This window comes from Garra rufa, chromosome 10, assembly GCF_049309525.1.
Source record: "Garra rufa chromosome 10, GarRuf1.0, whole genome shotgun sequence".
NCBI lineage: Eukaryota > Metazoa > Chordata > Actinopteri > Cypriniformes > Cyprinidae > Garra > Garra rufa.
Genome location: NC_133370.1, coordinates 1,627,474 through 1,737,381, shown reverse-complemented (window position 1 = coordinate 1,737,381; position 109,908 = coordinate 1,627,474). Strand labels below are relative to the sequence as shown.

General features: G+C 32.5%; 5 protein-coding genes across 5 annotated transcripts in view; 2 read left to right on the top strand and 3 right to left on the bottom strand.

The window, feature by feature from the left end:
- Positions 1-14,077: 14,077 nt before the first annotated feature.
- LOC141343749 (uncharacterized) lies at positions 14,078-23,582 on the bottom strand. The gene is made up of 5 exons (XM_073848384.1): positions 23,183-23,582; positions 20,233-20,333; positions 20,076-20,145; positions 19,917-20,000; positions 14,078-14,917 (listed from the first exon to the last, which is right to left on the bottom strand). The coding sequence occupies exons 1-5, from the start codon at positions 23,415-23,417 to the stop codon at positions 14,385-14,387; spliced, it is 1,023 nt and encodes a 340-aa protein (XP_073704485.1). The 5' UTR covers positions 23,418-23,582; the 3' UTR covers positions 14,078-14,384.
- Positions 23,583-25,968: 2,386 nt separating this feature from the next.
- Positions 25,969-50,285, bottom strand: LOC141343748 (uncharacterized). The gene is made up of 16 exons (XM_073848383.1): positions 49,971-50,285; positions 48,089-48,191; positions 46,496-46,640; positions 44,647-44,729; positions 42,436-42,543; positions 39,235-39,353; positions 38,952-39,117; positions 38,567-38,664; positions 37,578-37,649; positions 32,895-33,596; positions 30,150-30,289; positions 29,668-30,049; positions 29,537-29,616; positions 29,412-29,482; positions 27,711-27,823; positions 25,969-27,611 (listed from the first exon to the last, which is right to left on the bottom strand). The coding sequence occupies exons 1-16, from the start codon at positions 50,056-50,058 to the stop codon at positions 25,969-25,971; spliced, it is 4,113 nt and encodes a 1,370-aa protein (XP_073704484.1). The 5' UTR covers positions 50,059-50,285.
- A 7,133-nt stretch (positions 50,286-57,418) lies between these two features.
- Positions 57,419-61,921, top strand: LOC141343745 (uncharacterized). The gene is made up of 4 exons (XM_073848381.1): positions 57,419-57,632; positions 57,969-58,069; positions 59,513-59,594; positions 61,087-61,921. Exons 1-4 carry the CDS (start codon positions 57,419-57,421, stop codon positions 61,842-61,844), a joined length of 1,155 nt encoding a protein of 384 aa, XP_073704482.1. The 3' UTR covers positions 61,845-61,921.
- Positions 61,922-67,348: 5,427 nt separating this feature from the next.
- LOC141343742 (uncharacterized) lies at positions 67,349-70,599 on the top strand. The gene is made up of 2 exons (XM_073848378.1): positions 67,349-67,830; positions 69,835-70,599. Exons 1-2 carry the CDS (start codon positions 67,626-67,628, stop codon positions 70,557-70,559), a joined length of 930 nt encoding a protein of 309 aa, XP_073704479.1. The 5' UTR covers positions 67,349-67,625; the 3' UTR covers positions 70,560-70,599.
- A 6,866-nt stretch (positions 70,600-77,465) lies between these two features.
- The window catches only part of LOC141343790 (nectin-4-like), a 38,226-nt gene continuing 5,783 nt past the window's right edge, over positions 77,466-109,908 (bottom strand). Inside the window, exons 2-11 of the mRNA XM_073848435.1 lie at positions 104,622-104,816; positions 100,389-100,556; positions 96,208-96,486; positions 93,551-93,665; positions 88,146-88,297; positions 84,529-84,706; positions 84,378-84,453; positions 81,999-82,061; positions 81,350-81,538; positions 77,466-77,744 (exon numbers count right to left, since the gene is read on the bottom strand). Of these exons, the coding sequence (XP_073704536.1) occupies positions 77,466-77,744; positions 81,350-81,538; positions 81,999-82,061; positions 84,378-84,453; positions 84,529-84,706; positions 88,146-88,297; positions 93,551-93,665; positions 96,208-96,486; positions 100,389-100,556; positions 104,622-104,816 (1,694 nt within the window). The remainder of the gene's footprint in view (positions 77,745-81,349; positions 81,539-81,998; positions 82,062-84,377; positions 84,454-84,528; positions 84,707-88,145; positions 88,298-93,550; positions 93,666-96,207; positions 96,487-100,388; positions 100,557-104,621; positions 104,817-109,908) is intronic.

The following is a 109,908-nucleotide window of genomic DNA, read 5'->3' as shown; positions in this document are numbered from 1 at the left end:
AGATGAGTAAGTCTGCAACACAACTGTATTTCTCTCATTGTTCTGTCATTTATTCTACATGGTGAATCCTCTTTAATCAAAGACTAACCCAGGCTGTTGTGTTCTTGTGTAGAGAGATGCACATGTACAAAATAATCTGGAAAAATAGGGCACATAGTTCAGTTGTTATAGAAACAAAATAGAGCACAGATTAAATTTATATATAAAATATAAAGAATTTATAAAGAATCAAAAAAATAACAAATTACAAAAATTATTAAAAAAACATAAAATGTATATATAATAGTAAAATAAAAATAATGGAAAAAACTGATAAAAAGTATATAAAAAAAGGTCAAATGAAATAAATAACACATAAAATGTATATATTAAAGTGAAGTAAAAATGATCAAATAATAGCAAAATGTAAAAATTATAATTAAAAAAAATAACATAAAATGTAAATGTAAAAAAAAAAAAACATTGTTTTGTGTCTTAGGACATCAATGTATTTTTACTTTTAAAGGTTTGGTGCCCATCCACTGCCATTATTTGACTGACAGACTGCACCGGTTTGAATTAAAAATCTTCGTTTGTGTTCTCCTGAAGAAACAAAGTCACCTACATCTTGGATGCCCTGGGGGTAAGCAGATAAACATCAAATTTCATTTTTGGGTGAACTATCTCTTTAAATGAAGGAAAATTATTTTTGAAATTAAGAAAGTAATTTGAAAAATGCTTTTACTTGTTTTATTTTGTACAATGTTTGAGGAGCTGCAAGGCTTCTGTTACAGAAAAAAATAGGAGGAACAAAGTTTATCCATTAAGATCAATTAAGAACAAAGTTTATCCGTTTTTACTATTTAAATTGTAAACTCCACATCTTCGCTTGTGTGTACATCTGCAGGCATAGATCTGTACACGTAGATACCCCATTGGACCGCTCCAAGCACGTAGATGCGTCCGCCATATTGCAGCGATAGGTTTGCAGACCAACGGCTGTGCAGGACTGTGGCATTTCGAATATTCAGTGATTACTATCAAAGTCCTTTTAAGACAAGTCATGTCACTCGGCGGCCATCTTTGAAACGCCTCTCGGGCATCAAAGTGCAGCTCATATCTCTTTGAATGGGGAAACATCAAATTCTCCAAAACTGTTCGCCAAACTTACGATTAAATTTCATATTTGAAATCTCCAAAGAAATCCAACAAGAACTGCCTCATAAATATAGTTCCTTGTGCTTGAATAGCGTTAAAAAACCGCTAATTTTTCCGGCTAGATGAGCCAGTGCGCATGCGCAGTACTGAACGCACGTCTTAGAGCAGTGTTTCCCAAACTTTTTTTCTGGGGACCCACATTTTAAAGTCGATAAATCCTTGTGACCCAATAAACATTAGACCCATATAGTTCATATATCACGAAGAGAATTTATGCATTAACAAAATATGTATGACCATTTTTAAGGTCATGCTTCCACTTAACTATTTAAAAGAGATACAGATATTTGACAAAGCACATTTTTTTTATTTAAGTAAACTGCAGATTTGCAGAAAATGTTGTTTACCACAAACACAATATTTATCCGTTATTTTGATTTCAAATCAAAAAGTGCTTTTTCAGCATTGTGATCCTCTTTTATCACAGTACACTAATACAATAACAGACATATTCACGTTTAAACTCAATAAAAACAACGTATTATTCAATGCACTTGACTTCTAGATTTGTATATTAAGTTGCTCAAGCAAGTTGCAACACATTTAAACACAGCATAGGGAGGCTATAGCTTCCTTTTTTTAATTAAAAATTGGGCTATCAAAAAATATTTTAATTAAAACTTACCACAGACAGAAACAGTCGGCTCTCATGCTTTTCTTTCGCATTAAATCTTTATTAAAAACAATCCTTTTAAAGAACTTTTCTACCTGGACAAGTGCACGTATTATGTTCCCTTTTTCTTTAAAACTGCATTTTTGCTTATTTTAAACCTAGCCAAAAAGCCACGTGTTGACTGTGAAAAAGTGGATTTCGTTTATATGCATTTATGGGACATTTTCGTGTCAATCCATGTTCATTTATACAGCGAACAATGCGCTGTCACTTTAATTCAGCGCTTGCAGCACAGCAAAAAAATAGACTCTGCCGAAATGATCGCTGCTCTGCTGCAAACGCACTGCTTCTGGGACGTAGCCTACTGCTGGACAGCAACCGCGTGCAGTGTGAACGCTCCAATAACATGGGTGCGAAAAAAAATACGCAACGCATACGCAATGCAGACGGAGTATGTGTGAAACAGGCGATGCAGAGCGCGGCTAAAGAACAACAACAAAAAAAGAAAGCAGAAGAAGAAGAAAACGACGAGCTCCCTCGTTCGGCTAATAGGTGAACTACACATATAAATTTTAATCAAGAGTATATAGCGCACTGAAAAAGAGTGCTCGACTTGGCGACCCATACAAAATCTCCCGCGACCCACTTGTGGGTCGGGACCCCGCCTTTGGGAATGACTGCCTTAATGGAATGCAAGACTGGCACAACTGTCTTGATGGGGTCATTCAACTGGCAGCGGTGACAGGATCTGACCTAAAAAGCAACACACTTTTTTTAACACAATGTCTAGAAAAATATTCAGTTGATACAAGTTGGTGATGACAATAAATATAACTTCAAGGAGGTATCTAACAATCAAAAGTGGCAAAAGTAGATACATTCTTAAGTATAGATACTTGTATAGAAAAATTATTGTAGTACATTACCCATTCTTTCACATCCTGGATAATTGTAGGCCAATAGTAGCCAGCAATAACCCTGTTTTGAGTGCCTCTGGTGCCACTGTGATTTCCTGTCCCAGGGTTATTGTGGCACTCTGTAAGAACAGACCTCTTCTCTTCCTCTGACAGGACAACTAGCCGCATATACCGCCTACTGGGGCCGACATAGAAGAGTCTGTCATCTATTTTAACAGAAAAAATAAAAGTCAGAATTAGATGCAATGCAAAGTAAAAAGAAAAAGATACTTGATATCTGACAGATTAAACTACATCTCTTACGAAAATTAACCACAGTTTGACTACAAATAAAAAAACATGGTTTCTATAGTAAAACCATTGTAACCACAAATGAACCATGGTTTGGCTATACTAACTACAGTTTAATAGTTTTGTAGTAAAACTGTGGTTATACAAATTGTAATCATTTTGCCATGGTTGCCAAAAAACATGGGTACTACACTTTTACTACAATAAAACCATGGTTAATTTTTGTAAGGGATTATAGTCACGTGCATATTAATATCAAGACATGAGAGCTGAACAAGTACAGTTGACGTAGCTTGATACTTTTGACAAAATTTATGAAATAATCGCATAGCTCATGTAACCGGTCCCATCTGCGTTGTGAATTTGCATGAATGAACCACTCGGACATCGGCTGGCAGTTGACTCTGGTTTACTGATGAAAACACATAAATGGAGTTTAATAACAGCATCAACTCGCCCTCTTATATTTCTCTCCCATGCTGAGCCAGGGCAGAAAAGGGAAGAGGAGGTGCAAAGACAGGAAATTAAGGCCAACACTACAGGCAGAAATTTAAAGGGGAAGATGCACATCAACGCACAAATAGACATATCAGGTATATGTATGAACTTTTTTGTGTGATTCTATACATATAAAATAAACAGTTTACATACTGGTTACACTCAGGTTGTATCGGGCAGTCAATTCTCTTTTTTATTATAAAATCTCTTGGTACTTATAGTTAACGTTACCTTTTGTAACCAAAGGACTTTTCCTGAATGCAGGGATGACCACAAAAGAAACAAACTAATACTTAAACTGATGTCACGTACATAAATTTATTAATACAAATAAATTTATAACAATTAATATAAATCCAAAAATACATCAGAAAGCAAAAAAATTCATTCCCTCTCCAAAAAGATGATATTAATGGCCAGCCAACCCTTTATAAACTCTGATACACTTACAGCTTCTCAACACAAAGTAATTACACCCTCCACTTTCTATACATGTAAAACACCTCACTCAAAATAATCACACTCCAAATCAACCATTAATTTCACTGCAAACGTAACCCTCATGCAAATGAATACTTAAGGTGTTTAAAGCATCGCATGTATAAAGGACTACAAAGGTTGGCTGGTAACACGAGGCTGGGAAGTGATATAACAAACGAACAAATAAACAAACAAACAAAGAAAAAAACGCTCAGCTAGCCAGTCTGATTCACAACATTCATCACATCTTAATTGCGCTGGAGGCATACAGCGCACACATGTCGAGACCAGCTAGCTGAGAAAAATGTAACTTAACAAACACTGGAGGAACAGCGATCAACTAAACCTAATACAAAAACAAAACACAATCAACAATATTCAAAAGGAAATTACAACACTTCATTTTTATTTTAATCCTATTAAAATAATAAAAACATTAATAAGTCCCATATTAAAAAACCTCTGCAATTACCTGCAAGGCAGCAAGCAATCCTGAACTATTTTACACAGGTATTCCAGATCAAGGAAGAATGAGCGTGACCATCGGCAAACATCAAAGAAGAATGAACGTGACCGTCGACCAACAAATCCACGATGTTTACATCTACCTTAAAAACATAACACTCTTATTTAATAAAACCCGTCTTTGTTAGCAAAACAACCAATGTTTATTTAGCAAACCTGCTCACCCAGACCATATACATAATTAGACACAGAGGTACTACCAGACAGCACGACGTTTGCATCTGCATTAAAAACAATACCGTAGGTTAATAAAAAAGCTTTGTGAACATGAAGCTAAACAATATTTACTTAGCCTACCTGCTAACCCAGACCATGTTCGTGCACAGCCAAACAAGGACATGCCACCCGACAGCACACGTCCACACAACAGATCGGACCCCGTCTGCAGGCCTACTTTCAGATGCCTGCTTAAAAGATGTACACTACCTGCATAGCCACACCCCCCATTATTAGCCACGACCCCGGCTACATTCTTCCCCCCAGGAATTCAACGGCGACCCGCCGATGCACACATGCACAAGAAATTACCCCAGAGAACAGCACCTCAATTTCCAGGGTTACAACTCCTCTACTGATGCAACTAGCGTCCTAGGCAGTCTATATGGATTTGAGTGCTGACCCGCTGTAGTTCTTCTAGAACGCCTCAGCTCTAAAGGCTGAGTCTCTGATACAGCGGAACTATCCAAAGTACCATCCTCAACCGGCACTTCACAATCCCCTGGCAATAAAACACAGGAGGCCAAATCACTATCTGAATCAGTATCAGACCCACTGCTGAAACTAACTGCTTCATCAGATGCAATAGGATCTACATCACTTAATACCGGGTCAATCAATGCCTTACGCATTTCCATCCGATGCACCTGCTTCACCGGCCCTGCCTGAGACACAGGAGCAACAGAGTACACAGCACCCTGCTCCCCGGGTTCACGGACCACCTTATACAAACATGAATCATACACATCCTGAATTTTATTTCGTCCACGAGGATGGTTAAGATAAACCAGCTCACCCTTTCTAAAACCCTGATCATTTATCATACCCTCATAGCGTCTGTTACGGCGAGCAACCTTTTCTCTCAGCCTCTCCTGAACCTCACCATATGCTGCCTGAAGCCTACCTTGATGTTCAACAATCCACTGTTCAGGCGTCTCTGCAGTCTCTTCCAACTGATTATTTAACAAAAAATCAACAGGTAATTTGGGTTCGCATCCAAACATTAGGAAATATGGGCTCATACCAGTAGAACAGTGCACGGTGGTGTTATAAGCGTAGACAAGCTGTGGCAGATGTTGAGGCCACCGCTGCTTTTTTTCTGGTGGCAAAGTCCGCAACAGGTCATGGAGAGTTCGGTTAAAACGTTCGCACTGCCCATTACCCTGTGGATGGTAAGAAGTAGTGCGACTCTTCTGTATACCGTAAATCTTACATAATTGACCAATTAGGTTACTCTCAAAATTTCGCCCTTGGTCTGAATGCAGACGACATGGGACCCCAAACAAATGGAACCAATGTCGGACCAAAACCTCTGCCACAGTGCTTGCTCGCTGATCCCGAGTCGGGATGGCTTGCGTGAACTTAGAAAAAACATCAGTGAGCACCAAAACATTTTCCCTCCCATCACTTGCAGCCTCTAACAAGGTAAAATCAATGGCCAAAATTTCATGAGGCCGGGATGCTTGCAACGTTCCCATAAAAGACCTCACCTTTGGTTGGACTGCTTTAGCCAGAATACATCGCTGACATTCCCTACACCACCGTTCCACATCTCTCATCATCCCTGGCCAATAACAGCGACGCTTCACTAATTCTGCTGTTCGATCTTTACCTTGGTGCCCATGACTGTCGTGCAAACTACTAAACACCTCCCTTTGAAGTTTTTGAGGCAACAGTAACTGATAAATCTCTCGATGGCCATCAGGTGTATACGATAAACGATAGAGGCACCCATCTTTCTCACGCAATCGATCCCACTGCCTAACCAGCTCCTTTACAGCTGGATCCCTACCAGCCAACTCTGAAGAACGTAAAACACTACCTGCATCCCAAGCCTTTATAATAGGGCCAATAATTGGGTCTGCCCTCTGCAGATAGGAAAGGTCTTCCGGTGAGCGCCCAGGCAATGCAACAACTTCACTGGCACTCACCACTACCCGCTCTGGAGATCTTTCCCTTAACTGTTGCCGTAAAACTTGCGGAAGTTCTATTCCTGGCAACACATTATTCATAACCTGTCGAGACAATGCGTCAGCATTTTGATTTACTCTTCCTGGCCGGTACTTAATCACAAAGTTAAAAGAAGCCAGTTGTGACAACCACCGCTGTTCCAAAGCACCCAGCTTTGAGGTCTGCAGGTGACAGAGAGGATTATTGTCGGTGTAAACAACAAAATTATTCCCCAACAAATACTCCCTAAATTTATCACATACAGCCCATTTCAGGGCCAAACACTCCAATTTCATGGAGCTGTAATTTTCCATATTTCGCTCTGTCCTCCGCAGACCCCTGCTAGCATACGCAATAGGTCGACGCTTCCCACCCTGCTCCTGGGACAAAATTGCCCCCAAACCCTGATGGCTTGCATCTATCTCCACCACAAAAGGCTTGTGGAAATCTGCATATGCAAGCACAGGTGCTGTAATCAGCTTTGTTTTTAATGCTTGAAAACTATTTTCACACTCTGCATTCCACACAGACACTAAAGGCAGCCGTGGCGTTTTACCCTTCCTTACGGAGCCACCCAGTTTTGTCACCAGTTCATGAAGAGGCTTAGCCAGCTTTGCAAATCCCTCAATAAACCGGCGATAATAGCTGGCAAAACCTAAAAATGAGCGAAGCTCTGCCAAATGCACTGGGCGACTCCATTCTTTTACTGCTGCCACTTTATCAGGGTCAGTGGCAACCCCCTGCTCGGATACCAGATGCCCTAAATACTTTACTTGCTTCTGGAAAAAACTGCATTTGCTCAACTTGATCTTAAGACCTTCCTGTTGCAATCGTTTAAAGACCTCCTCCAACCTTAACAAGTGTTCCTGTACGGAAGAGGAAAACACAATTATGTCATCCAAATACAAAAGCAAAGAAGAGAACCGCTTATCCCCAAACAACCGTTCCATGAGTCTTTGGAATGTTCCTGGTGCATTACAGAGCCCAAAGGGCATACGATTAAATTCAAACAATCCAAATGGAGTACAGAAAGCTGTCTTCGCCTTATCCGCCTCAGCTACCTCAACCTGATTGTACCCACTTGCTAAATCTAAGGTGGAAAACCACCTTGCACCAGTCAGAGCATCCAAAGACTCCTCAATTCGCGGGAGTGGATAAGCGTCCTTTCTTGTCCTTGCATTTAATTGACGATAGTCAACACACATCCTAATTGTTCCATCCTTCTTCTGCACCAGGACAATTGGGGAGGTATAAGGACTACTACTCTCCCTAATCACCTTACTATCTAGAAGCTGTTGAATATGAGACCTTACGGACTCATACTGAGAAGGAGGAATTCGTCTATATGGTTGTCGAACAGGTTTCTCATCCACCAGAGGAATCTCATGTTTAATCAAAGCTGTACATCCTATATCACCCTCAGCAGTAGAAAAAACAACTTGATAATTGCTAAGTAACTGCTTTGCCTGTTCCATTTCCTGCTCAGAAAGTCCGTCAAAAGAAGGAAGGTCAATATTACAACTAGACAACGGCTCAGCTACATAGGCAGAGACTTGAGCACTATAAACATTTTCAGGACAAATTTGTAACTTGGGTCTGGGGGCACTTACCACTTTCACTACTTGAACAGTACCTATAATACGACGGGGTGCCACCCATACCTCAGTACTCCCTACATTAACAACAGGTGCATACACTAACCCCCTCTCTGCATGCACCAAAGAGGGAGACAGCAGCAAACCCTCTGGAAGGGTATTTTCCTCTGGCCCCAGTGGTTCTAACAGAAACTCCATCACTGCACCTGAAACTTGGGGACAAGTAACAGGAACCATAGTCATGGTACCTGCAGCAACACGAACGGGAGTCTTGCCCTGCACTCTCACCTTAAATGCAGAAGAAGAATTTGAAACCGCTTCAATTTTTTGACAACAGCGGAATGCCTGTTTCCATGCTGGGGCAGCTGATTGTATTCTGGGAATCTGAAAAAGCTCAGCACCATGTTCATTAAATAAGTTGACATAACACTCTCGAATGATATTCATACCCAAAACAGCTGGAATCTTCTCCTTCTGAGCATACATAGTAGGAGAACAAGAATCCTTCACAATCAAAACCCCTTTACTAGGTAGTGTGACCCCAAATAAACTAACATCAAGTTCTACATACCCCACACATGGAATATCCATCCCATTTGCTGCTTTCAATGCCAACCAGGCACAGTCACGAAGACCACCTTTATTGAAATCAGAAAAACAACGATTGAAATAACTCTCGGTTAAAGTGGTAACCATAGAGCCTGTATCTAGTAAACACAAAACATCAACAGTTCCCATCTTAACAGTCAGTGTTGGACAAGACCCTACCAAACTAGAAAAGCCTTGAGAATTAACTTTTGAGCCTAATGTCCCCATCTCCAGCGTGTGGCTCTGCACCCTGGAGGACTCTAGTTTTCCGTCAATGAGACTGACTCAACGACGGCCCCACCACTAGAACCAACTGCAGGCGGGGACCTAGTTTGCAAATTGGTGGTACAATATCTCGCTATATGACCAGCTTGATTACATTTGATACATATGGGTTTACCATCAGGTGCTCTGCGAAATCTACTTTTGGGAACTCTATTAGCATTACCCACAACCCCTTCTGGGGTACTCAAAGTTTTAAGAATCAAATCCAATTGTGCTTGTTGTCTTAGGACCATATCTTTCAATTCTGCAAATTCAGAACTAACAACCCGATTCTCTTCACATGTGGAAACAACTTGAGTTTCGAATGAGTGATGGACTACTTTACTTGATCGATTTCTTTGAGGCTGCCCCTCCTCCACCCAACGCATTGCCTCTTTGCGTAGGTCCAGGAGGGTCAAGGATGAATCCTGCCTCACCAACCTCTTTAGTTCTCTTCGAAGAGTATGGTCCTGAACATTCTCACAAAATTGATCTCGCAGAACCACCTGGTGGTCAGATACAACATTAGGATTAGCTTTTCGTACCTTATCCATAAGATTCATCAATGCATGAGAAAACTCTTGTAAAGATTCCCCCTCCTTCTGTTTTCTATCAAAAAACTGATGTTGCAAAATCACATAAGAAGAAGAGGAACAATACAATTCACGCAAAACTGCAAATATCTCAGTAGGATTCTCTTTGACTTCCCCGGGTCTAAACTTAATTTCAGTCCGAGCCTCCCCCTCTAGATGATCATAAACAAACATGGCTTTGTCTACCTCAGACATGTGTCTCCCCCTAGTACAGCTTTCCACCTCCTCAATCCAGTCCTCCAAAGAAGGAGAACCAGAGGACACTTTACCAGAGAATTTGGAACATTTTCTCTCTCTAGGAAAATATATTGCCTGTTCACGCCGCTGTGCATTACCTTCGGGGGCTGAACTTGATGTAACACTTGGTAAACCTCCAACCTGAGGCTGGCCTCTCAGTCTTTCATTTTCCACTCTCAGTTGCTCCAGCTGTTCACGTAGTTGTTGCAGCTCCTCCGCCATGACTGCAGTAGACCAATCCAATGTTGCCAAAAAGCAACCGTCGTACGAGCTGATCGCTGTTCCTCCTAAAAAAAAAAAAAAAAAAAAACTATCCACTTCCCAGCCTAAAAAACAAACAAACAAAAATAAATAAATAAATTGGTCATCCTGCCGACTACGCCAAATTGTAACCAAAGGACTTTTCCTGAATGCAGGGATGACCACAAAAGAAACAAACTAATACTTAAACTGATGTCACGTACATAAATTTATTAATACAAATAAATTTATAACAATTAATATAAATCCAAAAATACATCAGAAAGCAAAAAAATTCATTCCCTCTCCAAAAAGATGATATTAATGGCCAGCCAACCCTTTATAAACTCTGATACACTTACAGCTTCTCAACACAAAGTAATTACACCCTCCACTTTCTATACATGTAAAACACCTCACTCAAAATAATCACACTCCAAATCAACCATTAATTTCACTGCAAACGTAACCCTCATGCAAATGAATACTTAAGGTGTTTAAAGCATCGCATGTATAAAGGACTACAAAGGTTGGCTGGTAACACGAGGCTGGGAAGTGATATAACAAACGAACAAATAAACAAACAAACAAAGAAAAAAACGCTCAGCTAGCCAGTCTGATTCACAACATTCATCACATCTTAATTGCGCTGGAGGCATACAGCGCACACATGTCGAGACCAGCTAGCTGAGAAAAATGTAACTTAACAAACACTGGAGGAACAGCGATCAACTAAACCTAATACAAAAACAAAACACAATCAACAATATTCAAAAGGAAATTACAACACTTCATTTTTATTTTAATCCTATTAAAATAATAAAAACATTAATAAGTCCCATATTAAAAAACCTCTGCAATTACCTGCAAGGCAGCAAGCAATCCTGAACTATTTTACACAGGTATTCCAGATCAAGGAAGAATGAGCGTGACCATCGGCAAACATCAAAGAAGAATGAACGTGACCGTCGACCAACAAATCCACGATGTTTACATCTACCTTAAAAACATAACACTCTTATTTAATAAAACCCGTCTTTGTTAGCAAAACAACCAATGTTTATTTAGCAAACCTGCTCACCCAGACCATATACATAATTAGACACAGAGGTACTACCAGACAGCACGACGTTTGCATCTGCATTAAAAACAATACCGTAGGTTAATAAAAAAGCTTTGTGAACATGAAGCTAAACAATATTTACTTAGCCTACCTGCTAACCCAGACCATGTTCGTGCACAGCCAAACAAGGACATGCCACCCGACAGCACACGTCCACACAACAGATCGGACCCCGTCTGCAGGCCTACTTTCAGATGCCTGCTTAAAAGATGTACACTACCTGCATAGCCACACCCCCCATTATTAGCCACGACCCCGGCTACATTCTGATGATAAAATTCGTAGAGGACGTCTCACCTTCCGACGATCTGCAGAATTTTCAGGAATTTCTCCTTTTAAGAGAAAAATTTGAAGCTGTGTATAAAACGCAAGAGAATTCATTATGATGTCGCTAAACTGTCGTAAAAAAGTTGGCGGTGACAGGAAGTGGCAGCGATTCCGCGCATGCGCAGTACAAATCGTGTAAAGGTACGGATCGAGTAGTGACAGCAAACACCTCATGCATCCATCGAATTCCTGTGAAAGAAGGTCGCATTCGAAGCAAAGTCCCTTTAACCCTTTCACTGGTGAGTTTAAAAAAATAAATGAGGAGCTCTTTTCCAAAACGCTATAATCTAGTGATGGGAAAATGAAGCTTTTCGAAGCACCGAGGCTTTCCCCTCAACTGTATCGTAAAAAGGTTTGTTACTCGAAGCTTTTCAACATGTTGCACACTAATGACATCTTGTGGACAAAGGTGGGAAAAGCTGCTTTCGCGTCCCAGATCTTAAAGCGATTTTGGACAGTTTCATTAAACACATCAATTTGTGCTATGTCAGAAAAACAGTAATTTTACTCGAATTGATCTGTAAATAAACGTTTTAATAAAATTATACAAGTATAAGCATGGTTCATGTAGGCATATATGTTCAAAGTAAATTAAGAATAATTTTGACTAATATTAGTGTTAATTAGAAGTGCTTGTGAAGCAAGGATAACTACAAAATGAATATGCACAAAACTACACATGTACATATTTATTCATATTATGATTTATTCTTAACAAAAAGTGAATGACACTTGATACTTGCACAAGGGGTTCGCGTTATTTGAATCAGAATATGAAGCAGTCACGTGGTTGTGTGCGAAAACGAAGCTTCGGACGTCACAGGTCACGTGGTTATGGACAAAACGAATCAAGCTCCGGTACAGTGCTTCACTGTGAGATGTTTCGTTTTTTTGATACAAGCTTCGAAGCTTCGGTGTCAAACGTCACATCACTACTATAATCCATTTTGATAGTTTTCATGAAAATGACTTTTTTTTTTTACCTACACCCATACATTTTCTTAATATTCAATTTATCCTGTTAAAATGGTCTGTTGGCTCAGTCTGAACATGATAAACAATGAATGTTAAATTAAACAACAATATTATCGATTATAAATTCAAAGGTTTTTTTTCTTTTTTTCAAAATGCTACAAATCCATCCTTTTTTTTTTCAAAACATCGTTCGTTTATGTCTTAAAAAAAACAAAAAAAAAACAAAAAAAAAAACAAGTGAACATGCAACATACTCATACTAATATAATTAATATATAATTAATATAAATCTTTATTTTTAATATCGGTCTTTTCGTTTGTTTATCAGACGCTGCCTTTTCACTTGCGTTATGTCCAGGAGATGAAGTATGGCCCTGTCCTGGTCAACCTTGTTTGGTCTTTCATAAAACTTGTTAAAATTAATCATCAGATCGTCCGGTGACAGCTTTTAGTTGCGCGTTTTGGTTTGAAAACTCATGGCATAACAAACTCATTTTTTTTTTAAATTTGGCATTTATCGTGTTTTGGAAAAGAGCTATATATATATATATATATATATATATACCAGTGGTTCTCAATCCTGGTCCTGGGGGACCCCTGCTCTGCACATTTTGCATGTCTCTCTTATTTAATGAATAAAATTATTAAATAAATGAAATTAATAGAGATGCTCAAACAACAGTACTATGTTCAATAAATTATCAATTCATTATTGATTTAATTAAAACAAATAAATAAAATATAGAGATGCTAAAACAACAATACTATTTTTAATAAATTATCAATTAATAATTAAAACAAAACAGTAAAAATAGACATGCTCAAACGACATTTTCAATAAATGATCAATTAATAAAATAATTAAAACAAATAAAATTAATATATTGATACTCAAACAACAGTTCAATAAATCATTAAATTAATCAATAAAATAATTAAAACAAATAAATAAAAATAACAGATGACCAAACAACAGTTCTGTTGAATAATAAAATCAAATAAAACTGATTAAAATGTAATTTAAAATAGAGATGCTCAAACAACAGTACCATTTTCAATAAATGATTAATTAATAAAATAATTAAAACAAATAAAACTAATATCGATACTCAAACAACAGTTCAATAAATCATCAAATTAATAAATAATTAAAACAAATAAATAAAAATAACAGAGATGATCAAACTGTTCTGTTGAATAAAAAAAAAATCTATATAGAGATGCTCAAACAATATGTAAAAAAAAAGTAAATGTAATAAATATAAATTAAATAAAAATTAACACAGAAATTCTCAAACTAACAACAGTATTATGTCCAGTAATAAATTAAGAATCTAATAAAACGGATCATTTTATTTGCATAGTTTTGTTAATAATTATTAATTTTTTTTATTAAACGTTAAATTACAGAAAAACACCATCTGGGATTGTAAAAGACACATCATCCATCAGAGAAATTCATGGAATTTTATTATCAATTGCAAAAGGATGCTTCCATATAAATAACACACAAAAAAACAATGCAAAACAACATAGCACAAGTTTTATAGGTTATAAAATGAAAAATTAATTTACATAAAGGAAATGCATTTTATGTATCAGTCAAATGTTTAACAAATAGATCAAAAAAAGAATATAAAAGTAACCAACTACTCAAAAACAAACCTAAAAATGAAAAGGCAGTGTATCAAATTAAAAACAATGTTATTTTCAAATGTCAATCAAAGTCATGTTGCATTTTGTAATGCATGAATGTCACCAGTACGCATACGCCTCTTCTTCGGTGTGGCTGCGCTGGTGCAGTTTGAGTGAGTTCAGGTGTGAATAGGATTTTCCGCACTCCTCACAGCTGTAGGGTTTCTCTCCGGTGTGCGAGCGCTGATGGGAGATCAGGTGGGAGTTGCAGTAGAAGCGTTTGCCACATTGTGGGCAGTTATAGGGTCTTTCTCCGGTGTGGATGCGCTGATGGATCTTCAGGTAGAAGCGTGTGGTGAAAGTCTTTCCGCATTGAGGGCAGCGTGAGCTCCTTTCTGCCGCTGCGTCTCTGTGATCCGACGCCGACGGAGCCGCGTGGTTAGCCCCGCGAACGGAGATCTCGCCCGTTCTGTACGCTTCCTCCATGTGCTGCTGTATGTTGGGATCCGGCCGTCGGGTCTCGTATCGCTCGCCTGATTCCAGAGGAGACTCGTCTAGACTCTGGGCTTCGGAGTTCAAGGGATAATCCTCAGAAATGGGGGAATTCCACAATCCGCTGGGCTTCATTTTACTTGTTAGGAAGAAATCACCGCCTGCAGATTAAAGAACATTAAGTAGCACGTAAGTCAACAATATATTGTATGGGTCAAAATTATAGATTTTTCTTTAATGCAAAAAATTATTAGTATTTTATAATCATGTTCCATGAAAATTTCCTATCGTAAATATAGTGAAACGTAATTTTTGATAAGTAATATGCATTGCAACACTGCAAAAATGCTTTTTTACTTAGATTTGTTGTTGTTTCCAGCCAAAATATCTACAAATTCTTGCTTTGAACAATATTCAACAATATGGGTCAAAACTATCGATATTTCTTTAATGCAAAAAATCATGTTCCATTAAGATATTTTGTAAATTACCTATAGTAAATATAGAAAAACTTAATTTTTGATTAGTAATATGCATTGCAACACTGCAAAAAAAAATGCTTTTCTTACTTTTTTTGTTGTTTCCAGCCAAAATATCTACAAATTTTTGCTTGTAATAATATTCAACAATATATTGTATGGGTCAAAACTATCGATATTTCTTTAATGCAAAAAATCATTAGTATATTATAATCATGTTCCATGAAGATATTTTGTACATGTCCTACCATAAATATATCAAAACGTAATTTGTTATTAGTAATATGCGTTGCTACACTGCAAAAAAATGCTTTTCTTACTTAGATTTTTTGTTGTTTCCAGCCAAAATATCTACAAATTCTTGCTTTGAACAATATTCAACAATATGGGTCAAAACTATCGATATTTCTTTAATGCAAAAAATCATGTTCCATGAAGATATTTTGTAAACTTTCTTATCGTAAATATAGAAAAACTTAATTTTTGATTAGTAATATGCATTGCAACACTGCAAAAAAAATGCTTTTCTTACTTTTTTTGTTGTTACCAGCCAAAATATCTACAAATTTTTGCTTGTAATAATATTCAACAATATATTGTATGGGTCAAAATTATCGATATTTCTTTAATGCAAAAAATCATTAGTATATTATAATCATGTTCCATGAAGATATTTTGTACATGTCCTACCGTAAATATATCAAAACTTAATTTGTTATTAGTAATATGCGTTGCTACACTGCAAAAAAATGCTTTTCTTACTTAGATTTTTTGTTGTTTCCAGCCAAAATATCTACAAATTCTTGCTTTGAACAATATTCAACAATATGGGTCAAAACTATCGATATTTCTTTAATGCAAAAAATCATTAGTATATTATAATCATGTTCCATGAAAATAATTTCCTATTGTAAATATATCAAAACTTAATTTTTGATTAGTAATATGCATTGCAACACTGCAAAAATGCTTTTTTACTTAGATTTGTTGTTGTTTCCAGCCAAAATATCTACAAATTCTTGCTTTGAACAATATTCAACAATATGGGTCAAAACTATCGATATTTCTTTAATGCAAAAAATCATGTTCCATGAAGATATTTTGTAAACTTTCTTATCGTAAATATATAAAAACTTAATTTTTGATTAGTAATATGCATTGCAACACTGCAAAAAAATGCTTTTCTTCCTTTTTTTGTTGTTTCCAGCCAAAATATCTACAAATTTTTGCTTGTAATAATATTCAACAATATATTGTATGGGTCAAAACTATCGATATTTCTTTAATGCAAAAAATCATTAGTATATTATAATCATGTTCCATGAAGATATTTTGTACATGTCCTACCATAAATATATCAAAACGTAATTTGTTATTAGTAATATGCGTTGCTACACTGCAAAAAAATGCTTTTCTTACTTAGATTTTTTGTTGTTTCCAGCCAAAATATCTACAAATTCTTGCTTTGAACAATATTCAACAATATGGGTCAAAACTATCGATATTTCTTTAATGCAAAAAATCATGTTCCATTAAGATATTTTGTAAATTTCCTATATTAAATATAGAAAAACTTAATTTTTGATTAGTAATATGCATTGCAACACTGCAAAAAAAATGCTTTTCTTACTTTTTTTGTTGTTTCCAGCCAAAATATCTACAAATTTTTGCTTGTAATAATATTCAACAATATATTGTATGGGTCAAAATTATCTACATTGTCTTTAATGCAAAAAATCATTAGTATATTATAATCATGTTCCATGAAGATATTTTGTACATGTCCTACCGTAAATATATCAAAACTTAATTTGTTATTAGTAATATGCGTTGCTACACTGCAAAAAAAAATGCTTTTCTTATTTACATTTTTTTGTCGTTTCCAGCCTAAGTATCAAAAAAATTTGAAATCAAGAAGGATTTTCTAGACAAGTGCAAATTATTGTTTTGTTTCCAGACAAAATATCTAAAAATTCTTGCTTTGAACAATATTCAACAATATGGGTCAAAACTATCGATATTTCTTTAATGCAAAAAATCATTAGTATATTATAATCATGTTCCATGAAGATATTTTGTACATATCCTACCGTAAATATATCAAAACGTATTTTTTTTATTAGCAATATGCATTGCTACACTGCAAAAAAATGCTTTTCTTATTTACATTTTTTTGTCGTTTCCAGCCAAAATATCAAAAAAAATTTAAATCAAGAAGGATTTTCTAGACAAGTTCAAATTATTGTTTTGTTTCCAGACAAAATATCTAAAAATTCTTAAATTCTTGCTAGGAACAATATATTGTATGGGTCAAAATTATCTACATTGTCTTTAATGCAAAAAATCATTAGTATATTATAATCATGTTCCATGAAGATATTTTGTAAACTTTCTTACTGTAAATATATTAAAACTTAATTTTTGATTAGTAATATGCATTGCAACACTGCAAAAATGCTTTTCTTACTTAAATTTGTTGTTGTTTCCAGCCAAAATATCTACAAATTCTTGCTTTGAACAATATTCAACAATATGGGTCAAAACTATCGATATTTCTTCAATGCAAAAAATCATGTTCCATTAAGATATTTTGTAAATTTCCTATTGTAAATATATTAAAACTTAATTTTTGATTAGTAATATGCATTGCAACACTGCAAAAAAATGCTTTTCTTACTTTTTTTGTTGTTTCCAGCCAAAATATCTACAAATTTTTGCTTAGAATAATATTCAATAATATATTGTATGGGTCAAAACTATCGATATTTCTTTAATGCAAAAAATCATTAGTATATTATAATCATGTTCCATGAAGATATTTTGTACATGTCCTACCGTAAATATATCAAAACGTAATTTGTTATTAGTAATATGCATTGCAACACTGCAAAAATGCTTTTTTACTTAGATTTTTTGTTGTTTCCAGCCAAAATATCTACAAATTCTTGCTTTGAACAATATTAAACAATATGGGTCAAAACTATCGATATTTCTTTAATGCAAAAAATCATTAGTATATTATAATCATGTTCCATGAAGATATTTTGTACATATCCTACCGTAAATATATCAAAACGTATTTTTTTTATTAGCAATATGCATTGCTACACTGCAAAAAAATGCTTTTCTTATTTACATTTTTTTGTCGTTTCCAGCCAAAATATCAAAAAAAATTTAAATCAAGAAGGATTTTCTAGACAAGTTCAAATTATTGTTTTGTTTCCAGACAAAATATCTAAAAATTCTTAAATTCTTGCTAGGAACAATATATTGTATGGGTCAAAATTATCTACATTGTCTTTAATGCAAAAAATCATTAGTATATTATAATCATGTTCCATGAAGATATTTTGTAAACTTTCTTACCGTAAATATATTAAAACATAATTTTTGATTAGTAATATGCATTGCAACAGTGCAAAAATGCTTTTCTTACTTAAATTTGTTGTTGTTTCCAGCCAAAATATCTACAAATTCTTGCTTTGAACAATATTCAACAATATGGGTCAAAACTATCGATATTTCTTTAATGCAAAAAATCATTAGTATATTATAATCATGTTCCATGAAGATATTTTGTACATGTCCTACCGTAAATATATCAAAACTTAATTTGTTATTAGTAATATGCGTTGCTACACTGCAAAAAAAAATGCTTTTCTTATTTACATTTTTTTGTCGTTTCCAGCCTAAGTATCAAAAAAATTTGAAATCAAGAAGGATTTTCTAGACAAGTGCAAATTATTGTTTTGTTTCCAGACAAAATATCTAAAAATTCTTCAATTCTTGCTAGGAACAATATATTGTATGGGTCAAAATTATCTACATTGTCTTTAATGCAAAAAATCATTAGTATATTATAATCATGTTCCATGAAGATATTTTGTAAACTTTCTTACCGTAAATATATTAAAACGTAATTTTTGATTAGTAATATGCATTGCAACAGTGCAAAAATGCTTTTCTTACTTAAATTTGTTGTTGTTTCCAGCCAAAATATCTACAAATTCTTGCTTTGAACAATATTCAACAATATGGGTCAAAACTATCGATATTTCTTTAATGCAAAAAATCATTAGTATATTATAATCATGTTCCATGAAAATAATTTCCTACTGTAAATATATCAAAACTTAATTTTTGATTAGTAATATGCATTGCTACACTGCAAAAAATGCTTTTCTTATTAAGATTTTTTTTGTCATTTTCAGAAAAAATATCTAAAAATTCTTAAATCAAGAAGGATTTTGTAGGTGAGTAAAAATCAATTTTTTAGACAAAGCAAGTCAAAATTAAATGGGTTTTTCCTTGAAACAAGCTAAATAATCTGCCAATGGGGTAAGAAAAATAATTGAATCTCAAACAGAAAACAAGGTGATTGTCTCAATATTTAGATTTATATGCACCCTCAGACTCCAGATTTTCAAATGGAATAGGCTTCACCTCAAGCTACTCCTTTTTGGATGCTTAACATTGTTGCCTCATAATCTAACAGTGTCCTAATCATGTTTTCATGTTGTCATATTTTTATTTTTAACATTTATTTTTATCACATTCTTCAGATTTTTCAAATTTGAACCATTACGACCATCAATACGTTTTTGAAACCTATTGATACCCAAAATGCCCATTCCTCCATAATTCTAAACACTAGTTATTTGGACTAGTACTGCTGTCTCACCCTCTCTAGCGGCTCCTGTTGTTCCTGCACTGAAACTGTCCTGGTCTTCCACTTCAGGACCCAACGGGCAAAGAGCAGGAGATACTAGAATAAAACATTCAATTGTTAATTCTTATTTTTAAAAGCAGGGTTGTTTTTAAGAATACGCATGTGCTTTACTGGGTCCGTTGTCCCACTGTCCGTCCTCCATGTGCTCCTCTTTGATTTGAATGGATTTGATTCCATCGTCCTGCGTTTGAGAATGACAAAAATATCAAGGTAGTATATAGGCCTAAACATTTGCTGAAGAAGAACGTAATAATGAAGCAATCCTTACATTTACTGCAAACGTCTGTGCTGAAGAATCATCTGTGTACGCATCGGTCTGCGTTCCTCCGTCGTGATTTTCGTTGAACTTGACAAGGTTGAGATTCACCTCTGATGAGGAAAAGAAACAGTGGAAGTCATTCCCCAAACAACATTAACTATGCATGTCTCTGTATGAGGAATAGTAACCTCTGGCATCATTTATTCACCCTCATACTTCATTTATGAATTTAGTGACTTACAATGTAGTAGCCCACAGGAGTTAAAGAAGTAAAAGTAATGCATTACAATATTGAGTTACTCCCTAAAAAAGTAGGTAATTACGTTACTTAGTTACTTTTTATGGAAAGTAATGCGTTACGCTACTTTTGCGTTACTTTTTAAATCTGGGCAGGGCTTGTTTGTTTTCATCCCCGGCTCTTAATGCATGGTTTTTCCTTCTGGAGCATCAGTGAGTGTTTGAACCTTCTGTAATAGTTGCATATGAGTCTCTCAGTTGTCCTCAGTGTGAAAAGATGGATCTCAAAATCATACAGTCATTGTTGGAAAGGGTTCAAATACACAAAAATGCTGAAAAACCAAATAATCTGTGGGAGCTGAAGGATTTTTCTGAAGAACAGCACTATTTGGACTGTTTGTCCAAACAATGGAAGGCCGTTTCCACCAGTGAACAAAAAAATAAAATAAAAAAAAAGTTATTGTGACTTGTTATTACAAGTTTATTTCTTACAATTCTGACTTTATACTTCACAATTGTGAGTTTGTATATCACAATTCTGAAAAAAAAAAAAAAGTCAGAATTGTGAGATATAAACACGTAAATTCTGTGAACATATCAGTCTTTTTTTTCTCCTCCGACAGTTCGGAGAAAAAAAAAGTCAGAATTGCAAGTTTATATGATGCAATTCTGAGAAAAATATCAGAATTGTGAGATAAAAATTTGCAATTATTTTTTTTTATTTTTTATTTAAAAACGGAAACGGTCTTCCATAAACCAGGGACTCATGAACAACTATCACTAAACAAAAAAACTGCTGTGGATCATTCAGGTAACAAGTGCATTTAAAATGTGTAAATTCGACTATAATTGTTTTGTTAATTATACGTAAACATCTTTGATGTCAAATATCTTATTCATGTCATCATTACTAAATAAAAAATAACATGAATTTGATTCGATCCCTCTTATTTTGGTCAAATAATTGACATTTTGCATATTTTGCAATGTGTATGTAAACTTTCTGACCTATTTATATATTTTATTTAAAGTCAACATGAATCTGAATTTGCAACCCATTTCATTTTAGTATTGTAACATCATAAAGCAACTGATTTTATCCACTGTAAATGATGAAAAGTGGATGTTACAAACCAGATCTGAATGCAAGTTCACCATCAAGGTTCAATTCTACCTTCACGCAGTCGTTTGGACTTTGGAGTCTGAACCGAAACGCTCTTTTTCTGACCGTAAGCCGGACACTGACAGGAAACATCCCGAGTCTGTGGCTGTCAGACGGACACAAACAGACGCATGCATGGATGACCGGTCATGCACCCTTACAGAAACTACTATCTCATTTTAACATAGCATGATAACTTGATATAGCCAGTGGCGGAGCCAGGATGTTTTCAGAGGGGTGTCCAAAGGGGGGCACAATAATCTTCATTATTTCAATATAAATGTGTTTGACTAAAGTACTGGACTGTTTTGGTGACTTAAACAAAACTGAATGCAATTAATTTTCACTTAATTGTAATTGACTTTTTTTAAATTAGATCAAATAATACTGATTGAACTTGATTATTTTTGTAGGGGCTAACTATCGCACAGTCAGTTCGGTTATGGTTCTCAAAACCTCCAAAAGAGTGTGTTCCAACATTGCATACTCATGGATGAGACATGCAAATACTGATAAGAATGTGAAAAAGGCCGGAAATCAACAGCACGTAAATGCCAGACTGTAAAATGAGTTATTTTATGCATTTAGATAGTTTCATTTTTGTTTTTGTACTTTACAAATTAATTTGAGAAAAACAAATTGGAGCATATTTTCTAATATAAATGCACTGTGCTCACATTTACTTTACAAATAACAAATAAAAACAATAGATAGTCGCTTGCGCCTTGTATTGTGATCTCGAATTGCAGAATATATTTTAGTATATGCATTTCAGAAAAGTTCTTTAATGTGATGCATAAAACGTGCACGCACATATTGCAGCTTTAATCGCCTATTTGATCATTTCATGGCTTAAATGTCAACAGAACTGTGCGTTTAGTTTCTTGTGTGCTTTCTTTATGATGAAGCGGTATGCGTGGCCTCATATTCGCGTAAAGTTGAAGAGTGTGCGCAGAGAGCACAGGGAAATACGCACTTCTTTTTATGGAAGAAATCAGTCCTCGCCACTGAATATACCATAGAATTTTCAATCGCACTTTCAGATGCACTTACCTTGGCATCAGGTGACGCACCGACGGTGTAAACGGACGGAACAGCTGTGTCTGTCAAACACAGGACTTTAGCGAAACCCATCTCATGCTGCGTTAAATTCTGAAAACATTCAGGAGTGAAATGCCGCGAGCACACGCGCGAATTCTCCGTTATTCCTCCTTCTTCAAAGTGTAAAAACTCAAGCCAGCGAGCGCGTAACCAAGGTACCTTCGGGATGGGGAACAACGTCTTAAGAGGAAAACATCCGAAAACGCACCTCTTCACCATCACTGCGTTCGCAGCTAGGCTAGTTTTGTGTTCGTTAAAGAGGCGTGGTTAGAACGCAGCGCGCTTGCTATTGGTTGAAGCGCAGCGGGGCCTTACATACGTCACCGGCGAAGGGAAGTCGTTTCAGCGGAAGCGCAAGTGATTATATTAGGATTAAAAATAGAAAAGCGCAGGTTAAACAGCATCATGTTGACTTTAAATGAATAAACGAACACCTGTGTTGTGTTAAGTTAAGCCTACCTTTCTGTCCGCGGTTGTTGACTTGTGTTCCCACCGAGCGGAGATTCGCTTGGTTCTGTCGGGCTGACCGCAGCTCGCCCTCGGTGAACTGCAGCTTCACCAGCAGCGTCTCGACCTCCATCTGGCGGCGCGTCATCTCCTGCTCCACCGCGCGGCTCATCTCCAGAAGCGCGCATTTGGCGAAGCGCTCGAGGATCGACGCCAGCTGCGCGTGGATATCGACTGATGTAGACATTCTAGTCGCTTAACTGTCGAATAAAGTCTGTATTTCGTGATGCGAGAGTGTGTAGTCCACCCTTGGGTAGATGGTGCTCGTTTGGCGAGTCTGAATGTGGAGAAGCTCGCGTCCGATCTGGTGCTTTCCTTTGGTGAATGCCGAGCGCGCATCAATAGTGTTTACACAAATCTCACAAAACACTTGGCCATTTCCTTGTGTAGTACGTCACCGTTTGAAGGGCCAATAGATTTTGGGCTGTTTCTCCTAAAATACCGTAAATCCAAAACTACATGCGCCACAAAAAAGTTACCAAATAAGCAAATGTTCGTAAAAGGTAACCATAGCAACAGAGACAGGCGGTTGATGACAAAACTTATCATTATTTATGTTTGTTTTCAGTGTCTATATCACAAAAACGTTAAATAAGAATCATGTGGATAATCATTTTAGAAATGGTTTATGTTTGTATCCAAGAGACAGCCTGACTTTTTGTCTTTATTCATTCAGTAAATAACTTGACAGGAACAACAACAAGCATATATTTGGGATCAGTAATCATTCTAATATGCTGCTTTCCTGCATTTATTTGAATAAATGTACTGTAAAAAATGTGAAATAATTTTATCGTTTAAAATATCTATTTTCTATATGAATATCTGTTCAAATGTAATTTATTTCTATGATCAAAGCTGGATTTTCAGCATCTTTACTCCAGTCTTCAGTGTCACATGATCCTTCAGAAATCATTCTAATATACTGCTTTCCTGTATTTATTTGATACAGAAAAAGTAGTGGTATTGTGAAATATTATTGCAATTTAAAATAGTGGTTTTCTGTTTTAATATACGCGGTAGTGATGCAAAGCTGAATTATTAGCATCATTACTGCAGTCTTAAGTATCCTTTAGAAATCACTCTGATATGCTAATTTCCTGCTTTTATTTGATTAAAAATACAGTAAAAATGTGAAATATTATTATCGGTTAAAATATCTATTTTCTATGTTAATATCTGTTCAAATGTAATTTATTTCTATGATGAAAGCTGAATTTCCAGCATCATTACTCCAGTCTTGGTCACATGATCCTTCATAAATCATTCTAATACGCCAATTTCCTGCATTAATTTGATTAAAAATACTATAAAAAAGTACAATATTATTTTATTTTAAAAGATCTATTTTCTATGTGAATATCGGTTAAATTGTAATTGATTTCTGTGATCAAAGCTGAATTTTCAGCATCATTACTCCAGTCTTAAGTGTCAAATGATTTATTTAAAATAGAAATCTTTTGTAACAATAAATCAATAAACAATAAATCAAAACAATAAATGAATAAAATAAACCCTCATGTGATCATGTGACACTGAAGACAGCAGTAATGATGCTAAAAATTTATCTTAGATCACAGAAGTAAATTGTATTTTAAAGTATATCATAATAGAAAACTTATTTTAAATTGAAATAATATTTCATAATATTTCTTTTTTTTAATTAAATAAATGGAACTTAATAACGGAAACAAACTACAAATGGCTAGATTCTTTAAAATCCTGATCTCATGAAATATATATCTAGGAAATAAGAATCCTAATTAAGTGAAAGCATTAAAAACATACACTATATGCACAAATGCATATCTATAATGAAAATACTAATTTATTGAAATAAAATGCATAGAAAATTTGAATGTTTACAAAGATTAAAATACATAAAACAGCATATACAGGTTGTCTATTTTTGTCTGAATTAAGCGGATGTGTTTGGTTTCCTATGCATTTGTTCCTGAGTTTTTATATAATGATCAAAAACATTAAACCAGTCTGAAAATGAACAACTAGTTTATACACCGCAAAAAAATACTTTTCTTACTTAGACTTTTTAACTCGTTTCCAGCCAAAATACCTAAAAACTCTTAAATCAAGAAGGATTTTCTAGATGAGTGAACATGATTGTCTTGTTTCTAGAAAAAAAGGTCAAAATTAAGTGCATTTTTTCTTATCCCATTGGCAGATTATTTTGCTTGTTCTAAGCAAAAACTCACTTCATTTTGACTTGTTTTTTTCTGAAAATAAGAAAATAATTTTTACTGGTTTATAAAATCCTTCTTGATTTAAGAATGTTTAGATGTTTTGGCTGGAAACAAGACAAGCATTTTTTTGCAGTGTAAACAACTATTTTGTTTTGCATGAATATTAAGATATAAATGATAAAATATATATATATATGCAGTGCCTTGAAAAAGTATTCATACCCCTTCATTTTTGTTTTGTTGCAGCATTATGTTAAACTGCTTTAAATGAGTTTTTCCCCCACATCAGTTTACACTCCATACACCATAATAATGACAAAGCAAAAACCAGATTTGCAAATTTGACAAATGTATTAAATTTAAAGCAGTTTAACATAATGCTGCAACAAAATGTGAAAAAAATGAAGGGGTATGAATACTGATTTGTGTTGTTATCTCTCTCTCTATATTTTTTTTATCATGTGAAAATGAGTATATTCAAAAAAAATGTTTTTTTGCACATCATATTTTACAAATTCCTCTTCTTTAGTAATCACATTAGTCAGTTTTCCCATCTTTCCGGATCTCTTTGTCCCACTGTGTTCCTGACAGTCTCTCTGTGCTTTCTCTTTCTCGGCTCCTCTTCTCTGTGGCTCGAGCGACGGCTTCGTCGAAACACATGCTGATGCCACTGTTCCTCTTCGCCTCTTTCTCTGCATCTCTTATCCGATCCGTCCCGCCGCCCCAAGTCCCTCGTCTCTCTCTAGGACCCTCTGCATCAGGTTGTGTTTTACAGTTCTCTGGGCTTTCATCCACATCTCTGTGCATTGTTATAGTTTCCACTGTGTGTTCTTCATCAGTTTCTCTTTGCGCTCCTTTATCGTCGTGTTGTCTGTGCTGAAGCTGTTTTCTAAGAGTGAATGCAGTGAGTTTGGAGTTTTGAGGTTTGGGAGGAACGACAGGAACCGCTTTCGTTGGATTCGCAGGTTTGCGTGGAGAACGTTTGGGAGGCTTGTCTGAGAATTGATCTTCACTTTCATTCAAAACAGAAATTTCCTCAACAGAGCTTTCTGTTTTTACACTCACATCCTCCTCAGAGTTTCCTTCACTGCTTTCCTCTACATCTTCATGTCTTTCAGCTTCATATTTTATATGTTCCTCAACTACCTTCTCAGATTCTTCATCGATTTCCTTTAAATCTTGTCTTTCAGCTTTGTTTTTGTCTTCTTCTTCTTCATTAATATGTTCCTCATCTACCTTCTCAGATTCTTCATTAATTTCCTTTAAATCTTGTCTTTCAGCTTTGTTTTTGTCTTGTTCTTCTTCTTTTGTAAGTTCCTCATCTACCTTCTCAGATTCTTCACTATTTTCCTTTAAATCTTCTTGTCTTTCAGCTTCTTGTTCTCCTTCTTTCGCATGTTCTTCATCTCCTTCTCCACTGTTTTTCTCTAAATCCTGACTTTTGACTTCTTCTTGAGATTTATCTTTCGCATTTTCCTCACAATCTCCACTATTTTCTTTGAAATGTTGTCTTCCAGCTTCATTTTTGTCTTCTTGTCCTTCTTCAGATCCATCTTTTGCATTTTCCTCACAATTTCCACTATGTTCCTTGAAATCTTGTCTTTCAGCTTCATTTTTGTCTGGTTTGCTCTCTACAAATCCATCTTTTGTATTTTCCTCAAAATCCCCCATATTTTCCTTGAAATCGTGTCCTTCAGCTTTGTTTTTGTCTTGTTCTCTTTCTTCGAGTCCATCATTTGCATTTTCCTCACAATTACCACTATGTTCCTTGAAATCTTGTCTTTCAGCTTCTTTTCTGTCTTGTTCTCCTTTTTCAGGTCCATCATTTGCATTTTCCTCACAATCTAAACTATCTTCCTCTAAATCTTGCCTCTCAGCTTTATCTATGACTTTTTCTCCTTCTTTAGGTCCATCTTTTGCATTTTCCTGACTATCTTCCTCTAAATCTTCTTTTATTTCAGTCGTGTTCACTTCTTTCTGTTCTTTATTCTCATCATCTGCTTTTTCATCTTCCTCAACATCTTCACACTTTTCGGTTTTGTAGTTCTCACAGTCTTCTCCTTCATTTTCCCTGCATTTTTCCATCTCCACTATAACTTTCTCATCCTCCTCCGTTTGACTCTCTTCAGTCTTTGTTTCGTTGACAATCTGTGTTTGTGGAGGAGCCAGCGAGACACGGTCTGCATCCGTGAGCTCCTTGGTTATTGTTACCTCACTTTTACCATGGTAAATGTCAGCATCTTCATCTGGAGATTGAGCTGGGATGAGTTCAGGAAGGCTGGTGCTGTCGATCTCGGTGTTCGTTTGCTCAGGTTCCGGTGAAGGAGGAATCGAGTCCGGTCCAAAATAAGTGTCTTCCTCACTGGGTTCACTCTCTGGATCATCTTCTCCTCTGTACAAATGCAAAAGTCAAATATTTCACAAATACTACATGGTTTGTGTTGTCACAACCCAATATTTATCAGTATTATATTATAAGTATAAGAGATTATTCACGGTTATGTTTTTCATAAAAAGAAATCATACAGTGACCAGGGATCAAGCTCCAAAAACAATCATAAATGCTTGATAAAAGTAGTTCTTATGAATACTGGGAAAATGTTTAGTCTGTATTTAGAAAAGAATTAATTGGTTATAATAAAAATAAATTATGAATTACCTAATATTTGCATTTGCAATTTATTTTTATGAAATTAGAGTATTAGTATTGTTGTTGTTTTTATTAGAGTACAATTATAGTAATAATATTTATAGTAAAAATATATGTCTTTGAAACCTTATTAGTTACTATAATATTATATTTCATTTTTAAATAAATTAAAATTTATATTTAAATTTAAATACAATATAAATTTCATTTATAATTTAAATTTAATTGTTTTTATATTTTTTAATTAAATTATCAAATTAAACTACGGTGAAATGCCATACTAAATTAAACTAAATAGATAGTAAAAAGCGTTATTAAATAAGATTAAAGTGTTAATCAAAAATGTTTTTATTACTACTATTAATTTAATAAATGTTTTCATATTTTATTTACCAAATATTTGCGCTGGCAATTTATTTTTATGAATTTAATATTATATTTTATTTATAAATTAACTTAAGTCATTTAATTTAATTTTTATATATTTTAAAATTTAATTATTAAATTTAACTACATTAAAATGGCAAACTAAATTAAACTAAATATAGTAAAAAAAGTGTTATAAAATAAAAGATTAGTGTTAATCAAAGATTATTAGATGATTATATTATATTATATTATATTATATTATATTTAGATGATTAAACTATCTTTATTTATTATTACTTCTATTAATTTAATAAATATATTTACGTTTTATTTACCGAATGTTTGTGTTTGCAATTTATTTTTCTGAAAGTAATATTATATTTAATTTATAAATTAATTTGAATAATTTAATTTAATTGTTTATATATTTTTAAATTAAATTATTAAATTAAACTACATAAAAATGCCATACTAAATTAAAATACATAGATAGTAAAAAATAAAGTGTTATAAAATAAAGGATTAAAGTGTTAATCAAAAATTTTCAAATTATGAAATGATTTTTATTTTTATTATTACAATTATTAATTTAATAAATGTATTTACATTTTATTTTCCAATATTTCTGTGCTACGTACTTTTTGTGCTACATTAATTCAGTACATTTATACAAAACTAAGTAGATAATACTTGAAATAGGAAATGTCAGAAATATTTAATTTAACAATTATAATGTTTTAAGTAAAAATGTAAATACAATTTTCTGTTTCTTTCAGACACAAAGCATCATCTGAATTCAAAAAAGCAAGTTTAATACAGCTCATTAATTGCATAGATTATTTCATGCTGTTTTGTGTCATTTTTGGACCTTGACAACCTCTATAAGAGCAGTTTTACTCTCCTTTAATGTTTTTACAGAGGACATAAGTCACATGGGTTTTAAGTGTCATTTTGTACTTACATCAGTGTGTGTTTATCATTCTCCACATCCTTCGAATCTCTTTCTTCGTTCTTCTTTTCATGCACTTCTGTCTTTAATGCATCTGAACTTAGATGTTCTTCACCAAGCGGTGTCTCAAAAGCGACTTCACTATTGTCTTTCACTGCAGAAGCTGCAGAAATCATGTCTTCTGATTGATCGATGGACTGCACATCTATATTGTTCTCTGGAGGAAGTGCGTTTGATTGGTTACTAGTGTGAAGATCTACATCGTTGCTAGTAGACGATTCAGCGGTGGTTTCTGGACACACCCAGGAGAGTCCCTGAAAGTCCCGACCGGCTGGGAGACTTTGACAAAACATGTCCTCATATTCAGAACCTTTATCAGACTCATCATCGTCGTCGTCATTTGGACTGTACTCGTCATCTGAGGAGAAAGACAGTGCTGGCACGAAGGGGCGGGACTTATACGGCAGGCTGTGTGATTTTCCAGGAAGAGGCCTGTGTGTGAACGACGGACTGCTGCTTTTGGTTGCAGGCATTCGATGGTCATTAGTGCAGTTTTGTGATGGGCAGGAAATGGCCTGGTTATCCTTATTTTCATCCTCATCTTCCTCATATTCGTTCTCAAAAAAAGGCGCCTCGACTGAGAACTCAACCTGGAGAAGAGAGAAAGCAGAAAGTGTGCTTGACATAAACAAACAAAAGGCAACAGTATGAAATCTAAGATTCATCATTTACACATATGCATAAACACACCTGGTTTGCAGCACAGCTATCCATCGAATCCAGAAAGCCGAAAGCTTCCTGGAAATCCAGTGGCAGATCCGGGTCTGGAAACTCCATGTCCTCGTAGAAGTGCGGACTGGCGGGTTCCTGATGGTGGTTTCCTCTCATGTCTGTGGGAAAACCATTAACATTTGCCTTAATTTTCTACCACTTACTTTCATCAAAGACCTCATGTAATGAACAGTCAAAATTTCCTATATATTATTTTAAGATTTAAGGCAGGATGCTACAGGCAAAAACAGCTTTAATTTTATGCCATGACCAGTTTTTTTTTTTTGGCTTTTCTTAACAAGATATTTCAGACTAGTGGTAAGAAAACTTCCAGAAAATACGTTTAAGACAAGACACCCAAGGTAAATAATGTAAACAAACAAACAAACAAACAAACAAAAACTAATATATCTTACCATACTTCCTCAGTTGATTGATTACAGAGAATTGCAAACATATATTTGAAAATTGAAAAAAATTGCATACATTTTCAGAACAGAAATCTGAACATTGGTTCAAAATTCTTGTTTGGCTTTGCTGATATATTAGAGTTAAAAGTTTTTAGAGAAGGGATTTTGGATTTCTCTTATTATCACTCCATAAATCCCAAAACACTGTCAAAAGACAGAAAAAATACATTTTCACCACGCTTTTAGGAACAAAATATTACAAATATAAATCAATGTGAATGATATAAATAAACCCCTCTAAAATTCTAAGTTTTGGTGTTTGTAAGTGCTGCTAAAGTGGAGAAACAAACTCACGGCCTTTCAATATGCATTTTTATCAAACTCAAGGCCTTTAAAGATCCATGTTTTCACCATGTTTACAAGAGTAAAGTGTCATATAAATCCATGTGAATGATATATGAACAAACCCTTCAGAATAAAGAAAGGAATAAAACTGTAAGTTTTGGTGTTTGTAAGTGTTGCTAAAGTGGAGAAACAAACTCACTGCCTTTAAATATATACGTTTTTATCACGTTTTTAAGAGTAAAAGGTCATATAAATCCATGTGAATTATATATGAACAAACCCCTCAGTAAAATCCTTCAGAATATAGAAAGGAATAAAACTGTAAGTTTTGGTGCTTGTAAGTGCTGCTAAAGTGGAGAAACAAACTCAGCCTTTAGATATATACGTTTTTATAACGTTTTTAAGAGTAAAAGGTCATATAAATCCATGTGAATGATATATGAACAAACCCTTCAGTAAAATCCTTCAGAATATATAAATGAATAAAACTGTAAGTTTTGGTGCTTGTAAGTGCTGCTAAAGTGGAGAAACAAACGCACTGCCTTTAAAGATATACGTTTTTATCACGTTTTTAAGAGTAAAAGGTCATATAAATCCATGTGAATGATATATGAACAAACCCTTCAGTAAAATCCTTCAGAATATAGAAAGGAATAAGTCTGTAAGTTTTGGTGCTTGTAAGTGCTGCTAAAGTGGAGAAACAAACTCACAGCCTTTAGATATATTCGTTTTTACCACGTTTTTAAGAGTAAAAGGTCATATAAATCCATGTGAATGATATATGAACAAACCCTTCAGTAAAATCCTTCAGAATATAGAAAGGAATAAATCTGTAAGTTTTGGTGCTTGTAAGTGCTGCTAAAGTTGAGAAACAAACTCACTGCCTTTAAGGATATACATTTTTATCACGTTTTTAAGAGTAAAATGTCATATAAATCCATGTGAATGATATATGAACAAACCCTTCAGTAAAATACTTCAGAATATAGAGAGAGCTAAAACTGTAAGTTTTGGTGTATGTAAGTTCTGCTAAAGTGGAGAAACAAACTCACAGCCTTTAAATATATACGTATTTATCACATTTTTAAGAGTAAAAGGTCATATAAATCCATGTGAATGATATATGAACAAACCCCTCAGTAAAATCCCTCAGAATATAGAGAGGAATAAAACTGTAAGTTTTGGTGCTTGTAAGTGCTGCTAAAGTGGAAAAACAAACTCAAAGCCTTTAAATATATACGTATTTATCACGTTTTTAAGAGTAAAAGGTCATATAGAACACGCAGGTGAAATACTGACAGAAAAAGTCTCGTCCAGTCAGATTTGAGGATGCGCGCTAACTGTATGTATACATATATATATATATATATATATATATATATATATATATATATATACACATACACACGAAGAGTTCAGATGCAAAGCCTCTAAGTGTGTCTGACATTTTTCTGTAAAATTTGCATTTCTTTCTAGCTAGGTTTCTATGTAAGTACTGTTTACTTCACTTCATGTATCAACGTTATTTGGAGGAATAAAATAAAATAAAATAATATATATATATATATATATATATATATATATGTGTATATATATATGTATATGTATATGGCGGTAATACCGCATATCGTGCTACTGAGCCACTCAAAATTACCGCAAGGGAAATTCCTTAACTGTGACAGCCCTAGTAATAATTAACTGTAAAAACGTTTTGGAAACAATGTTCAGATTTCTGTTCTGGAAATATAAATGAGTATATATTTAATTAAACAATGCTCATTTGCATACTTAAACATAGTATTTAGAAAACTTGTAATAAAAAAAGTTAACTCTATTCACCTGTAGTGTGCTTTAAATTTACAATAAAAACACTGCAAAAAATATTACTAAACTAAACTGCAAATTTGTGATTATCAGACTGCTTACATTTACATGCCAATAAATAATCATCTCAATATTTCTCTCTTACCCATGTAGTCCTCCTCTGTGGTTTCCTCTTTAGTTTGTGGTTGTGTATTTTCTACATTTTCTATTGTAGACTCTTGATTCTGGTTCAGATTTTCTTTCTCTGGTTCTTTTTCAGCATTTGGTGTGTCTTCTTTTTCTGGCACATCATTCTCCTTTTTTCTAATCTCTGCCATATCCTTCCCACAATCCACCTGACTTTCCACACAGCTATTGCTTTCTCTTTCACTCTCTTGAACATTATATTTTTTGCTCTGTGGATTCCCATCTGTGGACTCTGTCTCTGTTTCTATGCTCTTAATGTCCTCATCTTCAGCTTCGTCACCTTGCAGGGGGTCCTTCTCGTTCCAGCCACCGTGCAAGACACCCAGAGCCAGTCCAGATGTTATATGAAGCGGGACGGTCACAGAGAACGGCCCTGATATGTGTATCCCAGCACGCCGGTCAGCTTTGCTGGTCATTCCGGGTGATCTGGTCACGCCCTGCGACGCCCCCTCAGCTCCACTGGCTCCGCCTCCAGACTCCAGACGGTTGTAAGTACCTGGAGTCCCTCCACTCACCATGCTGACCTGAGCTCCGCCTGTTCGCCTGTACGTCACTGCATATCCACTGGACACGCCCCCGCCGACAGAAGACACGCCCTCTGAGCTGCCCGACGCCGTGGACAGAACCAGAGGAGGAATATGAGCTGGAGGATGTTTGGAATCTTAGAGACAAAGACAATAATATTGACACATGCGATTTTGTTCATTCAAAAGTTTGGGGTTGATTTATTATTATTTGTTGAAAAATACTGTAAAAATTGTGAAATATTATTATAATTTAAAATAGCTGTTTTCTATGTGAATATCTGTTCAAATGTATCAAAAAGCTGAATTTTCAGTATTTTTACTCCAGTCTTCAGTGTCACATGATCCTTCATAAATCATTCTAATATGTTTATTTGCTGCTTAAGAAACATTTCTGATTATTATCAGTGTTAAAAACAGTTGTGCTGCCCAATATTTTTGTGGAAACTGTCATACAGTTTATTTTTCAGAATTCACAGATGAATAGAAAGTTAAAAAGGATAGCATTCTGACTTTTTTCTCAGAACTGTGAGACATAAACTCACAATTGCTTGAAATAAAGTCAGAATTGCGAGATATTCTGAATTGCGCAATTCAGACTTTTTTCCTTGCAATTGCAACTTTGTACCTCGCAATTTAGATTTTTTTCCTTGCAATTCTGACTTTTTTCCTTGCAATTGCATCTTTGTATTTCGCAATTCAGATTTTTTCTGCTTGCAATTGCAACTTTGTATCTTGCAATTCTCGCAATTCTGACTTTTTTACTCGCAATTTCAACTTTGTATCTCGTAATTCTGACTTTTTTACTCGCAATTGCAACTTTGTATCTCGCAATTCTGACTTTTTTTACTCGCAATTGCAACTTTGTATCTCGCAATTCTGACTTTTTTACTCGCAATTGCAACTTTGTATCTCGCAATTCTGACTTTTGTACTCGCAATTGCAACTTTGTATCTCGCAATTCTGACTTTTTTACTCGCAATTGCAACTTTGTATCTCGCAATTCTGACTTTTGTACTCGCAATTGCAACTTTGTATCTCGCAATTCTGACTTTTGTACTCGCAATTGCAACTTTGTATCTCGTAATTCTGACTTTTTTTTACTCGCAATTGCAACTTTGTATCTCGCAATTCTGACTTTTTTACTCGCAATTGCAACTTTGTATCTCGCAATTTAGATTTTTTTCCTTGCAATTCTGACTTTTTTCCTTGCAATTGCATCTTTGTATTTCGCAATTCAGATTTTTTTCTGCTTGCAATTGCAACTTTGTATCTTGCAATTCTCGTAATTCTGACTTTTTTACTCGCAATTGCAACTTTGTATCTCGCAATTCTGACTTTTTTTACTCGCAATTGCAACTTTGTATCTCGCAATTCTGACTTTTTTACTCGCAATTGCAACTTTGTATCTCGCAATTCTGACTTTTGTACTCGCAATTGCAACTTTGTATCTCGCAATTCTGAATTTTTTTAACTCGCAATTGCAACTTTGTATCTCGCAATTCTGACTTTTTACTCGCAATTGCAACTTTGTATCTCGCAATTCTGACTTTTTTTTACTCGCAATTGCAACTTTGTATCTCGCAATTCTGACTTTTTTACTCGCAATTGCAACTTTGTATCTCGCAATTCTGACTTTTTACTCGCAATTGCAACTTTGTATCTCGCAATTCTGACTTTTTTTCATCGCAATTGCAACTTTGTATCTCGCAATTTAGATTTTTTTCCTTGCAATTCTGACTTTTTTCCTTGCAATTGCATCTTTGTATTTCGCAATTCAGATTTTTTCTACTTGCAATTGCAACTTTGTATCTTGCAATTCTCGCAATTCTGACTTTTGTACTCGCAATTTCAACTTTGTATCTCGCAATTCTGAATTTTTTACTCGCAATTGCAACTTTGTATCTCGCAATTCTGAATTTTTTTAACTCGCAATTGCAACTTTGTATCTCGCAATTCTGACTTTTTTACTCGCAATTGCAACTTTGTATCTCGCAATTCTGACTTTTTTACTCGCAATTGCAACTTTGTATCTCGCAATTCTGACTTTTTTACTCGCAATTGCAACTTTGTATCTCGCAATTCTGACTTTTTTACTCGCAATTGCAACTTTGTATCTCGCAATTCTGACTTTTGTACTCGCAATTGCAACTTTGTATCTCGCAATTCTGACTTTTTTACTCGCAATTGCAACTTTGTATCTCGCAATTCTGACTTTTTTACTCGCAATTGCAACTTTGTATCTCGCAATTCTGACTTTTGTACTCGCAATTGCAACTTTGTATCTCGCAATTCTGACTTTTGTACTCGCAATTGCAACTTTGTATCTCGCAATTCTGACTTTTTTACTCGCAATTGCAACTTTGTATCTCGCAATTCTGACTTTTTTACTCGCAATTGCAACTTTGTATCTCGTAATTCTGACTTTTTTTTACTCGCAATTGCAACTTTGTATCTCGCAATTCTGACTTTTTTACTCGCAATTGCAACTTTGTATCTCGCAATTCTGACTTTTTACTCGCAATTGCAACTTTGTATCTCGCAATTCTGACTTTTTTTCATCGCAATTGCAACTTTGTATCTCGCAATTTAGATTTTTTTCCTTGCAATTCTGACTTTTTTCCTTGCAATTGCATCTTTGTATTTCGCAATTCAGATTTTTTCTGCTTGCAATTGCAACTTTGTATCTTGCAATTCTCGCAATTCTGACTTTTGTACTCGCAATTTCAACTTTGTATCTCGCAATTCTGAATTTTTTACTCGCAATTGCAACTTTGTATCTCGCAATTCTGAATTTTTTTAACTCGCAATTGCAACTTTGTATCTCGCAATTCTGACTTTTTACTCGCAATTGCAACTTTGTATCTCGCAATTCTGACTTTTTTTTACTCGCAATTGCAACTTTGTATCTCGCAATTCTGACTTTTTTACTCGCAATTGCAACTTTGTATCTCGCAATTCTGACTTTTTACTCGCAATTGCAACTTTGTATCTCGCAATTCTGACTTTTTTTCATCGCAATTGCAACTTTGTATCTCGCAATTTAGATTTTTTTCCTTGCAATTCTGACTTTTTTCCTTGCAATTGCATCTTTGTATTTCGCAATTCAGATTTTTTCTGCTTGCAATTGCAACTTTGTATCTTGCAATTCTCGCAATTCTGACTTTTGTACTCGCAATTTCAACTTTGTATCTCGCAATTCTGAATTTTTTACTCGCAATTGCAACTTTGTATCTCGCAATTCTGACTTTTTTTACTCGCAATTGCAACTTTGTATCTCGCAATTCTGACTTTTTTACTCGCAATTGCAACTTTGTATCTCGCAATTCTGACTTTTGTACTCGCAATTGCAACTTTGTATCTCGCAATTCTGACTTTTTTTTACTCGCAATTGCAACTTTGTATCTCGCAATTCTGACTTTTTTTACTCGCAATTGCAACTTTGTATCTCGTAATTCTGACTTTTTTTCATCGCAATTGCAACATTGTATCTCGCAATTCTGACTTTTTTTTACTCGCAATTGCAACTTTGTATCTCGCAATTCTGACTTTTTTTACTCGCAATTGCAACTTTGTATCTCGCAATTCTGACTTTTTTTTACTCGCAATTGCAACTTTGTATCTCGCAATTCTGACTTTTTTTTACTCGCAATTGCAACTTTGTATCTCGCAATTCTGACTTTTTTTTACTCGCAATTGCAACTTTGTATCTCGCAATTCTGACTTTTTTTACTCGCAATTGCAACTTTGTATCTCGCAATTCTGACTTTTTTTCATCGCAATTGCAACATTGTATCTCGCAATTGTTTTTTTCCCCTTACAATTGCGACTATGTTATAAAAGTTATAAAATCCAGTTCTGAGGAGAAAAAAAAGACTGATATGGTTCCAGAATTGCGAGTTTATATCCCAAGTTTATATAACTTGCAATTGTGAGTTTATATGTGAGAAAAAAGTCGTGAGATAAGTCACAATAACCTTTTTTTATTCAGTGGTGGAAACAGGCTTCCATACTTGTGTGACATTATAAATGCTTGATTATTTGAAATTATTTGATGCATCCTTGGTGAATAAAAATATCAATGCCTTTCAAAAATGATGTAAAAACACTCTTCATACCGTCTACTGCAAAAGGACCTGAGCTCAGAGAGTCCATGCTCTTCGCCGGCCTCAGAGCCGTCTTCTCTTTATCTGTGCATTTAGGAGATACAGATAATTGGGAATCAATAATAAAAAACAAAAGCTATGAATTAGATGTAAGAGAAGAGGCATTTGTAGATTTTTGGGATCAGTGAGACTTGTAATGTTTTTTTTATTTAAAATGTTTATTTCTGTGATGCAAAGCTGAATTTTCATCAGCTGTTACCCCAGTCTTAAGTGTCACATGATCCTTCAGAAATCATTCTAATATGCTGATTTATTATTAGAATTATCAATGTTGGAAACAGTTGTGCTGCCAAATATTTTTTTCAGGATTCTTTGATGAATAACAAGTTAAAAAGAACAGCATTTATTCAAAATATAAATATTTTCTAACAATGTAAATCTATGCTATTGCTTTTTATTAATTTAACACATCCTTGGTGAATAAAAATATTAAATCCTTTCAAAAAAATAAAGAATAGGATTTACTGGCCCCGAACTTTTGAACAGTAGTGTATATTGTTCAAAAACCTTTCTATTTTAAATAAATACTGTTCTTTTTAACCTTTTATTGATCAAAGAATCCAGAAAAAAAGTATCACAGGTTCCAAAAAAATTAAGCAGCACAACTGTTTCCAGCACTGATAATAAATCAGCATATTAGAATGATTTAGACTGATAAATGATGCTGAAAATTCAACTTTGATCACAGATATAAATTACATTTTAATGTAAATTAATATAGAAAAACATTGTTAATTAATTAATTTTATTTCTGTATTTTTGATCCATTGAACACAGCCTTGATGAGCATAAGAAACTTCTTTAAATAACATTAAAAATCTTACTGATGCCAACCTTTCGAGTGGTAGTGTATCAGTTGACTTCAGTCATGCAAAAATTAATTTTGCATTTCCAGAATACTCTATAATTCAGGTATTTGATGTACAGAGAGATGCTCTCACCTTTAGGACAGTATTTGTTCTTCTTGCGCGGATCTTGAAGTCTCCCGCCCAAATTAAAGATGGATCTCCACTTCCTTCCTTTGAGGGAGCCCTTCCTCCTGAACACAACAGAGACAGTCACGATCAGTCAAGCAGTGGGATAAAATGAAAAATAAAATAAACATAAATAAATAAATAATACACAATAATACACAAATAAAGAAAATAAAATTTATGTAGATAAATAAATAATTAGAAAAAAAATATTTATTTCATAAAGAATCAGTTGCAGTTTGTAGGCGCTGTCATCTTTGTTCACCATGTCTTTTAAATGCAGTGTAATATTTCACCATCACTACTTCATTGGATGGTTATTGAGATGCACTTTGCATGTGTTCAGTCTTACTTGTCAGTGCCGTCAATAATAGCGTGGTACGACCGCATGGCCGGAGGTCCGTCTCCAGGACTGAGGTTTCCTGGACAATGTAACGGAAAAGACTTAAAGAAAGGATCGTCCGAACCAGACAGTATTTGGGGAGACGGAAGGGACTTCCGGCGCTCCACGGTCAATCCTGCATCAATAAAAATCAATATTTTACATCTGAGAAAGCTGGAACACATAATACTGAAGATCATACTATCATACAATACTGAAAAGCAGGTTTATGAAATAGATTAAAACGAAATACCAGTTCCAGGGAAAAGCTCCGCCACGTGAGTGAGAACAAACTCCACAACGATGGACTGAACCCGAACCTCCATGAACGCCGCGGTGCCGTTAAATCCGGTCGACTCGATGTCCTTCGATCTGTAGATAATTATTCACTGAATTACGAACGGTGTTAATGATACATGCAATGCAAAAGTAACTTTTTCCAAGTAACTAGTAAAGTAATGCATTACTTTTTAATTGACAAGAAGTTACTTTTTCAAATAAGTAATGCCAGTTAATTTTTTCCCCTGTTTATTAATTAATGTGAAAGGAAATAGTGAGTAAGATGTTACTTTAGTTCTAGAATAAATGTGAACATGCATTAATTCATCTCACTCACTAAAAAAAAGATACAGTGTTCTTCAAAATGAATAAAAACAGTGAAATTCAACGCAAACCTGCAATAATTAAATATGTTAAATAATACAAATATCCTTTATGTATTTAATCCTACCTAGTCTTTGCTGCCGACCTTCGATGATCAAATTCATCCATACTAATAAGCGAAAATGATTCAAGATAATCTAACATTTGTTTTCCTTTTTTTTTTTTATTGCTGAAGAGTTGACGTTTTATCTTCTGCGGTCTGCTGTACAGTCGTCAATTTACTTTTCTCTAAGCCTGAGGCTTTTGGTGTGAAAAGGCTTTTACATTTGACAAAAATAGAACTTTTTATATTAAAAACAAGCAAGCCCTGCCCAGATTTAAAAAGTAACGCAAAAGTAACGTACCGCATTACTTTCCATAAAAAGTAACTAAGTAACGTAATTAGTTACACTTTTAGGGAGTAACTCAATATTGTAATGCATTACTTTTAAAAGTAACTTTCCCCAACACTGGTAATAATATTACTTTTTCCAAGTAACTAGTGAAGTAACATATTACTTTTTAATTGACAAGAAAATATCTGAGTTACTTTTTCAAATCAGTAACGCAAGTTACTTTTCCCCCCAGATTAACGTTGAGAGAAATAGTGAGTAAGATGTTACTTTAGTTCTAGAATAAATGTGAACATGCATTAATTCATCTCACTCACTAAAAAACAGATACAGTATTACTCAAAATAAATAATAAACAGTGAAATTCAACGCAAACCTGTAATAATTAAATGTTAAATAATACAAATATCCTTTATGTATTTAATCCTATTTTATGAACCAATGTCTTTGCTGCTGACCTTTGATGATCCAATTCACTCAAGATAATCAAACATTTGTTTTCCTTTTTTTTATTTTTCTGCGGTCTACTGTACAGACGTTTACTTTTCTCTAAGTCTGAGGCTTTTGGTGTGAAAAGGCTTTTACATTTGCCAAAAATAGAACTTTTTAAATGAAAAACAAACAAGCAAGCCCTGCCCAGATTTAAAAAGAAACGCAAAAGTAACGTAACGCATCACTTTTCATAAAAAGTAACTAAGTAAAGTAATTAGTTACTTTTTTAGGGAGTAACTTAATATTAAAAAGTAAAAAGTTTTGAGAAACATGACTTTGAATTTATACTGAAAAAAAAAATCTTTCTCTTCCTTGTCTTGTTTTCCAGTACAAACACCTAAAAAATTCTTAAATCAAGATGCATTTACTTGTGAACTAATAACTTAAGATATTAACCCATTTAATCCCATCGGTCACAACTGTGACCGTAAAAAAGGATTTTATTTTAAAAACTCTAAACACTTTATTGACTGATGTTTAAGTGCACTTTCTGCAAATATAGAAAAAATAAAGGGTCACAATAAAACATGTGCAGTTTCACATGATTAGTGCAAATTGTCACATGACCAGAGCAGTTTATTTCCTTTTTGCACCGATGATGGTTCATCAAAGCTCCAAAACATAAGGCTAGTAAAGTATGTTAACGAAGATATGACAAAGATTTTTGGTACAAAACTTAATTTGATTAGTAAAAACTTTATTTGGATAACTTTAAAGGCGATTTTCTCAATATTTCGAAATTTTTGCACCCTCAGATTACAGATTTTAGGACAAGATTATCCATTTTTCTTTTATGCCAACAATCGTTAGGATATTAAATAAAGATTATGTTCCATGAACATATTTTGTAATTTTCCTACTGTAATTATATCAAACCTTGATTAGTAATATGCATTGCTAAAAAAACGATTTTAAGACAAAATTATCTATTTTTTGTTTTCTACTGTAAATATATAAAAATTAAAATCAGATTAAAACAAGAAAAAAATGGGTTAATAGGGTCAGGAAAAAAACAAATAAAATAAATAGAAATCTTGTTTTTCCGTTGAATTAAGCAGATTTTTGTCCATATATTTTCCAGATAAGCAAATATTATTTTAAGTGTAAATGTTTAAGCATTAATTTGGTTGATTTTTCAGAAAACAAGTGTTTTAATAGATATTTAATATCTAATTAATAGTCATTTTCCTTCTCAAGTAAATGTATCTTGATTTAACGATGTTTAGATATTTGCATTGGAAAACAAGACATGAAAGTAAAAAAACACCCACAGTCAAGTGTACCTAAGTATTTAAAAGTAAAAAAAAAAACTGTTTTCTCATGCTTTTTAATTTGACTTTTAAAAATAACCTGTCAAAATCACTATTATGCCACTATTCTGATTATCTCGAACACAGATGTCAAACTGAAACCTGTTACCTGAATATTAGCAGCAGATGATTTTACTGTGGTTTGACATTTGTATATTGTATATTTCTGACTATTTTTAGACAGCGACGGTTGGTATAAAAACACATTGCTTCAGTTTAAAGTCAGGGTCTGAAAGATTTAGCACACTCAAAAGTGAACATTCTTTCATGTAGTCACTTTAGGATCATTTAGTCACATTAGGATAAAGAAAAGATTTAAGTCAGATTATGTACTTTTAAGGCATGAAATTAATTAATTTTTAAGTATTTTATCTGAGTAAAAGTATTCAGGAATAGAACTCAAGTACCGATCCACAAAAATAATACATAAGTATAGTAGTGAAGTACTATTTCTCAAATACTTTCCTCCACTAATAAAATTCCCTAAAATAACCAAGTGTTTGTCAAATGCATAAACAGTTTATAAAATAAGCATGTTCACACACACACACACACACACACACACACACACACACACACACACACACGCACACGCACACGCACACGCACACGCACACAAACAAACACACACACACGCACACACACACACACGCACACCTGAGGAGGTTCGGTGCCCAGACAATGGCCAGGTTTCTGGCATGCATATTGGTCTCAGAGGCAAATGTGGACATCTTGACCAGATGACGCATCAAATACTCCAAAGTCCTGGAAAGCAATGAAAATTTTAATGACCTTTGTATGTACTAAAATGTTTTATGCAATTTTTATGCACTAACATTTTTTATGCACTAAAAATGTTTCGCACTAAAAAAATATATGCACTAACATTTTTATGCAATTTTTCATGCACAAAAATTCTTTTGCACTAAAAATGTTTATGCAATTTTTATGCACTAAAAATCTAATGCACTAAACCTTTTTATGCACTAACATTTTTTATGCAATTAGTATGCAATTTTTATGCACAAAAAATGTTTATGCAGTTTTTATGCACTAAAATATTTTGCACTAAAAATGTTTATGCAATTTTTATGCAATAAAAATCTTATGCACAATTTTTTTATGCACTAACATTTTTTAAGCAATTTATATGCAATTGTTTTGCACTAAAATCTTATGCATTAAAATTTTTTAATGCAATTTTGATGCACAAAAAATCTTTTGCACTAAAAATGTTGATGAAATTTTTATGCACAAAAAATCTTTTGCACTAAAAATGTTTATGCAATTTTTATGTACAAAAATATTTTGCACAAAAATTCTTATGCAATTAGTATGCAATTTTTATGCACTAAAATCTTATGCATTAAAATTTTTATGCACTAAATATCTTATTCACCAAAAATGTTTTTATGCAATTTTTATGCACTAAAATCTTATGCACTAACATTTTTATGCAATTAGCATGCAATTAGCATGCACTAAAATCTTATGCATTAAAATTTTTTTTGCACTAAATATCTTATTCACTAAAATGTTTTTATGCAATTTTATGCACTAAAACAGCGGTTCCCAACCGGGGGGTCGCGACCCACTAGGGGGCCTCAGTGATCCTCCAGGGGGGCCGCGAGATATCTTAAAAATAATTTAAGTATTATCCTATAATTGTTTAATTTCATTATTAATATGCTAAATGAAAATAATAAAAGCACAGCCTCTCTCGTGTTCTGTGATTGATTGCTTCAGACTTGGCGCAGCAAGCCTCATCGCACTGTTAAATACTAAATGGCGGCTCAAAACTTCCAAACGCTGTACGCAAACTACTGTTTCATCTCTCAGCTGCATGCATGAAGCAAACCGTCGCTCTAATGTAAAGGTAAAAATGATTAGTGTCATAATAACGAACTTGCGCGTGCCTAATGTATAACACTCGTGTATGTCAAAGTCGTACATGAGACACGCAAGTCCGCTATTGATTCACAAACTATGCGCGCTCTCGGGGCTCTGATCCCTATCTTATTTTTGCGTGAAATTTCAAACATTTGCCTAGTTGTACAAATTATTGTCCTGTGAGTGTTTTATAATGGATGCTCACCCATAGAAGAGGAGTGAGGCTCGGTGTTTATGAGCATCAGGCGCGCACTGACAGAGTTCACTGATCCCAAACCTTCTCATCGATGTGTTTCAACAGAATTAGAATGTATTTGCTGTATTTTGAATTTGTGTATTAGTTTTTAACGGATACAAACAGTAGATATTCAGTCAGTCAAGTTCAAAGGGATAGGTTTAGTGGTCTTTTGGTATCTCCCTGTTATACGGCAGGTTCACTTATTTAAGAAAAAGTACTCTGAAGTTGTAAAGAATGTCTGAAGTAAAATAATTTTAAAAGTTAGAATTGAGCAGAGGTTTTCTTTAAAGATTATAAGGTATATTTTAAGTTTTAATTTAAAGTTTGTTTGAATTTTGAGTTTTTTTATAACATGCAGTAGAAGAATAATAAGGCAAAACAAATGTTTTGGTTAATAAAAAAAGGTTTCAAAATAAATACTTTTTCTTTACTGCGGAAGTACAGTATAAGAGGACATGTCAGGCATAGGGGGGCCTTGCAAAATTGTCCGGAGAAGGAGGGGGGCCCCGGAGTAAAAAAGGTTGGGAACCCCTGCACTAAAATGTTATGCATTAAAATTTTTATGCACAGAAAATTTTACGAAATTTTTATGCACAAAAAATCCTATGCGCTAAAAATTTTTCATTGTGCTTTTTGTTTTTTTGGCTTTTCAGCTATAGAAAATGACTACGTAAAACAATGTGAGAGTGAATAAATAATTTTTAGCGTTTTTGATAAACTGCTCATGTTGAGGTGTTCACCTGTGGTGAGGGGTTGGTAAATCCTTCAGGACCTCTTTAATCTTCACCAGCCGTTCATCCTCCAACTGAATCGCCACTGCGTCCTGCACAGAGAGGAAAGAGAAGACTATAATTGCAAAATACACATTTTGATTAATTGCATTGTCTTATATGCCATCAAATATCTATTGTATATCATATATGTGACCCTGAACCACAAAACCAGTCATAAATAGCAATAGCTAAAAATACATTGTATGGGTCAAAATGATCGATTTTTCTTTTATGCCGAAAATCATTAGGATATAAGTAAAGATCATATTCCATGAACATATTTTGTAATTTTCTTCTGTAAATATATCAAAACTTAATTTGATTAGTAATATGCATTGGTAAAAACTTAATTTAGACAAATTTAAAGGCGATTTTCTCAATATTTAGATTTTTTTGCACCCTCAGATTTCAGATTTTAAGCCAAGATTATCTATTCTTCTTTTATGCCCAAAATCATTAGTATATTAAGTAAAGATCATATTCCATGAACATATTTTGTAATTTTCTTCTGTAAATATATCAAAACTTAATTTGATTAGTAATATGCATTGGTAAAAACTTAATTTAGACAAATTTAAAGTGGATTTTCTCAATATTTAGATTTTTTTGCACCATCAGATTTCAGATTTTAAGCCAAGATTATCTATTCTTCTTTTATGCCCAAAATCATTAGTATATTAAGTAAAGATCATGTTCCATGAACATATTTTGTAATTTTCTTCTGTAAATATATCAAAACTTAATTTGATTAGTAATATGCATTGGTAAAAACTTAATTTAGACAAATTTAAAGTGGATTTTCTCAATATTTAGATTTTTTTGCACCATCAGATTTCAGATTTTAAGCCAAGATTATCTATTCTTCTTTTATGCCCAAAATCATTAGTATATTAAGTAAAGATCATGTTCCATGAACATATTTTGTAATTTTCTTCTGTAAATATATCAAAACTTAATTTGATTAGTAATATGCATTGGTAAAAACTTAATTTAGACAAATTTAAAGTGGATTTTCTCAATATTTAGATTTTTTTGCACCATCAGATTTCAGATTTTAAGCCAAGATTATCTATTCTTCTTTTATGCCCAAAATCATTAGTATATTAAGTAAAGATCATGTTCCATGAACATATTTTGTAATTTTCTTCTGTAAATATATCAAAACTTAATTTGATTAGTAATATGCATTGGCAAAAACTTAATTTAGACAAATTTAAAGGCGATTTTCTCAATATTTAGATTTTTTTGCACCATCAGATTTCAGATTTTAAGCCAAGATTATCTATTCTTCTTTTATGCCCAAAATCATTAGTATATTAAGTAAAGATCATGTTCCATGAACATATTTTGTAATTTTCTTCTGTAAATATATCAAAACTTAATTTGATTAGTAATATGCATTGGTAAAAACTTAATTTAGACTAATTTAAAGGCGATTTTCTCAGTATTTAGGTGTTTTGCACCCTCAGATTCCAGATTTTCAAATAGTTGTATCTCAGCCAAATATTGTCCTATCCTCATAAACCATACATCAATGGAAAACAGCTCATTTATTCAGCTTTCAGATGATGCATAAATCTCAATTTCAAAAAATTGAAAAATTATGACTGGTTTTGTGATCCAGACTCAGAGTCACATATATGAATACAGGCATTACATATTTTGTGTGCATCTCATCTGATATCATTGAATATTGTTGTTAAATTTGGAGAACAAAATGCATGTTGATCAGCATCGACCTCATTTATTTGCAGACTTCAACAACACATTTTTACATGATGCATTGATGAGCAAAGAGGAAGAGATGCAGACTCACAGCGAAGCGGTCGTACAGCTCATATGTGAGCAGAGGGTTGGGCAGCTCTCTGAAATACGCCTTACACAGAGAGCTGACGCAGTGAATGTCCTGCAGATACAAGTCCTTATACAAGTCAGGATTTCCTTCATTGTCGAACTCACTCCTGCACACACACAAAAATACACACAAACACAGCTTCAAAAATAACCTCATGCTCTAAGTATATTATAGATATACACATAAAACACAGAATATACAATATAATAAATATAGTAAACTATCAAGAAATAATATATGTGAATTTAAAAAATCTATATAGAATATAATAGGGGAAAAATAGAGAGCAGAAACATTTATAAAAAATTCAAAAACTGCAATCAATAGTTGTTTATAATCTTCACAGTGTGCAATTATTTCTTTTCTTTTAATAACTTACTATAATAATATTATTTATACTAAAATATATTGTTAATAGTTTGTATTGGTATTTTGAATTTATTATTTTTTTTGAGTTTTCATTTTAATTTTAGTTCAAATTTTAGTAATTTTTTGTGTTTATGTTTTTTATTTTCATTTTGGTAACACTTTACAATTAGGTTCATTAGTTAACTACTTTAGTTAATATGAAGTAAGAACGAACAATACTTCTACAGCACTTATTAATTAATGTTATTTCAACATTTACTAATGCATTATTCAAATCAAAAGTTGTTTTTGTTAACATTAGTTAATGCACTGTGAACTAACATGAACAATCAATGAATGGCTATTTTTTAACAAAGATTAAAAGGTAACACTTTACAATAAGGTTCATTAGTTAACATGAACTAAGAACAATATTTCTCCAGCATTTATTAATTGTACTTCTTATCAGCACTTACTTATGCATTATTAAAATCACAAGTTGTTTTTGTTAACATTAGTTTGCAGTGTGAACTAACATGAACAATAATGAATGACTGTATTTTTATTAAATAACATTAATCTATTTATTCATCTTTGTTAAAAAAAATTATTGTTCATTCATGTTAGTTAATACATGAACTAATTGTAACAAATGACACCTTACTGTAAAGTGTTACCGATTAATAATTACTGTTGCAAATGTATTGGGCTTCGTCATTAATGTTTGTTAAAACATTTAGCTAATGTCAACTAATTGAACATATTGTAAAGCATTACCATTATGTCTATATATTTTTTCAGTTTTAGTTCTAGTCGTTTTAGCACTTAAAGTTAATGTTCATGAGAAATTCAACTACAGCTAAAACAAATTACGCTTTTTTTGTATATTTTATTTTATTTCAGTCGTTTATTTGGTATGATTTTAGTTTTAATTATCGCATTTAGCTTTAAATAATGCATTATACCAAAAATATTAAAATTATTATATTTATGCATGCATCTGCAATAATAAAAAAATAATAAAGTAACAAAAAATTTATTACAAAATATTAAAAATATATTATAAAATGTAAGGGTATTATCATTTATTAAGGGTATTATTTTAATTATTTTGGTCCTTCAGGTTAAACAAATGAAAGTGTTGCCATGAAGTAAAATATAAAAACACTGTTCTGTTTTAGTTCTCATTATTCGTGTTTCACAAACCTCAGTTTCTGTGTGTTGGACGACACTCCAGACAGTCTGTAGATCCCGTCCACAATCCCATGTTTCTCGATGAACTCACTACAGCTGCGTAGCACCTGAGGAACTGCACACATAAGAAAGACAGATTTTAAAGGTGCCATAGAATGCATTGATACAATATGTTAAATTGTTCTCTGTTATCTGCATAGAAGGTATATGGCATAGGAAAGGACAAAAAATCAGTCCATTTGCAACCCTAGGATTTGTCCCTAGAATGAAATGCTCTGTTATTGCCTTATTTGGAACATTCCTGAATAATAATGAGGAGCTCTGCTCTGATTGGCTGTCTCACAGAGCTGCTCATTTCAGTAGCTCGCACATGGAGAAAAATATATATTTAATCACGGAGCTCGAGCTTTTCTTTTTTAATTTGTTGTCATTTTTTTCTGTTTGCATGTGTTTTCTTAAATTGCAGCGCGTTGAGCTCTCTCAGCCGCCGTATCAAGCCGCTATTAATATGCGGGGCAATGAAACTGCTGTTTTGAATGCACAACAACTTCACTTTTGAGATTTGTGATCGCATGTGCTCTGTGTAACGTTACACTACAGCGGCAGTACTTACCACACATTTGACAAGTTTAGATGCTTGTTATGCTCTGTTTATGTGGTAAGTGAAATCTTAATGTGTTGCAATGTAACAGGCTACCGCTAACAAGAAGATAACCGTGTCCCTTTAGTGGCTCGCCTTATTTTATTAGAATGCCTTTTGTTTTCTGTGCCTTTGTGAATACAGACAGCAACCCATCCCTTCACTTACAGTGCCTTGCAAAAGTATTCATACCCCTTCTTTTTTTTTCACATTTTGTTTTGTTGCAGCATTATGTTAAACTGCTTTAAATGAGTTTGTCCCCCACATCAGTTTACACTCCATACGCCATAATAATGACAAAGCAAAACCAGATTTGCAAATTTTACAAATGTATTAAAAATAAAACACTGAAACAAGTACATTGCATAAGTATTCACACCCTTAACTCAGTCCATAGTTGAAGCACCTTTACAGCCTCAAGTGTTTTTGGGTCTGATGTGAGCATCTTTGCACATCTGCATTTGGCAATTATCTGCCATTCTTTGCCTCACCTTTTCACCTCTCCATCTCTGTCAGCTTGGACATTTTCTAGAGTCCTAGTTGTTCCAGTCGTCTTCCATTATGGAGAATGCTTCTGTCAACCTTCAATGCAGCAGATTTGTTTCTGAACTCTTCTCTAGATCATCGCCTTAACGCAAGTCTGTCACTGAGCTCTACAGGCAGTTATCTTGGTTTTTGCTCTGAGATGCATTTTCAGCTGTTAGACCTTTTCTGAGAGGTGTGTGTCTTTCTAAATCAGACTCGTTCAAATGAATTTGCCACAGTTTAACTCCACTCCAAGTGTAGGAACATCTAGAAGCGATATGAATGCTCCTGAGATACATTTCCAGTGTCCTAGAAAAGGGTGTGAATACTTATGCAACAGGATCTTTTCAGTTTTTATTTCTAATGAATTTGCACAAATGTTAAAAAGCTATTTTTTGCTTTGCCATTATGAAGTAGGGAGTGTAGACTGATGTGGGGAAAAAAAGTAATTTAAAGCAGTTTAACATAATGCTGCAACATAACGAAATGTGGAAAAAATGAAGGGGTATGAATATGCGTAACTATTAATGATCATGGCCTATTTTTCAGTGGTCTTTTGCAAACACTAGATTTATTTAAGGAGGAGGAAACGATGGTGTGTCATGTCCATGTACCGAACTGTTATTATTCAACTATGGCAAGGTAAATACAGTTTTCCATTCTATGGCACCTTTAATATGATAAAAGCAGAAAAAAACACATCAAAACTGTGTGTGTGAATGAACTCACTTTCCTGTGCGGTGGCATTCAGGTGCTCCAGCAAGTCGCATCCGAACACTTTATCCCGACTGCCCGCTTTTTTCCGGCCTCTCCTCATCTTGCTTCTCCTTCACCTCCTCTCTAACATCCAGGCCTTGTGTGTGTGTTTGTGAGCTGATTGAATGAGTGTTTGTGTGAATCGCTGAAGTTAAACCTCACATGACGGCTGCTGTAGAATATCTGATGCTCTTATATGAGTTTAATCCTGAATCTCATCCATGATATTCACTCATCAACTACATTGTGGAGCGCAGCTTGATGGAACGGACGCCTCATATCCAGAGATATGAAATATATCTGTATAAAAAAGAGAAAAAAAAAAGTATAAACAACAACAATTCTGTGTGCATTCTTAAAAATAAAGGTTGTTGAACAGTTTTTGAGTTGCTTTATGGTTCTTTGTAGATTAATGCATTTTTATAATATCTAATTATAGATTCTAGTTGGTGTTTTGCATCAAATTCTAACAAGATTTATTTTTAAAGCTTTATACTCTTCATGGATGACAGCTGTTGACATATGGCAAAAATTTATGCACTTCCTCAGTATTTTTGTCGTGTTTTTCAGTAATAATATCAGAACATCAGACATCTTTACGCTTAAAACAAGAACAATTATCAGTCGATGCAATGTACAATAATTTAAAAGGAAAACAAGTTTATTTTTCAGACTCCATTGGCAGACATTTGTTTTTTTCAAACATAGTCACTTATAGTCACTTTGATAAATTCTCAAAAAACAAAACTTGTTATATATATTATAAATATATTAATAGACAGAAAAATAATAAATATTAAATTATATATATATAAACTATGTATATATTTAATCAGTTTGTTGTGCTGCTTAATTTTTTTGCAACCTGTGATACTTTTTTCAGGATTCTTTGATAAATAAAAAAAAGGTTTTGGGTTTCTCTGTTTGAAATAAAATTAACACTTTTATTCAACAATGATGTGTTAAATTGATTAAAAGTGATAGTAAAGACTTATATTGTTAGAATAGAATTTCTATTTTGAATAAATGCTGTTCTTTTTAACTTTTTATTCATCAAAGAATGCTGAAAGCAGTATCACAGCTTCCAAACAAATATTAAGCAGCACAACTGTTTCCAACATTGATAATAAAAGTAGTAAATCAGTATATTATAATGCTTTCTGAGAGATCATGTGACACATAAGACTAGAGTAACGGCTGGTGAAAATTCAGCATTGCATCACAGAAATAAATTACATTTTATAGTATATTGAAATAAAAACTGTTGTTTTGAATTGCAATAATATTACTTTATTTTTCTACTTTGCTTTTTGAAGTATTTCAGACTTGATTACTGAAATATAAGAGGAAAGACATAGCTGAATATGCTATTTACCCTCTAAAATTACAATATTCACAAGCTCAGAAACCTGTGCATTCAAAATATTCCTAAAAAGCATGATAGCTTTTAAAACTAAGGACTGATTATTACTAATATTCATCGAAATCCATTTAAAAAAATGCACCCAATCTCAATAGTAGAACACAACTTCAAAGTACATGTACTTATTTGAATAAATGCTGTTCTTTTTAAGGGTTTAGTCAGCAAAGAATGCTGAAAAAAGTATCACAGCTTCCAAAAAAATATTAAGCAGCACAACTGTTTCCAACATTGATAATAAAAGTAATAAATCAGTATATTAGAATGATTTCTGAGGGATTATGTGACACTTAAGACTGGAGTAACGGCTGGTGAAAATTCAGCATTGCATCACAGAAATAAATTACATTTTATAGTATATTGAAATAAAAACTGTTGTTTTGAATTGCAATAATATTACTTTATTTTTCTACTTTGCTTTTCGAAGTATTTCAGACTTCCTCACTGAATTATAATAAGAGGAAAGACATATGCTATTTACCCTTCAAAATTACATTTTTCACAAGCTCAGAAACCTGTGCATTCAAAATATTCCTAAAAAGCATGATAGCTTTTAAAACTAAGGACTGATTATTACTAATATTCATCGAAATCCATTTAAAAACATGCACCCAATCTCAATAGTAGAACACAACTTCAAAGTAAATGTTCTTATTTAAATAAATGCTGTTCTGTTTAAGGGTTTAGTCAGCAAAGAATCCTGAAAAAAGTATCACAGCTTCCAAAAAAATATTAAGCAGCACAACTGTTTCCAACATTGATAATAAAAGTAGTAAATCAGTATATTAGAATGATTTCTGAGGGATTATGTGACACTTAAGACTGGAGTAACGGCTGGTGAAAATTCAGCATTGCATCACAGAAATAAATTACATTTTAAAGTATATTGAAATAAAAACTGTTGTTTTGAATTGCAATAATATTACTTTATTTTTCTACTTTCCTTTTTGAAGTATTTCAGACTTCCTCACTGAATTATAATAAGAGGAAAGACATATGCTATTTACTCTTCAAAATTACATTTTTCACAAGCTCAGAAACCTGTGCATTCAAAGTATTCCTAAAAAGCATGATAACTTTTAAAACTAAGGACTGATTATTACTCATTTTAATCGAAATACATTTAAAAACATGCACCCAGTCTCAATAGTAGAACACAACTTCAAAGTAAATGTTCTTATTTAAATAAATGCTGTTCTTTTTAAGGGTTTAGTCAGCAAAGAATTCTGAAAAAAGTATCACAGCTTCCAAAAAAATATTAAGCAGCACAACTGTTTCAAACATTGATAATAAAAGTAGTAAATCAGTATATTAGAATGATTTCTGAGGGATTATGTGACACTTAAGACTGGAGTAACGACTGGTGAAAATTCAGCATTGCATCACAGAAATAAATTACATTTTATAGTATATTGAAATAAAAACTGTTGTTTTGAATTGCAATAATATTACTTTATTTTTCTACTTTCCTTTTTGAAGTATTTCAGACTTCCTCACTGAATTATAATAAGAGGAAAGACGTAGCTTATTATGCTATTCACAAGCTCAGAAACCTGTGCATTTACAGTATTCCTAAAAAGCATGATAACTTTTAAAACTAAGGACTGATTATTGCTAATATTCACCGAAATCCATTTAAAAACATAAAACATGCACCCAATCTCTATAGTAGAACACAACTTCAAAGTTTAAAATCGCCTGAATTATGAAACTGCATAAAGCTCTGGGTTCACAACCACAGGAAACACAAAAAGCACAGCAGAAACGCAAGAAGGAAACGCAAAAACAGGACAACATCTAAGTGGAGAGCAAACGAGATGTCAACCTGACGAATGCATTTAAGCTTTCATTCACTGAAGCATGATATAATGTCTCATAAAGCCCTGCAGAGCTTCAACATCTCCATCAGACCTTAGTGCCAGCGCTGGGCTGGGTCGCGTGCCAGCGTTTCCTCTTCTTACTTAGTAAGTTTTGCACCCTTTGAAGGCCACACCCTCACACTTTACTTGCTCTTCATATTATTCCAGAAGAAACCTTGAAGATCGATTCGAATCCTGTTACGGTCTTGACATCTCAAACACCGTTGGAAGGTGTTCCATCCAAAGGAACCTTTGCATCACGTTCGTCAGTGTTTTTCAGCGAGTTTGTTCCTCTCTGGTGCTCTTGCGGAAATGACTGATCAGATCTGAAGGCCACGAGTGCTTTACGCTCACATCATCAAATAAACCCAGGCCTTTTTCGCTTTATGAGCCGATAACATCCTTCGAGCGTGCCATGTGGCATCTTAAAAACCAAACCTGAATGAAGAATTGAGACGAGAAACACACAGAAGAATAGAGAAAAGCCTCCAGTCCTTACCTTTCTCTCTGCACCGGCACAAGCTTCAGTGTAAAGTGCCTGTGACGCAAGAAACCACTAAACTTCCCTCAGTGACTTCCTGAGTCTCTTAGTTTCTGTCTTGATTCTCCATTTCTAATATACGCCTTTATCTCGACCTCTGCCTGCTGTCTGACTTCATCCATCTGGGTTACTGCTTCATATTAGAAACATCAGGCCAATATGCGACAGACAGATGGACATCAGGATAGAATTGAGATATACTATGATTATATGTGCATTTAGCAGATGCATTTTTTGCAAATGAGGAAAATCACATGCAGAATGTTATAAAGGCCAATCATATTCTTAGTAGACATATTAAAACATAAGCTACAGCTTGAACACTTACCATGGTATTTTCATGGTACTTCAAAGAACTGCATTGTCCTAACATGAAAAATGTTCAAGAAAACATGGCATTTCCATTGTATCTGTCCAAAAAACAGGAGTACTTTGGTATTTACTATTATTAATTTTGCATATATGCATTTAGTATTTGCTATTTTCTAAAGCATTTTGCAAATGAGGAAAATCACATGCAGATTGTTATAAATGCCAATCATACTCTTAGTAGACATATTAAAACATAAGCTACAGTATGAACACTTACCATGGTATTTTCATGGTACTCCAGGGTACTTCAAAGAACAGCATTGTCCTAACATGGTAATTGTTCAAGAAAACATGCCACTTCCATTGTATCTTGCCGAAAAACAAAGAAAAACAACAACTTTTTTTATCAGATCATGTCGCAAAAAGAACAAGAGTACTTTGATATTTACTATGATTACTTTTACATTTATGCATTTATCAAATTAGATTTGTCATAAAAGCCATAAAAAAGCAAAGAGCAAAATATGGTGGTTTTGAATGATTACCAAATTCACTTACCATGGTATTTTAACGGTATTCCAGGGTACTTCAAAAGAACAGCATTGGCATTTTCAATGTATCATGTGGTAAAACAAAACAAAAATGAGTGTTTCTATGGTACCATGTACAAAAAAAAAAATATATATATATACCATGGTACTGAATTGAATACCATATCCATATACTATGGTATTTTCATGGTATTCCATGGTAGTTTGGAGAATAGCATGGTAAATGTTCAAGAAATCATACCATTTCCTTTGTATCTTGCTGAAAAAACAAAGAAAAAAACACATGTGTTTCTATCATACTATGTCCAAAAAACAGAAGTACTTTGATATTTACTATAATTACTTTTACATACATGCATTTAGCAGATGCTATTTTCTAAAACATCTTGCAAATGAGGAAAATCACATGCAGTTTGTCATAAAGGCCAATCATACTCTTAGTAGACATATTAAAACATAAACTACAGCATGAACACTTACCGTGGTATTTTCATGGTACTCCAGGGTACTTCAAAAACACAGCATTGTTCTAACATGGTAAATGTTCAAGAAAACATGCCACTTCCATTGTGTCGTGATAACAAAAAAAAATAAGTAAACAAACAAAAACGTGTTTTTATCATACTATGTCCGAAAAAACTTTGATATTTACTGATTATTATTACATTTATCATATTAGATTTGTCATAAAAGCCATAAAAATATTAATGCATAAGATAGAGCAGAACATGGTGATTTTGAATGAAAATTCACTTACTATGGTATTTTCATGGTATCCCAGGATACTTTAAAGAACAGCATTGACCCAATGCATTACGTGATAAAACAAAACAAAAATGAGAGTTTCTATTGTACCATGTCCAAAAAAAAAAAAAAAAAAAAAAAAACCAATAGTACTTTTAACATATATGCCATGGTACTGAATGATTACCATATCCATATACTATGGTATACTATAGTTCAGAGAATAGTATGGTAAATGTCCAAGAAAACATGACATTTTCATTGTATCCTGTTGTAAAACAAAACAAAAAACAGTATTTCTATGGTACCATGTCCAAAAAACAATAGTAGGCCCTACTTTCAAATATACCATGGTACTGAATGACTACCATATCAATAAACCATGGTATTTCGAAGCATTCAAAGGTAATACAATGCTGTATACATCCAAAAACATGGTATGTTGAAATAATAACCCATTGTTTCACAAAAGGTGACAGTGCCATGATAGTCTGAAAAGATAAGTTTGCGTGTTATTGCAAAAATGTATTTGTGTAAGGTCACAGCTCTCATGTACTCTTCTTTGAACATGAAATAACTGTACATTGATAAAAACGTACCTCACATGAGCACATCTATGCTCAATAAAAGTGTTGTGGCATTGAGAGACCTCTTGGCTGATTGGCCTTTTCTCAATCTAGTATATTTACGGTATCGTGTCCGGAAGCGACTTTTTTTCTGGTGTTTTCCTTCCAACAGGAGGCGCTGTGCGGCCCAAAACCCCGATCCTCCATTGAGACGCATTCAAATCTGAGGACGTTTTTTTGTTTTAATGAAGATATTTGTACACTACAACGTATAAATAAATGTTATATATGTTGAAGTTAAAGACTGGAATTAGATGTACCAATTAAAATCAAACACAGCAATCTTTATTAGCTAGTTTTCTACCACAAGCGACTGAATGGTTAATGAAGACTTGTATCACGTGACCACGCTACTGACGCTTCCGGGGCGCTCTGCATGATATTTAAACATATATAAAACACCACAGACAGCTTACAAATGAATATACATTGAATTAAAAATATGTAAATAAAAATAAAAAAATATGTAAGAATTAAAATGATATATAAACCCGCTTAACCCCGCCCATTATATCATTGTCATGTAATTTTCGCAGCATTCTTTTAGTTTATTCGATTTATTTGATTAAATACGTGGATTTAAAACAGCTTAAAGAATACGAAGTTAAAATAAACAAATGGGTAATTTTATATATATATGTTTTTTTGTTGTTGTTTTTTTTCTTGGCCGCTAAACCCTGCCAATGCAGCCATTGTCATTTTATTTTCCCGTTTATTCTATCAGTTTATTCGGATTTCTTGAGGAAATTTCTAAATTTTAATCAGGTACCCGCGGTGATATACACAGTTTAAAAAAAAAAAAGAGTAATTAAAAAGCATAATTATTTCCCGGCCGCTAAACCCCGCCCATTCAGTCATCGTCTTTTCATTTTCACTGTCATACAATCAATTTATTCGGATTTTTAATCAAATATGATGATTTTAAACAGCTATCCGTTGTGATATACGCAATTGGAATAAAAAAAAAAAGAGTCATTAAAAAGCATAATTAATTCCTGGCCGCTAAACCCCGCCCATTCTGTCATCGTCATTTCATTTTCGCTGTCATTCAATCAATTTATTCGGATTTTAAAATCAAATATGTGTATTTTAAACGGCTATCCGTTGTGATATACGCAACTAGAATAAAATAAAAAAGAGTAATTAAAACGCATAATTATTTCCTGGCCGCTAAACCCCGCCCATTCTGTCATCGTCCTGTCATTCTCGCTGTCATTCTATCTTCCCATTTATTCGGTTTCTCTGAGGAAATATGTTGATTTTTACACCGCTGGACGCGTCGATCTAGTTCATTAGTGTGTATTTTCGAAATATATTCGGAATTAGACATTTTTCAATTTATAAAGCCAGTGATTTAGATCAGGGATCATGTCGTACTGCTCGTTCCAGGCGCAGCTCGTGTCCATCATGGACATTGTGGCCAAAGCGGCGGTAGCGGAAATCAACCGGCGAGTGGAGGAGAGCTGCGCGGTCATCCGACTGGAACTGAGCCGCAGCCGGAAGGACATCGATGCTCTCAAGAGGAAATGCGTGATTATGGACAGCGAGCTGAGGAGGGTCAGAGGACGGGGCAGGAGGAGAGGTCAGAGGTCACCATCAGTGCGCTAACACACAAGTACTATAGTAATACCATGGTATTTCCAAACGTACTGCAAAGAATAGCATCCTACTTCTGTTATGGCACCATAAGACAATGACTAGGACATAATCTATAGTAAGAATTGAATAAAAAATAATGTTATGTAAATAATTTTACATAAAAATGAAAACAGCAGGATTTCTGCTGGAGTTTGTAATCATTTTTAAACATTTCCAATGGATTCAAATGCAAACTGACAGATCTGCATCTACTAAAAGACATGAATTGAATGAATATGTTAGCAGATGTGTAATAGTGCATATGTTTGTTGTGTTTTAGTGTGGATGTGTGGAACATCAGAGCGCTTTCCTACACCGTTCAAGACGCAGAGAGATGCAGACACAGCTGCGGTCAGAGATCAGACCCACAACATCCAACAGGTGATGAACACAAACTCACACTGAGCTTCCTCAAAATAGTCCATTACCCCATAAATATATAAACATACACTATCAGTCAAAAGCTTTTGAACAGTGAGATTTTGCTTCTGCTCACCAAGGCTGCATTTATTTGATATGAAGCACAGCAAAAATCAGTAAAATTCTGAAATATTTTTACTATTTAAAAAAACTGCTTTGTAGTTGAATATATTTTAAAATGTAATTTATTTTTGTGATCAAAGCTGAATTTTCTGCATCATTACTTCAGGCTTCAGTGTCACATGATCCTTCAGAAATCAAGAATCAACATTTATTATTGTTGTTATCAACATTTAAAACAGTTGAGTACATTTTTTCAGGATTCTTTGATGAACAGAAAGATCCAAAGATCAGCATTTTTGAAATAAAAAGCTTTTGTACCTTTACCATTGTGACGCTATTCCTTTTAAAAGCTTCGAGTCAGTATCATTAAATTTTTTGTTTCGGGAAAGAAATTATAGAAAATAATACTTTTATTTAGCAAGGATGCTTTAAATTAATCATAGGTTATGATGCAAACATTTATAATATTACAAAAGATTTCTATTTAGATAAATGCTTTCTTTTGAACTTTCTATTCATCAAAGAAACCTGAAAAAATTCTACTCAGCTGTTTTCAACATAATAATAATAATACATGTTTTTTGTTTTGTTTTCTTGAGAAGCAAATCAGCATATTAGAATGATTTCTGAAGGATCAAGGGACACTGAAGAGTGGAGTAATGATGCTGAAAATGCAGCTTTGAAATCACAGGAATAAATTACATTTTAAAATATATTCAAATAGAAAACAGGTATTTGAAATAGCAAATATTTCAGAATTTAACTGTTTTTGCTGTACTTTGGATCAGATAAGTGTAGGCTCTGTGAAGAGACTTATTACAAAATATTAATAATCCTACTTTTCAAAAATATTTGACTGGTAGTGTATATATTACTTATTTGAATTTTTTTTAAGTTTGTATGTAAAAATAATAATTTCTAGTATGATTTCTAGAAATCTTTATGCTGTTATCATAAATGACTGGGAATGTCATGGAAGTAAAAGATACCAAAATATTTATTTTATTTTTATTCAAATTTGTTTTTATTTGTGTACTAATTTTTTTTTAAGCTTTAGTAATTTTGTGTATTTTTGTAATTTTTATTAGATTAATGCATTTATTTTTTAATATGCTTGTGTAGGTTTTTTTATATACATTTTTAGCTTTTAATATTGAAATTGAGAATTTAAAAAAATATATATATATACACTGTATGTATGTATGTATATATATATATATATATATATATATATATATATATATATATATATATTATAATAGTAATATGTTTTTCTTTAGCTAAAGATATTTGATTTGTTTGATTAATCTGAATGAATTGAAACACTGACTGTCGTTGTAGTCCGTCTGTTCACTAGAGGAGGAAATCAGCACTCCAGCGATCAAACAAGAGCGACAGGAACAGGAATCCAGCGGTCCAGGAGGTACGATCACATTTTACACTAGAAACCAAATCTTAAGAGAAGTCCAGTCCGACAGAACAAACACAGAGATACACTGACGCTCAAACACTCTTTAAGGCGAGACACTGCAGGTGAACAGAGCAAAAAAATCAACTAATAGTCATCACCTTACTTACCCAGTTAAATGATTGATTCCATTGATAGTTGCAAACATTTTTTGTATTACAAGTTTTTTTTAAATGTTAGGTTTAAATTTGCAAATGAGCCATTATTTAATGAAATATGCACTCATTTGCATACATTTCAAGTACAAAAATCTAAACACTGGATGAAGTCAGTTTGAAAATGATTGTTGAATTCTTTGACACATTAGAGTCAAATGTTTTTACAGAGGGGATTTTAGGCATCTCATTTCGTCACACCATAATTCTGAAAAAATGTAGAGAAATAAAAGGTTGTATAAAATCAAGCAAATTATATATGAACAAATCCCTCTGTAAAAACCTTCAGAATATAGACAGGAATAAAAATGTCAAGTTTGGTGTGTTTAAGTGCTACTGAAGTGGAGATTTATGGCTCAGTGTAGGAGAAAAAACTCATTTTGAGAAAACAGCCTTTAAAAAAATATAGATTGTAATAATATCTGACACAAATAGATAAAGTGCTATAAAAGAAACACTTAACAGTGTCTTTAGGGTGCTTTCTTTCCACTAGTCTGAAAAAACACTTTATGAAAAACCAAAAAGCCCAAAATCTCAAACTTGACAGGTGCATGAAAAAACAGTGTTTTGCCTGCAGTGTCTGCCCTTAAAGAAGTAGTTCACTTGCAGAACAAAATTTTACAGATAATGTACTCACCCCCTTGTCATCCAAGATGCTCATATCTTTCTTTCTTCAGTTGTGAGGAAACTGTTTTATGAGGAAAACATTTCAGGATTTCTCTCCATGTAATGGACTTCTATGGTGTCTCTGAGTTTGAACTTCCAAAATGCAGCTTTAAATGTCTATAAATGATCACAGGTGAGAAAAAAGGTCTTATCTAGCAAAACGATGAGTTATTTCTAAAAAAAAAAAAAAAAAAAAAAATTACAATTTATATACTTTTTAACCTCAAATGCTCAACTTGTCTAGCTAGGGAAGACGAGCGTTTGAGATTAAAAAGTATATAAGTTGTAAGTGTTTTTAGAAAATAACCGATCGTTTCGCTAGATAAGGCCCTTCTTCCTCGGCTGGGATCATTTAGAGTCCTTTAAAGCTGCATTTAGTCTGCATTTCGGAAGGCCCCATAGAAGTCCATTAAATGGAGAGAAATGCTGAAATGTTTTCCTCAAAAAACACCATTTCTTCACGACTGAAAAAAGAAAGAATCTTGGATGACAAGGGGGTGAGTACATTATCTGTCAATTCTTGTTGAAAGTGAGCTACTCCTTTAAGTGCAAGTAATTGCATTTAGTCCACTGGTGACTGTTTATAAAAATCTGCTAAAGTGTACGCTTTCTGCTTTTACACACAGGGAATCATCCCTTCGATCACGAGCAGCATGACATCCACCAGATCCAAACTCAGGAGAACCAAAAACCACTGTTAGAAGCTTCAGAGATCCAAAACACACATTTCACTCATGCACAGATGCTTTCAGAGCAAGAGAAATGTGATGAAGAGCATCTGAGCGGTTTGGGACTTCAGGTTAAAGCTGAGAAAGATGAGGAGGAAGCGAGAGTTCACCTGAGGTTTGCGCAGATGTGGACGGCGGTCCCCGAAACAAGCGCTGACATCCAGGTGGAAAACACAGAACGGACGTTTCCAGTGTCACAAAACACCATCTTCAGCGGCAATTTACATCCTGTAGAGACACAAATGGAGCTGTACGAGCCAGAACAGATCAATGCAAATGATCAGACGATGAGTGCGGTAGTCGACACGGTTCCGGCGTTCAGTCACGGGCCGCCCGCGAGCGTCCGCCGGCTCCGGACTCGCTGGCGCTCGAGTGCGAACGCGGAGAAGCGTTTCAGCTGCTCGTTCTGCGAGAAGAGCTTCAGTCGGTTCAGTCAGCTGAAGGAGCATCTGCGCAGCCACACTGGAGAGAAGCCCTTCGCCTGCGCTCAGTGCGGCCGCAGCTTCACCAAACACTGCAATCTGATCCGGCACGCCGTGGTGCACAGCGGAGAGAAGCCGTACCAGTGCGGCCAGTGCGGGAAACGCTTCACGCAGCGCTCCAGTCTCAAATCGCACCAGAGGACGCACTCTGGAGCATGGGATCATCACAGCTGACGAAGGCCTGACCGTCAGCATCACAGCTGCAAACACATCTGCTGAATTCAGTAGCTGTGCTTCCATTACCCTTTAAATTGCTGATGCAGAGGTGGGTAGAGTACCCAAAATCTGAACTCAAGTAAAAGTACAAGTACTTATGGAAATGTTTACTCAAGTATGAGTAAAAGTAACAATCTTAATAGTTACTTTAGTAAGAGTAAAAAAGTATCCGATGGAAAAAGTACTCAAGTAGCTAGTTACTTCTGATCTGATTGATATGAAATAGCCCCCAAATAAAAGACAGATAGGTAAAATCAGATAGGAGTCTAATCAAAAATGTTTTTAATACACAAATATAAACAAATATCAAGGAAGTAATTTTATTTCATTATATTTATTTAATTTAGTGTATCTGCAGAATTTTTAAATATTGATTTAAAGCAATTCATGACCATTTTTAAGATCTGCAAAAGTAAAATAAACAGTAATGGGATTGGACAATGTAAAGTAGAATATTAAGCCATAAAATGGCATGATTTAAAATTCAGATGCAGTTTCACACGAAAACAAAATATGTTACACTATGACATTTCATCCTGTATAACATTAAAAGGGATAAATTGAGTATATAATTTATTATATTTATTTAAAACATAAATATTACTGTACTTGTTTAGATTTTTAGAAGGCACCTTAACTTTTTACATTTACAACTCTGTATTTGCTGCATACAAACATGGGTCGATAATTGCAATCATGACCATAAACAGCTGAAAAAATTTATTGGGAACGAAAAATTCATTCTCTGTCACGAGGGGGCGCTATAGGAGCGCTGAAATATTACGGTTTCCATAGTAACAGCTGTACACACAGCAGTATTAAGGCAGTTTTATCAAACATGAAATGAAAATTCCAACGACACGTTTCTGAGGACAGTAACGGAGGAACGCCATCAAATGTAGCGGAGTAAAAGTAAAGTGTTTTTCACTATAAATGTACTTGAGTAAGAGTAAAAGTACCTATCTTTAAATATACTCTAAAAGTACTAGTCACCCCAAAAATTTACTCAAGTAAATGTAACGAAGTAAATGTAATTCGTTACTACCCACCTCTGATCAGATGCCCATTTTCCACAAGTTCATATGATTCTTTAGGGTCTTAATGAAAAGTCTATAATATGCTTTGGTTAAAAATTCTCAATAGTAGTGTAAAAAAACACAATCAGTCAAAATCAGCTCTGCAAAATATCTGCTCATTTTATCGCATGGGCCCTTTAAATGCAAATGAGCTCTGCTTGCTCCGCCCCTCTCTGCTGTGGGATTATGAGATGTAATGTTTACTTTTAGCTGTGTTTATCGACGAAACTTACCAACAAGCACATTAAGAAAGGCCGTTTGCAAAGATGCATAAAAACCCCTTCTACTCACTCCTGCTGTGGGTAAAGCTGCATCAGGAACGATTCACACAAACATAGACACTCATGTAGATCGGGATCGGTGCTTTCCTTTTTAAAAAACAAAAGTAACGTTATCCTCTGCCTCTTTAAAGGCTCAGATGTCGTGTGTAAATGGCTACTGCTATGTTTTTTATTACATCCAACAACAGAACACCTCAATTGCTTACTTTTTAAAAAGGAAAGCACCGATCCCGAACTACATATGCATCTATGTTTATGTGAATCGTTCCTGATGCAGCTTCACCCACAGCAGAAGTGAGTAGAAGGGGTTTTTATGCATCTTTGCAAACGGCCTTTCTTAATAATGTGCTTATTGGCAAGTTTCGCAGCTAAACATGGCTAAATGCGGCTAAAGTAAACATTACGGCTCATAATCCCACAGCAGCAGGGATGTGATTTTTCCGGATTAATCCGGAATTCCGGATTTTTCGCCCTGAAAATGTGACCTATGTTCGCAAATGGCGGATGGCTAAGTATGATTCCGGACCGCAAGATGCGTCCATGCGGACCGTGAAAGCTTTTGACATAATAATAATTTTTAAAAAAATGCCAAACGCTATTTCTAATAAATAAATTTATATCAAGCACACTACGGTCAGCGTTTGGGTGCAATCTGTGCAGTGAGGAGAGCAGAGATCGGCAGACAGATGTAGCTTTCAGTGAGTGAAAAACGTTGATGGAAAATGCATTATTTTGGGGTTACGTCGCAAAATATTGTAAATATATCTTTTTATACTGTATTTTTATACATATTTATATTTTAAACCACGACGGTGAGCCAATGGATATCACACAAGCAACGTGAAAACTGCATATTTTAAAGTGAAAGTAAAAACAGCGCTTTCAGCATCTAATGTGCACATTCTCTAAGAGACAATGATAGACGAATATACTTCATATGCTGATATTAATTTACTCCCCTAATATTTCTCTTCTGCAAAATAAAAAGAAACGTATTTTGTGTAGGCTTTTGAAAGTCAGTTCTTGAAATAAAGCTCTTCATTTATTGATGACTAGTGTTATTAGGGGTTAAGAAAGACTTAATTATTTCAGGTGGTCTTAAATGTGGGGACTAAAAGGCAAGAATTGTGATGGAACTTTATAAGGTTATCCGTTGAATAAATATGAGCGCTGCTCCATGGTTTTAAGCACCAAACACGTAGAGTTGTAAATGTTATCTGATGGATCGACAAGATCATGTGTTATACAAATTTAAACAATTAAGGCAATAAAATATATGTTAATTAATATAATACTTCATTGACAATAATTGTTTAAATTAATATAAGAATTTATAAATCTGCGATTTGTGAAATCTGCATCTCAATTGTAAATCATGCTTTTTACATTCATTTTAATAATTTATTCATTAAATTTTGTTCAGGTCTTTAAAAAAGTATTTAAATGTGTAGAATTTAAGATAAAATATGCTGCAGATACCCTGGTCTCGTGAAAAAAAAAAAAAAAAACATAAATAGTTTTTTATATATAATTGTCTGGACCTCTGCTGCTGCGTAGGGTTCATTACTGGACCTTGAGCCGTTTTAGTTGAAGACCCCTGGATTAGATGATCGATTTTGAGTGATTTTCTACTATGGCAGGTTGTTTAAGCTGCATTAACATTAACTTACTTGTATTTGCTAGCTAGGGGGGTATCTTAGTATATTTTCCTGCTTTTTTTGTCCTTAGCCAATCACATGCCTGACAGCAGAGAGGGGCGGGGCTTTGTTTAAAGGGACCATGCAATAAAATGAGTTGAGTTTTGGCAAAACTGATTTCTCTCCATATAATGGACTTCTATGGTGCCCTGAGTTTGAGCTTCCAAAATACAGTTTAAATGCAGCTTCAAATGGCTCTAAATGATCCCAGCTGAGGAAGAACGGTCTTATCTAGTGAAACTATTGGTTATTTTCTAAAAACATTTACAACTTACATACTTTTTATCTCAAACGCTCGTCTTGCCGAGCTAGACAAGACAAGCATTTGAACTTAAGTAAATCAGTTGTATTTTTTTTTTAGAAAATAACCCATCATTTTGCTAGATAAGACCCTTCTTTCCTCGGCTGTGATTGTTTAGAGCCCTTTGAAGCTGTATTTTGGAAGTTCAAACTCGGGGGCACCATAGAAGTCCATTATATGGACATTTTACATTCCGTTAAATATAGCCAAAATCCATCAAAAATCCTTATCGCTAGAGGAAAAACACATTTCAGTCGCATAACATGGGTTAATGGAAATGCTGTCATTTCACAATGATGTTTTTAATGACATTTATAAAATATTGCGCAAATCTGTAATGGAAACGCAGCTACTGCAAAACACAGAGAGGATTACATTTGGAACTTTTTTGTTATGTTCACATGTTGCAATTTTTAGATGTACTTTTTACACTTTCAAATTGTATTTTCATATTTTGTTTTTAGATCGTATCACAGTTTTGTGCAGTTTGTTAATTTATGATTTTATCTGCATGAGTGAATAAAACTAATGCCAAGAAGTGGTTTAACTGTTATGGTTTGTTCTTCTCCGGACTGTTAGACAGGGTTCGCATAAGGTGCTTAAAGTGCTTGAATTTGACTTTTTGAAATTTAAGGCATGGAAAACCCTTGAAAAAAAGCTACATTCCTATAGAGATATTTGAAAAGTGCTTGAATTATTGAATGACAATAAGTATTAAGTAATAAGTATTTAATAATAAATTCATTCATTCATTTGTTCTCAATGTAACAATGACAGCTGAAATTTGACTGGTGGTTTTCTACGTCGATTTTTAAAATTTCTTTTGCATCAGATCCTAACTTCATTGCATGTTCACAAATCATTTGATTCAGTTCCAGATTTCAAATCGCATATCACAAATCATTTGATTCAGATCGGGACTCGGAGCGGGTTTGTGAATCATTTGATTTAGATTCGTGAATCATTTCGCAAACTTAATGATTCGCAATCTGCGAATCATTTGATTTAGATCCGGACTTTGGAGCTGTTCGCAAATCTTTTGCATCAGATCCTGACTTCATTGCATGTTCGCAAATCATTTGATTCCGTTACGGATTTCAAATCATGAACGGGTATCGCGAATCATTTGATTTAGATTTCTGGTTGTGATTCATTTCATGAATTGAATGATTTGCGACCCACATCTTCGAGTCCCGTTCTGAAATTATCGTTTGCAAATCACTATTTAGATCGGGACTTCGGAGCGCATTGTAAAGTATTTGATTCAGTTTCGAATTTCAAATCGTGTAAATTTAGATCTGGACTTCGGAGTTCACAAATCTTTTGGTTCAGGTCAGAACTTCGGTGCATGTTCACGAATCATTTGATTCAGTTCCAGATTTCAAATCGCATATCACAAATCATTTGATTCAGATCGGGACTTCGGGGTTTGCAAATCATTTGGTTTAGATTGCGGGTTCGTGAATCATTTCATACATTAATTGATTCGTGATCCACGTTTCGAGTCCTGTTCTGAAATATTGGTTCCCGATATTTAGATCGGGACTTGGAGCGAATATTGTAAATTATTCTGTTTCGGATTTCAGGTCGGGAGTTTGGAGTTCACAAATCTTTTGGTTCAGGTCGGAACTTCAATGCATGTTCGTGAACCATTTGATTCAGTCTCGGATTTCAAATCACATATTGCAAATAGTTTGATTTAGATTGCGGATTCATGAATCATTTTGCAAATTGAATGAGACTTCGGTGCATGTTCGGGACTTTTTCTGGATTTTCTTTTATTAAACACAAACCCTTAAAAACATCAAATCAGTTATAAAAAACAAAACTAAGAAAAAAAGAAAGAAAGTATCACAAACATTAGCCTATATATATATTTTTTTTTTTACATCTAGCCTATAATTACATAGCGATTAAACATTAAAACAAAATAAAACTCAAATAATTTTTATTTTCAAATTTCCATTTTTATGGGCATTTCTTGAACATGTTTTTGACCTTTACCATCATATATTACAATAAATAAATTACATATATTTCATTTTTACAAAAATAATTAGTTTAATTTATTCATATTAACTTATAATAACTAAATAATAAAGAAATATGTAATAAATATATTTATAAAAATAATTACAAATCTGTCTATCGTTTTTCAATAAATAGTTAACGATTTTAAGGTTTGATTGTTTTGTTTTTAGATTTTGAGGACCACTAAATAGTAGCCGAACTGTTTGCTGGCGGCGCTCTTCTTCTCCTGTATTTACGGTCGCTGCTGCTGCTGCTGGAGGCGGAAGTGTTCTTGTCCGCAGTTTCTGACATTACAGGAGTATATTGATCCAGACTGTGAATGAGCGATGATCTGAAGGCTTTCAGAAGGGAAGATGTCGAGCAGCAGTGCCGTGTTTGAGAGCAGACTGAAGTCTGTGCTGGAGTCCGCGGTGTCGGAGATCCTGCAGCTCCACGAGGACGGACTGATGCTCATGCGCCTCCAGATCCGACAGAGAGACGCGGAGATCGGCGCGATGAAGAGCAGAGTCTCGGCGCTGGAGGAACTCTTACAGCGGGTCACCGCAGCCAACAGCAGGGGTACAGTTCACATCATCTCACTCATAATGGCTGAACTGATCAATAGCCTACTGTTAGTAGCCCATGCAAAAACCAACTAAACCAGTTAAACCAGCAGCACTCATGAACCAGTTACATTGAGGTATTTTTGGTTTTCTACTGCTGCTGAATGACTTGCCTCTGATTTCATATTTTACATTATTTTATTTTTTGTCAAAAGCTTAATTGTAATAAATAAAAAAACAGTGCGGTCCAATAAATTAATCGCGATTATTCGCATCCAAAATAAAAGTTTGTTTACATAATATATGCGCATGTGCCATGTATATATCAATACACAAACCTACATCTATACATTTAAGATTATTCATTTTTACATTTATTTATTTTATATATACACATGTGTGTATATTTATATATACAAATAAATATACACAGCACATGCACCTTATGGAAACACAAACTTTCATTTTGTATGCGAGGAACTAACTTTCTGGGAACGTTATGTTAATTAATGTTAGACTAACGTTCTGGGAACCAAAAACTAACGTTCTGGGAACTAAAATCTAATGATCTGGAAACAACATATTAATGTTAGGAGAATTTTAGAATAACATTTTAAAAACTTTATGGGAACCAAAAACTAATGTTCTCAGAATGTTAGATTAACATTCTGGGAACATTCTACAAACCAGAAATGTTCTGGGAATGTTCTAATGTTAGGGGAATGTTAAAATAACGTTTAAAAACCAAAAACTAACTTTCTGGGAACCAAAATATGAGCGTTCTGGGAATGTTAGATTAACGTTCTGGGAGCATTCTACGAATCAAAAACTAACATTCTGGGGCCATTATAACACTGAAATAACGTTCTAAAAAACAAAAACTAACTTTCTAGGAACTAAAATCTACTGTTCTGGGAACCAAAAACTAACATTCTGAGAACGTTAAATTAACATTCTGGGAATGTTCTACAAACCAAAAACACTCTGGGAACGTTATATCGTTAAGGGGATGTTAAAATAATGTTTTAAAAAACGAACTTTCTGAGAACCAAAAACAAACGCTCTGGGAATGTTAGATTAACGTTCTGTGAACATTTTACAAACCAAAAACTAACGTTCTAGGAATGTTAGATTAAAGTTCTGGGAACATTCTACAAACCAAAAAGCCAACCTTCTGAGAACGTCATATTAACGTTATGCGAATGTTACAATAACGTTCTAAAAACCAAAAGCTAACTTTCTGGGAACCAAAAACTACAGTTCTGGGAACGTTTAACAAACCAAAAACTAACATTCAGGGAACATTAAGAAAGCTTTCATGGCTGACCAAAAACCAACCAATTAAAAATAACATTCTGGTTTGTTTGGTGTCACAAGTGACGACATTCACATTACTAAAGAAAAAGAAAATGCCCTGGCATTTGCAACACTAATAGCTAGAAGAAGAATTCTTTTAGAATGGAAATCACCAATGGCACCTAAACTGTCACTATGGCTTAGTGATATAATGTCATTTCTAAAAACCGAAAAAATAAAATATTTTCTCAAAGGATCAACTAGAACATTCTACAAAACATGGGATTCTTTAATAATTATTTATATTGAGAAGAATGTACTCCTCCAACTTTGAGTCCCCATCCTCATCCCCAAAACAGTTCTGTATCTGATTTTCTTTTTGGTGTGTAATATATATATATATATATATATATATATATATAATTTTTTTTTATTTTTTATTTTTTGTTTATTATTTCATTTATTTATTAATTTTTTTTCCTTTTTGTTTTGTTTTGTTCAGTTCTCTGTTGGAATTTATTTTGTGGGTAAAAAACGAAAAATGAATGCCTTGGAGAGTATGTCTAATACTGAATGCTTTCAATGTACCTTGTTCTGATAAAAATATAATAATAAAAAAAAAAAACATTCTGGGAATATTCTAGGATAAAAAATAAATAAAAATTGCAGTAACACAATAAGGTGGTTTCATTTTTTTTCAGTGTGTTTTCTGCTTTTTCTGCAGGGCGTCTCGTTCATAAACCTACTTTCAATCTTCATCATAATAAAAATCTACACACCAACCAGACAAACACAGATCCAGAGCATCATTCCAGTAAAGAAGCTCACACACAGATCATCTGCGCAGACAGAGAGGATGAGCAGCTCGCCGAAGACCTGGACGCTCCTCACAGCGAGGAAGACCTCAGTGGACTCCTGGAGTTAGAGATGAAGCAGAGCTTCCCATCCGAAATCACAGATCTGGACTTGCAGGAAAACGCTGTCATTAATGCGCAGCCAACAGCAGATCTGCGCTGCTCGCAGACGCCTGCAAACGCAGACGCATGCGCATTCGCATCTGCAGAAAGCGGCCCGTCCGTCCCAGCTAGACAAACTTTAAACAGCCTCAGCTTTGAGTCTGTGAACCACAACTCATGGACAAACAGAACAGAACCAGACTTCATCCGAACATCTCCAGATGAGAATCCGAACCGCGGTTGCGCAGACAGACGCGCATTCGCAGGGACGGAAGCAGCGGCGGCACACCGGAGAGAATCTGTGCATGAGAAGTGGTTCATCTGCTCGTTCTGCGGGAAGAGTTTCGACCGCTTCAGTCACCTGCAGATGCACCAGCGCATTCACACCGGAGAGAAACCCTTCCGCTGCGCAACCTGCGGCAAGAACTTCTCGCAGCAGAGCAACCTGCGCACGCACCAGAAGATACACCGCAAGACACGCACGCACACGTGAACACTAGGATGCACCGAGTTTACACAACTGCTTGGAAGAGATTCAAGCCGTCGGTATCGGCAGACGTCATTCTGAACAATCAGCCGAGATTTCTAGTGAAACATACCGTTGTGCCTTTCTGTATTTTCATTCACATTAACATTTATTAAATCTCTTCACAGATCAATCAGCTTGTTTTCTTTGAAGAAACTCTTGGAGAAAACACATCTACTTCAGGTTTGGACGTTAACACTAGTTAGTGAAGTAAAAAACACCTACTAGTGACCTACAGCACATTTACACAACATTTACAAATAGTGCAATACTGTTAAAAACATACAGTGTTGGAGTTTACAAAAACTAATTTTCTAGAATCCAAAATCAAATGTTCTGAAAATGTTATATTAACGTTAGGGCAATATTAGAATAACATTCTTAAAAAAACAAAACCTAATATTCTGGGAATGTTAGAATGTTCTTAAAACCAAAAACCAACATTCTGGGAACGTTAGATTAACGTTCTAAAAAAAAAAAAAAAAAAAACGAATTCTGGGAATGTTATATTAAGATTAGGGGAATGTTAAATAGCATTTTAAAAACTAACCTTCTCGAATGTTCTGAAAATGTTATATTAAAGTTAGGGGAATGTTAGAATAACATTCTAAAAACCAACATTCTGGGAATGTTAGATTAACGTTCTGGAAACGTTCAGCAAACCAAAAACTAGCGTTCAGGGAACGTTTATTCACATGAACATTAAATCTCTTAACAGATCAATCATCTTTTCTTTGAATAAGAAATTAGAAAATATTTTACAAATAGTGCAATACTGTAAAAACATACAATGTTGGAGTTTTTGTAAAGTAAATATAATTCGGTGGAATACGTTTGATTTTTTTCATGTTTTTGAAAGAGTCTCTTGTGCTCACCAAGGCTGAACGTTATATTAACATTAGGGGAATGTTAGAATAATGTTTTGCAAACCAAAAACGAACTTTCTGGGATCCAAAATCGAATGTTCTGAAAATGTTATATTAACGTTAGGGGAATATTGGAATAACGTTCTAAAAACCAAAAACTAACTTTCTGGGAATGTTAGATTAACGTTCTGGGAACGTGCAGCAAACCAAAACTAGCGTTCAGGCAATGGTGCATTCACATTTATGAAATCTCTTCACAGAGAAATCATCTTTTCTTTGAATAAACACTAGGGAAAACACATCTACTTCAGGTTTGGACGTTAACACTAGTTAGTGAAGTAAAAAACACCTACTAGTGACCTACAGCACATTTACACAACACTTACAAATAGTGCAATACTGTAAAAGCATACAGTGTTGGAGTTTTCAAAAACTAACTTTCTGGGATCCAAAATCGAATGTTCTGAAAATGTTATATTAACGTTAGGGGAATATTAGAATAACATTCTTAAAAAAACAAAACCTAATATTCTGGGAATGTTAGAATGTTCTTAAAACCAAAAACCAACATTCTGGGAACGTTAGATTAACGTTCTAAAAAAAAAAAAAACGAATTCTGGGAATGTTATATTAAGATTAGGGGAATGTTAAATAGCATTTTAAAAACTAACCTTCTCGAATGTTCTGAAAATGTTATATTAAAGTTAGGGGAATGTTAGAATAACATTCTAAAAACCAACATTCTGGGAATGTTAGATTAACGTTCTGGAAACGTTCAGCAAACCAAAAACTAGCGTTCAGGGAACGTTTATTCACATGAACATTAAATCTCTTAACAGATCAATCATCTTTTCTTTGAATAAGAAATTAGAAAATATTTTACAAATAGTGCAATACTGTAAAAACATACAATGTTGGAGTTTTTGTAAAGTAAATATAATTCGGTGGAATACGTTTGATTTTTTTCATGTTTTTGAAAGAGTCTCTTGTGCTCACCAAGGCTGAACGTTATATTAACATTAGGGGAATGTTAGAATAATGTTTTGCAAACCAAAAACGAACTTTCTGGGATCCAAAATCGAATGTTCTGAAAATGTTATATTAACGTTAGGGGAATATTGGAATAACGTTCTAAAAACCAAAAACTAACTTTCTGGGAATGTTAGATTAACGTTCTGGGAACGTGCAGCAAACCAAAACTAGCGTTCAGGCAATGGTGCATTCACATTTATGAAATCTCTTCACAGAGAAATCATCTTTTCTTTGAATAAACACTAGGGAAAACACATCTACTTCAGGTTTGGACGTTAACACTAGTTAGTGAAGTAAAAAACACCTACTAGTGACCTACAGCACATTTACACAACACTTACAAATAGTGCAATACTGTAAAAGCATACAGTGTTGGAGTTTTCAAAAACTAACTTTCTGGGATCCAAAATCGAATGTTCTGAAAATGTTATATTAACGTTAGGGGAATATTAGAATAACATTCTTAAAAAAACAAAACCTAATATTCTGGGAATGTTAGAATGTTCTTAAAACCAAAAACCAACATTCTGGGAACGTTAGATTAACGTTCTAAAAAAAAAAAAAACGAATTCTGGGAATGTTATATTAAGATTAGGGGAATGTTAAATAGCATTTTAAAAACTAACCTTCTCGAATGTTCTGAAAATGTTATATTAAAGTTAGGGGAATGTTAGAATAACATTCTAAAAACCAACATTCTGGGAATGTTAGATTAACGTTCTGGAAACGTTCAGCAAACCAAAAACTAGCGTTCAGGGAACGTTTATTCACATGAACATTAAATCTCTTAACAGATCAATCATCTTTTCTTTGAATAAGAAATTAGAAAATATTTTACAAATAGTGCAATACTGTAAAAACATACAATGTTGGAGTTTTTGTAAAGTAAATATAATTCGGTGGAATACGTTTGATTTTTTTCATGTTTTTGAAAGAGTCTCTTGTGCTCACCAAGGCTGAACGTTATATTAACATTAGGGGAATGTTAGAATAATGTTTTGCAAACCAAAAACGAACTTTCTGGGATCCAAAATCGAATGTTCTGAAAATGTTATATTAACGTTAGGGGAATATTGGAATAACGTTCTAAAAACCAAAAACTAACTTTCTGGGAATGTTAGATTAACGTTCTGGGAACGTTCAGCAAACCAAAACTAGCGTTCAGGCAATGGTGCATTCACATTTATGAAATCTCTTCACAGAGAAATCATCTTCTTTTCTTTGAATAAACACTAGGGAAAACACATCTACTTCAGGTTTGGACGTTAACACTAGTTAGTGAAGTAAAAAACACCTACTAGTGACCTACAGCACATTTACACAACACTTACAAATAGTGCAATACTGTAAAAGCATACAGTGTTGGAGTTTTCAAAAACGAACTTTCTGGGATCCAAAATCGAATGTTCTGAAAATGTTATATTAACGTTAGGGGAATATTAGAATAACATTCTTAAAAAAACAAAACCTAATATTCTGGGAATGTTAGAATGTTCTTAAAACCAAAAACCAACATTCTGGGAACGTTAGATTAACGTTCTAAAAAAAAAAAAAAAAAAAAACGAATTCTGGGAATGTTATATTAAGATTAGGGGAATGTTAAATAGCATTTTAAAAACCAAAAACTAACCTTCTCGAATGTTCTGAAAATGTTATATTAAAGTTAGGGGAATGTTAGAATAACATTCCAAAAACCAACATTCTGGGAATGTTAGATTAACGTTCTGGAAACGTTCAGCAAACCAAAAACTAGCGTTCAGGGAACGTTTATTCACATGAACATTTATTAAATCTCTTCACAGATCAATCATCTTTTCTTTGAATAAACACTTAGAAAACACATCTACTACAGCTTTGGACGTTAACACTAGTTAGTGAAGTAAAAAACACCTACTAGTCACCTACAGCACATTTACACAACATTTACAAATAGTGCAATACTGTAAAAACATACAGTGTTGGAGTTTTTGTACAGTAAATATAATTGTAGAGAAGAAACCTGTTAATCAGGTTGAAATTAATTTAAAACTGTGACTGGTGGAAGATGTTCTTCTAAAGGAATAATGTCATATACCTAAAACTGATTTCAAATACAAATATTTTATATAGCATTTATATATATATATATATATATATAAACATTTTTATATCAGATACTCTGTCACAAGTTTGGAATAAGTATGACTTTCATGTTTTTGAAAGTCTCTTCTGCTCACCAAGACTGCTTTTATCTAGTCAAAAGTACGGTAAAAATGTGAAACAATATTACAATTTAAAATAGCCATTTTCTATGTGAATATCTGTGAACATGTCATTTATTTCTGTGATCAAAGCTGAATTTTCAGCAACACTACTCCAGTCACTTTAGAAATCATTTTTTGCTATTTAAGAAACATTATCAATGATGAAAACAGCTGCACAACATTCTTGTGCAAACCACTGCCATTCTGTAGAAATCTTTGTACAAATGTAATACTTTATCTGGCGTAAATGGAGCAAAAGTGACAGTAAAGACTTTTAATGTTACAAAAGATTTCCATTTCAAATCAATGCTGTTCTTTTGAGCTTTCTATTAATCTGTGAATCCTAAAAAATAAAATGCATCACAGTTTCAACTAAAATATTGTGCAGCACAACTGTTTTCAAAATTGATAATAATCGGAAATGTTTCTTGAGCAGGAAATCAGCATATTTGATTGATTTCTGAAGGATCATGTGACATGTGGAGTAACGATGCTGAAAATGCAGCTTTGATCACAGAAATAAATGACACTTTAACAGATATTCACATAGAAAACAGTTTTAAATTCTAATATTATTTAGCATTTTTACTTTATCAGACTTTTATTTTGCCTTATAACCGATTAATATGGAATAAATCAATTTATAGACGTCAAAAGATGCCATTTGCCAAATAATATGAGAAAGTATCATGAAAGTAGCATAAAAGGCCACTCTTGACCATCAGAGTTTGTGTTGCGCTGGCACTGTGAGTTCTGCAGAGGTAGAGCGTGTCGAAACCACAAACAAATTATGATCAGCAAGACTTGCTTCAGTAGAAACGTCACTGTTGGAGTCTACCATAATGTACAGCTCCTTTACTGTCTGTCTGAATCTCTCTGAAGCGTCTCATAAGATCCAGTGACGGATGGAGAATCACTCATCATCTCATCATAACATCCAAGAGTTTGTGCTGATCATCTGCTTGAAGGAACAGTTCCAACAAACAAACAAAAAAACATTTAAAAAAAACATATACTCGACCTTCATGTCATTCCAAACCTGTATGAGTTTCTTTTAGCCATCATAATCATAGTCGAATATATTTTATTTATATATACATATACATATATATTACTTATATAATAAGTACATATTTCAATAGAATTGATTTGATGCCAATTCAAACATTTACTATTTTTTTTTTAATTAAAAGTTTAGTTAATGCACCATGAACTAATTTAAATTAATATTTAGTTTTTTATTTTGTTTCAGTAAATTTCAAAGTTTCAATGTCATTTTTATTATTATTTTGAATCTAGTTTTATTATTTCTATTTCAGTTTTAGTTATTGTAGTACTTCAGCTAATTAAATTAGACATATGGGCCTGGTTTCACAGACAGGGCTTAGACTAAACCAGGATTAAGTCATAATTCAATTAAGACATTATAAACGTGAGTTAGAATAAACATTATTGGTGTGCATCTTGAGGCAAAACAAAGGCATTGATATATTTTAGGATCAGTAAGTGTAAGTTTCTTTCAGTTGAAACGGCTCAGAATTGCAGTTTAGTCTGGAACTAGGTTTAAGCTTTGTCTGTGAAACTGGGGGATTGTCTTTCCAAATAGCTGAAATAAATATATAACAAATGTTTTTTTTAATGCTTTTATTTTTTTTTGTAAAGAATAATAACAAATTTATCACAAATTTATTACAAAAAATGGGTCAAATTTTTCTTTTATGCCAAAAATCATTAGGATATTAAGATCATGTTCCATGAAAATATTCAGTAAATTTCCTACCATATATATGTGACCCTGGACCACAAAACCAGTCATAAGGTAAAATTTTACAAAACTAAGATTTTTACATCATATGAATGCTCAATAAATAAGCTTTCTATTGATGCATAGTTTGTTAGGATAGGACAATATTTGACCGAGATACATCTATTTGAAAATCAGGAATCTGAGGGTGCAAAAAAATCAAAATACTGAGAAAATCACCTTTAAAGTTGTCCAGATTAGGTTCTTAACAATGCATATTACTAATCAAAAATTACATTTTGATATATTTACAGTAGGTATTTTACAAAAAATCTTCATGGATCATGATCTTTACTTAATTTCCTAATGATTTTTGTCATAAAAGAAAAATCTCAAATTTTGACCCATGCAATGTATTTTTGGCTATTGCTACAATTATACCCCAGCGACTTAAGACTGGTTTTGTGGTCCAGGGTCACATATATCAAAGCGTATTTTTGATTAGTAATATGCATTGCTAAGAAATTCATCTGAACAACTTTAACTCAACACTTAGATTTTTGTGCACCCTCAGATTTTCAAATAGTTGTGTCTCGGCCAAATATCAATTCATTGTTGATTCATATATCTAACGCAGTAACTAATTCAACAAATCCAGGTTTGACATCAACGACACCGAGTGTCTCAAACATTAGTGACGCAAATGAGATCTGAGCGCTTTGCAGATGTTAGATGATCAGCGAACAGCGACTCAAACTGATTTAGACTAGTCTGTTTTTCACAGATGACTTCAAAAGACTCGTGATATCATGCGACGGCATGCTTTGAAGAACACCGATGTCCCACAGAAGAAAGAAAGTCATGCAGGTTTGACTGACATGAGGGCGAGTCATTGGTCATTTTTTGTGAACTGATGCTGTTAAGAGTTTACAGATAATCGATCTGCACGCACCGCCGATCAGCACAAGGCTTCATAACGTGTAGTTGATCAGATGATCTGTCCGCGGGAGTGTATGATGATGGCGTTGGGGTTTGCTTTCGGCATCAGTCCGCCGTTGCTGCACTGGAAGTAGTTTGAAGTGGCTTCGGAGAGATGGTAGGAGTTGACCGCTGAGCTCTCTTCTTCTCCTTCTGGAAGTCTCTCTCGCTCCGCTCCGTGAATCTCTCTGCGAGAGCCGCGCTTCCATCCGTCAGTGACGGCGTCTGCGGTGGGACCCGAGCTCAGAGACGGAGGAGGAGAACTCTGATCACGGTGAAGCCCTGAGTCCTGGAAGAGAAACAACCTCATCTGAGATCTGCTTACAGTAAAGAGGACAGCTGTTCTTTATTTTGGGAAAGAGCATCATTAGATTAGATCCTTCTCACCTTTTGAATCAATTCAAACGATTCCAAACTGTGATTCAATGGGCAATTCTTGTAAAGTGAGCTGCTCAGAATATACATACATGTATACAGTGAGGTCAATAAGTATTTGATCAGCCTGTGATTTTGCAAGTTCTCTTACTTAGAAATCATGGAGGGGTCTACAATTTTCAGCATAGGTGCATTTCCACTGTGAGAGACAGAATCTAAAAATAAAAATCCGGAAATCACATTGTATGATTTTTTTTTTTAACAATTGTGACCCTGGACCACAAAACCAGTCATAAGGTTAAATTTTACAAAACTGAGATGTATATATAATATGAAAGCTTAGTAAATAAGCTTTCTATTGATGTATGGTTTTTGTTAGGATAGGGCGATATTTGGCCGAGATACATCTATTTGAAAAAATGGAATCTGAGGGTGCAAAAAAATTTAAATACTGTGAAAATCACCTTTAAAGTTGTCCAAATTAGGTTCTTAATGCATATTACTAATCAAAAATTACATTGATATATTTACAGTAGGGATTTTACAAAAAAATCTTCATGGAACATGATCTTTACTTAATTTCCTAATGATTTTTGGCATAAAAGAAAAAGCAATAATTTGGACCCATGCAATGTATTTTTGGCTATTGCTACAAACATACCCCAGCGACTTAAGACTGGTTTTGTGGTCCAGGGTCACATATTTATTTGTGAATTCCTGTGTCAAATAAGTATTTGATCACTTGCTTATCGGTCAGATTTCTGTTATTTTGCTTTTAAATAGTCCAGCTACACTCTGCTGATGATTCTAAATGAGTAGCACCTGTTTGAGGTCGTTAGCTGTCATAAAGACACCTGTGCACCCCACAATCAGCCAAAGTCTAAAGCCGAGTTCAGACTGCACGATTTTCAAAGCAATCGCGTCACAGATGTTTTCACACTGCATGACTATCTGGGGTAGCATTCCGTCGCTGCTGTGTTCACGCTGCACGATGGATCGGCAACAGGGGGTTTCACACTGCATGACTGTACAATCGGAAGAATCTTTGTCCCGGTCCGCAAACTACGCCTCACAACAAAACACATGCGAGAAGTGACATGGCAACAAGGCGAGGTCAGGCGTGCAAGTTCTCACGTGAGACTGGTATTATTATAAAAAAAATGGCAGCCTGCAAGAAGCTCATACAAATTGCATGTGCACTCATCTGCAGCGAAAAGAAAAGAAGCCGAAGTTATTCTTGTTGATATTGTGGTCTATACCAGGGATCCTCAAATCTTACCCTGGAGGTCCAATGCGCTGCAGGGTTTAGCTCTAACCCTAATCAAACACACCTGAGCATGCTAATCAAGGTCTTCAGGATCATTAGAGAATCACAGGTAGGTGAGTTTGATCAGGGTTGGAGCTAAACTCTGCAGTGCATTGGACCTCCAGAGTAAGATTTGAGGAACCCTGGTCTATACCTCCGTAACTCCTCCCCCAACTTCCCGCTGGCCTGGATGTTGCTCTCTCATTGGCTGTAGGTAATCGCCGACGTGATTTTCAGTCAGATCACCTTTCACACGGCATGATTTTGAATCGCCGACAGGTCCAGATATTTAGCATGCCAAATATCTCACGGGTGTCGGTGAGAGTGATTCTCTCAGATCGCGTCTTTGAGAGTTCACACTGTGTGATTGTCACTCGCGTGAACGAGCACCGATTTGTCTGCGATTTCTCAAAACCTGTCGGCGAGTCAAAATCGGGGCTAAAATCATGCAGTCTGAACTCGGCTTAAGTAGCAACATGGGCAAAACCTAAGAGCTGTCTTAAACCTTTTAAAACTTTCTGAACAGGCTTTCTCAAGTCAACCTAAAAGTTTGTCTGGACAAACCTTTTTATCGAGTTCATTAATGTTAATAAGAATAAAAAAAAGTGTTCTATTTTGTGTTCTATTTTTTGTCATTAAAGGGATAGTTCACCCAAAAATGAAAATTTGATGTGTATCTGCTTACCCCCAGGGCATCCAAGATGCAGGTGACTTTGTTTCCTCAGAAAAACACAAACGAAGATTTGTAACTTTTTTTTAAATTTTAAGTTAAAAATCTTCGTTTGTGTTCTGCTGAGGAAACAAAGTCAGCTACATCTTGGGTGCCCTGGGGGTAAGCAGATACTAGGGCTGGGCGATTCTTTCGATTTTTTCGATTAATTCAAATTTACGTTTTAAGACGATTTAATTTATTAAATCGAAGTATCACGATTTAAAAATAAATAAATAAATAAATAAATATATATATATATATATATATATATATATATATATATTCAGAACGGAAAACAACGCGTTCTGGTAAAATAACGCGAGTCACTAAGGGGACATGATTAGCTGTTACATTACAGTACATACAATTTCACTTACCACATAAACAGAGTAGAGAGATGATTGAAGACAATGGCGAATTATTTGCATATCAGGGCTCTAGAGTGCGACCTAATTTCTCAATGGTGCGACCAGCCGTTCAAGGGCAAAAAGAAACTACTACGTGCGACTATGAAAAAATATTTAGGAGCACCATGTGCGACTGACCCGACCAGCATATTAGTGTTTGCACTGAGTGGAGCTTCAAAGGTTTCCATGTGTTTTGCACGTTGACTAATGTATCTCAAGTGTAGAGAGAGTGGGCAGTAGCTTCGTTTATTATAATAGAGCTTTGTGAGATTGCGAACTAAGATGAGTGACAGCTTTTAATCATTTTTAAGGGAGTTTGTAAACGAGATATTGATTTATTACAACAGTTAAATAAACAAGAAGTTATTAAGTGACTTACATTTTCTGACTATAACACTATTGCCTGATTTTGCTCTATTTCGTCGTCAAAAGTAGTCTGAAACAAGTCACAGCTGAGCATCTCCACTCAAACACAGCGGTGTTTCATTTATGAATGAACGTGCGTTTTTAAACCAATCTAGTGAAATGATTCAATTCCCCATTCATTAAGAGTCACTTGCTTTATTCTTGAACGAACCATCCGTTCGAACGAATCAAATGAATGAAATGATTCAGTAATTAAATCAGTGTTTTACCACCACCTGCTGGCAGATCGTTTCAGTTATTTAAATCATTTAATATTTCTGTGTTCAAAATTGTATATTTTTGTATACGATATAAGTGCAAGAGAAAAGCATGGAAATATATATTTTCCTCTCATCTCATATTTATTTGTCTTACAAACATTTACTGTGTCTGGTATGATAAGACTGGGGCCTGGTGGAAAGCGATCACTGACGCAGTTGCAATGTATACTGCAAAATATATGGTGCCCATATATATATATTGTGGAAAAGCTGGGGTTTCTTTACATGCTAAAAGAAGTAGGGGGGGAAAAAATAGATTTAAATCATAAATCGGATTTTTTGTGAAAAAAAATCAGGGATTTTATTTTTAGGCCATATCGCCCAGCCCTAGCAGATACACATCAAATTTTCATTTTTGGGTGAACTATCTCTTTAAAATGGGTTCATGATGTAGACCGCCACACTCACCAGTGACATATTACTGGATTTGATGTAGGACTCAGTTCTGCGTCTACGCTCGTTCCTCTCCTCCTCCATCTCTCTCTGCTTCTTGCCGTTTCGCTCCGGTCGGTACGGCGTGTAGATGGCGGGACGTCCCAGACTATCATACTCTCCGTCTACATGTCTGGCTCTCATGTCGCTCAGCGTTGAACGATCCTACAGAGATGCAGACATGTTAATGCTGCTGATGGTATCACATACGTGTGCTTATGTGTGACCCTGGACCACAAAACCAGTCATAAGGTTACATTTTACAAAACTGAGATGTATACATCATATGAAAACCCAATAAATAAGCTTTCTATTGATGTATAGTTTGTTAGAATAGGACAATATTTGAAAATCTGGAATCTGAGGGTGCAAAAAAAAAAAATCAAAATACTGAGAAAATCACCTTTAAAGTTGTCCAAATTAAGTTCTTAACAATGCATATTACTAATCAAAAATTACATTTTGATATATGTATAGTAGGAATTTTACAAAAAAATCTTCATGGAACATGATCTTTACTTAATTTCCTAATGATTTTTGGCATAAAAGAAAAATCTATAATTTTGACCCATACGATGTATTTTTGGCGACTTGAGACAGGGTCACATGTGTGAAATAAACTCACCGCTACTGATAAAACACTGCCTTTTATAACACTGTCCGCCTGAATCAGAGAACTGTCCTCCGGCTGCAAACAACACAAACACACACAGATCACAATACTTTAAAAGCATAGTAAGAAATTTAAATCCATTCCAAGTAAATTACAACACTTTAGATTAATGCTGCAGGTTGTAACAACAAGAATCATGTTTACAGAGACACATTTACAGTGAAACCAGAACAAGTAGGTGAAATATAACAATAACACATTTATAGTTTATGGTTTAATCTTAATATGTGACCACAAAACTAGTCATAAGAGTCATTTTTTTTTTAAATTGAGTTTTATATCATCTCAAAGCTGAATAAATATGTTTTCCATTGGCGTATGGTTTGATAAGATAGGACAATATTTGAAAATCTGGAATCTGAGGGTGTAAAAAATCTAAATATTGAGTAAATTGCCTTCAAAGTTGTCTAAATTAAGTTCTTAGCAATGCATATTACTAATAAGAATTAAGCTTTTATATATTTTTACGGTAAGAAATGTATAAAATATCTCATGGAACAAGATCTTTACTTATTATCCTTATGAAAAATGGATAATTTTGACCCATACAATGCATTTTTGGCTATTGCTACAAATATACCCGTGCTACTTAAGACATACGTTTTTATATTTATTTATATATAGTTTTAACTATACTTTTTTGTATTGTGAACATTTTCATGACATCTAAGAACATTTTTCAATCCACAATTTTATTCCTTTACTTTTGAGGGGTTTTTTTTCATTTATTTATTTATTCATAATTATTATTGTCAAATATGTTTTGGATCAAAATAAAAAAATACAGTAATACAAATATTTTTACAAATAAAATCAGCATAAATTAAAGGCAGGATAATAAACACCATTTAATATATAAATACTGATTATTTCCATTACGGCAATGAGAATACATGCAAGTTTTTAAATTATGACAATAATGTCAATGCAAAAAAAAAAAAAAATCAGTATGAAATAAATAGTACAATAATGCTAACTAATGTTAAATACTTTTCACAAACTTTTTTTTTTGCATTATATTTATAAAAATACAAGGACATTTTCCACACCATCACAAAAATAATGCCAAAATGCTTTTTATGCAGAATATAATTTCTTATATCTTTCTTTTGATTTTGTGTTGAATGACAGGAATTACAGAAGTGACACATAAATATGAAATACAAATAAGTCTATTTTTAGAACTTTTTTTAGATTGTGAAATTATTTTAATGACAATTAAGAATATTTAGCCTCATTCATCTCATTATTTTTTTTTTGTTATAATTCTCATTGTCAAAGATGATTAATATTCTAATTTAAACACTGCAATATGTTATTATATGCTGATTAAAAAAAAAATTGGTATGAATTAAATAGTATAAAAATGGTAACTAATTATAAATACTTTAAACTAAAAATGTGTGGGTTTTTTGCATTATATTTATCAAAATACAAGGACATTTTTCACACATCACTAAATTAATGCCAAAATGCAAAAATGCTTTTTTATGCAGAATATAATTTGATTTTTTTTTTTCTTTTGTGTTCAATGACAGGAATTACAGAAGTGACACATAAATATGAAATACAAATAAGTCTATTTTTAGAACTTTTTTAGATTGTGAAATTATTTTAATGACAATTAAGAATATTTAGCCTCATTCATCTCATTATTTGCAAAATGCAAAAATGCTTTTTTTATGCAGAATATAATTTGATTTTTTTTCTTTTGATTTTGTGTTCAATGACAGGAATTACAGAATTTTTTATTTATAATTGTGTTTTTTTTTAATCGTCAAAGATGATTACTATTCTAATCTCATCAAAATAAAAATACTGTAATCTATTATGTTATGCAGATTTAAAAAAACATATTGGTATGAATTAAATAGTACAATAATGGTAACTAATATTATAAATACTTTACACTAACAATACAAACATTGATTTTTTTTGGTGGGGGGGGGGGCATTATGATAAAAAATACAATGAATTTTTTAACACTATCATAATGTCAAAATGCTTTTTTGTGCAGAATATAATTTCTTATTCCTTTCATTTAATTTCATGGTGAATTATTACAGCAGTGACACATGAACATAAAATATGCCTAGAAAAATCCCTAAAAGATGTTTAACAGCCTAAATAATATAAGAATCCATGCACTTAATCAAATTCACAATTCTTCATATTTACTTTACATTAAACACTAATGCACTCATGACCTAAAGACTTAAACATGATCATCTTTTAGTTTAAAGTAAACTATAGTGTGTTTGACAGATGTGGTTGATGTCTATAAGCGGTTTAATCATGCATATTCATTGTGTGACAGTAATAATGTCGTACCGCTGTCCTGGGATCACCGTTGATGGAGTTGAGTCTCCTCATGGACACCTGTCTGGACAGACTGATCATCTCCTCCCTGAGACACAAACACATTCATGATGCATTGAGAGATTTTCTAGATGCATTTGTAAGGTTAAAGTCACAGACTCACGTTCTGGCGCTGAGCGCTCGTTTCAGCTTCCTGTTCTTGCGTCTAAGATGACAGTTGACGAAGATGATGGTGATCACGACGACTACGACCAAAACCCCAGTGACAGACGCTCCTATGATGATGAGAAGAGTCTCTGATGGGCTTCCCAGAGCGTATGCAAATCCAGCCGTATGTGGATCTACAAAATAAACAACAAAAAACTGTTTTTTCCATGCAATTTCATGCATTTTTTTTTTCAGACTAGTGATAGAAGCATCCAAAATACACATTTAATTAGAGCTGCAATATGACTAGTCGTGATTAATTAATTAAAAATAAAAGTTTATGTTTGCATACTATATACATACTATATGCATTTTTAATGACATTAAATAGTAAAAGCTTGCTGCCTTACCATGGCAGTAGGTAAAGTTACAGGTTTTGGAGAACTAATTTATAAAATAAAATTACATTTATTTATTTAATTTTATAAATTAGTTTTCAAAATCCTATAACTTTACCTACTGCCATGGTAAGGCAGCAAACCTTTACTATTTAATTTAATTTAATTTAAATGTTTGCTGCCTTACCATGGCAGTAGGAAAAATTTTCAGGATTCTAAAAATTAATTTATAAATGAAAATAAAATAAATGAAAATGAAAAAATAAATAAAAAAAAAAAAAAAGAGTAAAAGTTTGCTGCCTTATAATGGTAGTAGGTAAAATTATAGGATTCTGAAAACTAATTTATAAATGAAAAAAAAAATAATAATTAATAAATAAATAAATGAGAAAAAAAAAAAAAAGAGTAAAAGTTTGCTGCAGATAGAATCCTGAAAACTAATTTATAAATGAAAATAAAATAAAATAATAAAAATAAATTAATAAATAAAATAAAAATAGTAAAAGGTTGCTGCCTTACCATGGCAGTAGGTAAAACTATAGGATTCTGAAAACTAATTTATAATTGAAATAAAATAAACATGTATATTTTTTAAAAATACTTGTATATGTAAATATTTGTGTTTACATACATTTAACATATTGTTCCTTAATATATAAATGATAAATAAATTCTTAAAATTTGGTACAATTATTAAATTATTATTTTAAAAAATTAAAACAAATTCTACTGAATGGCATTGGTTTTTACAAAAATAGCTTGAGCAGAAAATGCAATTAATAAATTACAATGAGATTTAAAAAATAATAAAATAAAATTAAATAAAATAATTTTAAATAAATCAAATTTGAAGCATGTACAATTCCAGGTCGAACCTTTAGTGTGAACACTGGAAAAACAGTATCTACAGATGAATAAAATTAAATAAAATTAGAAATAAATAAAATAAAAATAAAAATATTTCTACTGAATGGCAGTGGTTTTTACAAAAATAGCTTGAGCAGCAAAGCAGCATATTGGAATGATTTCTGAAAAATCACGTGACACTGAAGACTGGAGTAATGATGCTGAAAACGCAACAAAATTATTACAATTTAATACAATTATTAAATTATCATTAAAAATGAAATGAAATTAATTAAATCACCACATGGGGGCAGCAGAATCACAAAAGTAAACGAATGAAAAGTTTTTCCAATGAAAGGCGGTGGCGTTTCAATTGATTTCTGAGTCACTGTTGGCTGCGATTAAGATCTAAATTTACTCGATTGTGCAAATCATTACGAGGAAGTCAAAGAAACAGGGGCTGTGTTGAAACAACCAACACAAAAACATCCAGAGAAAATGATGAGACAGAAACTGAAATGTTTCCAGAATCAAACACCCTCTTGGTTATTTTAAGCACATTTTCTGCTGCCGCCAACAGAGCTGATGTTAGTACTGCTATTTTTACACCTATTTCCAAACTTCACTTTAAGATAAAAAAAATAATACAAATACTCGTCTAGATAACTTATCAATATTTAACCTTGGCACAGTTAGCAAAAAATAAAATTAAATATTATAAAAAAAATTAATTATAGTTAAAAATAATATAAAATATTATTTAAAAAAATACATTTTAAAAATAATAAAATAAATTGAAAAATATATATTACATTTATATATAAAATAATATATTTTATTCTATTTTATTTTCTGCATAAAATGAAAACGAAACTTTTAAACAGGGCCTTTAATTAAATAGATTAGAGAATGCATTCTATAACTTACCAATAATAAACCTTGGCACAGTTAGCAAAAATAAATAAAATAAATACATTATTATTACAAAAAAACTTAAATAATACTTATTAAATAACATAAAATATTATATTAAAAAAATACATATTTTTTAAATAATAACAAAAAAATATTAATTCATATATAAAAATAATATTTTGTTCCATTTTATTTTTTGTATAAAATTAAAATGAAACTTTTCAATAGGGGCTTTACTAGAATTAGTCAGAACAACATAAACTAGACAATGCATTCTAATAATAATAATCTAGATAATTTACCAATATTAAACCTTGGCACAGTTAGCAAAAATAAATAAAAACAAATCCTTAAAAAAAGAACTTTTTAAAAATAATAACAGTTATAAAAATAATAACAGTTATATATATATATATATATATATATATATATATATATATATATATATATATATATATATATGCATTCTAATAACAATCCAGATAATTTACCAATATTAAACCTTGGCACAGTTAGCAAAAAATAAATAAAATAAAATAAAATAATAATAGTTAAAAATAATAGATAAAAACAATATAAAATATTTTAAAATAAAATATTTTCTAAAAAAAATTACAGTTATATATAAAAATAATATATTTTATTCAGGTTTATTTTCTGTATAAAATGAAACTTTTAAATAGGGGCTTTACTAGAATGAGTCAGAACAACATAAACACATTAGAGAATGCATTATAATAATAATAATAATAAGATAATTTACCAATATTAAACCTTGGCAAAAAAAATTTAAATAATAAATAAAATAAAATAAAATAATAATAATAATAATAATAATAATAATAATAATAATAATAATAATAAGTTACAAAATAATAAAAACATTAAAAAATTAAAAATAAATTAAAAATAAAATATTTTATAAACAAAAATAAATACAGTTATATATAAAAATATATTTTATTCAGTTTTATTTTCTGTATAAAATGAAAATGAAACTTAAATAGGGGCTTTACTAGAATTAGTCGGAACAACAAATACATTAGAGAACGCATTCTAATAATAATAATCTAGATAATTTACCAATATTAAACCTTGGCAAAAAAAAAAATTAAATAATAAAATAAAATAAAATAAAAATAAAAATATAAAATATTATTTAAAAAATAAAAATAAAATATTTTATAAACAAAAAAAGAAATACAGTTATATATAAAAATAATATATTTTATTCAGTTTTATTTTCTTTATAAAATGAAAACAATTTTTAAATAGGGGCTTTACTAGAATGAGTCAGAACAGCATGAATAAATTAGAGAATTCATTCTGTAATGATCATTAACATGATGAAACTCCCATAGAAGGACATCATTGAGAGACGTTTTTGTGGGAAACCCCATGCGGTTGCATTATATCGGTCAGTATGACGATCAGGTCTTGTGTCATTTATTTCTTCAGTAGATTAAACACCTACTTCCAATCTCCACTTTAAACTCGGCTTTAGCCATTCCTGCGCTGTTTGCCGTCTGGCAGACGTACACTCCTTCATCTGTCATGTTCAGAGGCCGAACGAACACCAGTCTGTCCTCCTGAACCAACGCTCCGGCTGGCAGACGACCGTCCTTCCTGAACACAAACATACAGATTGACTTCAGTGGATGCAGTTCATAGAAATTTACACTTTACAGTTGAATGCATGTATTAAATATAACAATTAAAAATAAATATATAGTATATACTATTAAAATAGCAGTTTTCTGTGTGAATATCTGTTAAAATGTAATTTATTTCTGTGATCAAAGTTGGATTTTCAGCATCATTACTCCAGTCTTCAGTGTCACATGATCCTTCAGAAATCATTCTAATATTCTGATTTGCTGCTCAAGACAACAACAACAAAAAAAAAAAAACTAAATCAACACCAATTCTAAAAAGGTAAAAAATATTAAAACAATACTAAAATATTACAACAATAAAAAAGTGCTAAATTAAAAAAACAAAACAGTAATAGAAAAAAAACAAATAATACAAAAACAGTAAATCAGCCAAAAATACATTTTAAAGCAAATACTAATATTAAAATAGTAAAAAATAAATATTAAGACAAACACTAAATTCTAATACTAAAAAAGTGAAAGTCAAATTAAATATTAAATATAAAAAAAAATACTAAATACTAAAATAGTAAATGAGCAGAACATAAATATTAAAACAAATACTAAAACTAAGAAAGGGAAAAAAGTACTAAAATAAATACTAATACTAAATTAGTAAAAAATAAATAAAGCAAACTCTAAATACTAATACTAAAAATGGCAAAATAGTGTATTATCTAATAAAATTAAATATTAATAAAATCGAAATACTAATACTAAAATAGTAAATGAGCAGAACATAAATATTAAAACAAATACTAAAACTAAGAAAGGGAAAAAAGTACTAAAATAAATACTAATACTAAATTAGTTAAAAATAAATAAAGCAAAATCTAAATACTAATACTAAAACTGGCAAAATAGTCCAATTAAATATCAAATACTAAATACTATTACTAAAATAGTAAATGAGCAAAAAAATAAATATTAAAACAAATACTAATACTAAAATAGTAAAACAAAAATAAGTACTAAAATAAATACTAATACTAAATTAGTAAAAAAAAAAAATTCTATAATACTAATACTAAAATACTAATACTAAAAATGGCAAAATAGTCTATTATCTATTAAAATTAAATATTAATAAAATCGAAATACTAATACTAAAATAGTAAATGAGCAAAAAATAAATATCAAAACAACCTCTAAATACTAATACTAAAAATGGTAAGTCAAATTAAATATTTAAAAATACTAAATACTAATACTAAAATAGTAAATGAGAAAAAAATTAAAACAAATACTAATACAAAAATAGTAAATAGTAGAAATCAATACTAAAAAAAACTAAGTAATTTTTTTTTTTACAAAAAACAAATAGTAAAATAATAAATAGAAAATACTAAAATTAACACTAACAATAAACTAGTAAAATAGTAAAAAAAAAGTTAAAGCAATTAAAATAAGTACTAGAATAAATACTAAAACAGTAAAATACTGGAAAAAAATTATACTAAAATAGTAAAACAATAAGTACTAACAATAAATACTAATAATAAAATAGTAAGAATAAATATAAAAATATTAAATACTAATAGTAAAACAGTAAATATAAACACTAATACTAAATTAGTAATTTATTTAGTCACTTTACTGATAATCAGAACTGTTTCTCGAGCAGCAATAAGAGCAGAAATGAATTATATTTGAACAGTTATTCACATAGAAAACAGCCATCTAAATTGTAATAACATTTCAGATTTTTACAGTTTTTTGATCAAATAAATGCAGCTTTGGTGAGCAGAAGGAAAAACCCCACTGAAAATTCAAGTTTGCATCACATAAATCAATTACATTTTATAACAGTCACATAGAAAACAGCTAATTTAAATTGAAATATATTTCACTTTTTTTTTACTATATTTTTGATCAAACAAATTCAGCCTTGGTGAGCAAAAGAGACATTTTAACTTTTTTTTTTTTTCTCCGGATAACAAGACTTAATATCTTATGCATATTATTTTGCATCTCAATATAGATGTAAAAAAGCTCAGATATTTGTACTGGAAAAGCAAAACAAACACAGAGGGGAGGAAAATCACTGCATTTGCTAGTTTAAATATGCATGGCAGTCGTTTTCCCCTCTTCCTCCATCAGTATCAGTGTTAAATCTGCAGTAGGTGGCTTTAACCCCTCAGACAGGTGTGAATCAGGACACACCCCGATACCGACACACACACACACACACACACACACACACACACACACACAACATCACACGGCTGTAGCGACGCCAAACACCACATTAAACGGATCTCAGGTTTCGGACCTTTGCTGTAATTATCATCCGAGTATCATGTGACTCCTGCAGCCTGCTACCTGAATGAAAACCACTCTTCAGCAACTGTAGGAATGCAAACATGCAACCGAAATAAAGCAGCAACACATGATCTGAGGACTGCTTCACGTCTGGAGAAGCATGCATGACGATGCACACTGGATGCATCAAACGGAGTTAATTGCAGTTGATGCGCTGCATGTTTAATCCACTGCAAAGCCTGTGTTTCTGTACCGGTTAAAACAATCATTACAGGACAGGAGGGTTATTTAGGGATTTGCGTGTGTCTCGATGCACCCCACCCTCATCATTTAGCATCCTGCTCCTTTTCTCCCTCTCGTTCTCTTTCTGTACTGTCCCGTGCATGAAAAGCGCCCTTTTTGGTTCTTTTCTCTCAGGTTGCAACGCGACACTGAAGCTTTTATTTTATCCTGAAAGGAGCATGTGAATATGCATCGCTGCAGTTCAGAGGCCTTTGTGATCGTGTGTTAAAGAGAACGAAAGGAAGAGGAAAATAAAGAGAAACACAAAGAGAGAGGGGGTGGAAAACTTGTGTTTCTGTAGGGATTTTGCAATGTCACCAGTTCAATTCGACACTCGTTTATGCATATAAAGCACATGAGTGGGTGAACTGAGAGACAACAGCGTATTAGAAGCTAAATAAATATCAAAGTATTTGCCAAAATCACAACCGCAGATCTGACTGGCTGGGTAATACATAACTAAAAATATACAAAAAAAAAAATACTACATAAAAAAAAACTAAATAGTAATTTAATAAATAGAAAATAGTAAAATCAACACTAAAACTAAAATAGTAAGAAAATATTAAAATACTAAAATATTAAAACTAAAAAAAAAAAAAAACCTAACAAAATACAACAGTTATAGTAAAAAAAAAAACAAAAAAAAAACAAATGCTAATTTTAAAATGGTAAAACAAACATTAAAAAAATACTAAATACTAAAATAATAAAAAAAAGTACTAAAATAAATACTAATACTAAAATAGTAAAAAAATAATTAAAACAAAGTCTAAATATGAATACTAAAAATGGTAACATAGTAAAATGAAACAGCAAACATAAAAAAACTAAACACTAATAGTAAAAATAAATACTAAAGTCAAAATAGTAAAACTGTAAAAATAAAATAAAATACTGAGTACTAAAATAAATATAAATACCAAAACAGTAATAATAAAAAAAAAATAATACTAATCCTAAAAAACAAAATAGTAGAGATCGATAATAAAAACTAAAAAAGGAAATTAAAATAAATAATTTATTTATTATTAGTAAAATAATAAATAGAAAATAGTACAATTAACACTTAACACTAACAATAAAGCATTAAAATAGTGAAAAAATTAAGCAATAAAAATAAGTACTAGAATATATACTAAAACTGTAAACGGTGAAACAAATACTAATACTAAAATAGTAAAACAATAAATAAGTACTAAAAATAAACACTTATATTAAAATAGTAAAAATAAATATTAAAAATACTAAATACTAATAGTAAAACAGTAAATATAAATAGTAAATACTAAAATCTAACCAGTAAAACAGGAAAATAAATACACTAGTACTATTTAAATAAATATAAAAACCAAAATACTTAAAATAGTAAAAAACAAATACTAATCATAAAAGGCAAAATATTTGAGATCAATACTACATACTACAATACACAAATAAATACTAAATTATTTAAAAATATTAAATACGCAGATAAAATTAACACTAATCTAAAATAGCAAAAAAGTACTAAAATACTAAAACAGTAAAAAAGCAAATAAATAGTAAAACAAATACTAAAATAGTAAAAAAGTAAATACAAAAAAAAAGTAAAATAGTAAAAGAAAAATGTACAAGTACTAATACTAAAATAAATATAAATAGTAAAATGTATTAAAAAAATAAGTACTAATCCTAAAAAAGCAATTGCCTGAACTTAGTTAAAATGCATATTGTCCCCAATAACTCTTTTATGTAATTATTGTAAAAATGTTATAATTTTTTTATATTGTAAAAAAAAACCTTGCCCTTTTAGACTTATTCTCTACTAATTTACTTAAAAAAAACACTAGCTTCTGTTCTTGTTGTATTCTATCTACTTTTAACAGCACTACCTTGCTTTTACTTTATTTTATTTTATTTTTATTTACTAAATAATAATAATAAAAAAAACTTGATGTGTACTGCGTTAGGCTAATTAAGACTCCTTTGTTGTTTTTGATTGCTTCCATTGTCCTCTTTTGTAAATCGCTTTGGAAAAAAAAGCATCTGCTAAATGTCTAAATGTAAATGTCAGAAATTAGCAATTTTTAGGAAACTTAATAGCTATTCACACATCTAGTATAAGATTTTTAATGATCAGAACTATATATATATATATATATATATATATATAAATATAATAGCCAAAAATCCATTGTATGGGTCAAAATTATTGATTTTTCTTTTATGCCAAAAATCATTAGGAAATTAAGTAAAGATCATGTTCCATGAAGATTTTGTAAAATTCCTACTGCAAACATATCAAAAAGTAATTTTTGATTAGTAATATGCATTGTTAAGAACTTAATTTGGACAACTTTAAAGGTGATTTTCTCAGTATTTAGATTTTTTTTTGCACCCTTAGATTCCAGATTTTCAAATAGATGTATCTCGAACAAATATCGTCCTATCCTCACAAACCATACATCAATAGAAAGCTTATTTATTGAGCTTTCATATGATGTATACATCTCAGTTTTGTAAAATTTAACCTTGTGACTGGTTTTGTGGTCCAGGGTCACATATATGTTTCTCTGTCTATTTTTCCATAGCAGTCTATTTTTGATGTTGATCTGCCCCAAAACAACAGGTAAAAGCGAAGCTAACTGTGGTTAGTCAGTTCACACATCAGTCAGGCTGCATCGTGAAACTGGCTTACCTGCTCCACGTGACGTTTTGCGGTAGAGGGTTTCCTTTAACCACACATCTCAGCTCTGATCCCGTGTGTCCCATTCTCCAGGAACCAGAATCAGTAATCTCTGCATCAGGAGGAACTGCAGAGCAAACACAGGGTTACATCAGGGCCATTATCACTAACTAAAACTAAAAACAAAGACATTTTCATGACTTGAAATAAAGTGTACGCTAAATGAAATAAAATAATTATTATGCAACTTATTTTTAGAAAACATGTCACATCTTCATTTAGTTTAACTTGATGTACTTAAATAACAAATGAAAACTGGAATTTCAAAAAAAAGTCAAAAACAAACAAAATGACTAAAACCTAATAAATTAATCATAAAAGAGAAAACTATTTAATATTTTTTTTTACATTTTTTAATTAACGCTAAAGTAGTATCTTGTTGATACTAAAATAACACTTCATTATTATTACTATCGGTAACTAAAATAAAATTAAAAAATGTTTTTCTTACTTAGATTGTTTGTCTTGTTTCTAACCAAATTTCAAAAGATTCTTAAATCATGAAGGATTTTCTAGACGAGTAAAAATTTCAGGAAAAAAGTCAAAATTAAGTGTGCTTTTACTTGAAACAAGCTAAATAATCTACCAATTGGGTAAAAAAAAAAAAAATATATATATATATAAAAAAAAAAATCTTATTTTAAACAAAAAACAAGATTTTTTTTTTTTACCCCATTGGCAGAACATTTTGCTTGTTTCAAGCAAAAGCACACTTAATTTGGACTTTTTTCCTGAAATTCCTGTCTAGAAAATCCTTCATAATTTAAGAATATTTAGATATTTTGGCTGGAAACAAGACAAAATCTAAGTATGAAAAGCATTTTTGCAGTGTACTTAAAAGAAAATGAACATTAATTAAAATAACCTGTTTTTATTTATATTTAGCTAGATCCCAAGTGAGCGTTTCTCATTTTCATTTAGCTTAACTTGATCTACTAAAATAACTAAAACTAAAATTGAAATAAAAAAACAACTATATAGACATAAATGTATATTAAAAATGTAAAAAATGAATAAAAAGTGACAAAAACACTCAAATTAAAATAAAATAATAAAATAGTGAAACAATAAATAAGCACTAAAAATAAATATTAATATTAAAATAGTAAAAACAAATAAATACTAATACTAAATACTAAACTAACCAGTAAAACAGTAAAATAAACTGAGTACTACTACTAATACGAACATAAATGTAAACACTAAAATAGTTAAAAAACATAGTAAAACACAAATACTAATCCTAAAAGGCAAAATAGTTGATATCAATACTACAATACTACAAAATAAATACTACATACAAAAAAAAAAAAAAAAAAAAAGTAAAATATCACAGAAAATACTAAAATTAAAAAATAAAATAAGTACTAAAATTAACACTAAAAGAGTAAAATAGTAAAACTAAAAACTAATAATAAAATAGTAAAACAATACAAATACAGTAAAATATTATTATTAAATAACATTTTTAGGACACGTTTAGATTTTTTAATTTAGTTTAATTTGATGTACTAAAATAACTCAAACTGGAATTTAAAAAAAAAATATCGAAAAATTAACAAAAAAGTCAAAAAACTAAATAAATTACTAAAACCTTATCAAAAATGAATAAAAACACAAAAAAGAAAACTAATTTAAATCATTAATTAACACTATCTTGTTGATACTTTAAAAATAACACTTAATAATAATAATAATATTATTTTTATTATTATATTATAAGTAACTAAAATAAAACTATAAAAAAAACCATGTAAATCTCACGTAGATTTTGTCTCATTTCAAGCCAAATATCTAAACATTCTTAAATCAAGAAGGATTCTTCTTACCCCATTGGCAGATTATTTTGCTAGTGTCAAGCAAAAACGCACTTAATTGACTTTTTTCTGAAAACAAGACTATTTATTTATTTTATTTTTATTTTTTTTAGATATTTTGGCTGGAAACAAGACAGAAAATCTAAGAAAGAAAAGCTTTTTTTTGCAGTGTATTAAAAAAAAGATTAATTAATTAAAATATTATTTTTTTTTAATTTAGGTTGTCATTTTCATTTAGTTTAACTTGATGTACTAAAATAACTAAAACTAAAATTGTAATGAAAAATAAAAACTATACAGACATATTAAAAAAAGTATATTCAAATTAAAAAAAAATAATAAAAAGTGACAAACACTTAAAAACAACTAAAACTTTATCACAAATTAAAATAAAAACAAACGCAATTCAAACCATTATTAATACTGCAATAGTATCTATCCAATAAACACTGCATCACATTATTAACCATAAAAACACTTATTATTTGAAATAAATCCAACATCAAAAATTATTAATGCCCAAGCATGCAACTAACCTAAACTTGATACACTAAAATTACTAAAAATAAATCTGAAATTATACATACAAATTAAAACTCACATAAAAATTAACAGAAAAAAAAGTAACCAAAATGAAAGCAGAAAATATTAAACAACAACAACAAAAAAAGAATCCAAATATTAACAAACTATAATATCATCTCAAAGAAAAGAGCAGCATGAACATTTTGCAAAACGTTTCTTTTTGTGTTATGCAGAATAAATGTTTTTGAGTGTTTAAGGATAACTCACAGTGCACAATGAGCTCGTTGCTGATTCTGTGTGGGCTGTCCAGAGCGGGATGCCAGACCAGACAGTCCAGTCTGCGTTTGTTCATGCTGCGCAGCGGATGCAGGGAAAACTGCGAGGTTACGACTCCATCTTCTCCGGTCTGGTTCTGCGACTGCCCAGGAATATCCGTGTCCCAGGACAGACGCGGTGGAGGGTGTCCAACCGCTCGACAGAAGGCAGCCACACGAAACGACTGGCCTTCCTGCAAGATCACCGGCTCCAGAGAAGAGATCGGCAAAACTAGTGAAGGAAAAAGACAGATGAAGCACTTTATTAAAGCATAATAACACAGAACTACAGTACTTTAAAGTTAAATAAATATCCAATTACATAATACATAAAATAACCTGCCTTATTTTATCAACTTTTTTTAATTTTAAGTTTATTTTTATATTTTCAGTTTTTACTTTAGTTTTAGTTAAAGTTTTAGTAGTTTTAATGTGTGTTCTTTTTATTAATCAAAAATAAGTTTATTAAAAACAGCTTCTATATTTTGCAATTTATAACTTTATATTTTAAGGCAAGCCATTACAGTCAAACAGGGTAAAAGTTTTAGCTAAAAGATATCAGAATACTTAAGTTGATTAATCACAGTACATTATGGCAATTTTTTTCATTACACAAGTTTTCTAAAATATTATATTTAAATATGCAAATAACACACACCTAATTTAAGATGCACTAATTTTTCATACATTTTCCTGAACTTTGGATAAAGACAGGAACAACATTTTTGTTTGATTTTGTTGACATATTACAGATAAAGGTTTTTACAGAAGGGATTTTGGATTTCTCTTTTTATCACTCCAAAAATCAGAAAATACGGTCAATAGACAGAAAAAAATATTTACACCATGTTTTTAGGAATAAATGTTGTATAAATCAGTGTGAATGATATATGAACAAACCCCTCAGTAAAAACCTTCAGAATATAGATAGCAATAAAATAAGTTTTGGTTTATGTAAGGCCTGCCGAAGTAGAGAAAAACACTAACTTTGAGAAAACAGCCTGAAATATACAGGCGCAAATTGATAAAGCACAAAAATAAAACTGGGCAAATATGAATAACCTCCTAAGTAAAATCCATAAGGATATAAAAAGGAATAAAATTTAAAGTTTTGGTGTATGCAAGAGCTTCTGAAGTGGAGAAAAAAAACCTCAAAGCCTTTAAAGATATAAATTTTCACCATGTTTTTAGGAATGAAATGTTGTATAAATCAGTGTGAATTATACTGTATATGAACGCACCCCTCACTAAAAACCTTCAGAATATAGAGATGAATAAAACTAAGTTTTGGTGTTTGTAAGTGCTGCTGAAGTAGAGGGAAAAAAATCCAAGCCTTTAAAAACATGCATTTTCGCCATGTTTTTAGGAATAAAATGTTGTATAAATCAGAGTGAATGACATATGAACAAACCTCTCAGTAAAAACCTTCAGAATATAGAGCAGAATAAAACTGTAAGTTTTGGTGTTTGTAACTGCTGCTGAAGTGGAGAAAAAAACTCAGAGCCTTTAAAAATATGCGTTTTCGCCATGTTTTTAGTAATAAAATGTTGTATAAATCAGAGTGAATGATACATATAATCAAACCCTTCAGTAAAAACATTCAGAATATAGAGCGGAATAAAACTGTTAGTTCTGGTGTTTGTAACTGCTGCTGAAGTGGAGAAAAAAACTCAGAGCCTTTAAAAGTATGCAATTTCGTCATGTTTTTAGGAATGAAATGTTGTATAAATCAGTGTGAATTATACTGTATATGAACACACCCCTCACTAAAAACCTTCAGAATATAGAGCTGAATAAAACTTAGTTCTGGTGTTTGTAACTGCTGCTGAAGTGGAGAAAAAAAACTCAGAGCCTTTAAAAATATGCGTTTTCGCCATGTTTTTAGGAATAAAATGTTGTATAAATCAGTGTGAATGATATATAATCAAACCCTTCAGTAAAAACATTCAGAATATAGAGCGGAATAAAACTAAGTTCTGGTGTTTGTAACTGCTGCTGAAGTGGAGAAAAAAACTCAGAGCCTTTAAAAATATGCGTTTTCGCCATGTTTTTAGGAATAAAATGTTGTATAAATCAGTGTGAATGATATATAATCAAACCCTTCAGTAAAAACATTCAGAATATAGAGCGGAATAAAACTGTAAGTTCTGGTGTTTGTAACTGCTGCTGAAGTGGAGAAAAAAACTCAGAGCCTTTAAAAATATGCGTTTTCGCCATGTTTTTAGGAATAAAATGTTGTATAAATCAGTGTGAATGATATATAATCAAACCCTTCAGTAAAAACATTCAGAATATAGAGCGGAATAAAACTGTAAGTTCTGGTGTTTGTAACTGCTGCTGAAGTGGAGAAAAAAACTCAGAGCCTTTAAAAGTATGCAATTTCGTCATGTTTTTAGGAATAAAATGTTGTATAAATCAGAGTGAATGACATATGAACAAACCTCTCAGTAAAAACATTCAGAATATAAAGAGGAATAAAACTGTAAGTTTTGGTTTATGTAAGTGCTGCTTAAGTAGAGAAAAAAAACTCAGAGCCTTTAAAAATATGCGTTTTCGCCATGTTTTTAGGAATAAAATGTTGTATAAATCAGTGTGAATGATATATAATCAAACCCTTCAGTAAAAACATTCAGAATATAGAGCGGAATAAAACTAAGTTCTGGTGTTTGTAACTGCTGCTGAAGTGGAGAAAAAAACTCAGAGCCTTTAAAAATATGCGTTTTCGCCATGTTTTTAGGAATAAAATGTTGTATAAATCAGTGTGAATGATATATAATCAAACCCTTCAGTAAAAACATTCAGAATATAGAGCGGAATAAAACTGTAAGTTCTGGTGTTTGTAACTGCTGCTGAAGTGGAGAAAAAAACTCAGAGCCTTTAAAAGTATGCAATTTCGTCATGTTTTTAGGAATAAAATGTTGTATAAATCAGAGTGAATGACATATGAACAAACCTCTCAGTAAAAACATTCAGAATATAAAGAGGAATAAAACTGTAAGTTTTGGTTTATGTAAGTGCTGCTTAAGTAGAGAAAAAAAACTCAGAGCCTTTAAAAATATGCGTTTTCGCCATGTTTTTAGGAATAAAATGTTGTATAAATCAGTGTGAATGATATATAATCAAACCCTTCAGTAAAAACATTCAGAATATAGAGCGGAATAAAACTAAGTTCTGGTGTTTGTAACTGCTGCTGAAGTGGAGAAAAAAACTCAGAGCCTTTAAAAATATGCGTTTTCGCCATGTTTTTAGGAATAAAATGTTGTATAAATCAGTGTGAATGATATATAATCAAACCCTTCAGTAAAAACATTCAGAATATAGAGCGGAATAAAACTGTAAGTTCTGGTGTTTGTAACTGCTGCTGAAGTGGAGAAAAAAACTCAGAGCCTTTAAAAGTATGCAATTTCGTCATGTTTTTAGGAATAAAATGTTGTATAAATCAGAGTGAATGACATATGAACAAACCTCTCAGTAAAAACATTCAGAATATAAAGAGGAATAAAACTGTAAGTTTTGGTTTATGTAAGTGCTGCTTAAGTAGAGAAAAATCTTTTAAAGATACGGATTGTAATTAAAATTTACAGACACACAGACAAAGTGCAATGAAATAAACACTTAAATGTGCATTTTACATTTTTTTTCCTTCCACTAGAGTGAATAAGACATCTCAAAATCTCAAAATTTACCAGTGCATAAAAAACAACAATGATTTAAGTAGTGCAAAACTAGACTATATAGCCATAAACACGGTCAAAATCATCATTAAATATAATAACATTGTTTTACAAAGGAATTCTGGGAATGTCCATCGACTGCTTTTCTCCATAAAATATATGGTAATCAATGGTTTTTACTTGCAAAAACTTTGCAAAATAAAATTGCATATAAATATGTTTTATATGCATTTGTTTTAAATAATTTTTCATTTCACAGTGCATTACTTCCTGAAATGCTACGACAGAGAGTAATCACTAAAGCAGAGTTATTTTAAACCGGTTAGTTTAGCAGAAATACAAAACGTGCTGATTTTTGTACCCTACTGCAGATAAACGGTTTAACAGACCTTCCTTTTGCAAACAGATGTGAAATGAAGCTTGAGAAAATCAATTGAAATGTGAAAAGAGGGGATCTTACTCCAGACAGTCAGACTGATTTGTCTCTCGAAGTTTCCGGAGGGAAAGGTGGTGATGCGGCAGGTGTATGTGGCCTGATCGGCCTTCTTCGTGTTCAGAATCAACAACGTGGAGTCGATGGTCGGGTTAGAGCTCTCGAACTGAACACGATTGAGAAAATCAGGAAATACTGAAATGAAGAAGAAAATGACATTTAATTAGAGGGAAATTCTCAGGAGACACAAAAAAACAACAAAAAAACCAAATGGTTGTTCTTTTTTTCAATTCCTGGTCTTCCTTTGAATATCCTATCACAGAATCATAGGCAAACAGCAGTATTTGTGATATCACATTGCTGTTTGGTAAATGTAAAATGTAATGTGACTCCACTGAAACCAAATTGATTCTCCTGCTCTTATCTTTACACTTTAAAATGCACTTAAATTGAAAAAAGTCCATATTTAATTTGAAAACAAAATAAACCTGTTTTTATTTCACTATAGTTTATTTCTCATTTTCACTTAAACTTAATTTACTAAAATAACATAAATAGGAAAACATTATAAATTACTAAAACTAAGCATCAAAGCTTTTAAATTAAATCTTAACATTTAATTTTGTTTTTAACTCTGTAGCACTTTGAAATTCTGTGTGAATATAAAGTGCGTTATAAATACATTTATTATTATTATTATCAAACTAATTCACAAAAAATATATATTTTTTAAAAAGCAGAACATTTTGTTGCATTTGCATTTTAATTTAGTTTAATGTTATATACTAAAGTAACTAAAATTAAAAAAAATAAACGTTTATAGACAAAAACTAATAAAGATGACAAAAACACTAAAATGAGTCAAATAAGTCAAAATATGAATAAAAATTAAAATTGTATCTCAACTGACAATAAAATATTTGTTTTGCTTTTTTTTCATGCATAGCAACATAAGTTATCAGAATATTAAAATTATTCTTTTAGATTTTCATCATTTCTTTAGCCCTTTTCCATTCCTTGGTGACTACATCTCAAGCTTTACAATGAATACCATCCTAAATATGTCTCTGTTCTTTACGCAAAATATAGTGACTGTTATGATATTTTATGCTGCATTTATTCTGCTTTTCAGCTTAACCCCAGTCCTCATTCTCTACCATTGTATGCAAAAGAACAGCCCAAGCTCCTTTGTGTTTCACAGAAGAAAGTAAGTTTGAAACGACATGCATAAATAGGGTGAGTAAACAATGACAGAATATTTTGTTTGTTGCATGAATTAAAGAGTTGCACATCAACGCATATGGCAGGATATGAGTCAAGTCAGACTAAAGAGTCAATGAACAATACACCATTGAAAATATCCGTCATGACAAACGTCTCTAGGTGACAGACGCCCGTCAGAACAATGCGTGAGAGACGCTTTCCATTTAACAAAACTGCTGGGGGGGAAATGATGTTTGCGTATGTTTGTGCTTCTTTGAGTGAAAGGAGATTTAAAGACAAAAGGTGGATGAATCACCCAAACACAACAGTGTTATTTAAGTATCAGTGGGATATTATTATAGTAGTCATTCATATTTAATAAATATTTTTAGTTATTTTTATATTTAATAAATATTTTTGATGTTATTTTTATATTTTCCATTTTCATTACAATTTTAAAGTTTCAGCTATTTTGCCTTTTTTCATTTTTATTATATAGTTTTATTCATTTTAATTTTAGTTTCACTTTTAGTTATTTTAGATCAATATTTTACATCCAGTTAAACTAAAAAAAAAAAAAAAGAGAGAAATGTTGCCTTGTCAATTTATTTCAGCCAACATTTTTTTTTTTTGGAGAAAAACTAATTTTAAAAATTGAGTGTTCATCACTGAGATACTAATATAGTTTTATTTTGAAAATGAAAAATATTGTATTTAAAAATTTAGCATCACTGAGAAACTATTTTCTATTGGTTTTTATTATTATATTTTAACATTTTTATTATTATATATAGCGTTATTCATTTTTATTTCAGTTTCACTTTCATTTATTTAGATATATATTTTACATCCAGTTAAACTAAAAAAATAAAAATAAAAAAGAAATGTTGCCTTGGCATCTAACTGAAATAAAATACTTTAGAAATGTAAACTCATTTCAGGTAACGTTTATTTTACGTTTTAATTTTATTTATTATTAATTCTGACTTTATAACTCACAATTGTGAGTTTCTATCTCACTTCTGAGAAAAAAAAATCTGAATTGCGAGTTTGTATCATGCAATTCTGAGAAGAAAAAAAATGCAATAACTATTTATTATTATTTATTATTAATTCTGACTTTATAACTCACAATTATGAGTTTATATCTCACAATTCTGAGAAAAAAAATCTGAATTGCAAGTCTGCATCATGCAATTCTGAGAAAAATCACAATAACTATTTATTATTATTTATTTATTTATTATTCTGACTTTATAACTCGCAATTGTGAATTTATATCTCACAATGAGAAAAAAAATCTGAATTGCGAGTTTGTATCATGCAATTCTAAGAAAAGTCGCAATAACTTTTTATTTATGTTTTTAAATTTATTAAATTTATTTATTATTAATTCTGACTTTATAACTCGCAATTGTGAATTTATATCTCACAATTCTGAGAAAAAAATCTGAATTGCAAGTATGCATCATGCAATTTTGAGAAAAAAAAAAAATCGCAATAACTATTTATTTATTATGTTTTTATTTATTATTAATTCTGACTTTATAACTCGCAATTGAGAGTTTATATCTCACATTTTTGAAAAAAAATCTGAATTGAGAGTATCGTGTAATTCTGAGAAAAATTGCAATATTTTTATTAATTATTTTACATTTTTTTATTTATTTATTATTAATTCCAACTTTATAATTGCAATTGTGAGTTTATATCTCATAATTCTGAGATAAAAAAATCAGAATTGCAAGTTTGTATCATGCAATTCTGTGAAAAATCTCAACTTTTATTTATTATTAATTCTGACTTTATAACTTACAATTCTGAGAAAAAAAAATCTGAATTGCGAGTTTGTATCATGCAATTCTGAGAAAAAAATTGCAATAACTTTTTTTGTATTTTATTTATGTAATTATTATTAATTCTGACTTTATAACTGACAATTATGAGTTTATATCTCAATTCAGAGAAAAAAATCTGAATTACGAGTTTGTATCATGCAATTCTAAGAAAAGTCGCAATAACTTTATTATTATTCATTTATTATTAATTCTGCCTTTATAGCTCGCAATTGTGAGTTTATATCTCACAATTCTGAGAAAAAAATCTGAATTGCGAGTTTGTATCATGCAATTCTAAGAAAAGTCGCAATAACTTTTTCTGTTTTTAAATGTATTAAATTTATTATTAATTCTGACTTTATAACTCGCAATTCTGAGTTTATAGCTCACAATTCTGAGAAAAAAAATCTGAATTGCAAGTATGCATCATGCAATTTTGAGAAGAAAAAAAATCGCAATAACTATTTATTATGTTTTTATTTATTATTAATTCTGACTTTATAACTCGCAATTGTGAGTTTATATCTCACAATTCTGAAAAAAAATCTGAGTGTATCATGTAATTCTGAGAAAAATTGCAATATTTTTATTTATTAATTATTTTTTACATTTATTTTATTTATTAATTGCAACTTTATAATTGCAATTGTGAGTTTATATCTCACAATTCTGAGAGATAAAAAAAAAAGAATTGCAAGTTTGTATCATGCAATTCTGGGAAAAATTTCAACTTTTATTTATTTTATTTATTATTAATTCTGACTTCATAACTTACAATTCTGAGAAAAAAAAAATCTGAATTGCGAGTTTGTATCATGCAATTGAGAAAAAAATTGCAATAACTTTTTATTTGTATTTTATTTATGTAATTATCATTAATTCTGACTTTATAACTCGCAATTGTGAGTTTATATCTCAAAATTCTGAGAAAAAAATCTGAATTGCAAGTTTGCATCATGCAATTCTGAGACAAATCGCAAATATCTTCTTTTTTTTTAATTATTCAGTGCTGGAAACAAGCTTCCATATATTGTAGTATCAAGTTAAGGGCTTTTAAATATTTTATTTTATTTCAGTTGATGTTTTGAAAATAAAGCCTGTTTTGAGGACTTTAAGATTTTCTGCATTGTGAAATCTGAGCCAGACACTTTCCTAACAGGTTTTGTGAGATTCACTCATCTAGTTTGTGTTTGTAAATGGCACAAACACAGCTACACACCTGTAGGTCCTTCAGTAAAGTGTCCTATGATGATCTGTTCTTGTTCTCCTCCTGGTTTCTGTCTGGACCAGGTCACCTGCACCACCTTCTCGTCGGCCTCCACCATGAAGCGGCAGGGCAGCCGGGTCAGAGTGCCAGAGAACGAGCGCAGGGCCAGCGATGGAGACGGCTCGATAAACTCACTGTGAACACAGACTGACACATAAAGAGACGGTGTGAACATCTGCAAACAGCACTGAATGGATTTACTATTAGACACGAGGTGAGGGCTGAGGACGGTTAATAATAAACCCACGCTATCATGATCCATCGCTCTTGCCCTACAAACATGTCACGAAAAAACCAAGGACGTTCCCATGCAGGACAATGAGAGAGTTACACATATGTGACCAGTCCAAAAAAATAAATAAATAAAAATCAATGCAAAATGCTGAAATGCATTCTATATCAATTATTGTTGAAATGCAATGATGTATTTATACTAATACAAGCATGCAACGTTTCCTGGTGATTATGCATTTACAAAAATCATACATTTTCAGCCAATATGAGATGTTAATCATTGCATATTTGAAAATAATCAGGAAAACCTATTTTTTTAAGGGGAGACACTGCTGCTGGCAAAAACTGTTTTTATCATCCATTTGAGATTTTGGGCTTTTTTGAAGACACGGTTAAGTGTTTCTTTTATAGCACTTTATCTATTTGTGTCTGTTTTTTTTTTTCTTGCAAAATTAGTTTTTCTCCTACACATGCAATTTTGTATTTATACTTGCACAAGCACACAATTTTCCTGGTGATTATGCATTTACATAATCGTATATTTTCAGCAGTGGCGGAGCTAGAATTTTTTACATGGGGTGGCCACTGCTATTTCAGGGGGTCCTCACACACGAACTGTACTCATAAAGTTGAAATAATAAATTAAGGAATTCTAAAGTTTTATTTGCAAAAATAATGCTGAGTTCATTTACAAAAACATTAGCATAAAGAAAAAACTACTAAACAAAAAATACTGCAATTAGACATAGCAGACATCAAACCCAGATTTGAAAACAAAAACAAAAACAATTTTAGTCATCACTTACAAACTTATCCTAGGTATGTTTAAAACAACATAATTCTGCTGTTCTGATGAGAACTGGCAAAACGTTTCACAAATTCATCCATGCTGAGGGAGCGTGCCCTCCTTGACTCAACACTGAGAATGCCTAGGTGACTTAACCTGTCATCAGACATTGTTGTCTTAAGGTGGGTTTTAATAAGTTTTAACGCAGAGAAGCTTCTCTCGCAAGTTGCATTGCTCACTGGTGTAACAAGAGACATTTTACAAAGTCCAAATAACATTGTTAATAGGGCTGGGCAATTTGGCTTAGAATCAAAATCTCGATTAATTGAACATTTTAACCCGATTACGATTAATGAACGATTATTTTATTTATTAATAAAATTATATTTAATTATATTTATATAATAATTATTTTTTTGCCCTCATAGTTCACTGACAAGTTTTGTACAGTAAATATGTTCACATATTACAAGCGAGAGATTTTTGGATGAAGGGTGCATTACTTGATTTTAAAATAATTGAAGGAAACACTATCTACGATCTATGATTATTAATTGAACATCAGTGTTGAACAACTGAAATTAAAGCAAGCATTGCTTAAAACGAAAAGTCACATTTTTCTTAAATTAGTGAAAATAAATAACTTGCACTATTGGAAACAAAATAAATAATTTTCAATGTTTTTCATATTAAAAGTAGAAAATAAGCAGTATCTCCTCTAAATAAAATTACCCTTGTATATCCTGTAAATACTTTTTACTGTATAAATACTGTTTAAGCTCTCCATCGATATGTCGGCGGAATAACGTAACGGAGCGCTTGTGTTTTTTAAAGGGAAAGTAATTGAAATAATCTTCCTGGAAAAATTTTAACGATTATAGGTTCTGAATGTCGATTTCGATTATTTTTCGATTAATCGCCCAGCCCTAATTGTTAATTAAATATAATAACTTATATACAGGGCACAAAATTCACTTTTTACCAAAAAATAAATAAATAAAAATACGAGCACCCAATTTCTTTTTTAGTAATGCACCGATATTGATTCTTCATGGTCTATTCTGATTGCCGATGTTTTACAAGCAAATGGGCTGATTCTGAAAGCCTTTTTTACATATTTATTTTATGCCTTAAGCAAGGGACAAGAAGCCATTTATAGGTACAGCCATTTAAATTTGAGACAACCACTGCATTTTTAAACAATCTACATAAATAACAAAATATATTATAAATAACAAAAATAAACGACACGGTTCTTTCTTAGTCGTGAAGAATAAATGCAGCCATAATCAAAGTAGGCTACTCTTTCAATATTCAATGTGCAAATAGAGACCGAATCTTTCAAGCATGATAATAATAATAATAATAATAATGCGAGTTTGAGATTATAGCCCACATACTAATATTTAAAATTGCTTTTGAATGCGGTGCGCGTTTCGTTTTAATGATCGCGCGAAACTCTCAGCAGCGCTGAGCGTGCATTCTACAATACAAGAGATTACTTTAACAAAACCATTTGAAAGTGGGAGGACACAAACGGGACTTTCAAAAACGTGTCCCCAGTGAAAATTACGTCTCCCGCCGAGTTATCATCTGATGTGAATGTATGCCGCGTTGTACAGTAGCCTATATTTTGACTGAGACTTAAAATGTAACAATGTAAAGATTAAGTTCAAATGGTTATGTAATGTTGGAGCGAACAGCAACCTGTCACTGCATCAGCTCACAGCAGTCTGTGCAGTAGTTAGGCTACCGAAAGTTTTGTAAAGAAATGAAACCAAGTCGCACCACAACAATTTCTCACTCTTGCATAAAATATAATTAGATTTTGGGAGCATATGCGACAAAACGGTCGCAATTTCGAGCGAGACAGTGTCTAAAGTGTGAATTGATCTCTCTAATCTCATTAAGTTAACTGATGTCGTCGTCGCCTAGTTAATTTACACAACGGATAATAAACGTTACCCAGCAAACAAACCTTATGATAAACTATAAAACGTACGGTATTTCAAATATGATGTTTTATTATTCGTCTTACATTGATGCTCATGTCTTTGGCTCGTCTTGATTTGAAAATGGCTTAAGCAGCGTTACCGGCAAAATTCTAAAACTTCTTTAGACAAATGAGATCTCAATCAGCATCAGGTACTGCCAGCAGCAAATAAAATTTTGGACACCCCTCTGGCTCCGCCACTGATTTTCAGCCAATATGAGATGTTAATCATTGTGCATATGATTAGGTTTGATTTTAAAGACTGATATATGAAATAATCAGGAACACCTCATTTTTAAGGGGACTATATATATATATATATATATGTAAATAAATAATTACTGTATATAATTACATATATAATTACTACTGTTCATATATAATTTGCTTGATTTTTTACGTTTTATTTCACCCCAAAAATGGTAAAAAAAAAAATACACTATTTTCTGAATTATGGAGTGACAATATAAGAAAAAAGAAAATCCCCTCTGTAAAAACATTTGACTAAGTTACACACCGACCCTCCCCCCAAAAAAATCAATGCTAAATGCTAAAATACATTCTACATCAATTATTATTGGCATGCAATGATGCATTTATACTAATACAAGCATGCAACTTTTCCTGGCGATTATGTATTACAAAATCGTACATTTACAGACTATACGCCATGTTTATCGCTGTGCATATGATTGGGTTTGATTTTAAAGACTGATCTATGAAATAATAGCCAGGAAAATCTAATTATGCGTGTTTAATGTCTGGTATCATATTTGGCATTTATGGTTCATATTGTCAGGATTTGAGTCTGTTATTGTTCTGTTTTCCTAGTGTTTTTCCCCCTTGTTTCCTATTCAAATGGTTTAGTCCTTGTCTCCCCCTTCTGGTTTTAGTCATGCCCATATTTGTATTTCCCCCTAGTCATCCTGTTATCTTGTTTGTAGCCACGCACCGTTTGTATTGTTTTAAGAGTCTGTGTTTTCTCACTCCCTTTGTCCGTCGATGTATTGTTACTTCTGTCAGTTTTGCTCCATGTTCTTCGTTTTGTTTTCTTTAAATAAATATCAGTGTTTTATTTTACTCCGGTTTCCAGCGTCTACTCTCCTCATCCTGCTAAACTGTGACACATAGTCTAATAGTTTTATTTAGAGACTTAAACTGAGCAAAAGCCTGAATTTGCTGCAGATGCATATATTTATATAATGAAATTTTGATGCTTGTAATGCAAACCATTAAGATTCTGGCATAAAACGATGTAAATATCAGTGGTCACTCTATATCTCCAACGTTCCTCAAAAGATGTGAGATGTTTTGGAGGTTTGGGAAGATCATTCCTCCACTGAGGAACAGTGAAAGTAAAGCTTCTGGAAACAAACGTTCCTCAAAAGATCCTGATGATCAGATTTGAGACAAAAAAAATTACTCTCGGAGAATCAAGTAAAGCCAAGCTGCTTCAGTCCAGTAAGGAAATATGAGTAGTTATTCTGATGTTTACTTGATCAAAGTAAGACAAGATTTGACGGCAAAAAGACTTGAAGCACCAGTTGAACATGGACGTTTGTGACCCTGGACCACAAAACCAGAAGAGTACCTTTGTTTTAAATTTAGATTTATATATCTGAAAGCTGAATAAATACAGTTCCAATTGATGTATGGTTTGAACTCGTTGAAAATCTGGAATCTGAGGATGCAAAAAACAATCTAAATATTGTGAAAAAAAATCTTTAAAGCTTTCCAAATGAAGTTGCATATTACTAATCAAAACTCTAGAAAATATTTTTGAATGGCTGTTGCAATTATTTAGACTAAAAAGTCTACTCATCATAACTATTGTAGCCATGTCCAGATCAAATCAAAATCCCTAACCAAGTTGATTCTTATTCCAAGTTGAACTCAAAAGTGGTACCCTTGTTTTACGTCACATTTTAAGTGATAAATAGTGGTTAATATTGACCACTCAAGAATACCAATGCACAGTGAGAGAAGATATAAAGAATCCGATCTACAAGTCATTACTTTTACAAATAATTTAATCCACATTTAGAAATACTATGATATGAAAATTCTAATATTTTTCAATTAATCTATTAGTCTGCATTTGCATTGCATAAGACACACCAGTTGCGACAAATTCTATTTTTTTTTGGTCGATTGCTTATCACTAAAATATGTCAACCAATGCAATTTCGAAAAAGAAAAATCTATGCCTTTCTGTGTAAAGAAAT

What these genes read in the sequence shown, in the direction of transcription:
- LOC141343749 (XM_073848384.1), bottom strand. Translation starts at nt 23,417, where the DNA reads ATGTCTACATCAGTCGATATCCACGCGCAGCTGGCGTCGATCCTCGAG. An exon ending in CAACAACCGCGGACAGAAAG is followed by an intron (nt 20,334 to 23,182) that starts GTAGGCTTAACT and finishes TTTCCTCATCAG; the next exon opens with AGGTGAATCTCAACCTTGTC. An exon ending in ACAGTGGGACAACGGACCCA is followed by an intron (nt 20,001 to 20,075) that starts GTAAAGCACATG and finishes GTTTTATTCTAG; the next exon opens with TATCTCCTGCTCTTTGCCCG.
- LOC141343748 (XM_073848383.1), bottom strand. Translation starts at nt 50,058, where the DNA reads ATGAGGAGAGGCCGGAAAAAAGCGGGCAGTCGGGATAAAGTGTTCGGA. An exon ending in AGCTGTACGACCGCTTCGCT is followed by an intron (nt 44,730 to 46,495) that starts GTGAGTCTGCAT and finishes CTCTCTGTGCAG; the next exon opens with GACGCAGTGGCGATTCAGTT. An exon ending in ATAGCTGTGCTGCAAACCAG is followed by an intron (nt 30,050 to 30,149) that starts GTGTGTTTATGC and finishes TCTCTTCTCCAG; the next exon opens with GTTGAGTTCTCAGTCGAGGC.
- LOC141343745 (XM_073848381.1), top strand. Translation starts at nt 57,419, where the DNA reads ATGTCGTACTGCTCGTTCCAGGCGCAGCTCGTGTCCATCATGGACATT. An exon ending in AGGACGGGGCAGGAGGAGAG is followed by an intron (nt 57,633 to 57,968) that starts GTCAGAGGTCAC and finishes GTTGTGTTTTAG; the next exon opens with TGTGGATGTGTGGAACATCA. An exon ending in GGAATCCAGCGGTCCAGGAG is followed by an intron (nt 59,595 to 61,086) that starts GTACGATCACAT and finishes TTTTACACACAG; the next exon opens with GGAATCATCCCTTCGATCAC.
- LOC141343742 (XM_073848378.1), top strand. Translation starts at nt 67,626, where the DNA reads ATGTCGAGCAGCAGTGCCGTGTTTGAGAGCAGACTGAAGTCTGTGCTG. An exon ending in CACCGCAGCCAACAGCAGGG is followed by an intron (nt 67,831 to 69,834) that starts GTACAGTTCACA and finishes CTTTTTCTGCAG; the next exon opens with GGCGTCTCGTTCATAAACCT.